General features: G+C 42.1%; 2 protein-coding genes and 2 pseudogenes across 6 annotated transcripts; 2 read left to right on the forward strand and 2 right to left on the reverse strand.

Moving 5' to 3' along the window:
* The first annotated feature begins 24,659 nt into the window (after positions 1-24,659).
* Positions 24,660-77,029, forward strand: Cul2 (cullin 2). 5 transcript variants are annotated; one of them, XM_029472190.1, is made up of 22 exons: positions 24,660-24,820; positions 26,553-26,670; positions 40,654-40,794; positions 45,592-45,694; positions 54,361-54,455; positions 57,989-58,094; positions 59,043-59,125; positions 59,817-59,913; positions 60,002-60,112; positions 61,683-61,845; positions 63,923-64,047; positions 64,899-65,006; positions 65,962-66,021; positions 66,948-67,076; positions 67,170-67,256; positions 67,597-67,749; positions 68,000-68,077; positions 70,226-70,292; positions 71,542-71,744; positions 72,112-72,213; positions 74,648-74,764; positions 75,498-77,029. In XM_029472190.1, exons 3-22 carry the CDS (start codon positions 40,676-40,678, stop codon positions 75,627-75,629), a joined length of 2,238 nt encoding a protein of 745 aa, XP_029328050.1. In that variant the 5' UTR covers positions 24,660-24,820; positions 26,553-26,670; positions 40,654-40,675; the 3' UTR covers positions 75,630-77,029. The 5 variants fall into 5 exon arrangements, with proteins under 5 accessions (XP_029328050.1, XP_021005843.1, XP_029328049.1 ...); XM_029472189.1 differs by lacking the exon at positions 24,660-24,820 and adding an exon at positions 24,887-25,045; XM_021150184.3 differs by lacking the exon at positions 26,553-26,670.
* A 671-nt stretch (positions 77,030-77,700) lies between these two features.
* Positions 77,701-109,657, reverse strand: LOC147000211 (uncharacterized; annotated as a pseudogene).
* Positions 93,518-93,921, forward strand: LOC110284472 (profilin-1 pseudogene; annotated as a pseudogene).
* A 2,482-nt stretch (positions 109,658-112,139) lies between the features above and the next one.
* LOC147000212 (ral guanine nucleotide dissociation stimulator-like) lies at positions 112,140-116,852 on the reverse strand. Its single transcript, XM_085833720.1, has 4 exons — positions 116,751-116,852; positions 115,900-116,099; positions 114,712-114,982; positions 112,140-112,151 (listed from the first exon to the last, which is right to left on the reverse strand). Exons 1-4 carry the CDS (start codon positions 116,850-116,852, stop codon positions 112,140-112,142), a joined length of 585 nt encoding a protein of 194 aa, XP_085689846.1.
* Between the last annotated feature and the right edge of the window lie 27,327 nt (positions 116,853-144,179).

Genomic DNA, 144,179 nt, shown 5'->3' on the forward strand with positions numbered 1-144,179 from the left:
AGACTGTGCTTATATAGGGGGAGGCCCATGCCCACCTGCCAGTCCATTCCTGGTGTCTGGAGCCAGCCTGTAGGTGACTTGCAGGATAGGATGTGTCTTGGAGGAGAGCAACAGTGTGTGACAGAACAATAGAGCCATCTAGGTCAGAAGGCTCCACTGCAGGTGGTCTCATTCTCAGTGGCAGCAAGGTTTGCATCAGTCTGCTTCAGGCTGGGGAGGCTACACTATGGTATGGTGGTTTGAAGTAGACCACCGTATATTTGAATGCTTAGTCACCAGGAAGGAACTCTTTGAAAGGATTACAAGTATTCAGAGGTGGCCTTGTTGCAGGAAGTACATCACTGAGAATGGACTTTGAGGTATCAAAAGCCCCAAGCAAGGGTCTCTCTCTCTCTCTCTCTCTCTCTCTCTCTCTCTCTCTCTCCCTGATACCCCTTCTCTAGCACCATGTCTGCCTGCATGTTGCCATGCTTCCTACCATGATGATAATAACTAAACTTTTAAAGCTGTAAGCAAGCCCTAATTGAATGCTTAATTAAATGCTTTCTTTTATAAGTGTTGCCCTGGTCACTGTCCCATCACAGTAAGAAGGTCATCTCTGATATCCACTAGTAATTCCAGTACCTGGGAAGTGGAAAGGGGAGAATTAGGAATTCAAGGCCAGTCAGATCTGTATAATGATTTTGAGGCCAGGCTGGAATTTTGAGATACTGTCTCAAACAAACAAACAAACAAATAGACAAACATTAGAGTAAAGTGTGAAATGGTTTAAGAAGCAGGTAATGATACTTGCTGCAAAGCCTGAAGACATGAGTTCAATCCCCAGCATCCACATGCCAAATAAGAGAACTAACTTCTGCAAGTTGTCTTCTGCCTTCAATAATTGTGCTATAACAAACACACATGTAATACACATACACAAACAAATTAATAAATAAATATTAAAGTTTGTTTAAATTGTATAATAGTAGTTTTGAGTACCTTACACTTTAAAAAAATTACAGTTTTTTTTTTTTTAAAAGAAAAAAAGCATACCCAGTTTCCATAAAGTTCTTTGGCGAAAATACAAGTACCAGAGTTATTGGACTGGAAGACCCTTGAGGTCCACAGACCATTACACCATTGCTATTCCTGTTCCTTGCATATCAGAACAAGATGTTAAGAACCAATTGCTGATGACGTCATAAGCTTTGGCTACAGAACAGGGAGAAATCAGACTGGGACTAAGCTGAAATCATCTTCCACCTCCCTCCTCCCACCCCACTGCTAGCTTTTGTCTTGCCTGAAAGTGCTAGGTAAACTGCTACAGGGGAAATGTCAATAGTCCTGGTCAGTTGTGACTGTGTATGCTACATTATACTAGGCAAGATGTACCCACTGGCCCAATATTGGTACAACTGTTATGGGTGTAACAAACTGTTTTCCTGTTGGATTTCAAGCTTATTCTAGGTGGGCACTCTTAACTGGTACTGAAGTTCAGCAAAGGCAGGGAATTCATTGGTACCAGTGGTAAAGCAACTGTTATTATTTTGCTAAATAAATGTGATGTGTCTATCAACTTGCTTTCTAATTATTTGTGTTAATATCATTAAATATTGCTACTGTCAACTTCATTCATGGAAGGAAAATTCCTTTTGCAGTGAATAGCAGATACTGCAGGGGTTTACTACTGCCCAAGTTGGTAAATAAGAGACTTGCTGTAATATAGGGCCCTATGCTCAGCCACATGAAATGAGTCACCTATTTGTATTACTCCCTCCAGGGCTCAGGAACACTGTAGAAGAGGAGTCAGAAAGAATATAAGATGGCCAGAAGTGTCCTGTAGCTCTGTCCTCCTAATGGAAACATTCTTTCCTAGAGTCTAGAGAGAGGCTCTTAAGTTGAGAAGCTTACAAAATTATGTGACTCAAAAGCTCAGAAAGTTACAAGGCTCTCAAGGTCATATAAGCAGTAAACAATTGTCAGAAGAGAGGATCCTTCATAGAACCAGCCTGCAAGTTGGACAAAGAATTCTAGGGATATAAATTTTAGTGAATTATCACCCATACTGGTGTGGGCTTTTCAGTGATACAGCTTCCTTTAAGTAACCCCAATAAACTCCATTTGGTTTGTTATTCATGCCCTGTCTAAGATGAATAAACTTTTGTTCAGGAAAAGTCAAACAACAGGAATAAAAATATGTATTTGTTATTTTGAGTCTGGCTAGTTTTATTTAACAAGTTCATCTCCACTTCCATTCATTTTCCTGCATGTCTTAGGGTTACTATTTCTGTATTGAAACACCATGGCAAAAAGCAATTTGGGGAAGAAAGTGTTTATTTGGCTTTATGGGCTGCTTAGGCTGCTCTCCTGCAGCACACACAACCACCAGTCCTGGAGTGGCACCACCCACAATGGCCTGGGCTCTCCCCCATTAATCACTAATTTTAAAAATGCCCTACAGGCTCAATCATATGAAGGCATTTTCTCAATTGAGGTTCCCTATCAGATGACTTTAGCTTATGTCAAGTTGACAAAAACAAAACAAAACAAAACAAAAAAACCTAGAGGCACAGTATACGTTACATCATTTTGTTCTTCACAGATGTATAAAGAACCCCATTGTGTATATATTCAACATATTTTCTTATCCATTCAGCTGCTAATGAACATCTGGACTGGTTCCATATCTAGGCTACTCTGGATTGTGCTGCAGTAAATATGGATGCAATAAAGATTCTCAGAAATATCAGACCACACTGAGTTCAGATTGGCCGGCTTGGACCCCTTTACTTCTTTCTGCTTCATCAATAGCAGTGGCTGAAGTACAGTGTTAGGGACATGTTAGAGGACAAATGACGAATGAAGAGGGAAAATCAGGGGATTCTTGAGCCATATTATCATCTTAGAAGCACATATAATGAAAATGTACCTTCTCTGAACACTCTAAACTGTATTGGGGAAGCCCAGTCCATCACCTGTAGACATTCTGCTCAAGGCAGAGGATGGTTCCAAGGAGTAAGTATATGGATGGGAGAAAGTTTACAAAACATTTGGGAAATTAGATAATGAATAAAACAACATATAGAACTACTCTTTTTTGTTGTTGTTGTTGTTGTTTTAGTTTTGGTTTTGGTTTTGGTTTTGGTTTTGGTTTTGGTTTTGGTTTTGGTTTTGGTTTTGGTTTTTCGAGACAGGGTTTCTCTGTATAGCCCTGGCTGTCCGGGAACTCACTTTGTAGACTAGGCTGGCCTCGAACTCAGAAATCTGCCTGCCTCTGCCTCCCGAGTGCTGGGATTCAAGGCGTGCACCACCACGCCCGGCTGAACTACTCTTCTTTTAATGATTTATTTTTATTTTATGTGCATTGGTGTCTTGCCTGCATGTATGTATGTGTGTCAGATTCCCCAAAACTGTAATTACAGACCATTGTGAGTTGCCATGTGGGTGCTGGGAATTGATCATTGGTCCTCTGGAAGAGCAACCAGTGCACTTAACCACTAAACCATCTCGCTAGCCCCTAAAGAACCACTCTTATAAAAAAAATCAAACTCATAGTCTAGATTTCCTATGAATATAAAATAAGCTTAATTAACAAGCTTCAGAAAAAGAAAGTAGGATGCTGGAGAATTCAAACAGAGACACCAATCGAGAAGTGATGTAGAATATGGAAGATATCTAATGAAATAACCCCATGAGAGCAACAGGACAGCTAGCTGAGGCTATTTGTAGAGCAGTCTGAACAGTTTACCCATCTTGGAGTGGTGTGAAAGTCACATATGTCACAGAACAGTATGTATGTGACCTGAAGCAGAGTGTAAGTGCAGGTAAGACAACCCCAGAGGAAGGCTGAGTCAGACCTCTTGGCCTGGAGATGAAATGAGAAGGAGCTCAGAAGATCTCAGGGCATCCTTGGGAATCAGAGGTCCTCAGAAATCAGGTTACACAGTTGTTGAAAAGTTAAAGTGATAGTCCAAGCTGAGTCAAACACCAGAAACTCAATATGCAAGCCTCCTGAGGATCAGGATTCCATGGAGCCAGGTATGCAGCTTATATCTGGAATCCCAGGACTCAAGAGATGTAGGCAGGATAATTTCCACAAGTTTGAGATCATTATGAATATACAGTGAGATCTAGGCCATCCTGTAGTATGGAGCAAGGCCTTGTATTCATTGAAAGAGTGTCCTGAGCCAGATTCTTTCCACCAATACGTGGAAAGCAGACAGGTGGATTTCTGAATTCCAGGTCTAGGGCAGCATCCTGAGATTAAGTCTCACAAATTAAATCAGAGTGGGGTTGAGATATAGGGGGAGAAGCGGATACTAAAATCTGATTCCCTAATTGGTTCTTGATCGTGCCAATAAAGAAGGTGGAAACCAATTGCTGGGTGAAGGGCAAAAGGTATAATTTTCAGGTCTCAGAAGGAGGAGAAGAGATGGAGGGAAAAGAGGAAGGTTTTTAGGCCATGTTTTGGAATAGGAGGCATGTACAACTGAAGAGCAAAAACTTATAATTTTGGGTCTTATAGCATTGTGGTATCTAAGTTCAAGAAATTCAGGGCTAAATGTTGTAAAGAATAGACCCAGGTGGGTCCAGGCACAGCCAGATCCACCCTGTAGGTGGGAACGTCCGGCCATAAAAGATAAAGAAAAGAATGCAGGAACTGTCCAGGGTTATCAAGGCTGACCAGATGGCCATCTGGCAGGATGGCACCTCCCGGGCGGCGCCTCTCTCTAGCCCACCATAAATCATACATTGACCAGGTGTCCTGCTGACCTCGATAAGTGCCAGGCCCTTGTGACTCCCTACACCTTAGCTGGCACGTACTACCGTGTTAACTTGTAATCACCCCGCTGACATTTAAATGAGCCAATCATGTGTAACCGTGCCAATTCTTTCTACTCCCTGCTTTTGGTTTGTGGTTTTTGCCTTTATAAGCCTGTGAAAAGTTTGGGCCGGGGTCGAACTCCTCTGCCCCCTGCGCGGTGCATGAGTCTCGACCCCAGCATGCTGGTTTGAGCGCTCCTTCGTTGTTTGTGTGCCATTAAAGCCTCATGTGGTTACAGCAAGTTCAGTCTCAGCGTCTCACTGGGTGCGCACCTTCCCGAGACTTGAGTGAGGGTCTCCCCTCGGGGATCTTTCACAACCATGTAAGATCTTGAACATCTGGAAACGTCGGCCTCCCACTGGTTGAAACAGGTTAGCTGATAAGAGCCCAGCAATTGTGCTATCTGGCTTGTTTTAAAATAGTAAAACTGTCTAGTGTTTTCCATCTGAGGAGCTAAGGTGGGCAAGAGGAGAAAGAGAGCAGCTGGGGCAGTTGTTGGCAGCTTGGCAAAACTACCCAGAAGGAATGGGCAAAATGGAAGTGAGGCAGCAGATCTTAGAGCTAAACAATGAAAGGTCAGAGCTCAGGCCAGGAAAAGAGGTAACTCGGGCTGGTGGGAGTGTGATCTTGGAACTAAGCCAAGAGTGTGGCCCCAGGCAAAGGAACAAGCATGTTTTTAAAATTGCATACAATATTGGGTGGAGGGCCACTGAGATGGCTCCTACCACCAAACCTGAGTTTTACAAATTAATTAATTCATAAACAAATGTAATAGTGTCTATGGCATGTCTCAGTGAGGAAGGGCACTTGCTGTACAGAGTCTAATCCTAGAACCCACATAAAAGAGGGATGAAGAACTTGGGAGGCAGAGGCAGGAGGATTTCTGAGTTCGAGGCCAGCCTGGTCTACAGAGTGAGTTCCAGGACAGCCAGGGCTATACAGAGAAACCTTGTCTCGAAAACGAGAGAGAGAGAGAGAGAGAGAGAGAGAGAGAGAGAGGAAGAAACTAACACATAAAAGAGGAATGAGGAAAGAAAGTTGTCTTCTAAGTTAATGACAGTTCTTCCCCTGTCTCACACACACATATTCATCTGGACTGTAAAGATTGCTCAGAAGTTAAAAAAGAGCACTTGCTACTTTTGAGGAGGACCTGAATTTGGTTTCTAGAATCCCCTTGAAGGAGCTCTAACTTAGCTTGGGACAACCTGGCACCCTCTACCTTCCTGGGTATCTGCACATTCATGCACATGCTAACATAAATAAATTATTTTTTTTAAAAAAATACATAATAATACAATTGGTTTTTGTTTGTTTCTATTTGTTTTTGTTTTTGTTTTGAGACAGTCTCCTTTCCTTATGTAGCTCTGGCTGTCTTGGAACTCACTTTGTAGACCAGGCTGGCCTTGAATTTACAGAGATCTGCCTGCTTCTGCCTTCTGAGTGCTGGGATTAAGTCAGGTGCCAGAACTATTTAAAACAAATGTTTGTTTGTGTTTGTAGTCAAGGTTTCTCTGTGTAACCCTGACTGTCCTGGAATTCACTCTGTGGACCTCAAACTCAGAGATCTGCCTAACTCTGGCTTCTGGCATTAAAAGCTGTGCCACCACCACCAAGCTTCATTTAAAATTTTTTAGTACAATAAAAAGAGAATCTCCCAGGGAATACACAGGAAATTACACTGGCGAATAGTAGTGACACTTTAGCTCCGTCTATTATGAAATCATGTCCTAAGAGGCAATCTGTGCCCATGGTTTTATCTTTCTTTCTGTTAAATTTTACATTTTCCTCACCAAGCAACTATAGTAGTTCATCAAAGCAGTGGCTTTGGATAGGTATGCCAGGAGAGATGATCCTGAAGACCCAAGTTCAGCAACTAGATCTTCACTGAGGAAGTGGTCAGTGTGAACATAAGTTGGAGTAAGAAGGTGCCTACTTGTATTGAGGTCAGAGGCCATGACTCACAAAGAGTTGTCCACTTGATGGCAGCCCCTTTCTATCATGAGACTAACAGTCAGTCTGCCACCCTCCTGGCCAGGGGCCTACAGTCTAGGGGACAGATACACTGCACCAGCTAAGCAGCATCTTCTTGAGCTCAGGACTATGTCTCAAGTAACTGTGGAGGAGGAGTCTCTGAGTTTAGGGCCAATCAAAAATTCTGAGCAAGTGCCAGTCTCTAAACCTTGACATCACTTGAGAGAGCCAGTTCCTGATGAGGCTAGTGGTCAGTGGGCTTCACAGGGAACCCTACAGAAGCTCATTGATCACCACCTCCCATCCTCCATATATACTGTGCACTCAACACCAAAGGGGTCTGAGGAATGCTGGGACTGAGTCCTACTAATGCGTAGCACCAGTGAAACAGTGTGAGCCGATCCTTAGAAACCCTGATTCTGATCAAGTCCTCCTAGACAGCCAACAATGTGGCCTTCCAGTATTCGGCTGGGACTTGGTGACCAGGGCTATTTGGTCGAAGCTGGGGCTTGCAATTTCTTTTTTCTGGGTTTCTTTTACCTTATTTGTTAGCTCTTGCCCACTGTACCCAAACTCTGTTGAGATCTGGCAGCCACTGAACTGGGGACTCTGGGATCACAGAAGGCAGCTCTCAGCTTGCCTTCCTTATGGAGCCCCTCCTCCTACAGGATGATCTTTGTTGCCTTTCACTGTGCCTCAAAACCCTTCATTCTAGTTATCCATGATTGGGGCAGGTTGGCAATTAAAATTAGCCATCAGACCTGTTCACTGGAGTTTAAAAGTTGTCTGTAGACCATAGCAAGTCATAGTCTATGGCAAAAATTCCTCAAAGGTCACAGTATATGGAAGTCAGACACCTTCTGACTTAGTTAGGGTTTTATTGCTAAGAAGAGACAGCATGACCAAGACACCTCTTATAAAGGACAACATTTAATTGGGGCTGGCTTTCAGGTTCAGAGGTTCAGTCCATTATTGTAGTAGGAGTAAGCCGGCCCTTGGCCTACATGAACCGGGTATTTCTGGAAGGCAGGCTGGGGCTGAAAGAGACTAGACTGTGAGAAAAGAATGATGAAGCCAAGACAGTTTTTTCTCTTATCAAGGCCCGAAAGTGTACTAAGACACTGTGCTTATAATGGGGAAGGCCCATCCCCACCCCCAGTCCATTCTTGGTGCCTTGGAGCCAGCCTGTAGGCGACGTGCAGGATAGGATGTATCTCCAGAATATCTCAAGGGTCTCTTAGCAGATAGCAGAGTCCCAGAGAAGAGCAGCGATAGTTGACATAACAATATAGCCATCTAAATTGGAAGGCTACACTCCAGGTGATCTCATATTCAGTGGCAGCAAAGTCTGAATTGGCCTGCTTCAAGGTTGGGGGAGGCTACACATTATCATCATGGCAAGAAGCATGACAGCATCCAGGCAGGCAGGCATGGTGCTGGAAAAGGAGCCGAAAGTCCTAAATCTTGATCAAGAGAAAACTCAAGAGAAAACTATTTTCAAGCAGCTGGAGGAGTGCCTCCAAAGCCCACGCCCACAGTGACACACTTTCTCCAACAAGGTCACATCTCCTAATAGTGCCACTCCCTGAGCTAAGCATATCTGCATGCCCTTTTTCTTTTACCCAGTATTCTGTGATAACACTAATTTCTTTCCCCTCCACAGCCCTCACCAAATTTATCTTTTCTCCAGGTGTTTGTCACCTGCTGGGTCTGGGTGTGGATATGCTGTTCTAAAGATCATCCCATGCCTAGCTTCTTGCCTCTTGATCTCCATGTCATGTTCCCAAAGAAGCATTTCCATTGACCCTCTCTGCTGTAGGAGAGTCACTTTCATCTGTTTCTATGATTACTTTTCATTATAATATTCATCACTGGATTAGACGGTATTTTTCAGTTACCTGATTATCATCTGACTCTTCCTACCGGAATGTAAATTGATTGAATACAGAGTGCTGCTGTGCCTAGCATTCACATAGCATGCTACATTAGAGCTAGAATATTGCATATCATATATTGTAGATATGTAGTAATGATGTAACAAGTTAGTGAAGAAAAGAATAAAGGCCAGACATGGTGCCCACAACTGTAATTGGAGCTATTAGAGGGGTTGAAACTGAAAGGAAATAAAACTTGAGACATGTGATTCATGTAATGTATGTCAAATAGCCCGGGCATGCCCGAGTCCGTCTTGAAGCTAGGTCACCCGGTCGTAAAGGTAAGGGAAAAAAATGCAGGAACTGGTTCTGACTATCTTGGCTGACTCATTGACCATCTGGAAGCCCGGCAACCTCCTGATCACCCCCCTTTCTATAGGGAGCATAGTTAAAAGCTGAAACATTAACCAGATGCATTGTCAACTCAGATAAGCCCCTGGCTTTAGAATCCTTATATGCCCCGGCCTGCACTTACTACTCTGCTGACTCATAATCATGTTGCTGATATTTAATGGGCCAATCATATGTAACCGCGCCAATTCTTCCTAGCCCCTAAACCCTACCCTATAAAAACCCCTAGTTTTTGAGTCTCAGGGTCTATTCCTCTGTCTCCTGCGTGAGATACATATCGAAACGGAGCTCCTCCATTAAAGCTACCTTGTGCTTTTGCATCAAGGAGGTCTCTCGTTTTTCTTTGGGTAACCCCGCATCCTGAGACTTGAGTAGTGGGCTCCTTCTTGGGGTCCTACAAAACATGATATATCAAAAGTTCAAGTCCAGAGACCAGTCTATGCAGGAGAGCCAGCGGACTTGGAGGGCAGCGTAGCTTCTGGGACAGGCCCCGTTTCGGGCCTTCCACTTCAGCCAGGAAGCAGATGTGAGCTCCAGACATCTACCCTCCTTCCCTGACAGAGAAGGGGTGGGCACAGGGGAGGGCTCTGGCCACTGGAGCAGGTGGGAGAGCCATCTTGTGTCCAGGGTCCCTCAGAGACCAGTCTGCGCAGGAGAGCCATAGACTGCAGAAGCAACATAGCTTCTGGGACAGGCCCCAGTTCAGGCCTTCATCTATATCCAGGAAGCATATCTAAGCTCCAGACACCTGCATTCCTTCCCCTTCAGAGGAGAGGTGGCCTACAGAGAATACTCTGACCACTGAGACTCAGGAGAGAGTTGGACTCCCAGGAGTGATGACAAAGGCTAACAGAATCACAGGAGAAACAAGCTCCAGCCAGAGACAGCTATAACAACTAACGTCAGAGATTACCAGATGGGAAAAGGCAAATGTAAGAATCTTACTAACAGAAACCAAGACCACTCACTATCATCAGAACCCAGCACTCCTACCTCAGAGAGTCCTGGATACCCCAACACACCTGAAAAGCAAGATTCAGATTTAAAACCATATCTCATGATGCTGGTAGAGGATTTTGAGAATGATAAACAACATAAAGAAATACAGGAGAACTCGGCTAAAAAGGTAGAAGGCCTTAAGGAGGAAGCACAAAAATCCCTTAAAGAATTACAGGAGTCGGGAGTGGTGGCACACACCTTTAATCCCAGCACACAGGAGGCAGAGGCAGACGGATTTCTGAGTTGGAGGCCAGCCTGGTCTACAAAGTGAGTTCCAGACAGTCAGGAGAAACCCTGTCTCGAAACAAACAAACAACAAACAAACAAACAAAAAACAAAAACAAAAACAAAACAAAACAAAAAAAGAATTACAGGAAAACACAACCAAACAGGTGATAGAATTGAGCAAAACCATCCAAGATCTAAAAATGGGCATAGAAACAATAAAGAAAACCCAAGCCGGGTGATGGTGACACAAACCTTTAATCCCAGCACTCAGAGGCAGAGGCAGGTGGATTTCTGTGTTCGAGGCCAGCCTGGTCTACAGAGTGAGTTCCAGGACAGCCAAAGTACACAGAGGAACCCTGTCTTGAAAAACAAAACAAAACAAAACAAAACAAAAAAACAAAAACAAAACAAAAAGAAAAAAAAGAAAAAAGAAAGAAAAGAAAACCCAAAGGGAGACAACTCTGGAGATAGAAACCCTAGGAAAGAAATCAGGAACCATAGATGCAAGCATCAGCAACAAATTACAACATATGGAAGAGAGAATCTCAGATGTAGAAGATTCCATAGAGAACATGGACACAACAATCAAAGAAAATGCAAAATGCAAAAAAGATCCTAACTCAAAACATCCAGGACATGCAAGACACAATGAGAAGGCCAAACCTATGGATAATAGGAGTTAGAAGAGAATAAAGATTTTCAACTTAAAGAGCCTGTAAATATCTTCAACAAAATTTTAGAAGAAAACTTCCCACACGTAAAGAAAGAGATGCCCATGAACATGCAAGAAGCTTATAGAACTCCAAATAGAGTGGACCAGAAAAGAAATTCCTCCCAACACATAATAATCAGAACAACAAATGCACTAAATAAAGATAGAATATTAAAAGCAGTAAAGGAAAAATGTCAAGTAACATTGAAGGAGGAAAATTACTGGCCACCTGAACTCTTCACCCCAGAGTCCAACCCCTCCCAACTGGAGACCTGAACTCTTCGCCCCAGAGTCCTACCCCTCCTAACTGAGGACTGTTCCAAGAACATTTTTGAGATAAGGGCCTCCTGGAACAACCTCAGAATGTTCCAATAGATCGGGTACATTGCCAAAATATAGGACACGACCCCTTGGTTACGTAAAACCCTTGGCAAAACCCCTCAGTTAAGCAAACTTGTACTTTTCCCTGCCCCACTCCTCCACTTGGCTTTTTCCTATATAAGCCTGTGAAAAATTTGGGTCGTGGTCGATTCTCCTCTACACCATGCCTGGTGTATGAGTTTCGACCCCAGAGCTCTGGTTTATGTGCTTTTTATGTGCTTTCTTGTTGTTGCTTTATTAAATCTTACTCTCTACATCTTAAGTTCGGTCTCAGTGTCTTCTTGGGTACGCGGCTGTCCCGAGGCTTGAGTGAGGGTCTGCCCTCCGGGGATCTTTCATTTGGTGCATTGGCCGGGAAACAGCGCGACCACCCAGAGGTCCTGGACCCACTCAGAGGTAAGATTTTCTGTTCTGTTTTGGTCTGGTATCTGTGTTCTGTTTCCGTATCTGGTGCGATCGCAGTTTTGGTTTTGCGGAAGCTCTGTGCTCAGTACGTGCACCTGAGACCGTGCTCCGGGAGGGAGCGCGGGGTGGATAAGGATAGACGTGTCCAGGTGTCCACCGTCCGCTCACCCTGGGAGACGTCCCAGGCGGAACAGGGGAGGACCGGGGACGCCTGGTGGACCCCTCTGAAGGCCAAGAGACCATCACTTTGGTGGAAGGTCTAAATCGGCCGGCCTTGTAAAGGCCATCTGATTCTTTGAGTTGCCTGAGGTCGACGCGAAGTCGCCGCTGTTTTTGGTTTCTTTTTTGTCTCAGTCTCGTGTCCGCTCTTGTTGTGTCTACTATTATTCTAGAAATGGGACAATCTGCCAGAACGGGAGTGGATGTGGAATCCCACCCCCGTCAGGAAAAGGAGTCGATGTGGAATCCGACTCCGTCAGAAAATAGCGTTTGGCTGGTTGTATAAGTCCAGGCGTAGACGAGTGTGCTTGTTTGTGGTTTTTGCCACGTGACAGACTGTGTGTGTGTGTGTGTCAACCCTTTGTCGACTGTAGACTTGGACTGACGTCAGGACAGAATTTGTCAGCAATGGTTTTAAAACAAAAAAACAAAAAAACTCAGTGCTGGTGAGCCCCGGGCTGCTCAAAAGAGCTCTGGGATGCAGAGCTGGGCTAAAAACTTCCGGCTTTGGCGGCGCAGTTAGGGCTTTGATAGCAGCAGTGGCGCTGAGGTTCTGGGTTCTGCAGGCACAGCAGCTACAACAGAGGCTGTCTGTGCCCCGCGAGCGAGTTGTGAGATGCTAATGGCGAGTGCGGCGGCCTGCCGGTCCCACCTGGCGCCCTAGAGTGACCATAAAGCCTGCCACAGCTGGGGAGGGGCCGACTACAGCCGCCGTCCCTCCTTTGGCTTCCCCCCCCCCAGAGTCTACCCGCACGCCCTTGTGCCTGCCTGGCTGCTTGCTCCCTCACCAAGGACAGTGCAGGGAGCACGGGGGTGTCTCAAGTGGTTGAGTTGCCCCTCATTTGGCTCCTCCCAGAGTCTGCGCACAGGTGCATGCCCACACTCCCTTGTGTCCGCCTGGCCCGCCGCCGCCTCCAAGGGCTCAAGCCATGCGGGAAGACAGTGCAGAGAGCACCGGGTGTCTATCAAGTGGTTAAATTGCTGCCTCTGCCACCTTCCCCCCTCCCTGCCAGTGTTTGTTTGCCACTCCCAGGAGTTTGCGCCACAGTTTCCCTGGTTGCTTCTCATTCCCCTGTCCCCTGTATCCTGTCTCTTGTTAACAGAAAAAATTGCCTTCATTTTGAGATATCAGTGGTCTGGTGCAGCCAGATGTGAGAGCTGCACTCCCTTCTCTGCCCCACGTGTTTTCTCTTCTCAGGCACCGCCCTGAGCTGCTGGCAGTGAGTCTGTTCTAAGCTCCAGTGAGGGAGACATCCACCCACTTGGGGCTTCTTCTGTCCAAGGTAAGGAGCACCTGCGAGTCTAACTGCCAGGCTCTGATGAGGGTCTCGTCTCTGTGAGACTAAAAAGTGCCCCAACAATCTGACCGAGGTAATAAAAATTTTTTTTTAAAAAAAAAAAAGATAAGAGAAATGAAATGCTGGCCACAAAAGTCAGGGAAACTAGAAAGCTTAGTACCTGGCAACAAAAAAAAAACAAAACAAAACAAAACAACAAAAAAAAAAGAGCACTGGGTGAGAGACTGTCCTAACAAAAAGAAGAGGAGCCCCCCTCATGACCAAACCCTACACCTGTTTGTGGCTAAAAGTAAAGAGATAGCAGAAGGGGTGCTAACACAGAAGCTGAGTCCTTAAAAGAGACCGGTGGCCTACCTGTTGAAGCAGCTAAAAAGAGACTGTGTTTCATATTCCTCCACTGACCAGTGCAAAGCAAGTTTAAAAGGTTCCTGGACACTGCGGGCCTTTGCAGACTGTGGATTCCAGGTTTTGCTGAATTAAAAAGATAAACAGCCCTTCGTATAAGAAATAAAGAACAACCTTGAATGGCCTTAGATGCTATTGAGACTGCCCTAATGTTGTCCCCAACTTTGAGACTCCTAGATGTGACTGAGAACAAAGGTATTGCCAAAGAGGTTCTTACTCAGAGATTGGGACCCTAGAAAAGACCGGTGGCATACTTGTAAAAATTAGACCTGGTGACTGTAAGATGGCCTGCTTGTCTGCACATAGTGGCTTCTGGTCAAGGACGCAGATAAATTGACTCTGAGACAAAACTTGGCACATGCCCTAAAAGTGTAGTTCAGCCCCCCTGACCGATGGCTGACTAACGCTCTGAAAAACATTATCCAATCGTTCCCCTGACTGATGGACACATTATCAGAGCTTTTTGTTGACTGAACAAGTGACCTTCGCTTCCCCTGCTAACCTGCTGAGTCTTCACCTACTCATCACTGCTCTGACATTCTGGCAGAAGGAACTGATACTGGAAATGATCTGAAGGATCAGATCAGCCTTGGCCTGAAAGTTTGAACTGGTACACGGATGGCAGTAGCCTCATGGTTGAAGGTAAGCGGAAGGCGGGGACAGCAGTGCAGTGGTGGACAAAAAGCAAGTGATCTAGGCCAGCAGCCTCCCTAAAGGGACTTCAGCCCAGAAAGCTGAACTTGTGGTTTTGATACAAGCTCTATAAATGACAAAAAAAAAGTCTACACTGACAGCAGGTATGCTTTTGCCACTGTATGGAACAATATACAGACAAAGAAAGCTGTTGACATCTGCAGAAAAAGACCTAAGATGCTGTGAACAAAAGAAATCAGATGGCAGATCTAACCGCCAAACAGGCATCCCAAAGAGCAATAATCCTGGCAGTCTGAAGACTAAACTGAAAGAAGAAAACTAGTCCTCCCTTGAAAAGACAGACCTGACATCAACTGGAAAATAGACTTTACTGAGAAAAAATATATGTATGAATACCTTCTGGTTTTTGTGAACGTTCTCAAAATGGATAAAAGCTTTTCCCTGTAAAAATGAGACTGCTCACATAGTCATCAAGAAAATTATTAAAGAAAATTTTTCCAAGGTTCAGAGTGCCAAAAGCAATAGTGTCAGATAATGGCCCTGCCTTTGTTGCCCAGGTAAGTCAGGGTGTGGCCAAGTATTTAGAGGTCAAATAAAAATTACATTGTGTGTACAGATCTCAGAGCTCAGGACAGATAAAAAAAATTAGTTTAAAACTCTAAAACAGACCTTGACAAAATTAATCGTGGAGACAGGCACAGACTTGGTGTTCCTTCCCTATGCCCTATTTAAACATACTAGAAATACTCCCTCTTGATTCAGTTTTACTCTTTTTAAGATCCTTTATGAGACTCCTATGCCCATCATAGTCTTAAATGATGTGTTTAAACCTATGTTGTTATAATAATAATCTGTATGCTAAGTTAAAAGGCTTGCAGGTGGTACAGAAAGAAGTCTGGTCACAACTGGCTACAGTGAACGAGCTGGGTACCCCAAGGACATCTCACCAGTTCCAGCCAGAGATCTGATCTACGTGCACCTACATCATGCCCAGACCCTCAAGCCTCGATAAAAGGGCCCCTGCCTAGTTCTGTTTACTAATCCTTCTTATTCTGTTTTTGTTCCCATGTTAAAAATAGAGTAAATGCAGTAATCTCCGCATAGAGATATAGACTTCTAAAATTCTAAGATTAGAATTACTTAGTAAAAGGAGTGGGGAATGAAGGAGGAAAATTACTGGCCACCTGAACTCTTCACCCCAGAGTCCAACCCCTCCCAACTGAAGACCTGAACTCTTCGCCCCAGAGTCCTACCCCTCCTAACTGAGGACTGTTCCAAGAACATTTTTGAGATAAGGGCCTCCTGGAACAACCTCAGAATGTTCCAATAGATCGGGTACATTGCCAAAATATAGGACACGACCCCTTGGTTACGTAAAACCCTTGGCAAAACCCCTCAGTTAAGCAAACTTGTACTTTTCCCTGCCCCACTCCTCCACTTGGCTTTTTCCTATATAAGCCTGTGAAAAATTTGGGTCGTGGTCGATTCTCCTCTACACCATGCCTGGTGTATGAGTTTCGACCCCAGAGCTCTGGTTTATGTGCTTTCTTGTTGTTGCTTTATTAAATCTTACTCTCTACATCTTAAGTTCGGTCTCAGTGTCTTCTTGGGTACGCGGCTGTCCCGAGGCTTGAGTGAGGGTCTGCCCTCCGGGGGTCTTTCAACATATAAAGGCAGACCTATTAAAATTACACCAGACTTCTCACCAGAGACTATGAAAGCCAGAAGATCCTGGACAGGTGTTATACAGACCCTAAGAGAACAGAAATGCCAGGCCAGGCTACTACATCCAGCAAAACTCTCAATTACCATAGATGGAGAAACCAAAGTATTCCATGACAAAACAAAATTCACACAATATCTTTCTACGAATTCAGCCCTTCAAAGGATAATAACAGAAAAAAAAACAATACAAGAATGGTAACTACACCCTAGAAAAAGGAAGAAAGTAATCCTTCAACAAACCTAAAATAAGAAAGCCACAAGAACAGAATGCCAACTTTAACAACAAAAATAACAGGAAGCAACAATTACTTTTCTTTAATAACTCTTAATATCAATGGCCTCAATTCCCCAATAAAAAGACATAGACTAATAGACTGGCTACACAAACAGGACCCAACATTTTGCTGCTTACAGGAAACCCATCTCAGGGAAAAAGACAGACACTACCTCAGAGTGAAAGGCTGGAAAACAATTTTCCAAGCAAATGGTCTGAAGAGACAAGCTGAAGTAGCCATTCTAATATCAAGTAAAATTGACTTCCAACCAAAAGTAATCAAAAAAGACATGGAGGGGCACTTCATACTCATCAAAGGTAAAATCTACCAGGATACTCTCAATCCTGAATATCTATGCTCCAAATGCAAGGGCAGCCACATTCATTAAAGACACTTTAGTAAAGCTCAAAGCACACATTGCACCTCACAAAATAATAGTGGGAGACTTCAACACCCCCCTCTCATCAATGGACAGATCCTGGAAAGAGAAACTAAACAGAGACACATGGAAACTAACAGAAGTTATGAAACAAATGGATTTAACAGGTATCTACAGAAAATGTTATCCTAAAACAAAAGGATATACCTTCCTCTCAGCACCTCATGGTACCTCCTCCTGCAAAATTAACCATATAATCAGTCACAAAACAGGCCTCAACAGACAATAAAATATTGAAATTATCCCATGCATCTGAACAGATCACCACAGACTAAGGCTGATCTTCAATAACAGCATAAATAATAGAAAGCCAACATTCACATGGAAACTGAACAACACTCTACTCAATAATATCTTGGTCAAGGAAGAAATAAATAAAGAAATTAAAAACTTTTTAGAGTTTAATGAAAATGAAGCCACAACATACCCAAACTTATGGTACACAATGAAGGCAGTCCTAAGAGGAAAACTCATAGCCCTGAGTGCCTCCAAAAAGAACCTAGAGCACACTAGCAGCCTGACAGCACACCTAGAAGCTCTAGAAAAAAAGGAAGCAAATTTACCCAAGAGGAGTAGACGACAGGAAATAATCAAACTTAGTGCTAAAATCAACCAAGTGGAAACAAACAGAACTATTCAAAGAGTCAACTAAACCAGGCGCTGGTTCTTTCACGAAATCAACAAGACAGATAAACCCTTAGCCAGACTAATTAGAGGGCATATGGACAGTATCCTAATTAACAAAATCAGAAAGGAAAAAGGAGACATAACAACAGAACCTAAGGAAATCCAAAACATCATCAGATCCTACTATAAAAGGCTATACTCAACAAAACTGGAAAACCTGGATGAAATTGAAAATTTCCTAGACAGATATCAGGTACCAAAGTTAAATCAGGATCAGATTAATGACCTAAACAGTCCCATTTTCACTAAAGAAATAGAAGCAGTCATTAATAGTCTACCAACCAAAAGAAGGCCAGGACCAGATGGGTTCTGGCAGAGTTCTATCAGACCTTCAAAGAAGACCTAATTCCAATTCTCCTTAAACTATTCCACAAAATAAAAACAGAAGGTACTCTACCCAATGCATTCTATGAAGCCACAATTACTCTGATACCTAAACCACACAAAGATACAACAAAGAAAGAGAACATCAGACCAGTTTCCCTTATGCATATCGTTGCAAAAATACTCAATGAAATCCTCGCAAACAGAATCCAAGAACACATCAAAAAGATCATACATCATAACCAAGTAGGCTTCATCCCAGGGATGCAGGGATGGTTTAATATATGGAAATCCATCAACATATTCCACTACATAATCAAACTCAAAGACAAAAATCACATGATTATCTCGTTAGATGCTGAGAAAGCATTTGAGAAAATCCAACACCCATTCATGATAAAAGTCATGGAAAGATCAGGAATTCAAGGCCCTTACCTAAACATAATAAAAGCAATATACAGAAAACCAGTAGCAAACATCAAACTAAAAGGAAAGAAACTGGAAGCAATCCCACTAAAATCATGGACTAGAAAAGGCTGCCCACTTTCTCCCTACCTATTCAATATAGTACTTGAAGTCCTAGTCAGAGCAATTAGACAACAAATGGAGATCTAGGGGATACAAATTGGAAAGAAGTCAAAATATCACTATTTGTAGATGATATGATAGTATATATAAGTTACCCCTAAAATTCCACCAGAGAACGCCTAAACCTGATAAACAGCTTCAGTGCAGTAGTTGGATATAAATTTAACTCAAACAAATCAATGGCCTTTCTCTACACAAAGGATAAACAGGCTGTGAAAGAAATTATGGAACAAACACTCTTCACAATAGTCACAAATAATATAAAATACCTTGGTGTGACTCTAACTAAGGAAGTGAAAGACTAATTTGCAAATTCATCTGGAATAACAAAAAACCTAGTATAGCAAAAACTATTCTCAACAATAAAAGAAGCTCTGGTGGAATCATCATGCCTGACCTCAAGCTGGACTATAGAGCAATTGTCATTAAAACTGCATGTTACTGGTACAACAACAGACAGGTAGATCAATGGAATAGAATTGAAGATCCAGAAATGAACCCACACACCTATGGTCACTTGACCTTTGAAAAGGGAGCTAAAACCATCCAGTGGAAAAAAGAAAGCATTTTCAACAAATGGTGCTGGCACAACTGGTGGTTATCATGTAGAAGAATGCGAATTGATCTATTCTTATCTCCTTGTACAAAGCTCAAGTCTAAGTGGATCAAAGAACTCCACATAAACCTAGAGACACTGAAATTTACAGAGGATAAAGTGGGGGAAAGCCTTGAAAATATGGGTACAGGGGGAAAATTCCTGAAGAGAACAGCAATGGCTTGTATTGTAAGATCAAGAATCTACAAATGGGACCTCATAAAATTGCAAAGCTTCTGTAGGGCTAAAGATACTGTCAATAAGACAAAAAGGCCACCAACAGAGTGGGAAAGGTTTTTTTTTTTTTTTTTTTTTTTTTTTACCAATCCTAAATCTGATTTGGGACTAATATCCAATATTTACAAAGAGCTCAAGAAGCTTGACTCCAGAAATTCAAATAACCCCATTAAAAATGGGGTACAGAGCTAAACAAAGAATTCTCAACTGAGGAATACTGAAAGGCTGAGAACCACCTGAAAAATGTTCAACAGTCTTAATCATCAAGGAAATGCAAATCATACAACCCTGAGATTCCACCTCACACCAGTCAGAATGGCCAAGATAAAAAAATTCAGGTGACAGCAGTTGCTGGCGAGGATGTGGAGAAAGAGAAACACTCCTCCAGTGTATGTGGGATTGCAAGCTTGTACAACCACTCTGGAAATCAATCTGGCGGTTCCTTGGAAAATTGGACATAGTACTACCGGAAGATCCAGTAATACCTCTTCTGGGCATATACCCAGAAGATGTTCCAACTGGTAATAAGAACACCATGTTCATAGCAGCCTTATTTATAATAGCCAGAAGCTGAAAAGTACCCAGATGTCTGTCAACAGATGAATGGCTACAGAAATCGTGGTACATTTACACAATGAAGTACTACTCAGCTATTAAAAACAATGAATTTATGAAATTCTTAGGCAAATGGATGGATCTGGAGGATATCATCCCAAGTGAGGTAACCCAATCACAAAAGAACTCAACTTGTTATGCACTCACCGATTAGGTGGATATTAGCCCAGAAACTTAGACTACCCAAGATACAATTTGTAAAACACAAGCAAAGCAAGAAAAAAGAAGACCAATACGAGGAAACTTTGTTTCTTCTTAGGATGGGTAACAAAATACCCATGGAGGGAGTTACAGAGACAAAGTCTGGAGCTGAGACAGAAGGAAGTACCATCCAGAGATTGCCCCACCGGCAGATCCATCCCACAAACAACCACCAAACCCAGACACTACTGCATATGCCAACAAGATTTTGCTGACAGGACCCTGATACAGCTATCTCTTGTGATGCTATGCTAGTGCCTAGCAAATACAGAAGTGGATGCTCACAGTCATCTATTGGATGGAACACAGGGCCCCCAAAGGAGGAGCTAGAGAAAGTACTCAAGGAGCTGAAGGGTTCTGCAACCCTATAGGTGGAACAACAATATGAACTAGCCAGTTCCCCCAGAGCTTGAGTTTCTTGCTCCATATGTAGCAGAAGATGGCCTAATCAGTCATCATTGGGAAGAGAGACCCCTTGGTCTTACAAACTTTATATGCCCCAGTACAGGGGAATGCCAGGGCCAAGAAGTGGGAGTGGGTGGGTAGGGGAGTAGGGAGGGTGGAAGGTATAGGAGACCTTCCGGATAGCATCTGAAATGTAAATGAAGAAAATATCTAATTAAAAAATTTCTACTCAAAAAAAAAAAAAAAAGGAAAAATATTTCAAGTCCAACTTGAGCACATTCGCAATCTGAGAATGTAGTTCAATGGTTGGGCATTTACCTAGTACACTCAAAGTCCTAGATCAACCCTTATGTCCTGAAACAACAACAACAGAAAAAGCAAACTCAGTGAATGAATAAATTTAAGATTCTACCTGATCAAAATATTCTACCTGATTAGAAATGTTTATTCTATGAAGAATGTATAACTATGTGACATGTAACAAATTATGGGATACCCATAGGGAAGTCCGGGTAGACCATATGGAGCTGTTTTCTGCCACCATTTGCTGAGGAAGGGAGGTCTCCTGCCAGCAGCACAGTGAATGACTTTGGAAGCAAATCCTCCTCTGAACAAGATGACTAGGCGCTGAGATCTTAGGTGGAAGCACACAAGTTCAATTAAGCCTCTCCAAGTCTTGACCCTTGGAGATAATACCTATTGATTGTTTTTCTAATCTCTCATTCTTTCTTTTAATTTTTCACATTTATCTATCTGTGTATTGTGTGAGGAGAGAGTAAGGCACATGCCACAGTATATGGAAGCCAGCTAACAACTTGCTTCTCTCTTTTCACCATATGGATCCTGAGGAGCAAGCTCAGGTCATCAGGTTTAGCAACAGGTTCCTCTATCAATGGAAAAATCTTGCCAGTCCCCAAGTGATTCCATTAGACTACTGTGTTTAGGGATTGTGTGTTGAGTAGCTATAGAGAGTGAGGTGCACAGACGGCTTGCTTTTGCACTCTCCTGCAGATGTCCCCTTTCCCCCTAGCAAATCTTCCTGTTGCTCTCTTCCACAGCAAGCACGATATGGCTTGCTTCTGTGGTTTGCCCCTCAGAAGTCCTCCTTCCCCCTCCCCCCTTGCAGAAAACTTGGGGTTCATTCCACCTCCCTAGCTGCTCCAAGAAGACTGAATCTCTGCGTGGCTAAAGACTGTCTTGTGACTCTGTCCCTGTGTCAGCCTGTGCAATTTTACAGAAAGCTTTGACAGAGTTCACAAGGGACTAAGTCACTGGTTGCAATGACACCAGCTGACCCAGACAACAGACAAATGCTGTGAAACAATAGCTGCATATCATCGCCAATATCTACAGCAGATGTTCATTTTATAAGGTTTCTTTCAACCTATACTTTCTGTTCCCAGCACTTATTATCATAACATACATATACACATACTTTACTCTGGATCCAGGGACATGAAAAAGTACATAATTTAAGATTACAGCTATGCATTACCTTAGGTTGTAAAACCTAATTATATGGGAAATTCAAGGTAAATAAAATTGTTTTTTTTTTCATTGTTCCCTTAAAGGCAGGTTAATCAAACATACTGAGCACACAGAAGGCAGGAAGGCAAGGAGAGGAGCAAGCAGCCCCTCTTATGGTGAGTCAGGCACACCTGGCGGTTGTCAGATAACTGTGGGGCAGAGCCTAGACAAATGCTAACAATTAGGCTAGCTTGGAATTCACAGAGATACTCCTCTTTTTGCTTCCTGGGTGCTGGGATGAAAGCTGTGTGCCACCATGCCTGGCCTGACCTCATCTGTACTTCTTTGGGTGTACATCAGTACCCTCAGGAGCCAAAGAGGTTGAAAGAGGTTGGATCTCCCAGAGCTGGAGATATAGGCAACTGTGAGAGTCCCCCTCAGACAAAGGAAGGTGAGCTATCAAGAAGATTCTCAGAGATAAGTGGCAAAGACTCTCTGAGACCAGACCAGCCTTCTGGGAGAAGCAGAATCCAGCAGAAATGCCTGAAAGAGATTTAGACCAGAGTCACTTGGAAAGGACACTCTGGAGCAGTTGACCTCTTACCCTTTTCCCTTCATTTCCTGTTCTCCAATTATAAATGAACTAATTACATTAGATTATGAGATAATGCTCCCTTTAGTGGAATGCACATAGCTATCACCCATGTCAGAATGGAAGCTAAGTAAACACCCTGCCTTTGTGTACTTGCTGGTTGGTTTGGGTTGCATCAAGTCCTTTTCACAAAGAGAAATACCCTTGCCAGGGTTTTATCATGTTGTTTGGGTGTTTCTTTGTACAAAAGCAAGAATATTCTTTTCTAACACCTGGCATGAGAGAGACCTTAGGTTCCATCTCCAGTAAAAGGAGGTAGAGTGGAGCTAAAACCTTACTCTTAGAACTAGATGTATACTAGCTGGATCTCATAGTAATGTACAGAGATAGTGGAAGAAAGGAAATACTGGAGGACAGCAGAACAGAGTTGGGGGCTGTGGTCCTTGGCAAGTATGCAGTACCCTTACATGCATGTATACAAAACACCTGTGTACAGAAAATAAAAATAAATCTTTAAAGAATACAAAACAGAGCCAGCATGGTGGTACACACCTTTAATCTCAGGGATTAGGAGGCAGGGGCAGATGAATCCCTGTGAATTAAAGACCAGCTGGTCTAAAAAGTGAGTGCCAGGACAGCCAGAACAGTTACACACACACACACACACACACACACACACACACACACCCAACCCCTAAAAGAAAAAAAAAAGATACAAAATAGAAAAAAATAAATCCCTAACTAAGACTGTGGAAGTGAACATGAGGGAGATGAAAGAGCAAGGGAGCGAGAGCGAGGGAGAGAGAGAGAGAGAGAGAGAGAGAGAGAGAGAGAGAGAGAGAGGGAGAGAGAGGGAGGAGAGAGAGAGAGAGAGAGAGAGAGAGAGAGAGAGAGAGAGAGAGAGAGATTGAGAGAGAGAGGTATTGAGAGGAATTAAGGTTTTGTAGTGACTCCTGCCAGATTGCCAGCAGTTGTTGCTTTGTACCATCAGTTCAAATATAAAACCAGTTTAAAAGACAAAACATTTTGTAATATCATTAAAATGATTTGTTTTTGTTTTTAATCATTCTGGCTATGTAGCTCTGGCTGGTCTAAAGCTTGTTTCAGCTTTAGAAATACTGGGATTTTACTGGTTCAACATCACATCTTGCTATGAAAATGATTTTTTAACCTAAGGACCACTAAAAATGGCTTTAGAAATTTCCAGGGGTCAAGGCACCACATTAACAATCCCTGGTTGAGATGGAAACCAGCAGAGTGTTACCACAGTTATAATCCCATCACATGAGGTAGGTGGGAGAGGATCATGAATTAAGGGCACTTTCTTCTATATTGGGAGTTTGAGGCCAACCTATGTCAGACCTTATCTTAAGGGAAAAACCCCAAAAAAACAAAAAACTACAAATTCAAGTGCCAAGAGAAGAGAGATTGTTAGATTTCTGGAAATAGGATTTTATTTTGAGATAGGGTCTCACCACAGAGGAGGAGGGGCTGCACTTCTATCCTAAAGTCTGGGTCTCCTAAATACTGTGATTACAAGGTGAAAGCAACATACCCAGCACGGCATGGGTATAAGATAGGGTTTTAAGTGAACTTTAGAGGATTATCACCGATTGGAAGAAGCCTGGAGGTAAAAGGACCTGTTCTCTTTTGGAAAGGTAATTAAATAACAAAGGCGTGTGTTTGCTTGCTTGCTTTTCTTTTGTGTTTCTGTATGAGGAGGTGATATATAACTGTCACCTGCTTTTGTCAACACCGTCCTTTCAAAGGGGGAGTTTAAATATCAAGAGATAATTAGGTCTTTGAATTTGTCTGAATGTAAAAATAAGAGGCAGGTATGGTGGTTTACTGGGGAGGCTGAGGCAGGAAGATTGCTAGTTCAATTACAGCCTGGCTGTAAAAGCCAGGCCTTCACATACAAATAAAACAGAGAGACACCCCCTCCAGTATGACTTGGATAACAATACTTTCCAAATTTGGGTACTGCACCGCTTTGAGCTCAGGGAACTGCGTTTGCCTCATTGACATATACTGGACGATCAATTACTTTGTCAATTGATTGCAAGGGCTTTGCGATTCTCGAAGGATGGCTCCCTGCGCTTGCCGTAACCTGGACTGGACCATTGCATCCTGCGGGTGTGTGAGTGCAAGAGGCTGAGAGAGCGGAGCGGAGGGTGTGTGTCCCGCAAAGCCCAGAGCTCCGGAGGACGACAGCCTCCCCGAGCCAGCTACCTGCCCGTCCTCCTCCCTTGACCTCGTCGCGCCTGGCCGCAGCGGCATTGTTTGCAAGGCTCCCTCGGGAGCAGGTAAGTGGCAGCGCCTTGCTCCGGGCACCCCCCGTGGCCCTGGGGCGGTGGCGGTGGCCGGCCGGGGAGGCGGCCTCGGCGCACAGTAATGGCAGCGCTGTGAGCCGGGGAACGCGAGCTGACAGCCGCCGCCGCCGCCCACCCTCCGAGCCGGGGGCTTCGTCCTTCACGCCTGCGGGTTGCCTCCCTCCCCGGGCCCCTGCCCTCGCCCTGCTTCTGCAGAAGGTAACCCCATTGAAAGCTGGGGAGCCGGGCTGTGGGTGCAGGGAAACTTCCCTTCCCGGCGAATGGTGGCGGGGATGGGGCGACCTGGCGGAGGGGAGCGGGCTGAGAGCTGGAGGCCTGGCAAGATGGTGTCCTGTGAGTGACCTCGGCTCCCCAGACTGCTGACCCTTAAGTCAGGCAACCCCTGGACCAGATCCTGGGCCTCCCGGATCCACTGTCGTCTGCTCCTCCCTCGGCCTCATTTTCCTCCTTAGGAGGGAAGGTGAGAGTGTGCTCTCCTGCTTACATTTACGTGCGCACACGGAGACCAGAGTCTCTGTAGAATGGGGTAGCATCAATCTCATACACCCTAGCCACGAGTATTTTCACTTTTGATTCCGCAGACAGTGAAGATTGATAGCTTTGGGGAGGAGTATTCTACGTGCATGCTACATACACCTCTTGCCTCAACACTTATGGGCTGGTGAAATAAGAGCCTCAGATTCTCTCCAGCACTTGTTTACATACTAGAGTCTAAACCCTTCCCTACCATTACGTGGTGCGTGCAAGTAGAAGATCTTTTGAATTTGCATTTGTTATTATAAGTTATCCTCGTCCTCCTAGGTTACTATTATTGGAGGATGGCAGTAGCCTCTAAGTTTCAATTTGAAGATAACTAAGTTGCAGTTGTTGCTCAGTGCTACAACACTTGGACTAGCATGCAAGAAACTCTGAGTTCAACTTATCACCTGCAAAAAAAAAATTGGTGTGTGTGTGTTTATTGCTTATTGACTTCAATAGAAAGTATTCTTGCCCTAGAACTTACTTCAAACCCACATTCATAACACAATATGGGAGATGACTTTATTTCTCTTATCTCATGTGTCATTCTAAGACACAAAAGTGATCTAAGTAGCTTAACTTTGGTTCTTTTGCCCATATACAGTGCTTGGAAGTCCCTTTCCAACGAGTTGCAAATAAATTAACAGTAGTGTACAGTTTTAGAGTTATTACCCCTCCCATGCTATTTGTGATTTGTGGGAAGGTTTGGTGGGGTTTTTTTGTTGTTGTTGTTGTTGTTTTTTTGGGGGGCTGCTTGCTTGTTTTGTTATTTGAGACAGGGTCTTTATTATGCAACCCTGGCTGTAATGGGATTCATTTTGTACTCCAGGGTGGCTTCAAACTCCAAGACATCCATCTGCCTCTGCCTCCCTAGAACTGGGATTTGAAACATGTAGCATCACCCCCAACTCTTTACTAGTTTCGCTGTATAATGCTGATTGGTTTGGTATTCACTGTGTATCTCACATTCTTGGGAGTCCTACCTCACTAGGTGCTCGGGTTATAGATGGGTACCATCAGGTCCTGCTTTCTTTAATTTTTTGTATTTTATCAATATTTCATTTGTTAGTGTCTTTTAGTTTTTCATCATGCACAACTGAGCATTGAATGTGAAATCTCTGCTTTCTTTTCTTTTCCTTCCTTCCTTCCTTCCTCCTTTCTTTCCTTTTTTTGGTTTTGGTTTTAGTTTTCAAGACAGTGCTTCTCTGTGTAACAACCCTGGCTATCCTGGAACCCACTCTATAGACTAGACTGACCGGGAACTTAGAGATACGACTACCTCTGCCTCCTGAGTACTGAGAAAGGTGGGTGCTAGTATTAAAGGCACTGTCTGACTAAATCTCTGCTAAGCTTCAATTCTGGCTGAGACGGAGAGACATAGATAAACACGTAGAATAGTGCTCTGTAGAAAATAAGGAATTCTAATGGTTGGGAAAAATTGTTTCGGGTGCTATGATTTAAAAAGGTCTCTCTCAGATGGCCTTTGACATATTTGAAGAGGCCAGAGTGAACAGGTCTGGATGTTCCGAAGAACTCTCTGGAAGAAATGCAAATGAAAAGCCCCAGGTTGGGAGTCCAGCTCACTGGGAGCAACTCCGCAAGGGAAAACCCTGTGAGAGAGGCTCGGGCCAGAGTTGGGTTTTAGAATTTGAAAGCAGATAGTAATGGCTTGATTTACATTCTGTAGTTATCAAAGACACTGCCCCTGGGGTCAGGGTTGTGGCCTTGGAACTGTAAGGGACGAAGTAACAAGGTTTCCAGATGTGTTGAAGGCACTTGTTGAACGTGATATGGTTTGAAGAGTGAATTGTTGGAGGTGGGCATCTCGAGTTTTAGGGTTCATCGGGAGGATGATGGTACCGTGTACAGGGCTGAGGTCAGTTTATATAGGATTGAGTTGAATTAGGTGACTTGAATCGACTCAGTTCAAGTGTTAGATTTAATGCCAAGGTGGAGGAGTCATTCAGTCTGCTCCTCAATTTGAAGTGTTTTTCAAGCATCAGCTCTGGTCCGGACAACTGGGATAGTGAAAACTTAGACAAATCTGTGCCTTCATGAAAAGTTTGGAGAGAAACATGGATTGAGGTTTTATCAGTCTTGTTAATTGGTGGACCATTTCCAAAGATACGTTTTTAACTAGGTGTATAGAAATGGTAGCACACCTTACTTGGACACTTTGTTAGTATTTTAAAAGTTACAGATAGGGATAAGGGCACCTAAAGGGGAAATGCGGAAACCTACAGGGAACAGCAACTTTTCTGATCTGATCTTTGCCCTCTTCGAGTGTGTGCTTAGCTAACTCAGGCTGTCACATGTGGCCAGGCTGGCCTTACTCTTGGGTATTTCTTGCATCAGCCCCTTTCCTGAAAGTACAGGGATTATTGGTGTGTGTACGTTGTGGGCTCAGATACATGCTCTTTGAAGAACATTTTTTTTTTTTTTTTCAAGAAACTTGTGCTTTTCCCCTTGCCTGCCATTTCTTCATGTGTGCCAGGAAATATTTGGTCGTGATTTAAAGGGACATCTTCTTTTACATGTACTATCAGTTACAGTAAGTTCATCACAGGATCAAGCCCTGGCTGGAACTTAGTACTATCAAGACTTAACGGTAAAGTAAAATTGAAGGAAATTCATTTTAATTGCTTCAGAGGCTTAAGTAGAAGGACAAATCGAGGACCTGCCCAGGGTACAGGATAAATTCCAGGTCAGTTGCAATTTAGCATACCTTGTTTTAAAATTTAAAAAAAAAAAAGCCTGGCAGTGGTGGCACATGCCTTTAACCTCAGGGCTTGGGAAGGCAGAGGCAGGCAGATCTCTTGAGTTCAAGGCCAGCTTGGTTTACTAAATGAGTTCAATGACAGCCAGAACTACCCAGAGAAACTGTCTCAAGGGGAAAAAAAAACAAAAACAGCTGGGCAGGGGTGGCACATGCCTTTAATTCCAGCATTTGGGAGGTAAAGGCAGGCAGATTTCTGAGTCAGAGGCCAGCCTGGTCTACAGAGTGAGTTCCAGGACAGCCAGGGCTATACAGAGAAATCCTGCCTCGAAAAAACAAAAAAACAAAAATCAACAAAACAAACAAAAATTGTAAGTAAATAAACAATAAGAAGGGGCAGGGATATATCTTACTACTAAAGTGGCATGAGGTCTGGGGTTCTATTCCCTATTCCCAAGTACTGCACAAAAGCAAAGAAGATAAGAGCAGCAATTTGGAATGTTGGAAGTTGGGAGTTAATTTAGTGTACACTTAACCTAGGCCTGTTTATTAGGCAGTTACAAGAGATTAGTGCTTGAGGTGTATGGCTGATTTTTATTTGTCTTGAGTTTTTCTTTTCTTCTTTCCCTCCTTCCCATCTTTTTTCTTTTCTTTCTTTTTTCTTTGTCTTTTTTCTTTTTTTGGTATTTTTGAGACAGGGTTTCTCTGTGTAGCCCTGGCTGACCTGGAACTCACTCTGTAGTCCAGGCTGGCCTCGAACTCAGAAATCCACCTGCCTCTGCCTCCCAAGTGCTGGGATTAAAGGCATGCGCCACCACCACTGCCTGCCTTGACTTGACTTCTCTTCTCTTCTCTTCTTTCTCTCTTTCTCTCCTTCTCTCCTCTCTCTCTCTCTTTGTTTGTTTGTTTGTTTGTTTTTCAGGCAAGATCTCATTCACTGTCTAGTCCTGGCTGGCATGGAACTCTTAAGGAGCTACCTGCTTCAGTCTGCCTAGTTCTAGGATTAAAGGCTGTGTGCCACCGCCCTCAGGCCTGAATTCATTCTCATTAAGTAACTTATTCAGAGTGATCTATGTTGATTTAAATCTTAGTAAAATATCACGTTAAACTGAAGAAATTAGCATAATCTTGTGTTTTGAAACATCCAGGCTGGAGATGTGGTTGGTAGCCTGTTTGAGTTGGTTCACTAAGACTGCTAGGCAGGCCTTGCCTATAATCCCAGCACAGGGGAGATAGAGACCAGATAGAAATTCAACGATCTGAGCTCATGAGACCTTACCTCAAAATAGAAAACAAAAAGCTTTAGGTACATTTGATGCCACTCCTTTTGTTTTTTTGTTGTTGGGGTTTTTTTGTTTGTTTGTTTGTTTTGTTTTGTTTTTCGAGACAGGGTTTCTCTGTGTAGCCGTGGCTGTCCTAGAACTCACTCTGTAGACCAGGCTGGCCTCGAACTAGAGATCTGCCTGCCTCCCAAGTGCTGGGATTAAAGGCATACGCCACCACTCCCGGCTGATGCCACTCCTTTATATTAAACTTTTAATTGGAACAGACTTATTGGGATATTAGAACGTTGAGTCTTAGGACAGTTACCACTGCTGAGATTTGTGGAGGGTTTTTTTGTTTGTTTGTTTGTTTGTTTTGTTGTTGTTGTTGAGACACAGTGTCTCCACATAGCCCTGGCTGTCCTGGAATTCACTATAAAGACTCAGAGATCTAATTGCCTCTTCCCATCAAGTCCTTAAATGAGAGGAGAGTTCCACAGTGCCTGCCTAAGATTCTTAAGTTTTCTTTGGTGTTTTGAAACTTGGCTTCTTCTAGCATAACCTGATCTGGACTTACTATGGGATGGACAGTAAGTAAGTAACCTTGAACTCTCCTCCTGCTTCCACTTCTGAAGTAGGGTTTCTGAGTGCTCTGGCACACTTTGTTTCTATGTGTGTTTTGCTCTCTTGGAATGTCGTTTACTACTTTGAATTCTCTCTGCTGAAGAATTTAGAGGGGAGACAAGTTTTCTTAAATTGTTTTAAACTTTGTTTCTTTTTTAATTTGAGATCTGGTGTTGCTGGGCAGCCCAGGCTAGCCTAGAATTCATTGTGTATCCTTTCCTAGCCTTTACATTCTTACTCCTCCTGTTCTCAGCCTCTGGAGTGGCTGGGTTGCAGCTGTGTGCAAACAGATACTTGCAAAGTTGTAATAATTTGAACTCTCAGGTAGTTGTCTTAGATATTTCTGGAAAAAAATTGGTCTTTTTTTTTTTTTTTTTTTTGAGGCTGCTCTTTGTATCCTCTCCCTTTCCATGATGGTGTGTAGTTAAGACTGGCCTCAAAAATATTTAATAAGTGCCATGACATATGATTTTATGACCAGTGGCCAGGCAGGTACTCTTACCAACTAAGCTTCATCTCACGCTCAGGATGGTTCTTGACCTAGAACGAGTCCCGTGGACTGCTTTGCTTTTAAAGCTTTATTTATTTATTTATTTATTTATTTATTTATTATATGTAAGTACACTGTGGTCGTATATCTTCAGACACTCCGGAAGAGGGCATCAGATCTTGTTACAGATGGTTGTGAGCCATCCCGTGGACTTCTTCTGGTTACTGCTATTATCTTTGTCTCTTTTTGTTTTATACAGGAGATTAAAGAGTCAATTTCTAGTCCAGAGCAACAATCTTTGAGAAAGTAGTACTTTTTGAAGCATTAGACACCAGTGACAAGACATTAAATGTGTTATCTTATGCTTAAAACTCTAAAATGTGCAGGTGTTAACGTCCAATTTGAAGGTTTCAATTAACCAAAGGATTTTCTTTTATAGACTTCATCATTTAGTGTTAACCATTGTTATTCATTAAATTATAGCCTCATTAACATGTCAGAATTTTTTTTTTTTTTGGTTTTTGGTTTTTCGAGACAGGGTTTCTCTGTGTAGCCTTGGCTGTCCTGACACTCACTTTGTAGACCAGGCTGGCCTCGAACTCAGAAATCCGCCTGCCTCTGCCTCCCAAGTGCTGGGATTAAAGGCGTGCGCCACCACGCCCGGCCAGAATTTTTTCATAAAAATAGGTTGACAGCTTATCATTTTTTATTTTTCTAATCTGCTATAAGCTTAAGCTTAGTTACATCTGCAACATCCTTTGGCAGTCTAGAACACACTAATTATTTAATAAGTATCTATTAACTCAGTAAAGTCTTTGTTCTAATGTAAGCTTTTTTTTTTTTTTTTTTTTTTTTAATCTGGGTATGTGGTGGTGGGGAGTGCTTGATAAGGCTTGAATCTCTGAATGGACTAGCAGCTTACACCTCGTTATTTTTACATTTATAAGTTGCATTTCAAGGAAGGAAGTGTTCAACTTAACATATTTGTAAATTTTGTTTGAAAGTATTGTAGGCTTCTAATATTTAAAAAATTTTGGAATAATTTTAGACAAACAGAACACTTGGAAAAATAAGAGGCTCCAATGTTCTCATTAACCATCATTTTCTATTACCCGACAACTTACCTGACCCAGGTCCAACAATTGGTGTGATGTTCTACACTAGGGAGCTACGACAGGAGAATAACTTCAAGTTCAAATGACTGTTCCCAGGCTACATAACTAGACTCTTTTTCTCTCTCTTTCCCCTGTTCCTTCCTCTCTAACCCCCTTCCATCCCCCCAGAGGAAGTTAGGACTGGGGATATTACCCAGTGGTAGAATATTTTCTACCTGTATTAATTTTTGGATTTGTTTTCCCAGCACTGTAAAGACCAGGAGTTAACATTGGTACAATTCTAGTATATAAGCATCCATTTGAATTTTCAGTTTTCTGCTTATTTCAAATTACTCTTATTTCAAGATTCCATCCAAGATCAAGCATTATGTTTAGTTGAGTCTTCTCAGTGAGAATTTTTCCTTTTTGACCTTAAAGCTTGTATGTGATAAATGCAGCCAGTTATTTTGTAGAATGTCTTCCAATTTGAGGTTGAGTGTTTTCTCTTTCCATAGAGGAAAAAGGTCTAGTTCTCAGTGTGCCTGCTGAGCTAGAGAGTCTCAGGCAGTGTCAGCCACTCAACCTTGGAGGCTGGGAACTGGTTTGAGGCCCTGCTCCTTTTTGTTTGATTTACTTGTTTTTACTTTATGTGTATGAATGTTTTGTCTTTATGCATGAATGTGTACCACATGCATGCCTGTTGGATCCCCTGGAACTAAATTTACAGATGGTCATGAGCCATCCTCTGGATGCTGGGAATTGAACTCATGTCCTTTACAATAGCAACATGTATCCTCAATTGCTGAACCATATTTCCAGACCCAGTAAAATTTAAAATGGAAAATATAGCATAAACTAAGAAAAAGTTAGAAGGCATACTGATTTCAGGAGTAGTATTTTTAAAAGAGGAATGAGAGGTTAGGAAAATAAGATTTCAGAAAAGACCAGAGACCACCTGAGCTCTGTACAGTACATTTGATATGGACTTGTAAACGATGTCTTTTGTATTTTATGCTTTTAGATGGAGAGAATGCAGAATCAGCTAGGTGGGGTTACACTGGCGGGGACGGGGTGGGGGTGGGGGGGTTACAGTGGGTCTGGCTGACTATGGAAAGTATTGCTTATAAATCACCACTTAGCTCATTTCTGAGATGAGGGCTTTTTTTTTTTTCTTTTTTTCTTTTTTTTTTTTTTAACAACTGCATTTGCTTATGTGTATTCACGTGTGTATATGTGTCAGACTGCCTTTGTGGAGGCAGTAACAAGGACACCTTGAGTCACTTCTTTCCATCACATGGCCATCTAGGGATTGAACTCACACTGTTGTCGGGCTTGGAGACAAGTCTCTTTGCCCTCTGACCCAACTCACCAGTTCAAAATCTGCTTCTTACGTCTCATGTCTAATAGAGCCTTTCTTGGCCATGCTAAGATTCTCTCTGTTGTCCTGGAAATAGGGGAGAGAGAGGGAGAGGGAGAGATCCTCTGTTTCTTTCTCTCAGATGGAGTTTTACTCAAGAGCCCCTGTCTGGGATTCACTATGTAGAGCAGATTGAGCTGAAACTCTTGGCAGTCCACCTCCCTCTACCTACCTCCCAAGTTAGTTAAGACCTCAGGCATGCACAATGGTCTCCAGTTCTGTAAGTGGCAAATGGAGAGAGCTGTGAAAACATAAGACCACAGTGGAAGCCAGATATCAGTAGATTCAACTTTTGTTTGCTACTATATGTAAATGTTAGGCTCTTTATCTTTTTTGTAGACAATCTTGGATTGACTTCAGCAGGGCCACCTTGCCAAGTGTGTTACTGCCAACAGATTTACATGCTCAGCCAAGTCTGGTTGTTTATTTTTATTTTTTAGTATTTATTTGTTCTTTAACATAATACATATACATTTTTTAAAGAAGAAGTGAGAAAGAATTCCCTAGTGTGAAGAGTATGGGGCTCAGAGGAATTATTTTTGGTGTTTGAAGACATGGACTCACCGAGGCTAGGCTGTCCTCAATCACACCATAGCTAAGGATGGTCTTGAATTCCTAAAACTTCTGCCTCCACCTTCCAAATGCCAAGATTGCAAGCAGACTCACCAAGTCAGAATTTTATCCTTTAAAATGGAGAGAATAATAGTATCCAAGTAAAGCTTATATGAAGAATTAAGAGATAATATACATATATATGCATGCATATGTGTGTATATATGTATATACACATGCATACACGTTTGTATGTATATAGTAACAGTTTCTGAAGTAGATGTAGTTGATGAGGTTGTTACTATCACAGTTAATGATTCTATATTGTAAACTGTTAAGCTGCTAAGTGTCCCTCTGGTTGAAAATTGGTATCTGTGTATCAGTGTGTGTCTGTTGCTGAGGATGGCACCAGGAATCTTGGGTATGGAATATATCTACCACGGAGTTAAATCCTTAGTCACATTTCCATGTATAGCTCGCTATGATGGATTGCTTTTCATTATTTTTACTGGAAAATTATAGGATTATTGATATATTGATTTCTGGTTTGTTGTTGTTTAGGGTTTTAACCTGAAACTCTTGGCAGTCCACCTCCCTCTCCTTCCGAAGTTAGTCACTGTATAGCCCTGACTGTCCTGAAACTCACTATGTAGACCAGGCTGACCTTCAGCTCACAGATCACCGGCCTCTATCTTTTATGGCCTGGGCTTAAAGGCATGTGCACTATGCCTGGTTAGTTATATTTTTAAAATTTACTTATTGTTTAATGTCTTAGGGTTTCTATTCTTGCACAAAACATCATGACCGAGAAGCAAGTTGGGGAGAAAACGGTTTATTCAGCTTAACCTTCTGTGTTGCTGTTCATCACCAAAGGAAGTCAGGAGTAGAACTCAAGCAGGTCAGGAAGCAGGAACTGATGCAGAGGCCATGGAGTGACGTTACTTACTGGCTTGCTCAGCTTGCTTTCTTATTGAACCGAGAACTACAAGTCTAGGGATAGTACCACTCATAATGGGCTCTCACACCCTTGATCACTAACTGAGAAAATGCCTTATAGCTGGATCTCATGGAGGCATTTCCTTAAGGGAGACTCCTTTCTCTGTGAGAACTCCAGCTGTGTCAAGTTGACACATAACCAGCCAGTACAGTGTGTATGGTATTTTCCTCCAGGTATGTCTGTGCGCCATGTGCATGTGCTGCCCACAGAGGCCAAAAGGTGCTGGAGCCCCTCAAACTGAATTTATAGGTGTTTGTCAGCCACAAGTGGGTTCTGGGAATTGAACTCATACCCACTAAAGAACAGCCAGTAACTGCTGAGCTTGTTTTTTGCCAGCCCGTGTTTTTATTATTTATAATATGTGTAGATATGTAATATGTTAGGGCTATGTGTGTGTGTGTGAGTGTAGGTGCCTGTGGAGGCATTAGATCCCTTGGATCTGCAATTATAGGTGGATATGAGCTGCCTGACCTGGACACTGGGGACTGAACTGCAGCCGTGGAAGAGTGGATAATGGTGAAATGTTTCTCCAGCACCCTCTCCTGGTTGGTTTGTTTGTTTGTTTGTTTGTTTGTTTGTTTGTTTTTGTGAGAGAGCCTTATTTTGTAGCCCAAGTTAGAGTCAAAACATCCTCTGTTGTTGTGATTTCAGGCATACTGGGAACTCTGATAGAACGTTTTCTGTCTTGAGATTTATTTAGGTTATATGTATGAGTGTGTATGTGTACTGTGTATATTCCTTGTACCTAAGAGGCCAGAGAGGATGGTGGATTCCCTGAAACTGGAGATGACTCAACCACTGACTAGAACATGGAAGGGCAAATAAGACCAATTTCAGAATTATGTGCTATATGATGTGTTAATATACTCGTTCCCCACCTAATAACCGTAGTTGTGCTCAAAGGTGGCTGGTGAGACTTTCATAATCCACTTAATGTATGGAAGTTTTATTAAATTATACTTTACTAGTTCAGTGGCTTCTTCTAGCATCTTTATAAGACTGCGCTCAACAACTGGGGCATTTTATTCCCTTTGCAGTTAGAACCCAAGTCCTGTTGTGACTTCTGATATCTGTCTGGTGTGTATCTGTGGGTGTATTTGTTCTTATTCCATAGAAATGAGACCACTTGACAACAGCACAGGTATCACTTTCTGTGATGTTAGTTGGTATCTGTACCAAGGACTAATCTAGGGCCTCACCTGCTAGGCTGCTCCCCAGCCAGAATGGTGCTGAGACTCACCCACACTGTAGTGCGCATCAGTACTTTATTCTCTTGTTTTGCTTGGTCTGGTGTGTGGAAGTGCGGACAGCATCGACCTATTCTTAAGTTAATAGTTTCCTTGGTTTCTGCACATTTTTGGCTTTATGAATGTCTTTGAGCATTTTGTGCCCTTATTTTATAGACATGCCTTTATATTTCTTACCTATTACAAAGGATTAAACAGGTCAAGTGGTAACTATGTTCATGTGATCTACTTTTATATGTTGTAGTTTTAAATAGTGTTACAAATGGAAATTTGGTCTAGAAGAATTTTCAAATGTAAAACAAAATTTTCTTACTTAGGATTAGCCTTTTTAGCTTTATTTTGTAGCTCTTCCTTCCTTCCTTCCTTTCTTTCTTTTTTTTTTTTTTTTTTGAAGGATGTGTGATACGGCCAAGGCTAGCCTAGAGATCACAATGTCCCCTTTTACCTTCTTCAGTGCTGTGATTATGGATGAACTACAGGCATAGACTATTACACCTGACCTAATGATTTGTAAATATTTGGGGCCTATGATTTTTTTTTTTTTTTTTTTTTTTGGTTTTTCGAGACAGGCTTTCTCTGTGTAGTCTTGGCTGTCCTGGAACTCACTCTGTAGACCAGGCTGGCCTCGAACTCAGAAATCCGCCTGCCTCTGCCTCCCAAGTGCTGGGATTAAAGGCGTGTGATTTTATTTTTTAAGATGAGTCTCAAGGGGGCTGGAGAGATGGCTCAGAGATTAAGACCATTGGTTGCTTTACCAGAGGACCAGGTTTTAATTCCCAGCACCTACATGGCAGTTCATACCTGTCTGTAGCTCTAGTTCCAGGGCTTCTGACATCTTCACACAGACATTCATGCAGGCAAAACATCAATGAATGCTTAAAAAAGAAAAAATAAAAATAAAAAAGATGGGTCTCACACTGAAATGACAACAGCTGGCTTGAAACTCATCATGTTGCCTAGATGTCTTTGTTGTTTCACTCTCTCAAGTGCTAGGATTACAGACAGGCATGTGCCATCACATCTGGTCTAGAGGTTGTTTTAGGGCCTATGGTGTTCATGGGGCCTAAGGTTATGTGTTAAAAAACTCACCAAGTTGAGAATAAAACTCAGAAGAAAGCTAAAAAAATTGAATTTTGCGGGCATTCAATGGGACACAATATAATTGAGAATGGGAAGTGAATTGTGGTCTCTGTAAAAGAACAATAATGGAGGACTCATGCAGAAATGTACTTAAACTGTGTATCAGCCAGTGATGGATTGATATGCAATGGTGGTCCCTTGGAGATTATATTGCCCTGTGACAGCATAGCCTTCTTAGTTTGTATGAGTGTACACTGTGATGTCTACACTCTGGAGTAGTCTAGTAACCATACTTCTGAGTATATCCCTGCTAAGGGATGCATGGTGACATATCTTCGGAGGTTGAACCCAGGGCCTTTCATGTGCAAGGCAAATGCACAGCCCATATGTTTGAGAGCTGTTCAGTAGCCTTGGTGTTGGGAAATAGTACAGTGGTGGTACATCTGCTTTGTGTCTTTGCCTTATCTTCCCATCCTTATGTAAGTTTTACGTGAATAAGCTATTTAAAGGACTTGGAGAAAATGAAGCAACTTAAAAAGGTGTTCTCTGAGGTTTTCTGTTTAAGATAGTTTAACAGATACTTTTTGTAAGTTCTCTATTGGTTTAGTGTTTGGTGTTTGGTGTTTCACTAGGTTGGTGAAAACATGGAGGTTCTCTTGCCTTTGCTTCCACATATGCTCTGAGTGTAGATTATCACCATCACACCCTCATACCTATTGCCATCATCAGTGTCAGCAGGGAAATGTCAGTCTGATTCTGTACAGATGAAGGCAGAGTATAGCCATTAAAATTACACACTAACAATTTACCTGCATGGTGTACATCCCTTACCAAGAAAGTTTTTTAAGAAGCAGAGTTGTAAGTATTTTCACATAAGGTAAAGCAGGAAGGTTAAAAGAAAGATGGTAAGAAGAATGAAGCAGTCTATGTGAGTGTTTACTCCATGGAGTCACCCTAGAAAGTCTCACAGGCAGCTGGGTGTAGATGCAGGTTGTATCTCACAGGAGTCAGGCACTGCAGAGGAGAGTATGAAGGAGGATGGATGGTATAGGTAGGTAGAAAAGCAGGAAGAATGAAGGCAGAATCTATGACTTAGTCAGGTGACCTCTGAGTAGAAAAATGACTAGATTTCTGTGTTGAGAGAGCTCCATCAGAGGAAGCTTAAAGCTAGCTGCCTTACTTCCCTAAGGCCTTTTCATAGAAGCCGGGCTTATGTTTTAAATGAGTCTAAACTGCTGCCTGGAGTGGAGCACATCAGATGGCACTAAAGTACCTTAGTGCCTTGGCTAACTTTTTCTTTAGGTTATTTTATCTTTGATTAGACTCTGAGATTCTCTCAAGAAAAACAGAAGAGCGTATGTGTACATGTGATTACTAGTGTGCTCATGAGTGCTGCTGCTTACAGTTTGGAAAAGTGCATTGAATCCCCAGAACTAGAGTTTCCAGTTGTTGTAAGCTGCACATAAACCTCAGGGATGCTGAAATTGGGTCCTTTTCAAGAACAGCATCCATTCTAAAGTATGAAACTCTCTTCTGTAAAAGGAATTGAAAATTCTAGCTAGCCCATATAAAAGACACACAACCTAAACATTTTATTTACAAGTTGTAAGCCTAGATTGGGCAGGTTTGGAGCTATTCTAACTTATATCCCAGCCATATGTTACTTGCTGTTTCTCCTGGTCACATGTTCGTGGTCCATCTCCTCTCTCGGTGGCTTCTTCTTTTGTCTCCTCTCTTTTCTTCTCACTACCTGTGACTCCCAGCCAAATAACTGAAAACCAACCTACCTCTATCTATTGCCCAATCCTATAGACCAGTTAACTTAGGGAGCAAGGTTCATACAACAAAAAGCTGGAATACATGAGAATACATTTGCCTTGGAACAACCAGATCTTGGGGTACAGAATTTAGCATTGAATACAAGCAATACCAAACTAACCCCCAAAACGTCTGAAATGGTTAAGAATTTTGGACTCATCTGTTTTTGCTGCCATTATCATCGCCATCGTCTCCGCTTAGTTAGGGTTTTACTGCTGTGAACAGACATGACCAAAGCAAGTCTTATAAAGGACAACATTTAATTGGGGTTGGCTTACTGGTTCAGAGGTTCAGTTCATTATCAAGGCAGGATGGTGCAGGTGTGGTGCAGGTGGAGCTAAGAGTTCTGTATCTTCATCTGAAGGCTGCTAGAAGACTTGACTTCTAGGCAGCTAGGATGAGGGTCTTAAAGCTCACACCCACAGTGACATACCTACTACAACAAGGCCACACCTCCTAATAGTGCCACTTCCTGGGCCAAGCATATACAAACCATCACAATCTTCATAGGCCAAATACATTCTCACAACCTAGATTGGGAAGGGGATATAGTCTCAAAAAATGGGAGTAAAGCTGTATAAAGAACTAAAAGAAAGGACCATTTGGCCCAGCTTTGACTCCTGATGCCACCTGATGTTTCTCCATCTTCCTGTAACTCTTACTCAGAAAGGGGCAAGAACAGTAGGACTTACTTGGTTTATTGGTAGGATTTTTTTTCTAAAGATTTAGCTTGTGCCGATTTTCTGCAACATTGGTAGTCTTTTGCTTTAGAAAGCAAGTAACTCATAATTGCAGCATGTTTGCCAGTCCTAAAGCATCTTCTAGCACCACTTGATCCTATATGCTGAAGTCATATTTATTCTAGTGGTATTACACAATCTGAGAGTCTGGGGTGGTTCAAGCTTTCTGTTGAGCAAATCTAACATTCTCTAAAGTCTTAAGTTCATGTGAACTTTGTATTCTACTCTAAAAATTCTTTACTACATATTATTTTATCCTTAAGAATTTTATTATGAGCCAGGAGTGGTGGTGCATGCCTTTAATCCCAGCACTCGGGAGGCAGAGGCAGGCGGATTTCTGAGTTCGAGGCCAGCCTGGTCTACAAAGTGAGTTCCAGGACAGCAAGGGCCAAACAGAGAAACTCAAAAAAAAAAAAAAAAAAAAAAGAATTTTATTATGTGTTTGCCTGGATATATATGTGCATACCGCTAGCATGCCTGCTGCTCGTGGCTACCAGAAGAGGATATCATATCCCCTTGAAATGGAATTACATGTGGTGGTAGGCATTCATGTAGGGACTACACCCCAGAGTCCTCTGCAAGAAGAGCCAGTGCTCTTAACTGCTGAGCCATCTCTTTAGCCTCTTCTTGTTTATGTAAATCTTTTTTCTAAAACTTACATTCTAGTAGTGTTTTACTTTCTGATTTTATATTCTTTTGTGTATAAATCATTCCCCAGATGATGAAAACAAATAAAGAATTCATGGTCAAAATCTTTTTATTCAATGTCTTTGCATACTTTTTATGATGAGAGTTAGTTGTTTCCCTAATTATTTCTGCAACATATTAAATGAAGCTTACCAATCTTTCAATCCACATACTGTTCATCAACAATTTGTTTGAATGACTATAAAAAGGTGATAGCTAAAATTTAACGTGTACCTTTGCTCATTTGTGTTTCTACTCCTTTTATGTATCATGTGATTCAAATATGTGGTGCTTTATTTTTATTATTTGTGTATATATGTTTGTTAGTATGTGCACATGCATAGGTGCCTGTGGAGGTCAGAGAGAGGCACGGGAGTCCCTTGGAACTGGAGTTGCAGGCGGTGTATGCCATGTGATGTGGGGGCTGAGAATCCAGCTCTAGCCTCTTGAAGAGTAGTGCATACTCTTAACCTTAGATCCACCTCCTTGGCTCCAATAAAGTATTTTAAAAGCACAACCATCCCTGTGGAATTCATGCTAACCTTGTTATTTTTAATTAACAGGTTTCAACACTAAACTTGCACAATGTCTTTAAAACCAAGAGTAGTGGATTTTGATGAGACATGGAACAAACTCCTAACTACAATCAAAGCTGTTGTTATGTTGGAATATGTCGAGCGAGCAACATGGAATGACCGCTTCTCGTATCCTTTGATGAAAGTCATAAGAAACATTAAATTAAAGCTTGTTAAAGAAAGAAAACAAGTTTAGAGCCTTAGGCATAGCTGTTTTAGGATCTATTTCTATCAGTTTTATAGCAATCAGTTTTTCACAACCTTCCATTCAACAAGTCTCCAGCACTGAGTATGTGCATCAGGCACTACTGTGGTGGTCAGAAGTATAGTAATATAGTGTCTTAGGATTTTACTGCTGTGAATAGACACCAAGACCAAGGCAGCTCTTATAAGGAAGACATTTAATTGAGGCTGTCTTACAGGTTCAAAAGTTCAGTCTAATATCATCAAGGTGGAAACATGGCAGCACCCAGGCAAGCATGGTGCAGGAGGAGCTGAGAGTTCTACATCTTCATCTGAAGTCTGCTAGGAGAATACTGGCTTCCAGGCAGCTAGGATGAGGGTCTTAAAGCTTATACCCACAGTGACACACCTAATCCAACAAGGCCACATCTTCTAATAGTGCCACTCCCTGGGCTGAACCATCACATTCCACTCCTTGGCTCCCATAGGCTTGTTCAAACATGAGTCTATGGGGGCCATACCTAAACGTAGCATAATGTAAAATACATTTAGTGCGGCTTCAAAAGTCCCCATAATCTATAGCAGTCTCAACAATGTTAAAAGTCCAAAGTTCAAGGTCTCTTCTGAGATTCATCCAATAACTATAATCCCCAAAGCAAAGTAGGAAACCAGCTCTGCACATTCCAAACGCTGCATCTCCATGTCTTATGTCACAATGGTCTTCAGATCTCCAACTTCGTTTTTGTCTTTGTTGACTGTAACAAACTTCTTTCTCCTGAGCTGGTTCCACTCCCTGTTATCAGCTTTCCACAGCAGATAGCTCACAGATCTGACATTTTGAACATTTTGGAGTCTTCAAGGCAACTCCAGTGTTACAGCTTTTTGTTTCAGTGTCTGGGATCCACACATGATCTTCAGGGCTCCTTCAAAGGGCTAGTGTCACTTCTCCAGCTCTGCCCTCTGTAGCACTCTAAGCTCAGGTTGATCCACTCCACTGCTGCTGCTGTTCTTGGTGGTCATCCCATGGTACTGGCATCTCTAATACTCTGGGGTCTTCCACTGCAACTAGGCTTCCCCATTTGCATGATCCCTTCAGTCCTGGGCTGCCTCTCACAGTGCCAAGCCTCAGCTGCTCTCCATGACCCCTTCATGCCTTCAAAACCTACTACCTGGGTGACTTTATATTATACATTGCCAATTTTATACATTGCAGCATGAGGTGCAACCTTGGCTATCTCTGGAATACAGCTTCTTTGTGCTCTCAGAAAATATTTCCCAGAAGATTTCACCTGAGTTATGTTGGTTTCTTCTTAATTACCACTAATTTCCTAGTGCCAGCTAACCGCATCAATTGTCCCAGTAGTCCCTTCTATTCTGGACTCTAAAGCCAGAGCCATGAGGCCAAAGTTACCAAGTTCTGCTTTTTGCTGTGACTGGAACATGGCCCCCTTGTTCTTTTACATTATCACCAGCTTTCTGGTTTCCAGCTCCAATGCAGCCTAAGCTTGGCTGTCCTGGAACATGTTCTGTAGACTGACTTTGAACTCCTGAGATCTGCTTTGCCTAGATTTAAGTTTCTCTTCTAGAACTTGCTCTGTTCTATCCTGGCCTTGGACTCAGAGATCTGCTGGGATTGCCTGCTGGGATTAAAGGCTTATATTAGCATGCCTGGGCCTAAATTTAGCTGGGTGGGATCTTGCCCCAAGATCACTAACTCTCTTAATTTAATATCCTTCAACATATGATTCAGCCCCATTTCACTTCCTGGTGCCCTTTTTTTGTTTTGTTTTGTTTTGTTTTTTGAGACAGGTTTCTCTGTGTAGCCCTGGCTGTCCTGGAACTCACTCTGTAGACCAGGCTGGCCTCGAACTAGAGATTTGCCTGCCTCTGCCTCCCAAGTGCTGGGTTTCTCTGTATAGCCCTTGCTGTCCTAGAACTCACTCTGTAGACTAGGCTGTCCATGAACTCAGCAATCTGGCTTGCCTCTGCTTCCCAGGTGCTGGGACTAAAGGCGTGCGCCACCGCCCAACTCTGTGGGACTTCTCTCCTTCAGATACTGACTTCATAAGACAGAACTGTTATTGCCAAGTACAATAGAAGAATTCCTTCAGACAGGAAATCACTTAATTCATTATATCTGCAGTTGTCAGTGAGAATCGTTTGTTTGGTGTCCTGTGTCCCCAGACACTGATCATAAGATGATGCTGTTTCTAAAAGGCTTTTACAGTGTCAAGTTATCAACTGGGTATCATTGCTGTGGAGATTTGCATGCATACTGTCTGTGTACCTGTGCTGCCTAGGACTGGTGGAAGCCAGAAGAGGGTATCTTATCACTTAGAACAGATGTGAGCTACCATGTGGGTTCTGGGAATTGAATTCAGGTCCTCTGGAAGAGCATTCAGCACTCTTAACTTTAGAGCTATCTCTCTAATCCTAATTATGTCTGAATGAACTTGCTGGGGCACAGACTTGAACACAGAATTTTAATATCCAGCTGTTTGGTTGGGTTGTTTTTTTTTTTTTTTTAGCTTAGTATATCTAGAGTATGATACAGATTCTGCTGAATTCATCTCTTAGATAGTTTTCTGTGAAGCAATTTGATTTGTTTGGGGGCAGGAATCTAATAAAATAGATTTTGTTCTGTATTTTATGGAATAGCTGAGTGGCTTGTAAGTGACTTTGAAATAGACAGCTTACCTAGAAAATTACCTCCTTAAGTAACTATTACTTCATTTGATCATATATTCATGTGTTCTTATGTATGTATATATCCATGTATGTGTACAGGTGTGTGCATCCTCCGGAGACCAGGGCTCAATTAATTCTCAGTTGTCATTCTTCAAGTTGTCTATTTTGATTTAAATTTTTTGGGGGTGTCTGGGCATTGTGGTTTACACCTCTAAATAATCCATAATACAAATATCCAATACAAAAATTAATAATAAGCCTAATACTCTAAGAAACAAATGCAGGTGGATCTTTGAGTTCCTGGCATGTCTGATTGCAGATAAAGTTCTAGGCTGGCCAGGACCTGACTTAAATACACAAAAGTAAATAAAGACCCTGATTTAAATAAATAAAATCACAAGCTGTATTCAGAGACTCAGCATGGTTTGAAGCCTCTTCCCTCTCAGTACCTTATACCCATCCCCTTTACCAAACTGTTGTCAGTTTTTTCATAGTGGAAGTTTAAATTCTTTTTTTTTGTTTGTTTGTTTTGTTTTAGTCAACCAGAAATATTTTATATTTTATTTTATTTTTTAAAATTGGGTTTATTTGGAGAAAAAAAAAAAAACAATCCCAAAAGATGAGATTTTTTTTTTTTTTTTTCAAGACAGGGTTTCTCTGTATAGCCCTGGCCGTCCTGGAACTCACTTTGTAGACCAGGCTGGCCTCGAACTCAGAAATCCGCCTGCCTCTGCCTCCCCAGTGCTAGGATTAAAGGCATGAGCCACCACGCCCGGCTGAGATTTTTTTTATATACCAAGTAATGTCTATAGATTCTTAACCATTTTCATAGAAGGTATTTTATATAAATTTTGTATGTATCTAAGAGCAAACATTAGTAGCCTCCCCTCCATTTCTTTAATTAGATACTTTCTTCATTTACATTTCAAATGGGAAGTTTAAATTGTTTTTTTTTTTTTTTTTTAGTTTTTCAAGACAGGGTTTCTCTGTGTAGCCCTGGCTGTCCTGGAACTCACTCTATAGACCAGGCTGGCCTCGAACTCAGAAATCCACCTGCCTCTGCCTCCCAGGTTCTGGGATTAAAGGCGTGCGCTACCATGCCTGGGGGGAAAGTTCTTAACTGATGGATATTTATATCTCTGCTTTCTATAATATTGGTTAATATTTTATAGTTTTAAGTTGTTGATAGTAAGTAGGTCCAATATACTGTGTTCTTTAAGATTTATTATTGTGTATTATATGTGGATTTGAACACAATGCATAAGTACTTTCTGAGGCTGAAGTATTGGATCCCTGAAGTTTAAATCAGTTATGAGCTTCCCAAAGTAATTGTTGAAAATAGCACTTTGAATCTCTGCAAGAGCAGTACATTTTGTTAACAGCTGAGCCCTCTGTTGTCCCCTCGTACTGTACTCTTTTAAGTAGATAATTTAGCTTTCTTTTTTTTTTAATTATTTATTTATTTAATGTAAGTACACTGTTGCTGTCTTCAGACACTCCAGAAAAGGGAGTCAGATTTCGTTAGGGATGGTTGTGAGCCACCATGTGGTTGCTGGGATTTGAACTCCGGACCTTCAGAAGAGCAGTCGGGTGCCCTTACCCACTGAGCAATCTCACCAGCCCCGATAATTTAGCTTTCTAAAGGTTTATTATAATACAGGTAGCACAGCCTATAGGTGATTTTACACACAGGTGTTTGTGGCACATAGCATATGTTTTGCCCATAGATACCAGAAAAGTGTGTCTGGAGGCTGAATTAGAGATAGCCTTGAGCTATCATGTGGGTGCTAGGAACTGAACTCAAGAACTCAGTAGCAAATGTCTCTGCAACCCCGTTCTTTTTATTCAATTAAAGTATAAATGCATGATTCCATCATAAATAGCCCTGTATTTTCTGTTTATTGTTTCATCTTTGGTCTTCCCAGTGCACTAGGAAGGTAGAGGCAGAAGTTCTAGGATTCTAGGGTACCACAACACCCAGCTTGATGTTTTCTTTTTTTAATGCCAAATATAAATATCATGTTTTGACTGTGAGAACCTTAATAATCTATCTAGAGATATCTATGCTTTATGTGTGGCCTATCCTGAACCACTTGGAGAAAGACTTTATGCGGAAACAAAGATTTTTTTGGAAAGTCACGTTCGGCATTTGTATAAGGTAAGGGATAATATTGCTGTGATACGCTTATGTTTACAGCTGCAGTTATTTGACTAGATCACTAATCTACAGTGGATAACATCTACCAAATTTGTTTTTTTTTTTTCCTCTTAATTTTAAATTTTATCATATAAAATACTTATTTTAAAATACACATAAAAGACAGAAGCAACAAAGCTTCTGGGACAGACCCTGTTTCAGGCTCCAGACATCAGGGCACCTTTCCCAACAGAGGAGAGGTGTCCACCCGGGAGGGCTCTTTCAGGTCAGGTGAGGGAGCCATCTTGGGTCCGGAATCCCTCAGAGTCTACTTTGCCAGGTGAGAGTGCAGACTACGGAAGTGACACAGTTCCTGGGACAGGCAGAAGCGACACAGCTACTGGGACAGACCCCATTTCGGGCTCCAGACATCTGGGAATCTTCCCCACCAGAGGACAGGTGTCTGCCCGGGAGGGCTCTGACCGCCAGAGCAGGTGAGAGACCCATCTTGTGTCCCGTGTCCCTTGGAGACCAGTCTTCAGGTGAACATGCAGACTGCAAAAGCAACACTTCTTCTGGGACAGGCCCTATTTCGGGCCTTCATCTTCAGCCAGGAGGCAGTTCTGAAAGCCAGATATCTGTGCACCTTTCCTGTAAGAAGAGAGCTTGCCTGCAGAGAGTACTCTTACCACTGAGTCTCAGGAGAGAGCTGAACGCCCAGGACTGCTGACAGAGGTTAACAGAATCACAGGAGGAACAAGCTCCAACCAGAGACAACTATAACAACTAACTCCAGAGATTACCAGATGGTGAAAGGCAAATGTAAGATTCTTACTAACAGAAACAAAGACCAAACACCATCATCAGAACCCATCACTCCCACCTCAGCAAGACCTGGATACCCCAACACACCCGAATAGCAAGACTCAGATTTAAAATTATATTTCATGATACTGATAGAGAACATCAAGAAAGACTTTAATAACCCACTTAAAGAAATACAGGAGAACACTGCTAAAGAGGTAGGAGTCCTTAAAGAATTACAAGAAAACACAACCAAAGAGGTGATGTAATTGAACAAAACCATACAAGACCTAAAAAGGGAAGTAGAAACAATAAAGAAAGCCCAAAGTGAGACAACTCTGAAGATAGAAACCCTAGGAAAGAAATTTAGAACCATAGATGTGAGCAACAGCAACAGAATACAAGAGATGGAAGAGAGAATCTTGGGTGCAGAAGATTCCATAGAGAACATGGGCACAACAATCAAAGAAAATGCAAAATGCAAAAAGATCCTAACTCAAAACATCCAGGACATCCAGGACACAATGAGAAGGCCAAACCTATGGATAATAGGAGTAGATGAGATTGAAGATTTTCAACTTAAAGGGCCAGCAAATATCTTCAACAAAATTATAGAAGAACACTTTCCAAACCTAAAGAAAGAGATGCCCATTAACATACAGGAAGCCTACAGAACTCCAAATAACCTGGACCAGAAAAGAAATTCCTCCCTACACATAATAATCAGAACAACAAATGCACTAAATAAAGATAGAATATTAAAAGCAGTAAGGGAAAAAGGTCAAGTAACATATAAAGGCAAGCCTATCAGAATTACACCAGGCTTCTCACCAAAGACTATGAAAGCCAGAAGATCCTGGACAGATGTTTTATACAGACCCTAAGAGAACACAAATGCCAGCCAGGGCTACTACACCCAGCAAAACTCTAAATTACCATAGATGGAGAAACCAAAGTATTCCATGATAAAAGCAAATTCACAAAATATCTTTCCATGAATACATCCCTTCAAAGGATAATAAAAGGAAAACACCAGCACAAGGACGGAAACTACATCCTAGAAACAAACAAGAAAGTAATCCTTCAACAAACCTAAAAGAAGACAGCTGCAAAAACAGAATCCCAACTTTAACAACAAAGCAACAGGAAGCAAAAATTACTTTTCTTTAATTTCTCTTAACATCAATGGACTCAATTCCCCAATAAAAAGACATAGACTAATAGACTGGCTACATAAACAGGACCCAACATTTTGTTGCTTACAGGAAACCCATCTCAGGGAAAAAGACAGACACTACCTCAGAGTGAAAGGCTGGAGAACAATTTTCCAAGCAAATGGTCTGAAGAAACAAGCTGGAGTAGCAACTCTAATATCGAATAAAATCGACTTTCAACCCAAAGTTATCAAAAAAGTCAAGGAGGGGCACTTCATACTCATCAAAGGTAAAAATCTACCAAGATGAACTTTCAATTCTGAATATGCCCCAAATTCAAGGGCAGCCATATTCATTAAGGAAATGTTTAGTAAAGCTCAAAGCACACATTGCACCTCACACAATAATAGTGAGAGTATTCAGCAACCCACTCTCACCAATGGACAGATCCTGGAAACAGAAACTAAACAGAGACACATGGACACTAACAGAAGTTATGAAATAAATGGATTTAATAGATATCTACAGAGCATTTTATCCTAAAACAAAAGGATATACCTTCTTCTCAGCACCACATGGTACCTCCTCCAAAATTAACCATATAATCAGTCACAAAACAGGCCTCCACAGATACAAAAATATTGAAATTATCCCATGCATCCTATCTGACCACCACGGACTAAGGTTGATCTTCGATAACAACATAAATAATAGAAAGCCAACATTCACGTGGAAACTGAACAACACTCTACTCAATGATTCCTTGGTCAAGGATGAAATAAAGAAATTTAAGACTTTTTAGAGTTTAATGAAAATGAAGCCACAACATACCCAAATGTATGGGACACAATGAAGGCAGTCCTAAGAGGAAAACTCATAGCCCTGAGTGCCTCCGAAAGAAACTAGAGAGAGTGTACACTAGCAGCCTGACAGCTTACCTAGAAGCTCTAGAATGAAAGGAAGCAAATTCAGCCAAGAGGAGTAGATGGCAGGAAATAAGCAAACTCAGGGCTGAAATCAACTGGAAACAAATAAGTATTCAAAGAATCAGCAACCAGGAGCTGGTTCTTTGAAGAAAATCAACAAGATAAACCCTTAGCCAGACTAACTAGAGGGCACAGGGACAGTATCCTAATTAACAAAATCAAGAATGAAAAAGAAGACATAACAACAGAACCTGGGGAAATCCAAAACATCATCAGATCCTACTACAAAAGGATATACTTAACAAAACTAGAAAACCTGGATGAAATGAACAACTTCCTAGACAGATACCCGGTACCAAAGTTGAATCAGGATCAGATCCAAACAGTCCCATTTCCTAAAGAAATATAAGCAGTCATCAATAGTCTCCCAACCAAAAATAGTCCAGGATGAGATGGGTTTAGTGCAGAATTCTATCAGACCTTCAAAGAAGACCTAATTCCAACTCTTCTCAAACTATTCCACAAAATAGAAACAGAAACTACTCTACCCAATTCATTCTATGAAGCCACAATTACTGATACCTAAACCACACAAAGATACAACAAAGAAAGAGAACTTCAGACCAGTTTCCCTTATGAGTATCGATGCAAAAATACTCAATAAAATCCTCGGAAACCGAATCCAAGAACACATCAAAAAGATCATCCATCATGACCAAGTAGGCTTTATCCCAGGGATGCAGGGATGGTTTAATATACGGAAATCCAGCAATGTAATCCACTATATAAACAAACTCAAAGACAAAAAAACCACATGATCATATCGTTAGATGCTAAGAAAGCATTTGACAAAATCCAACGCCCATTCATGATAAAAGTCTTAGAAAGATCAGGAATTCAAGGCCCATACCTAAACATAATAAAAGCAATATACAGAAAACCAGTAGCTAACGTCAAACTAAATGAAGAGAAACTGGAAGCTTTAGCTTCAGGGACTAGACAAGGCTGCCCACTTTCTCCCTACCTATTCAATATAGTACTTGAAGTCCTAGCCAGAGCAATTGACAACAAAAGTCGATCAAGGGGATACAAATTGGAAAGGAAGAAGTTAAAATATCACTATTTGCAGATGATATGATAGTATATATAAGTGACCCCCAAAATTCCACCAGAGAACTCCTAATCCTGATAAACAGCTTCAGTGCAGTAGCTGGATATAAAATTAACTCAAACAAATCAATGCCCTTACTCTACACAAAGGATAAACGGACTGAGAAAGAAATTAGGGAAACAACACCCTTCACAATAGTCACAAATAATATAAAATACCTTGTGACTCTAACTAAGGAAGTGAAGGATATGTATGATAAGAACTTCAAGTCTCTGAAGAAAGAAATTGAAGAAGATTTCAGAAGATGGAAAGATCTCCCATGCTCATGGATTGGCAGGATTAATATAGTAAAAATCTCTATCCTGCCAAAAGCATTCTACATATTCAATGCAATCTGCATCAAAATTCCAACTCAATTCTTCACTGAGATAGAAAGGGCAATTTTCAAATTCATCTGCAATAATAAAAAACCTAGGATAGCAAAAACCATTCTCAACACTAAAAGAACCTCCATGCCTGACATTAAGCTGTACTATAGAGCAATTGTGATAAAAACTGCATGGTACTGGTACATTGACAGACTGGTAGATCAATGGAGTAGACCCAGAAATGAATCCACACACCTATGGTTACTTGACCTTTGACAAGGGAGCTAAAACCATCCAGTCAAAAAGAGATGGCATTTTCAGCAAATGGTTCTGGCACAACTGGCTGTTATCATGTAGAAGAATGGGAATTGATCTATTCTTATCTCCTTGTCCAAAGCTCAAGTCTAAGTGGATCAAAGACCTCCATATAAGACCAGAGACACTGAAATTAATAGAGTAGAAAGTGGGGAAAGCCTCGAAGATATGGGCACAGGGGAAAAATTCCTAAACAGAATAGCAATGGCTTATGTTGTAAGATCAAGAATTGACAACTGGGGGGCTGGTGAGATGGCTCAGTGGGTAAGAGCACCCGACTGCTCTTCCAAAGGTCCAGAGTTCAAATCCCACAACCACATGGTGGCTCACAACCACCCGAAATGAGATCTGACACCCTCTTCTGGTGTGTCTGAGGACAGCTACAGTGTACTTACATATAAGAAAGAAAGAAGGAAGGAAGGAAGGAAGGAAGGAAGGAAGGAAGGAAGGAAGGAAGGAAGGAAAGAAAGAAAGAAAGAAAGAAAGAAAGAAAGAAAGAAAGAAAAGAAAAGAGAAGGAAGAAAGAATTGACAAATGGAACCTCATAAAATTGTAAAGCTTCTGTACGCAAAAGACCCTGTTAATAAGACAAAAAGGTCACCAACAGATTGGGAAAGGATTTTTACCAATCCTGAATCTGATAGGGGACTAATATCCAATATATACAAAAGCTCAAGAAGTTGGACTCCAGTAATTCAAATAATCCCATTTAAAAAATGGGGTACAGAGATAAAGAATTCTCAACTGAGGAATACCGAAGGACTGAGAAGCACCTGAAAAAATGTTCAACAGTCTTAATCATCAGGGAAATGCAAATCAAAACAACCTTGAAATTCCACCTCACACCAGTCAGAATGGCTAAGATCAAAAATTCAGACGACAGCAGATGCTGGCGAGGATATGGAGAAAGAGGAACACTTCTCTACTGCTGGTGGGATTGCAAACTTGTACAACCACTGTGGAAATCAGTCTGGAGGTTCCTCAGAAAATTGGACATAATACTACCGGAAGATCCAGCAAAACCTCTCCTGGGCATATACCCATAAGAAGTTCCAACTGGTACTAAGAACACATGCTCCACTATGTTCATAGCAGCCTTATTTATAATAGCCAGAAGCTGGAAAGAACCCAGATGTCCCTCAACAGAAGAATGGATACAGAAAATGTGGTCATTTACACAATGGAGTACTACTCAGCTATTAAAAACAATGATTTTATGAAATTTTTGTACAAATGGATGTATCTTGAGGATATCATCCTTAGTAAGGTAACCCAATCACAAAAGAACTCAACCGATATGCACTCACTGATAAGTGGATAGAAGCCCAGAAACATAGGACACACAAGATACAATTTGTAAAACACAAGAAAATCAAGAAGAGTGAAGACCATCGGGCGGATACTTCGTTCCTCCTTACAATAGGGAACAAAATACCCATGAAAGGAATTACAGAGACAAAGTTTGGAGCTAAGATGAAAGTATGGACTATCCAGAGACTGCCCCACCCGGGCATCCATCCCATAATCAGTCACCAAAATCTGACACTGTTGCATATGTCGGTAAGATTTTGCTGAAGGGACCCTGTTATAGGTGACTTGTATGAAGCTATGACAGTGCCTGGCGAATACAAAAGTGGATGCTCACAGTCATCTATAAGATAGAACACAAGGCCCCTAATTGACAAGCTAAAGAAAGCACCCAAGGAGCTAAAGGGATCTGCAACCCTATAGGTGGAACAACAATATGAACTAACCAGTACCCACAGAGCTCGTGTCTCTAGCTGCATATGTAGCAGAAGATGGCCTAGTTGGCCATCACTGGGACGAGAGGCCCCTTGGTATTGCAAACTTTATATGCTCCAGTACAGGGGAATGCCAGGGCCAAGAAGTGGGAGTGGGTGGGTAGGGAAGCAGGGTAGGGGGAGGGTATAGGGAACTTTCGGGGTAGCATTTAAAATGTATATAAAGAAAATATCTAATAAAAATACACATAAAATTAACCAGACCTAAGTTTCCTTTTTTAAAAAAAAAGATTTATTTATTTATTTATCATCTGTGTGTATGCTCTAGCTGTCTTCAGACACTCCAGAAGACGGCATCAAATTTTTGTTACAGATGGTTGTGAGCCCCCATGTGGTTGCTGGGATTTGAACTCAGGGCCTTTGGAAGATCAGTCGGTACTCTTAACCTCTGAGTCATCTCACCAGCCCCAGACCTAAATTCCTAGCCATATTTAAGATATATGAATTAATCATCATTATTTTGTTCACACTGCAAGTCAGTTTGGTTCTTTAGGGTTTATATCTGCTATATAATGGAGCCATCATCACAGATCTCACTCATTTAAGTGAGCTGCTGTGTCCCCTTTATGGTCCTTAAAGATCATCTGACTGGGAGGAATCTTTCACTCTACCTTGGTGTTGGTGGCAACCATCAGATCATAATGGTCAGCCTCTGCCTTAACTAGGAAGAGATACCCTATTGACCCAGAAGGCTGAACAATGTGGAAGAGGAATATACTGCTTTTAGTGCATTTTTATTGTCCGTTGCATACACTCTTTAGTGTTTGAGTATGTGCATGTATCAACTCATGGCAGAGGTTTTGATAGCAAGTACTTTAAAATTGTTTCAGTGGTTTTAATATTTTACTTTGGGTGAAGTATGATAAGCCATTGAACTTTGCTTTATATATTAATAACCACATAAGACATTAATGTTACCATTTGTTAAGTTAGGCTATAGTTGTTTTTGTTTTTTGAGACAAAATATCATGTTATCCAAGATCTGTCAAACTGCTAAGTAGCTTAACTGGCTAGCCTGGAGTTCGCAATCAGCCCTACCTCCTCAGCTCTGAGGGGGGCTGGAGTGCGCTGTTGAGGCTATGTAGGGTTTTTGCTTGTTTGTTTTGTATATTTTGAGAGATAGGGTCTCGCTTTGTAGCCCTAAGTAGCCTAGAAATCACAGATCTGGACTAAAGAGACATGCGGGCATGCCACCATGCCCACCTTGAATTCTTTGAGAAATAGAATTGAAGATGCTTATGGCTCCCATACTGGGGAGGCTGAGGTAGGAAGATTACTGAGTGCAAGGTGATCCTAGGCTACAAAGAGTGTCCTGGTTCAGTGTTGCTTAAAACGTCCCATTATCTTACGAGCTGAAGACTCATTCAGCTGGTGGCCTCTTACCTCACATGAGTACTAGGATGACCCCCAAGCAATGCCCAAGCTAAGTTGTCACTGCACACCTGCAACCCCAGCACAGGGGAACAGCATTGCAAGTTACAGGCCAATCTGAGCAACAACAGTTTTAAAAATAATTTCTATGGGGCTGGAAAGATGGCTCAGTGGATAAGAGCACTAACTGCTCCTCCCAAGGTCCTGAGTTCAAATCCCAGCAACCACATGGTGGCTCACAACCACCCATAATGAGATCTGACACACTCTTCTGGTGCATTTGAAGTCAGCGACAGTGAACTTATGTATAATAGTGAATAAATCTTTAGGCCAGACAGAATAGGGACTGAACGAGCAGAGTTGATCACAGCAAGCGGGGCTGGCCAGAGCCAGCAGAGGTCCAACTGAACAGGAGTGAGCAGAGGTCCTAAAATTCTATTCCCAACAACCACATTATGGCTCACAATTCACAAGCACATTAAGGCTACACAATTGTAGTTCACAGCTACAGTTTACTCACGTACATAAAATAAATAAATCTTTAAATAAAATCTATGAAAAAAATCCATGAATTTGCTTGTTTTATATCCATGTGCTCAAGCTTCAATCATTTTTTCTTTTATTTTGGAGAAATCTTTGGATAGTCACTCTATTCTAAGGCTCACGTTTTTTTCCCCAGTTTCATTTGTACTAAATATAATTAAAATATAATTTATAAATGTGGGTGATAATGCTTGATTTGTGCTATTTTTAGAAGTTTGATTCTATATATTTTATAATTTCGTTGTAATGAAAATGATTAGTACTTTCAAAGCAAAAATATTTTTTCTGTTTAGAGAGTTCTGGAGTCTGAAGAACAAGTGCTTGTTATGTATCATAGGTACTGGGAAGAATACAGCAAGGGCGCCGACTATATGGACTGCTTATATAGGTGAGTGCTTTGAAGTCTGACCTCTTAGCACCATCTGCATCCATAGTTCATTGTTTATGGTTTGACGGTGGTGTCCTTTGTGTTTAATCCTAGCTCTCAGGAGGCAGAGGCAGACAGGCAGATCTCAACAAGTTTGAGCCCAGCCTGGTCTACAGAGTGAATTTCAGGGCAGCCAGGGCTACACAGAGAAACCCTGTCTCAATAAACCAAAACCAAACTAACAAGATTTGCTTGTATGTAACATGAGGGTCTTAACCTACATGTGTGTCTTTCTACCTCTTATGTGCCTGGCGTCCTCAGGCTAGCAGATGGCATCAGATCCCTTTGGACTGGAGATGGTTGTGGATGTTAGAAATTGAATGGTTGAAGATGAAGAAATTGTTCTTCTTCTACCCCAATGATTTGTTTTTAATTAATGTATATGATTCTAGTGAGTTTAATTATGAAGGAGTGATTTATATTATTTCTCATGGAATATAGAATACTAATAGGTACTTTGATAGATAGGTCCGCATCAGAGCAATATGTGTATCTGTGTGATAGGCAGGAATGTAGACAGTAACCCTTGGAAAAGAAAAGGAAATGTTGTGATTGTTTCTTCAAATTGTCTAGAACATGTTAAACTCCCAACAGATGACTGTAAAGACTCAGGTTGGATGACGCTTAGTGGAGTAAATAAATCTAAGCCACATTTCCAGAAGATAAGCATGCATTTCAGGCTCTATGAGACTGCTTAGGGCACTTGGTAGTTTTCTTTCAGGCCTCTTGAACACATTGATTCAGCCTTAGCCATGCGCCCTGCTCTTTCCTTTCCTCCTTTCATTACCCATACTGCTCCATCTGGCTGCTCTTGCCTCCTTTCTCTGGAGAACTAATTCTGACAGGTTCGTATTTCCCTTCCTAAAGTTTCCTCTTTCCTACATGGTCTCTGGCTTAGGTCCTGTACTTCTGTGGTTCTCTTGAGCTGATCCTATTTGACTCAGTTTTGTAGAAGTAAAAGCAGTTGACTGTTGCATAATGATAGAACTTAAATTTTAGGAAATGTCACTGATTGTTTCAGCAGCAAAGCTTCTATATACATAAGTCATTGTGGCTATACCATTACTAAGTCTTAGGGATCCCTGTGTAAGTAGTTAATCATTTAAAATATCAGCCCACGACTATTGCTGAGCAAAGCAGACATTTATTGACAGAGTAAATAAATACCAAACACTCATACGAAGTGTTGTTCTCTTATTCTAGGCCTAGAGAGTCCACTCGTGTAATCTTTATGGCTTGAGCTGGATGTAGTGATAATTTTGCCATATGCTTTGTGGCTTGTCCCATAAATGGGCCTGGGTTTCAGTTTTTCACTGTGGAGAAGCTGATGCCTTGGTAGCTCTCCAGGCACAGTCTGCTATTCTACCCTGCTCTGTGGCAGTACCCACCATAGTGCCTCAGCAGCTCTCAGTTCTCCTAGCGTGTTGCTACTCCTTTGCCTTGCTGGTTCAACAGAAGTATAGGTTACTTAATCTGAGTTGCCTTTGCAGAAACTGGACTTTACAATGGCACAGTGGCCTTTATAATAGCAAACCCACAATTTTAAAACAGCTTACTATGAAGTACAGGTTTATTGTGGCTTTAACTTTTATAAAATAGTATTTCAACATTGTGCGATTTTATTAAGATAACCCCCAGCTAGATTGTATGTATTGTTGAAGTTTGAAGAGTGGGTGTGTGTGCACTTAATCAGTTAGACTCAGGGCTCATTCATTTTCTTATATCAGAGCCTTTCTACATGCATATCAGAGCCTTTTCACATGCATATCTTTTTTTTTGAAACAAAGTTTCTTGAGCCCAGACTGACCTTGAACTCAGTCTGTAATTGATTATTAAGCTCTCTAGCTAGGATTACAGGTGTATGCAACCACCTAGCTGATGTTATCTTATTAGAGTACTTGATTACTATCTAAAATCACTAGCTTTCCACTGTCTATAACCCAATCATAGAGCTGATGCCTATGGGAGTCAATGAAGTGTCCTGTAGTGTTGGCATCATATAACCAATGGTCATTCCTTTAATTGTATTGGTAGGGTGAGTAGTAATGAGATCTTTCCTCAGAGGGCAATGCTGACAATATTAGAAGAAAACACCTCTGTAGTGGTTTTTTTGAGGGGTGGTGGTGGTAGATTGTCTTCTAGGCCTTTCCTTGTTTTTGTTTTTGTTTTGTTTTTTACTTTGCTTTGCTTGTTTTTGTTCTTTTAGACAGGGTTTCTTTGTGTAGCTTTGACTGTCCCGGAACTAGCTCTGTTGACCAGGCCTGATGTGCCTCCCAAGTGTTGGGATTAAAGGTGTGTGCTACCATGGCTTGGTGCCTTTCCTTGTTTGTAGACACACTCTTTAAGAAAATGTATAATGAAATGAATGCAGAGAGAGAAATACCAGTTTCCTCAAGTAGTTTTTGTTTGTTGTAAGATGAGAATCTCTCTCATTGTGTTCTTTGCTGAGCTGCTCTGGAACTTTTTGGGCCCAAGCTCCCCTGTTGTTTAGCCTCACCAGGTGCATAATTATTTTTTAACATTATGTAAAATTATTTAATCCATTTTAGAATTATTGTTTGCTTTGAGACAGGGTTTGCTATCTTAGCCTAGTCTATAACTTGCAATCTCTATTGCTCAGCCTCTCAAGTGCTGGTGTCTGTGTGTGTGTGTGTGTGTGTGTGTGTGTGTGTGTGTGTGTGTGTGTGTATGTATGTACCTGAGCATTTGATTGCTTATCTGTGGCATTCATGGCTTTTACAGTCTGGCTCAGGCTGCGTATCCAAATTTGTATTCTAGTGCAAACTTTTCCAGGCCCTGCTGTTTTTAGATTGTTACCATTCTTTTACAATTCAGTAATATTTTAAATAGGAATTTCTTTTAGAACTTGATACTTGCCTGCTGCTCTTTTTTGATTGGTGTCAGAAGGGTATCACCACCCTTATACTCCAGAGAGGAACTGAGTGTAGAAAAAGATCTATCAATGAAAGAAAAGGACTGTATGTGGTAGCAAGTGCTATGTAGTTGGTAAAATATTTTGTTCTTCACGGGAAGGTTGATTAGAAGGAGATCAAGGCAGGCCCACAAGGTACAAGATCTGAATGAGAGCGGCCAGACATTGTCATCATGGCTACAGGGCATTGCAGGCTGGAGATCAGTCTCATGCTCACCTCTATTCCTCCAGTCTTAGTCCTTCCTTAGCTGAAAGACATTGTAAGTAATGCTGCTTGAAGTCAGGAGCATTGTGGTGAGAATCAAGGGGAAGCGGATCTTCTGGTTTTCCTATGCTGGGGGTCATTTTCTCCTTACTGTGTGAAAAGCTATTGGTGTAGTCAGCTTTGCAGAAAGTCCAGGGCTAATCATTTACTGTTCTCATTCATTCCTAACTTATATATGTTTTCTTTTGGTGTTATCACTGCATTAGTTTGTGAATGTATGACTCTACAGCTGTCAGTTATTTGCTTTCCTGACTGATTTTTGACTTTACATCCATGGTTCTTACATTTGACTTTCAGGTATCTCAATACCCAGTATATTAAAAAGAATAAATTGACAGAAGCTGATATACAGTATGGCTATGGTGGAGTAGATATGAATGAACCACTTATGGAAATAGGAGAGGTAAGAACTTCTTTAAGTGACTGCACACATAGATTTGTCAGAGGACAGACAGCTTTGTGTCTTCAATCTCCCCTTCCACCTGTCATAAGGGGTCGGCCCATCTCTATCTAGTATTTAAATATGGAACAATCAATAAGGATTTTACAAAACTATTAATTTTCAGTGACTATTATAGCCATAGGTCCAGGGGAGATGACTCTGGGTAAAGTACTTGCCTCCTGACTGTGTAAGGCTGACAAGCTGGGCTTAATCTCTGGAACACACCTCACAATGGAAGGAGAGAATCAACCCCAGAACACAGACACACTAGTAATAATTAATAACAACAATAATATACAAGCATATATATGTGTGTGTATATAAACATACATATACACACACATATATACATATACAATAATAATGTTTTAATCTTATAATTCTGAGGTGATGACTGCTTCTTTAAGTGAAAACTTATTTTTTCCTTCTGTTTTTGTTGTTGTTTTGTTTTGTTATTTTGAGCCAAATAAGCTTTAGTAAATACAGCCAGAACACTAGATGCCACCAGGTTTATAACTCGAATTCCTAGAGTATGGATTTCCTTCAGCTTTTGCTTATATTTTAAAATATCAATAATTTTTCTATTGATGGGTATTTCTATTATTAAAAAAAAAAATCCTTGAGGACTGGTAAGATGGCTCAGCAGTTAAGAGAACTGATTGCTCTTCCGGAGGTCATGAGTTCAAATCCCAGCAACCACATGGTGGCTCACAACCATCCGTAATGAGAAACAAACAAACAAACAAACAAAAACCTATGGGCCAGAGTGAGCAGGGCCGAAGCAACCAGGGGCTGGAGTGAGTGGGGCCCAGGGGGGAAAAAAAAAGAATTATAAAAAAAAATCTTTGAATGAATGTTAAGGGAAAACCTACCTAATTCATCCTTGATGATTTCTGTTTTTTCTGGCAGCTAGCATTGGATATGTGGAGGAAGTTAATGGTTGAACCCCTTCAGAACATCCTCATCCGGATGCTGCTTCGAGAAATTAAAAAGTGAGTTTGGGTTTCTGTCCTCAGTGAGTACCATTAGTGTGTGTATCGTTCCTGTCAATTCTGACCAAGTGTGAGTCTACCTGACTTTTTTTGATCAGGTTTTCACTCTTAAGGTTTTTCTGCTGATTTCTTACAGCAAATTCAAAATGGGATTGCCTTCTTGCTTTCCAATTCAGGTAGTTCACTGTTGGCATACAACAGCATGACTGATTTCTATATGTTCATTCTGTAATCTGCAGATTAACTCATTTATTTTAATAGTGGTTTTTGGGTTTTTGTTGTTGATGGTGGTGGTGGTGGTATAAAATTTGGGATATATTTCTACCTCCAAGGCTATTTACAAACCAATACTTTTACTTTTTTCCTCAATTCACATGCTATTTATTTATTTCTCCTATATGATTGCTGAGGGTGGAACTTATAAGTTATGTTAAGCTGTGTTAAGGAAAAAAAAAGGAGAGAAAATCTGCATCCTTGTTTGTCCCTTACTTTAAGAGAGAAGGCTACTCTCTTCCCATTGAGTTTCCATTGAGCAAGTGCTGGGACTAAAGGCGTGTGTCACCACACCTGGCTCATGCTTGCATTTTTGACTTGTACTTTTAGTTAGATTAGTAAGTTAGCAGCTATGTATTGGTGTGCTTGAGTATATGTCTGAATATTCAAACATATTTTATGTTATACTTTGTTTCAGTGATCGTGGTGGTGAAGACCCAAACCAGAAAGTAATCCATGGGGTTATTAACTCCTTTGTTCATGTTGAACAGTATAAGAAAAAATTTCCCTTAAAGGTAATTAAGCCTATTTCAAAACATGATGAGACCTGTATTTGTTGAAATTGTTCCAATTTTTACTAATACAGTTTTAATTGATTTTCAGTTTTACCAGGGAATATTTGTGTCTCCCTTTCTGACTGAAACGGGAGAATATTACAAGCAAGAAGCTTCAAATTTATTACAAGAATCAAATTGTTCACAGTATATGGAAAAGGTAAAAAACACCTCATGTGAATTTACTTGTTACACATCTTACAGTATTTTGAGAGTGTCCATATTTAATATTGTTTTAGTGTAAACGTTTTTGTTATATTGTTTCTCCTAAGGAAAAAATGCTATTTTAGTTACATTATTAAAATTAATATAATATAGGCCGGGTAGATTGCTCTGTGATTAATAGCATGTCCACCTCTTGTAGAGGACCTGAGTTTAGTTCCCAGTATAACTACTTGTTCTCAGCCATTTAAGGAAATTCAGGTGAACCCGGAATACATACCACCCTGTTTCTAACATAAATAGATAATATAAATAAAATAAGAATAACAAGGTGGAAAGAAAAAGTGAAAGACAAATAAGTTAATCTGAGTCATGGTTAACGCTTGGTCTGCTGAGTGTTGAACACGTGTCAAACCATCAGATGGAATTTTAAGCCCTACTAATGTTTTTAAGAGTGATAAAGAGTCATTATAAGGAGACATGAGAATTTTTACTAGATGTTGTAAGTTTTCATTTCTTGACATTTTGAAAGTGAGTCTTGCTCTATAGCCTAGACTGGCCTTTGAGTCACTGCAGTACTGTGTGGCCTTCACCTCTGAGGCCTGGGATTACAGAGACACATTGCTGTCTGGTTTAACCAGCTTCGATTTGTAGGGTTAAGGTTCAAGCATTTTGTTATTAAATGATTTCTGTTAGTTGGTTTAACTGAGAAGATAAAATATTCTAAGAGAACCAGCAAAACAACACAGCAAGCCCCTTTTAAAATCTAGAGACCTTTATTTTCCTGGCTGGGTGGTGGTGATGCATGTATTTAATCCCAGCATTTGGGAGGCAGAGGCAGAGGCAGATGCATCTCTCTATGAAAATCTAGGGATCTTATTTTTTCTAACTACCCATAACTCTTGGCATTTCAGTAGAATAGAGATACTGGTATTCCTTCCACTATTCTTGAGCTTCATTACCTGTTGTAATGATTTCCCTTCTTATTTCTAGACTGATGAACCAGCAATCTTTAAAAGGTCGCACATAATTTCTATACCTTCCTATCAGAGTGGTTCCCTAGTTCACACAATTGTGCGTATATGTATGTGTTTCCAGCATACTCTTTAAGGCTACATATAATATTGTAATTATTTTTGTCAAAAAATTTGTCAGGTTCTTTTTTTCCTATCTTCATTAACTTTTCATTGACCTGTATTATTTGGATTTGCTTCCTTTTCATGCAGGGTAATCATTAATAAAAGGTCTTCATTGACATATTTGGGTCAGTATAAAAGTCTTTAACGTGACAGTTAAGGATTGTTTATGTAGTTTGTGCTCCTGTTTTGTGTTGGGTTCCCAGTACAACAGATGATTTGGGCTGATGAGTGAAGGTTGTTGTTAGAATGCAGTCAGGGCATGTAGGTGACAGAGCTTAAGTTGATCTGAAATGACTAGTACATTTTGAGTTGAAATTGGTTGTGTAAAGCTTTTCCATAACCTTACCTGCATTCTCCCAAAGGCATTAAGAGTTGGCTGATGTTAAACATTGCATCATAGATCATGATTATAAGGATGTATTTCTGTAGGTTCTAGGTAGATTAAAAGATGAAGAAATTAGATGTCGAAAATATTTGCATCCCAGTTCATATACTAAAGTGATTCATGAGTGTCAGCAGCGGATGGTAGCAGACCACTTACAGTTCTTACATTCAGAGTGCCACAGCATCATTCAGCAAGAGAGGAAGAATGGTAAGCGCACCCGGGGACTGACCAGTGAGCAAAACTCAAACGACAAGTCTTGGTTTCTCTGCTGTTTCCTCTTACCTTAGATTTAAAACACACTTTAATACCCCCTGGTGTATTACATATTCCCTTAGGATTATTGGTTAATCTTTTGGAAAAGCATTTTTAAGGTAGTCTAAAGTATAAAAAGATGAGTTAGGAAAATGTGTTTATACTTTTATATATCACAAGGGCTACTTTCCTTATATGCAGTAGGAAATCAAATTGGGAAGGGTAAAACAGGTGCTCATTTTAAAGCAAGAGTTCAATGAGACGTCAGCAATAAATAGTGAAAACATTTGTTTTATTGCTGCTGTTTGGTGGTGTTTGTGTGTGATTTGTTATGTAGTCAGGAAGAATATAGGACATATCAGGAAATAAGTAGGATACCAGGAACTTCCGGTACCTTGGGATGAGAGTATAAATTGATGAAGCCATATTGCAATGCTTATACTGAGTATGAAGTATCTATTTCATGACCCAGCAACTCTCTCCGGTATGGGTTTCCTTCCCCTATGCATCTATCCATGTGTATACAAAACTATACAACAGTTTTCCTAGGAATAATGTTCCTTTAATGACTAGAAACAGTCACACATCCACTGATGCATATACTACAGAGGAGTAGCCATGATTACATGAAAGCTAAACAAAGCACAGATAAGCCTTATGTTCCACAAAAAAAACAAAAAACAAAACAAAAAAATTCAGCGAAGAGAAAGAGTTGTGTAATCGTGTTCGTAGTTCAAGCCAGAGGAGTTCAGCCTATGGCTACTTTCCCTTATAGAGGAGCAGTATTGGGAGATGGATCAAGGGCATTTCTAGGTATAGGTAATGTCTATTATTTTAAGTCTGGGTGTGCATATTTGGGGTGTTGTGTATTCATCTATAATAATTCACGAAGCCAAATGTGTACACGTCTGCATGTATATTACATATCAATAAGATGTTTAAGATAAACACAGTACACAGTTCAGTGGCACAGGAGGTTTTTTAAAAAAGATTTATTCATTTATTATTTTATTTGCTGTAATGTTTTGCCTACATATATATATAGATAGATGTCTGTGTGAAGGTGTGAGCCACCATATAGGTTCTGGGAATAGGACTGTGGCTTCTGAAAGAGCAGCCAGTGCTCTTAACTACAGAGCCATCTCTTCTCACCTTGCTGCTAGGTTCTCTGCTTAGAAGGATCTGCCCATAAGATTGACACAACCATAGCACATTTAATAGAGGTTTCTACTACAGATATTAGGGTTTTTATTCCTGCACAAAACATCATGACCAAGAAGCAAGGTGGGGAGGAAATGGTTTATTCAGCTTACATTTTCCACATTGCTGTTCATCACCATAGGAAGTCAGGATTGGAACTCAAGCGGGTCAGAAAGTAGAGGCCATGGAGGAATGTTACTTACTGGCTTGCTTCCCCTGCCTTGCTCAGCTTGCTTTCTTATAGAACCTAAGACTACCAGCCCGAGGATGACACCGCCCACAATAGGTCCTCCTACCCTTGATCTCTAATTGAAAAAATGCCTTATAGCTGGATCTCATGGAGACATTTCCTCAAGGGAGGCTCCTTTCTCTGAGATAACTCCAGCTTGTGTTAAGTTGACAAACAAAACCACCCAGTACAGATATTCTTGCTCATATTTTTAATTACAATATAATTTCCCATTAGTTTCCAAGTAACTGTAATAAAGTTGTGAAACATGTGGATTTGCTTTATCGTCCAGTATAAAATACTTGTATGTTAAGATGCTCTGTAGTTACCAGTAGCACACACATGTATAGTAGCACTTGAGTGAAAAAGAAGGGGAAGAATATGAGTATTTTCTTGACTTTCCTCCACCACCACTACATAGTAAGCAGCAACAACATCTGTCTTCTTTTGGGGAGTATGGCACAGCAGCTGGCAAGTGAGTTTGTGTGTTTGGATTCAAGTGGCAGATGGCTTTTATCCGCATACTCCTTTTAACTTGTACATTTAAAAGCATGTACTACATAATAAGGTTCTTTGGGAAGTTAATAAACTTTTTCCTCTCAGACATGGCAAATATGTACGTCTTACTCCGTGCTGTGTCCAGTGGTTTACCTCATATGATTGAGGAGCTGCAGAAACACATCCATGACGAGGGCCTCAGAGCGACCAGTAACCTGACTCAGGAGCATGTGAGTCTCACAGGGGAGCGAGAACGCTTCCTCTCAGGGGGATGTATGTAGGGTTTGTGGGGTTTTTAACTTTGATGGGCTATAAAAGAGTTTGTCATGAAAAACTAGGGTACCTGTATTCTAATATTTTAAATCTTGAATTTACTGAGCTTTTCTTGGTATTAAAATCATTGATCAGCCTCTTCCCCACAATACTGATTGCCGCGTAGCATTTGTTAACCTTCTGACAGGAAACTATTTGCAGTGTGTACATAATCATGTTGCTTTGTACATGGGAGATTTTAAAGCCTCCTCTGTCTCTATGCTTGCCATTCAAAATGCCACAGTCAAATACCCTCACCTTGCCTAACTTTCATTTGTCTGAAATGGCCTTTGCTACTTAGTGACCATGTATTTGTTGCTGTTGTTACTAGGCATGTTCATAGTTTATTGCTAGGTTTGCAGATTCCAAGTATTGAGTGACATTGAACAAAAACTTAATTCTACCCAACTAACTCCAGGATCTTATTCTCAGGCACAAACAAGCATTCTAGTCCTCTTTTCAGAATTCATCCTAGTGTTGATGGGCCTGGGATGTAGGGATTCACCCTGTGACCCAGCATAAGAGTGTGTGTGCCTTTACATGGCAGAGGACCTGTTAGGCTTGTTGTTGAATGGCAGTCCCATTTGATAGAGAGAAGTCTTAAAACTTTTAAGATCAATATAAGCAGAGATATGGAGTTGGGGGTATGGAGGAGTATAAGTATAATTTGAGTATATAAGTATAAAAAAAGAACTATAAGTATTCTTTATTCAAGTTTTGTTCTTGAAAATGTTAAAATGTGAAATTATACTTTGTATTTTGTTTTTAGATGCCAACACTATTTGTGGAATCAGTTTTGGAAGTACATGGTAAATTCGTTCAACTTATCAACACTGTTTTGAATGGTGATCAGCATTTTATGAGTGCTTTAGATAAGGTAACTTTAAAACAAATAACCCATGCATGTGATCTGTACATGGGATTTTCGTTAACCTGTGATGTACAGTTTTCAGTTGGGCATCTTTGTTAGGCAGTTGAGTTTGAGACCCTTGAGACACTGGACTGTACATTAAATAACTCGTTTAAATTGGGGGATCTGAGTTTTAAAGTATCTTATGTCAGTCTTTCTGAGTTATTAGTGACCTGGTGTGCAAAATCCTAATGCTCTTTACTTCTGGTCCTTTGTTAGAGCCCCGGCAGTGGCAGGGCTATATTTCTGTTTAACCTATACCACATTTAGGCTGTATTCATTCTTGGTTTGAAAGACACCAAAAAAATTTGAGTTGAAAGAATTTGAGTTGATATTTGACATAAGAAATTGACTCTTGATTTGTGAGATAGTCATCTTCCTGCTAATTTAACAGAACACTGAGCTAAGCAGAAGGAATTTTTTTAACTCAGGGTTTCACAAGTTTCTACCTAACTAATTATGTTGCTTTGGGCTTCTTATAGTACATGAAGATGTTCACCTAATGGTGACCCAAAGTAGCACAGAAAGAAGGAAAAGAAGCCCCACACCCCTGGGCCGCCAATATCCCTTTTAACACATGGCCTTGAGAGTTGCTGGGGATAGCTTAACCACCAGTACCCATGTCAAAACAATGGTCTGATAGTGTAATCTAGTGCTGGAGAGGGCTGGGATCATGGGGCTTGCTGTCCAGCTAGCTTACACCCTAAGTCTCATGACAGACTCTGAAAATTTCGAAGAACAATAGCTAAGGTAGACCTTGCCTTCATTTATGTTTATACTCTTTGTGTGAACACCTATATATTACATCCAGAGATAGAGGGAAAGAGAGATAGCAAACTGTGGGTATTATAGACATAGCTCAGATCCACAGGCTCCGCTTTTGCCTCCTGGTAACTAATCACTGGGCTGTTTTCTCGCTTAGGCCCTTACATCTGTTGTAAATTACAGAGAACCCAAGTCTGTTTGCAAAGCACCTGAACTGGTAAGTTTAGCTGCTTGAAGGTAATCTCATGCAAAGTTGTAAAGGGAAGCTACTAGAATGGCAAATGAATTTGTGTACTCATTTTCAGAATATGAAAATTGTCCACACTATATATATATTTAAATTTACATTCAGAATGCATAAAACCATGTGCCCTTTTTTAACCAAAGGAGAAAATATTTCATAAAGATGATAATCCTGTTAAAAAGGCATGCATACTATTCATTATGCTGATTAGGTTTTTTTTCTTAGTTCTAGTGTCTTGTGTTTTTAAAACTTAGCTGATCACGCATGTTTTACATTGATAATATTAAAGTATAACTTTAGGATGTAACAGCTTTCAGCATCTGTTGAACCACTTTTGCTTTGCTTTTGTCTCATTGCTGGTAACCATTTACTGGTTTGTTTTCATGTTTATGCCCTGTACTGGCTAGTTTTGTGTCAACTTGACACAGCTGGAGTTATCACAGAGAAAGGAGCTTCATTTGAGGCAATGCCTCCATGAGATCCAACTGTAAGGCATTTTCTCAATTAGTGATCAAGGGGGAAAGGCCCCTTGTGGGTGGGACCATCTCTGGGCTGGTAGTCTTGGGTTCTATAAGAGAGCAGGCTGAGCAAACCAGGTGAGGCAAGCTAGTAAAGAACATCCCTCCATGGCCTCTGCATCATCTCCTGCTCCCTGATCTGCTTGAGTTCCAGTCCTGACTTCCTTTGGTGATGAACAGCAGCATGGAAGTGTAAGCTGAATAAGCCCTTTCCTCCCCAACTTGCTTCTTGGTCATGATGTTTGTGCAGGAATAGAAGCCCTGACTAAGACATGCCCTTACATCTGTTCTAAGTGACATACCTATGAGGCTTTGTGTTGTCGCCTTTGAAGTGTCTGTCCAAAGGTCCTTTGTAAGATGTATTACCACTTTCTCTTTGAGCTTGCTAAGTACTGTGACAACTTGCTAAAGAAGTCAGCGAAGGGGATGACTGAAAATGAAGTGGAGGACAAGCTCACTAGTTTCATCACAGTTTTCAAGTACATTGATGACAAGGATGTCTTTCAGAAGGTGAGCTGAACAGCATTCAGATCAGAGTTACCAGCTTCACTCTATTTTGAGTTTCAAGTAACAACAAAAGTAACCATTCCCATTTTCCTGCAGTTCTATGCAAGAATGCTAGCAAAACGTCTAATTCACGGGTTGTCTATGTCTATGGATTCTGAAGAAGCCATGATCAATAAATTAAAGGTACCATAAATCTTTAGTGTGATAGATAATATCATAGAAATCTTGAACCAACAGCCAAGTATGTTCATTATATGTAATGACTGTATACTTCAGCAGTCATTGATGTGTATACACACAGCAGGCTGTGTAAGTGTTCAGGCATGAGTGTATTTGTGTACAGTGTTGGGTGTCAGTATGAGATTCAAAGGGCCAGAGGTTTCCAGTGATTTAAGATGATCTTTAAGTTCAATATTAATAAAAAAAAAAAAAACTAAACTAAACTAAAACCCTCTGGTCTCCTAATTGATCCCTGGCTGATCATTCTCAGTTTAGGTTATATTTTTTGCAACTTGTTTTCCAGCAAGCCTGTGGTTATGAGTTTACCAGCAAGTTGCATCGAATGTATACAGACATGAGTGTCAGCGCTGATTTGAACAATAAGTTCAACAATTTCATCAGAAACCAAGACACCGTGATTGATTTGGGGATTAGTTTCCAAATATATGTTCTTCAGGTATGATAGTACCTTTCTTTTTTTAGATTTATGAATCATTTTGACAATGTAATATAGAAGGTTAGCAAATGATGCCTGATAACATTTAGTCAGCTTTTGAGCTGTGGACCACATTTTACAGACTTGGAATAAAACGGGCCATAGCACTGTCAGAATTCCAAGAAAGAGAAAAGGTGTCTCAGCAGCTCACCATTGAAATGGTTTGTTTTTGAGGTAGATTTGAATGTTTTATCTCACTGTTCCTTTTTAGGCTGGTGCATGGCCTCTCACTCAGGCTCCTTCATCTACATTTGCAATTCCCCAAGAGTTAGAAAAAAGTGTACAGATGGTAAGTGTTCTGGGAAGCAAACAGTAAACAAAGGCATTGTAGTGATGCTTTGTGTGTGTGCGTGTGTGTGCGTGTGTGTGTGTGTGTGTGAGATGTGTGTATTTCAGTTTAGGGTTTATTTGTGATACACAGGAACCTCATCAGCTCTTATTAAGAACCTGTAGTTCATAGGGTGTGGTATTTTATGTAAGTTTAGGGATAACGGCAATGGATGGCTCAGTTGGGTAATGGCACTTGCTTGGTGAAGCCTGACAAGCTGGATTCAATCTTCACACCCCACGTGACTGATGGAGAGAGTCAGTTCCCATGAGTCGTCCTTTCATGCTCATGTGTGGCCCTAGCATGAACAACATACCACCATTCCAAATACATAGTTAAGTAAATAAATGTGTATTATCTTAGAAAAAAGAGAAAGCTTCAAATCTTTCTACTTTTCCATTTGAACTTTGAAGCCATGTTTAGGCTTCATTTAGGTCTGGTAATATTTTAATTTTCCTGTAATTGAGATAAGTGTTAGGTATAGACTGAGATACGAAAGCATAATATGTGGAAGCTGCATTTTGAAGTGAAAAATCTCTAAAGTGGGACAGAAATCCTAGAAGACTAAAGACTGACCTGTCTGAGGTTGTCTGAGAGTCTGCATATGCACATAAATGGGCAAGTACATAAATACATTTTTTAAATAAAAACTAAGGCTGTCACTCACGAAGAAACTTTGGGTTCTACCCCAACACAAATGTAATTAGGACTAATGTCTTTTATACGTCCAATCCAGCCAAGGAATTTTTTTAAATTCCTAAGCTTTGATAAAAAAGAAAAGTTTAAGGAAGTTTTTTCAACATTTATTTATTATGTATACAACATTCTGCCTGCCTGTATACTTGCAGGCCAGAAGAGGGACTAGATCTCATTATAGATGGTTATGAGCCACCGTATGGTTGCTAGGAATTGAACTCAAGAACTCAGAAGTCAGATGAGGTTGTGGGATCCCCTGGAACTGGAGTTGTGAACAATTTATAAGCCATTTCTTATGGGTTCTGTGATCCAAAATGTCATTTGCAATTAGAGTATGCATTGTTAAGTACTGACTCTTTAGACTCTTGTGAATACACTTATAAAGTTAAATGTACTAATATCAGCAAAAGGCAGTAGATAGACACCTTGAACCCTAAAGCATTGTTCATGTGATTGTTTACACGATTGTTATATCATAGACCCTACTTTGTATTAACTACACATGTACGTGGGCCAGCCTGTCATTTATGGGAAACTATGTGCTGGTAAATGTGGGTATGGTTTTCATGTTGAAACATATGTGATGGTATATTTGGTCTTTAAACAGAATATATTAATATAAGGTTAATATATTAATACAGATTAATGTTGCTATTGATATTATTTCTGATTTTATACAAAGACATAAAGTTAGCAGGTGTTGATTTGGGAATGGGATAGAACTGAGGCTTAGAGGTGGGGTACGGTGACTGCAGCTCAAACATGAGGACTGTGAGGACGTGAGTTTAGAGTCTAGAACCCAGTGAAAATGCAAGGACACCAGGGATTCATGGCTGGCCAGTACAGCCCAAAGAGCAAGCTCCAGATTCAATGAAGCCCTCTTTCAAAATAATGTGAAGAAATGCTTGAGGATGGCATGCCCGTGTTGTTAACTTTACCCTTTACATACATACACACAAAAATAACATGGAATAAATAACATTCTGCCATGTCATAGCAACTTAAACTGTAGAAGAGAAATATTTCAGAGCCATGTCTGCCCTGCATAGGCAGTTGAGTGCCCAAGTTACTCTGCCTGCCCCTTTTTAGTGCTGTTTCCCAGCATGGCCTCAGGCTCCTGGATTGAAGTGAGCCTCTGTCAGCTTTGCATGTCTCTGGGACTATGAGCGTGCACCACAGCGCTTGGGTAGAGTGCTCTATGTGCAAGAACCAGAGCAAACAAGCTGCTGCCGACTCAGCAGAGGAACCACAATGGTGCCAGCACACCCACATAGCCGGGGGCTAGTCATGATCTGCAGCAGGGGTTCTGAACAAGGTTTTCATTAGGTGGGTTAATATGCTTTTATGTTTGCAGTATCATAATAAAGAAGTTTCAGGACCTTCAAATAGCTTGACATCTCTCTCTTTCAACAGTTTGAATTGTTTTATAGCCAGCATTTCAGTGGAAGGAAACTGACATGGTTACATTATCTCTGTACAGGTAAAGAACGATTACTTACTACTCATTGAATGATATTTATGTGATTGTAATCCTTTAGAATGTTAATTCCTGTGTTAAGTCTAGGTTTTAATCCACTTTCTTCCATCTCCCTTTCTAGTATCATTAAGGAACTATATAATGCTGATAATAATATTCACTTTAAGAATTTCTTTGAGTTTTATAATGACAATATGTTTTTGCAGCCAGTCATTTTATACATAGTAAACAGTTTGTTTAGAAAAGCAGACTGATGGGTAAGATATTTTTGAATACCTGTTATCCAAAGTTTCCTTAGCACTGGCTACCGATTTCTATTTAAAGTACTCTAAGAATGCCTTCCTTCTTAGTTCCCTGGAGATGGTCAGCCAAAGCAAAAGCACATATTCTTCTTAGGCTTCAGGTCTGTAGGTGAGCACCCACAGTCCAGCTCACAGCTGGGCTATAGCTCCACTTGCAGGGGATCTGACACCCTCTTCAGGCCTACACAGAGACCAGGCACATATGTCATGCAGATATGCATGCAAGCAAAATACCCACACATGTAAAATTATAAACAACAAAAAAATGACATAAGGAAGTTGATCCTGGTGCTGTGACTTTTATTAAGAACCTTGTTTTTACCTTTGAAAAGCTGATCTCAGTACCAGTGTCATTTGCTTTGTATGACTGGCTTGCATCTTAGATTGTAATTTCTTAGTAGTACTGCATTGATTGTGCAAGTTTATTGAATAAATCGAGTGTTCTGATTTTCTTCCTACATGTGAAATATGTTTGATGTTTACATTTTCATCTTAAATTTCAAGCCTGTGAGTGTGTAGAGATTGTTTTTTTTTTCTTCCACAGTTTGTGGTTACACAGGGTTGAACTTAAGCCATCAGACGTAGAGGATACACATAGAGTTCCGAACTGTCTCTCTTTGTCCTTTGTTTCTTCCATTCAGTTCTAGCTTTGCCACCTCTCTCTCTCCCACCAGTTCTGCTTTAGCTTTCCTGTTGCTAATTATCTAAATTCACTGCTTAAACTCTGACAAAGTTGTAATAGGTCAACTGTTACTATATAGTACATACTCACTACTTCAACATTGACAGCCCATGTCCTCTAGGCAAGAACTTTCAAATGCCTTTGCATTAACCTTAAGATGTCTCTGGGTTTTTTGTTTTGTTTTGTTTTTTTAAGGAAAACAATCCAGAATGTCAAAGGGAAACACTTTGGATGATCACTGTACTGTCAATTTTTTGTTTTATTGTAGGTGAAGTTAAAATGAACTATTTGGGAAAACCATATGTAGCTATGGTTACAACCTACCAAATGGCAGTTCTTCTTGCCTTTAACAACAGTGAAACTGTCAGCTACAAAGAACTTCAAGACAGTACCCAAATGAATGAAAAGGAGCTGACCAAAACAATCAAATCATTACTTGATGTGAAAATGATTAACCATGATTCAGAAAAGGTAACCTTCCCGAGGGATTTCAACCCTTGCAGATAGAGGCTCTTGGATGGGATGTTGGCAGTTTTAAGGTTGTGTGATACTCATATGCCTCTGTAAGCTAGCTCAGCAACTTTCCCAGAAGAAAAGGCCATTGGCTTTTCTAAAAATAAACAAAATACTATTATGGGTTAACTGGATACATCAGAACCTTGGAAGCAACAGTTCCTGTAGAGTCAGCTCACTTGTTAGTATTGTGGCTACTGCAGCAGTTTCAGACAGAAGATGTATATATATTGGCTGGGCCTTAAAATAGCTACTTCCTAAATAGAAACTGAATAATGGTCTGGTAAATGTGAAATCAAAAAAAAAAAATTTGTTTTAAATATAGGAAGATATCGATGCAGAATCTTCATTTTCATTAAATATGAGCTTCAGCAGTAAGAGAACAAAATTTAAGATTACTACATCAATGCAGAAGGATACGCCACAAGTAAGTACTGGTTTCAATGTCATCTCTTCTAGAAATATTTAGGCAGTGTTTTGAAAGAGTCTTATTTTATACCAAGATCGAGCAAACCTCTACACTCTGAAATTAATAACATGATAATGCTTTTCTGGCTTATTCTTGCAGTTGTTGGCCTTATTGTCTGCCAGTATGTTCATGCTTAAAAAATAAACAGCTTAGGCAAGACAGGTCCAGCTCAGTTATCTACTCATTAATTAGCACATATTAAGTATAGGTAGTTGTGGCTTTATTGTGATATTTTCACATGTGTAGACAATATATTTCTCTCCTCCCTCTCTTACTCTATTGTTGCCACCCTCTGCCCAGTCTACTTTGTTTTTCTTTTAATGATTCCATGAGTTGAATTTGGATTACTTAAAGGAACTTGGGCAACTTAACAGTGTCTTCACTTCTGTCTTAGTTAGGGTTTTATTGCTGTGAACAGACAGCATGACTAAGGCAACTCTTATAAAAATAACATTTAATTGGGGCTGGCTGGCTTACATGTTCAGAGGTTCTGTCCATTATCAAGGTGGGAGCATGGCAGTGTCCAGGCAGGCATTGCGCAAGAGGAGCTGAGAGTTCTACATCTTCATCTGGAGGCTGCTAGCAGAATATTGGCTCCCAGAAAGCTAGGAAGAGGGTCTTAAAGCCCACACCCACATTGACACACCCACTCCAACAGGGCCACAACTTCAAATAGTGCCACTCCCTGGGCTGAGTATACACAAACAGTCACAACTACTGAGCAAAATGCTTTATTAGCAAACATTAGCTGTATGTGAGGTGGAGCTGGTGAGTGGGTAAGGAAGACAGTATATGAACATGAATAAGTGAGCAAGTGAATAAATGGTAAATATTGAATGAAAACTTCAAATGGACTATGTGAATGCTCTGCCTGAGAACTGTATCCCCAACCCCACATTTTATTTTAAAACATACTTAGGGCTTGTGAGTGTAACTCAAAGGTAGAATGCCTACCTCAAAGAAGGGAAGGCAGGAATGGTAGGAAGTTTAGCTTTTCTTTGCCTTCTCTTTAAAAATGCCCTTCTTGACTGATATAAGTTCATATTGAAACTGATTTTATAAAAGGAAATCTTAGGAAATACTTATCAAATGTGTGCATGGATGCACAGCTTGTCCTGAACAGTTTGGTCTGTTGAGCCAGCAGGAATGGGGTTGATACTCTTAGATATAGTCATGCGACTAGCTTTTGACAGAATTCAGCAATCAGTGATCATTGCTGTGGTGTGGAGTGGGGTTTGTTCAAAGACTTTCCTAACTGCTTTTTGTGCTCCGTGTGGGATGGAAAGTAGATATCACACCACTGGAAGAACTATTCCATGAGGGAGACATGCATATTAATTGCCATGTGTCTTGAACTTTAATGTGACCAAGACCCTCCTTTTCTGTAGAATGAACAGTCTGAGGGATTTGTGTTTAAAAGCTGCTGTAATGTCCCTAATCCTCTGGCATTGTCTGGCTCTGTGTATGCCTCAAGCCCTTGTTTTGCAGTAGTGATCACACTTATGTGGCCTGTCTTCTCTGTCATCTTTGAATGAGACAGAGGACCTCTCCCCTCAGTCCCTCAGTCCCCAGCCGTAGCCTATCCATTTTGTGCACTTAGAGCTAACCACTGCACCTTGCTACAACTTCATCTGAAAGAATCTTGGCACAGAGGTTTACTGCTAAGACAACAGTCTTAAAATATTGTTCTGAGCAACTTAAAGTCACTTTTAGTTGTGTATTTAGATTGCATTATAATTTAGAATAGTGTAAACTTCAAAAGTGACCTATCTTTGTACTCACAAATCTGTACTCCACTAGAGGTGATACCAGATGATTGTGGTATTGGCAGAGCCCTAGTATATGGTTTATTGTTGTTGTTGTTGCTGCTGCTGCTCTTTCTTGGTTTGTGTTGAGCAGTGTATATGTTTGGTAGTCAAAGGTCAGTTTTTGGTGTGATTTCTTGAAGCTATTCTTCCTCCATTCCTCCCCCTACCTCCCTTTTTATTTTGAGGTAGCATTTTTGTCACTGGCTGAATAGTCTAGGCTGACTGACCTGCAGCAGCACTAACACACATGACACAATGCCTGGCCTTTTCACATAGGTGCTGGGCATAGAACTCTACCATGCTTATATAGTATAGAAATCACTTCACCAACTAAGCTAATTTCCTACCCCTCTGAGTATATGATTTATTTTTTAAGACTTTTGTTTTGTTTTGCCTACAAGCTTTTTTGTGCACTTTATTCATACCTGGGGCAAGAGTCCAGAAGGGAGGGGCTTGTCCACAGTGTGAAGGCTGGAAACGAAGCCTGGCTCTTCTGAGTGCAGCAGGTAGTCGCATCTGCTGAAACATCAATGACAGTGTCCTATTTGTGGGGGATGCCCCACCCCCATTTTTCATAAAAACAGGAACTGGAACAGACTAGAAGTGCTGTAGATGAGGACCGGAAAATGTATCTTCAAGCTGCTATTGTCCGCATCATGAAAGCACGCAAAGTGCTTCGGCACAACGCCCTCATTCAAGAGGTAAAAGTGAAAAGCTCTGGGCTTTGGGACTGGACCTTGTTAACGTTGAGGCGGGACTAATGTTGGCCAAATAGCATAAAGAAATGTTTGTTTTAAAGAGTTCTCAAATTTTCAAAATTTCAGTTTAGAGAGGACTTTGCTAGGTTTGAACTAGAGATCCTAAACTTACCAAGTTGTTAAATGGCCTTTCCATCTGGAGATGGGAACCACTTTAATGAATATTCCTTCATTCTGTTTATGCACAAATATTTGTGTGGAACGAACAACCTAGGGTTGCTCAGCAGTGCAGAGCTCTCAACTGAAAGAAAGGTTTGTGGCATTAGGAAAAAGCATCAGAGTAAAAGTAGCATTAGCACTAAATAGACTTGGAGCACGTTGAATATGTGGGTAGATGACATTGTTAGTAATTTCACTATGTGTAAGCTTTACTATTTTGCCATTGCTTATTCTGCACTTTATTCCCTCTCCAATGCAACCGTTGGGTGTTTCTTTTACTGTGGACACAAACTTCACTATTGTTATCATGTAGAGACTGATAGGTGTTGCACAGTGATATGCTACCTGCTCCATCAGGTCTGTGTGTTACAGAGCCCTGTGTTCATGTCAACATTCACACACCCTTTTCCTTTAGGTAGGTCTGTTGAAGCCGAAATGTGAGGCTCCTTACAACTAATTGGAAATGGATGCTTTTGCTGATTAACTTGAATAGTTTGATTCCCTGTCTGTCTCACAGGTAATCAGCCAGTCAAGAGCCAGGTTCAATCCCAGTATCAGCATGATTAAGAAGTGCATAGAAGTTCTGATAGACAAGCAGTACATTGAGCGCAGCCAAGCATCTGCAGATGAATACAGTTACGTCGCATGACACCTTCTCCTGGTGCAGCTGTGAGGTCATTGCCATCCCCATTTGGTGAGCTCCTGTGGGAGAAAGCAGGCCTGTGCCTCCATACTTTGGTCGTCTGGCAGCCCCTGTTTTTCTGCTGTTTACAACATCACCAGTGCCACGTCATGAGCGTCAGAGAAAATGCCTAGAGATATTTCAAGCTCATGTCATTATGACATTTCTTAAAACTTTATTAAAAGAATGAGTGAAGTATTGCTGAAATGTGGAATTTGGTTGGGTACCATGCTTTCTCCCCCTCACGTTTGCAGTTGATGTGTTTTTTTTTTTTTTTTAAATGTATCTTAAAGGACAAAAAATAAAAACTTAAATATTGTAATATGACAGATAACCTAATAATTGTATCTACATTAAAATGACAAACATGATGTTGCTGCTTGTCAAATAAAAAAAATAAATAAGCATAATGCCTTTTTCTATGATGACGGAATATCAGGTTGGACAGAAAATGAGACATCTGTAAATGCCTATGAGTCACCCAAGCAGCAAACAGCATTTCGTCATTTCGTCATGGTGATGAATTTACTTGGGCTCCCATCTAAAGTTCAATTAAAACTGCCAGGGTTCTGTTTTTGAATACATAAGATTGTGAAGTTGAGCTAATAGCATAAGCAGTTTTTGCATTTTGAGTAGGATGTAATTCTATCTGGTTTTGGTTATGAGCTGTACCACAGAAACGGAATACTGTGCAGTGACTTCTAGGCTGGCAGAAAAGAACTGCTCACTCTTGACCCATTCTTCATGATACATCTACGCTAACATAATGGCTGTGGCTCATCTCCCAGAGTTTAGGAGACTAAGAGTACAGTGAATTTCTTCCAGCTCCCCCTGCTCATCGCTGGCACCCTTCCGCAGTGCAGATGACTCCCCCATCACAAGTTGATAGCAGGGCCCCTCAATGCTAGGGCATTCCACCAGGCATCTTGTATAGGGGCATGAGATTTCATGAGTTTGTTTCTAGTAGATAACAGGGGCATTCAGATACTCTGGTTACAATATTCTCCATCTGCCATCTCTAGATCACATTGCTGTTTTAAACCAGAGTATTTATATCTAACAGATAAGGCCTTAAATCCACAATAATATTCTGAACAGATAAACAGAACTTAATTTGCATTCTCATGTGGCTCATATTTAAATTTAATGATTGGTTATTTGATTGCACCTTTTGTATCTTAAGCTTTCAAAAATCTGCTGGACTTCTAATGACTTCTGCTGTCTTTATTATTTTGCCTTCCTACCTCGTGTGGATAATGGCAAAGCATAAACTGTTGTACATTCATGGTCAAAGAACAAGCCCCTTGTTTTGATAACTTGTTACAAGTTTTCCAAATTTATAAATATTAAATTAAGTCGTAACCTGATACCAATTGTCAAGAACTGTTATATTGAAAAGTAGAAAAAATATTTGTGACAAATTCAAGTTTTCTTAACATTTCCTTCTTATTTATTGATGAGCAGAAAGAAGAAGGGAGTTCAGGTAAGTCGAGGCTCTACTGAAAAAAGTGAAAATGTATTCATTGAATTCTGTCCCGCCCACTTCCTCCCCTGAGGAGCCCCTGACAAGATCTCCAGCTTGGCTTTACTGGCTGCCATAGTGAGTGCTTAGGGACAAAGTGGGTCAACTACAGGAAGGTAGGAGAGGGAAGGGACTTTTTAATACCTTATTGCAAAAAAAAAAAAAAAAAAAGCAAATTCTCAAACATTTTTTAAAAGTCAGTTTTGACTATAAAATAACTCTTGGACTGAAGATCTATGTTAAGGGAGAGGAACACACACACACACACCATTATTTTTGACTCTTAATGTTTTGGTCTACATTTTTTAATGGTCTCTGCTCTTTTGGAGCTCTTAGTCTGATAGCAGTTAAAAATCTCTTAAGTGTAAGTAAATACTAATAAAGAACTCTAGGTATCATGGACCTGGACCTACAACATTTCAGTTTCCACCATCATTGAAGTTGTGATCAGTTGAGTCCTTATATAATGTTCAGTATAAGCTGTGGCTGTCTTTTCCAGGAATTTCAATGAATTGCCTACATCAGAGTCAATGGGTACTGTGGAAGTAAGTAGGGCTGGGCACTAGTGGCAATGAGAGTGACTATCTCCAGAGGGACAAAGTAGGTGACTTTTTCTATGAAATCGTATATTGGGTTGGGTGACTGAGAAGAGACAAGTCAGAATGCACCTAGGATTGGAGCTGCAGGTGTATTACTGAGCTCTCCAGCCAAAGAAAGATAATTTCTTTTTAGAATTGTTTTATGTGAGTTTTGTCTGCACCATGCGTGTACTTGTGCCACAGGTCAGAGAGGGCATCAAATCCCCTGGGACTGGAGTTACAGGCAGTTGAGCCACTGTGTGGGTGCTAGGAATCTAACCTAGGTTCTCTACAAGAGCAGCACATGCTCATAACTGCTGAGCCATCTCTCTAGCCCCAAGAGAATTCTTTTTGACCTCTCTGGTTCTCAAAAGATTGAACTAGGCATGTGAGACTGTATTGGGGGAGATAATGAAGAAATGACTACTTAGCCCAGAGAGGGAACCAGTAACAGACCAAAGGAAGGATACCCCAAAGTACAACTTGGTGAGCCAGTGAGTTTTATGGAGTTACAGAAGCAGAAAGGATAGCTCTGTCACTATAGCCCCCTGTCCTCTTATGCGTTATGAAAGCTGGGGACATGGAGTGCACTTGCACTGCACAGCTTGCAGACAGATGGCATCCACCATCTTCCAGGTGGTTGTGATCTGAACCTAGGCAAAGTGGCCCAGTTTGTCTCAATTCATGGAAACTCTGTAGTTTTTGAGGCATCTGTGTGTGTGGGGGGGGGGGGGACGGTGGGAGTCCTCTTGTGAATCTTGTTGATTTCAGAGACTTAACTAAAGCTGTTGAGTTGTTTACTTCTTGAACTTAGCATGGGATGTTTTACCTTCTTTAAGAGCAGTGGTTCTCAACCTTTCTACTGATATGACTCTTTAATACAGTTTCTCATGTAATAACTAACCCCCAACCATAAAATTATTTTGTTGCTATTTCATAACTGTAATTTTGCCACTGTTAGGAATCACAGTATAAATATTTGATATGCGGCCTCCAAAGGAGTTGTGACCCATGTGTTGAGAGCTGTTGCTTTAGAACGTTCTAAATCTAAAATGAGTTTATATAGGATGAAATGTTTCATCTTTTTAGTTCATCCTGCATTCAGCTTCCCTGAAGGTGGTTGTTCCTTTTAGGAAACTGCTACAGGAGAAGGGTAGCTAGCTGATTAAAATGCTAAACTCATCCAGAGCACCCTCAGACTCTAAGAAGGAATGCTGAGCCAGGCATCTTAATATGCCTTGGTCCACTCAAGGTGACATGCAGAAATAACCATTACATCTAAGTTTAATATACATTGAATATAATTTGTTCTTGTGATAAGTTAGAGTGTGTCAGCCCCAAATTAATGTGTCTACTCAGAACTTTGAGGTGTAATGCCATTTGGAAATGCAGATTGTATAAATAAAATTGAGGTCATGCTAGATTAAGGCGGGCCCTAATGTAAGGACCATTACTCATAAGAGAGGGGGGATTTGGACACGCACAAAGGACAGTTTAAAGATACATTCTGGAGTGATGAAGGCATAAGATGAGTAATTCCAGGGGTTTCCAACAACTACTAGAATCTAGAAAGAAGTGATACAGGGTCTTCTTCTAGAACCCTCAACATTTGCATGGTCCACCTCACAACTGACTCAGACGTATGCTCTGCAGAACAGTGAGACAATTTATGCACCCTTGATTGACTTAGAACTCACTATATAGACCAGACTGATCGGCAACTCAGATCCAACACCTCATCTCATGTCTGTATTTTGAGCCTAATGTGTATACTACACTATGAGTGTAACTTCTGTCTTTCTTTCCTCTCTCCCTTTCTCCTTTCTTTCCTCTCTCCCTCCCTTCTTTTCTCCTTCCTCCCTTCCTTGCTTCCTTCCTTTCTTTCTGAATTATTATTTTATGCATATGAGTGTTTGAATCGCTTGTGTGTTTGTGTACCACCTCCATGCCTAGTGTTCACAAAGTCCAGAGAAGAGTGTCAGATCTCCTGAGATTAGGGTTGCATCTGGATGTGAGCTATAGTGTGAGTGCTGGGAATAGTATCTGGGTCCTCTACAAGAGCCACAAATTCTCTTAACCACTGAGCCAACTCTCCAGGCCATTTTTTTCTCTTGCTTTAAGTTTCTGGATTTGTTAGTCCTGAAGGATGAGCTGGGCCACATATCAGAGACAGCAGAAGGCCTCAGTATGAAAGCCTGAGACATGCAGCTGAAGATGGCTGAGAACTACCATAGAACTTGCCCTACCTCACTCATGTCTAAAGGAGGGGAGCTAATGAATACACACAGGGAGGACATAAGTCTTTAGCCTATTTAGTTGCCAGGCTGCACCTAAACCTTTCTTTTGGATCTTCAAGGAGCTGAATTATCTTAAGATTAAACTGTCCAGCCTGGGGAGATAGCTCAGTCAGTAAAGTGCTTGCTTGCTACACAACATACAGAGAGCAAACAAGGAAGACACCTGGCATCCACATCTGGCATCTGCACGCATGGACTTGCAGTCATGTGCACACCTGTATACACACATATACAAATGGCTTGCCATTCCTACACTGAAAGGGCTTAGCAGCCTTGCCAGCAGTCATTGGATTCTGCAAAACTGTCCTGAATCTTGAATCACCATGTCCTTAAGTTGTCTCTCAGTCAGCCCTCTCTTCTCTCCTGGTTTTCTAGTGACCCCAGTTGTGCACACTGTTTTCTGTCCTACATACCTACTACATACACTCTTTCACAGCCAGTGTGCTGGGGTCTCCATGAAGTGATCTCTGTCAGGAGTGCTTGTGTTTCCTTACTTCTGCCAACTGTGACTAGACTTGGGGAGGAGGGGACAGCACCAGCCTGGCTCCAGTCTACTCCCTAGTTTCCTGTCAAGCTATCCAGCTATCTTTTGAGTCTGGAACCCATCCTATAACCCAGGATGTTAAGTGAATGGTGGCACACAAGGCCATGCCTTCTCAGGCCACCTGCTCTCTACATTTTATTATCATCAACTGTGTTTTTGGTTTTTTATGAAAGCTTCTGGTCTCCTTGATGCCTAGAAACCTAGTCCAGTGACTTCCTGACTAGTCCTGAATTTCTTCTGACCTCTGGGTTGGCTGCAGCACATGCTGGAATTAGATTACAGGTGCACTGGTCCTGTACCATACCCCATATCCTGTAGACCTCTTTGTTGCCTGGATCCACTAGTGTTTCATGCTGGAGGACCACTAGGTCATTTTAGTGCTCCAGAGCTGCAAAGAACATGTGATTGCTGCTGGCTTGCATAGTGATTCTTTGAGGCCTCTTTCTGCAAACTTTGTTCCTCTTTGACAGTGGCCTTTCGACCACTGTTTGCACCAAACTCCTGGGAAGCACCTGCTGTTACAGGCAAACCCATTATCTATAAGCTTCCTCAAGAAGCTCATGACTACCTCTAACACAAGGATCCACAAATCTAAGACAGAAGCTGTGCTAAGACAGCTTTGGGCTGAAATATGGTTCAAAACTTATGACTTAACGGCATAGCATTGGTTCTAATTCCAGAAAAGTTTGTCTCAGAGTTCTTCCTCTACCCCATGCCTTCCCTCCCTCCCATCTCTCTCCTGGGTCAGTATGTGACCCAGGCTGGCTTACTACTCACTATGTAGCACAAGCTGGTCTCAGACTTTCAATCCTATCTCAGCTTCCAAATTGTTGATACTACAATCATCCTGAGAAAGAATTTTATAGCACGTGTAGCTAAAATACACAAATGATTTTTGCCTCCCATATAAGACTTCTCTCGGTAAACCCACTTAAAAGAAGTTTCTAGAATTCATAGAAGAATTTAATATGTAAAAGTCCACAGATGTTACCCTGTTCTTTCTAGAAGGCTGAGGGCTGAGGGTATCGACTTTCCTTATCCTAGGCTCCCATTGTCTAGGCAGCTGGAAACCTGTTCTCTAGAATGCAAGCCTTTGTGTCTCAGAAGCCAAAGGTCAGAAAAATCTAGGACCAATTCCTTCCAACTATCACCTTTATAACAGTGTCTAAAATTTCTCTTTTTAGCCTGGCATAATAGCTCATATCTGTAATCCCAATACTTGAAAGGCTAAGGCATATTGATTGCCATGAGTTTGAGGCTAGCCTGGGCAACAGTGTGAGACTGCTTAAAAAAACAGATCAGGGCTGCAGAGATAGCTCAGAATAATACATATTGTTCTTGCATAGTTATGAGACCTATGCTGTCTCATAACTCCCTGTAGCAATTCTAGGAAATCCAGTGTCTTCTATGAATTCTGAGGGCATCTGTACTCTCACCTGCATAAACCTACACACACACACATACACAGCGGCAATGGCCTGGCCCCTGGTCAAAAGACAACAAAATTTAGAAATAGTGTCCCTTATATCTGAAGCATCATAGTTTTGGTTATTGTGAAAACTGGTTTCCTGCAAGCACTCTGAATTAGGTCCTAGCCTGGAGCTCTAGTTTAGAATTTTGTGTGAAATGCCCAGTCTGATGGAGATTATTAGAGACTCTGGCAGTGCCCAGGAATAGAAGGGTCAGCAAAGGCTACGCTCATGGAACAACTGGATTTGGGGGGCAAACTTCTCTTATGCAAGTCCCCAATCCTATCATCATCTCAACCAACACTTGCCAGCCTAGAGATCTGTCTTCCTCTTGTGGCAGCAAGTAGAGCAATTCACCTATTCAAGCAAGTGATTTTCTACTAAAGCTATGAACCAGAATGATAGTGTTTTCATCAGGTTGTCATAGTAACCAGGGCAAAATCGGGCTGCAAGAGCAAATGTTACAGAGCCTGGCTTGTTCAAGAGGGCTGGAGTTCTGCATCCAGCCCACCAGTACAACAGAGATAACTGCAATGTGTTGAATGATTCGTCTCCACTTAGTACCTGGCAAAGCTGATCTTAAGAAAATGATTTAACATTTCTCAATGAACAGCACATAGAAGGCTATATCAGTTTCCTAGCTCTGTGCCTAGCATTAAGTCATGTTTGCTGCCACAGGAAACGGTAAAAACAATTAAAAAAAAATACTGCCTGGTGTGGTGGTATTCATTGTGAATCTGGCACCTGGGGGGTTGACACAGGATTGATTTCAAGACCAATAATATTTGCTCTTGAATCCATTTCTTTTTCCTTTCTCTTTCTCTCATCTCTTTTTCTTCCCCAGGTCTTGCTATGTGGTCCAGCCTGATCTCTTCCTCATCATGTATCCTAATAAGAAAAGGTCTTCCTGTCTGAGCCTCTCTTAGTTCTGTGATTAGAAGTGTGCCCTGGCACACCTGCTTTCAAAGGTATTTTCATGAATAGATCACCAGAATACCCAGGAAGAAGCAAACCCTCAAGGACTGATTTAAAACAACAACAAAACAAAACAAATGTTCCAGGACTTCTTAGTGAACAAAAAGTTAAATCAGAGAAAGACCTTGATAGGTAGAGCATAAAGAGATGCTACAAGGATATTTTCAGAGGAGATGAAGACCAGCTATGGTGTAGGGACTTTTATTAGGAATTCAGAAGCTGAGCCCAAGAGAGATGACAGAACAGGCTCTGTCTGCAGAGTGGGTAGAAGATCAGGTCTGGTGTGGCCACTTCCTCAGTAGGCAGGCTCACTGAGTAGCAGCAAAGGCAGGAGGTGAGAAAGGTGGCCTTTGTTGGTTAATGCATGCATGCGGAGACTCACAGCAGACAGCAGGTGTGCTGACCTGGCTGCTGTTGTACCTGACATCTGGCTCACAGGTTGGTTCTGGCTCCAGAGTGGCTGGATTCACTGTCACTGGTAAATATACCTTGTGCTGGCAACCTGCTGATGTGTGACTCTCCAGACCTAAGGATGGACAAAAACACTCGAAGGATGGAGGCATCTTGAAACAGGAAGTGACAGTGAAGTTGCCAAAGGAGGTAAGACTCCCAGAAGAGAGTCTTCTATCCTTTTCTAAAGACAGCAGAGACCTGTATCTGCAGGAGAATCTAAGACCCTGTCCTAAAAATAACATCTGTTCACACCAGGGTCCCCCCCAGAACACCCTGCCCTGAACACTCCTCCTCACCTACCCCAGGGTTCCTCATTCTTTTTATCTGAATCACCGGCTTCTTCGCCCTTCAGCTGGGTCAGGAGCATATGGACATGGACTGCTAGATCTGAGCAGGGCATGTTCAGAAGCAAGTAGACCATCAGCTGGTTCAGAATGGATAAATCTGAGGACTGGCAAAAATCCTCAGGAAACATGAGCAGTTGTGTCTCCAGGAAGGTGCAGATGTGCTCAGGGCACAGTAGAAACAGCAGAGTCAGAGGCCTGGTCTCTCTTTGCTCAGTTCTCCCATGGGCCCTCAGGAAGAACTCCCAAGTAGAGGATGAACAGGCCACATGCACATGGTAGGCAGAGGTGTGAGGTCCAAGTGAGCAGGGGCTTCTATATACCTTATGCCCAGGCTCTGATGGAATACAGCTGGGAAACTGGCCTGGTATGATCTGGGATGAGCAGGGGTTCTTAACCTGCAGGTCATAACCCCTTTGGGGTCAACCCTCCCTTTCAAAGGGGTCACCATTGGAAAACACATTTGAAAACACAGATATTTATATTATGATTCAGAAGAGTAGCAAAATTACAGTTATGAAGTAGTAACCAAAGTTGTCACCACAACATAAATAATTGTATTAAGGGTATCAGCATTAGGAAGGTTGAGAACCATTGGTCTAGAGTCTCACAGGAGCTGGCCATAAACCCTCCACTTGCCCTATGCTTTCTCCTTGCATGAACCTCAACTCCTGCAATCCCCTTGCAGGCAATGCCTCAAGCCTGGAATACTTGTGGAAATCAGGTTTATGAGACCCAAGCTTTGGCCAGCCCTTACCCTTAGCACTCAAATATCAACTCTGGGAACTAAAGCCCTCTCTCCAGACATAACACTCTATTCACTTCTTTATTCTGTCATTGTGTTTACTTAAATGGTGAATGAATCCATACCTGGAGGAGATCTTGGGGGGGGTCAACTGCAAGATACTGTAACCCCCTCCAACACTAGACTGAGTGAGAACCCAGGAGGTTTGTTTGTTCTCTGAATTAAAAACTAAGTGACTGGGAATGTCCTTGCATACATTTGTGTTTGTCAATGAGTGTGTTCTAAGCAGATCTTTCTCAGATACTCATTCAAAAGGCAGTTCAAGCCAATCCTTTAGGGAACCCTGACTTGGATACTTTAATGTTAGGACACACCAAAGAGATCCAAGCACCTCTTGTACAGAAGGGAATATTGCTTAGCCTGTGGCATCAGATAATAGGGGTCCAGGTAGAGAGCTTGTTAACAACACTGGGGACAGTCACACATGTAAGAACCTTAGCTCTCTAAGGCCAAGTCTGCAGTAAATATTGCCTGAGCTCATGCCCCTGGGTCCTAGCAACTGTCTAGGAGAACAAACAGGCTCAGATTCAGGCAGAACCCCCTGAAAACAAGCCAGAAGAGGCTGAGACCTCTGGACGTAAGCACTCATCTCTAGAATATGTAGCTCCAGACTGTATGTAAGAAGGTACATGTGGTAGGCTTTCATGGGGCCTGAGCCTTGTGTAGTCTGGAGACAGCAAGTTCAACAATGTCTCCAGAGAAGTGCGCCTGCTGGAACTGTTTCTCAACTGGCTTCTTGGTCATCAGGGTTTCACACTATGTTAGGTCTGGTCTGATAAGTGAGGTCATTTCCTGGGGTCTCTTTCCCTGAACATTATCTTTAAACAAGACTATCCAAAGGACTGTTGAGATGCTAACTGCTCTCTTTCCACTGTCATGTGTATAACTGTTACCCCAGCCTATCTCATCCCAACCTCCCAAGGCAGGACTATGTGCAGACAGTGTCCTGGCTTCAGGGAAATTACATTTAAAAAGTTTCTACTGCTTAATTCCATTTGTAGCCTCAGCCTGAACCCCTTATTACTCTAACCCTATCTGCATTTATTTTGCTCCTGTGTTGAGTGTGTGAGGAGATGACTGTGGGATGGTGGTGGCGGTGTGTGAGCATGCATGGCTGTGGTGTCTGTGTGTTCATGGCTATGGTATCTGTGTATTCATGCATCGCTATGGTATCTGTGTGCATGGCTATGGTGTCTGTCTGTGTGTGTGTGTGTGTGTGTGTGTGTGCATGCATGGCTATAATGTCTATGTGTGCATGGCTATGGTGTCTGTGTATTCATGCATGGCTATGGTATCTGTGTATTCATGCATGACTGTGGTATCTGTATTCATGCATGGCTATGGTAGCTGTGTGTGTGCATGCATGGCTGTGGTGTCTGTGTATTCATGCACGGCTATGATGGCTGTGTGTGTGCATGCATGGTTGTGGTATCTCTGTGTGAGGATGGCTGTGGTGTCTGTGTGTGCATGGCTGTGGTGTCTGTGTGTGGATGCATGGCTATGGTGGCTGTGTGTGTCCATGCATGGCTGTGGTGTCTGTGTGTGGATGCATGGCTATGGTGGCCGTGTGTGTCCATGCATGGCTGTGGTGTCTGTGTGTGGATGCATGGCTATGGTGGCCGTGTGTGTCCATGCATGGCTGTGGTGTCTGTGTGTGGATGCATGGCTATGGTGGCCGTGTGTGTCCATGCATGGCTGTGGTGTCTATGTGTGTGGATACATGGCTGTGGTGTCTGTGTGTGCATGGCTGTGGTGTTTGTGTGTGCATGGCTGTGGTGTCTGTGTGTGGGTGCATGGCTATGAGGTCTCTGTGTGTATGCATATGCTTTGATCTCAGAGCTATCTGTCCCAGTGCTCTTGGGTAGGGATTATCTTGACCAGATCAAGTTCCTTGCCCTTGTTCATTTTAGAGTTGAATCAAGAAAGGTTGCTGTGGTAGTTTGAATAGGAATGACCCCCTAGACATACATGTTGAATGCTTGGTCCATAGGGAGTGGCACTATTAGGTGTGGTCTTGTTGGAGGAAGTGTATAACCACAAGAGTGGACTTTGAGGTCTCATATATGCTCAACCTATGCCCACTATGACATACAGTCTCATTTTATTACTTGTTAATCAAGACGTAGAACTCTGAGCTCCTTTTTTAGTACCGTGTCTGCCTGCATACTGTCATGTTTCTCACTATGATGGTAATGGACTAAACCTATGAAATGATAATCCAGACCCAAATTAAAGGTTTTCTTTTGTAAGAGATGCCTTGGTCATGATGTTTCTTCACAGCAGTAAAACCTAAACTAAGACCGTTGCAGTTCTCAGTAAATGGCTGTCTCACCCACTCATCAGCTTAGCAAGTAGAAGCTGGCCCCCAGCACTGATTTAAGTTGGCTCACACCAGAAATGATTGAGTCAGTTTCCATCTAGAAAGCCCTTGCAGCATGCTTTCCAAACTAAAGTTTGAGGGTTTGGATATCTAGCCCTAGCTGATATATCTGCTCTCAAAGTCCACTGTGAACAGTTGATGACAGCAAATGGGCTGCTACAGGGAAGCTAAGCTAGATAGAGTCCAGCGTGTAGCTTCTGCCATTTGTTTATGCATCTTATATACATGGATACTCTGCTCAAATGTATGCCCACACACCAAATTGGCACCCCACTATAGATGGCAGTAAACACCATGTGGTTGCTGGAAAGCAAACTCAGGACCTCTACAAGAGCAGAGCAGAGCAGAACAGAGCAGCCAGTTCTCTGAACTGCTGAGCCATCTCTCCAGCCCCTGCGAGCTTCCCCCTCCGCACCAAACAGGTTTTCTCTGTGTGGCTCTGGCTGTTCTGGAACTCTGAAACTAGCTTTGTAGACCAGGCTGGTCTCAAATTCAGAGACCTGCCAGCTTTTTCCCCCTGAGTGCTAGAATTAAAGATGTGAGGCCTCCGGTGCCTGGCTCTGCCAGCTTCCTTTAAAAGCAGGTTTCTGCTTTAAAAAACCAAAGTAAAACAAACACTATGAGAACACACCTTTTCTAGCACTTCTGGGAGTAAGGCCTGGATTGTAGGACCCCAAGAAGGATCCCCCCACTCAAGTCTCAGGACATGGGGTTACCCAAAGAAACACTTGATGCAAAAGCATGAGGTAGCTTTAATGGCGGAGCTCCTGGTCAATATGTATCTTGCGCAGGAGACAGAGGAATCGACCACGAGGCTTGGAAGCTAGGGGTTTTTATAGAAAAGGGGCTGGGGCTGGGGGAGGAATTGGCGCGGTTGCACATGATTGGTTCATTTAAACATCAGCAACATGATTATGAGTCAGCAGAGTAGTACGTGCAGGCCGGGGCGTATAAGGATTCTAAAACCGGGGGCTTATCTGAGTTGACAATGTATCTGGTTAATGTTTCAGGTTTTAACTATGCTCCCTATAGAAGGGGGGGGGGTGAGCAGGAGGCGCCGGGCTATTTGACATACATTACATGAATCACAGGTCTCAAGTTTTATTTCCTTTCATTCCCCTCTTCTTCTACTAAGTAATTTTAATCTTAGAATTTTAGAAGTCTATATCTCTATGTGGAGAATAGAAATCAACAAAATAAGAACGGGATAGTAAACAGAACTAGGCAGGGACCCTTCTAGTGAGGCTCGAGGGTCTGGGCATGATGTAGGTGTACAGAGATCAGATCTCTGGCTGGAACTGCTGAGATGTCTTTTGGGGTACCCGGCTCATTCGCTGTAGCCAATTGTGACCAGCCTTCTTTCTGCACCACCTGCAAGCCTTTTAACTTAGCATACAGATTATTACTACAACAACATGTAGGTTTAAACACATTATTTAAGACAGTTATGGGCATGGGAGCCCCATAAAGGATCTTAAAAAGAGTAAGGCTGAATCAAAAGGGAGTATTTCTAGTTCTAAATAGGGCATGGGGAAGGAGAACCAAGTCTGCACCAGTCTATTTTAGAATTTTATCTTTTTTACCTGTTCTGAGCTTTGGAGCCTGTATGCACAATGTAACTTTTAACCAATCTCTAATATCTTGGCCAGTCCCTGATTTACCTGGGCAACAAAGGCAGGTCCATTACCTTGGGAAGACTTCTTTTAGGATCTTCTTGGCTATCACATTGGCCGTCTTAGTCCTGGTAGGAAAAGCTTCTATCTACCTTGAAAAGGTGTCTATAAACACTAATAAGTACTTGTTGCCATATCTAGCTGGCTTAATTTCTGTAAATTTTACCTCGTCATAGCACAGGTCTTGCAGCTTTTGACTATTTCTTCTGCCAAGTCAGAGAGTCCTGTAACATAGTAGTCAAAGGACCTAACCACACCTTTTAATTTCTTGGCCCCCAGGTGGGTCAAATAATGTCCATAACTTGATAGTGCTCAGGGGTGTATCTAAAGCTGGTCTCTCTGACATATAGTAATCTTTAGGCTCCTTGACTGCCAGAATCATTGCTCCTTGGGCCACCTGTTTGGCGGTTAGATCTGCCATCTGATTTCCTTTAATCACAGCATCTTAGATCTTTCTCTGCAGATGTCAACAGCCCTCTTTGTCTGTATATTGCTCCGTACAGTGGCAAAAGCATACCTGCTGTCAGTGTAGATTTCCCTTCTGCCATTTATAGAGCTTGTACCAAAGTCACAAGTTCAGCTTTCTGGGCCGACGTCCCTTCAGGGAGGCTGCTGGCCTGGATCACTTGCTTTTTGTCCACCACCGTACTGCTATCCCTGCCTTCTTACCTTCAACCTCGAGGATACTGCCATCCTTGTACCAGCTCGATGAGTACCAGTTTCTTCTGCCAGAATGTCAGTGCAGTGATGAGTAAGTGAAGTCTCGGGCAGTAGGGTCGCTTGAGGACAGTGGGAGAGCGAAGGTCACTCCTTCAGTCAACAAAAAAGCTCTGAAAATGTGTCGCAGGAGCATTGGTTGTCATCCACCAGTCAGGGGGCATTTGGATAATGGTCTCAAGAGTGTGGAGTGCCACTACAGTTATTTGCTGTCCCAGAGTGAGCTTATCAGCATCCTTGACAAGCAGAGCTATGGCAGCAATAGCTTTCAGACAAGAAACCACCCGCTGGCAACAGGGTCTAACTTCTTGGATAAGCCACTGGCCTTTTTCAAAGTCCCAAAGTCTGAGTAAGGACTCCTCTAGCGACCCCTGATCTCTCTTCCACATAAAGAGTGAAAGGCTTGGTTAGATCAGACAAAGGCTGGCCATCAGTAGAGCCTTTTTCATTTCTCTAAAAGCTTTCGGGTGATCTGGGGTCCACACAAACACTTTCCCTTCCTTGCTTAGGGAGTACAACAGGGAAGCTAAGGTCGCCAACCCAGGTATCTAGAGTCTGTAGAAGCCAGCAGTACCTAAGAATTCTCTTACTTGCCTTGGTGTAGTTGGGGTGGGGATCTGAGTTACAGTCTTTTTTTCTGGCTTTCTTTAGCCACTGCTTTCCCGTCTCGAAGGGTGTATCTCAAATAAGTAACTTCAGTCTGACACAGCTGAGCCTTTTTAGCTGAGGCTCAGCCTTCTGTTGCCCAGATTTCCTGTCTAGATCTTGTCTTTTCTTTCTTTCTTTCCTACCACTGTGGTCAAATTTCTTTCTTGTCTACGATCCCTCCTGTTTTCTCTTTCTTCTGCCTCTCGCCCCTCTCTCTCTCACACACACACTTTCTTTGCCTCTTTCACTAGATTGTGTAACTGTCTCCCTCTTGTAATACACCTTCCAATCTCTGAAGTTTCTTTCTGATATCTGGAGATGACTGCCTTATGAAGGCCATGGCCACTGAGGCCTTCAGGGCTTCATTCTCTCTAATTTCTTTCATCTCTATTTTTCCTGAGTCTGCTGGAGCTTTGCTTTTCCTTACAGTCTAAGCTCACCTTTTTCTGGACCTCTATACCCATTTGTCAGAACCTGGTGATTAGACTCGTAGGTGCTCCTTACCTAGGACAGAAGTTTAAAGTGAGCAGATGTCTCCCTCGATGCTTAACAGCTTAGGGCGGGGCCGCCCTAGAAGAGAAAACACGTGGGGCAGGGAAAGGAAAGACAGGTCTCACAGCTGGCTACACCAGGCCAACTGGAGTAGGAGTGGGAGGGGGAAGGCAGCGACTCTAGTTGGCCCCTCCCCAGCAGGCACTGTTGCTGCTCTAGGAAGCCAGGCAGGGCTAGTGCAGGGCCCTGTGGGCCTCGCCCCTCTTTCTTTTCTTTCCCGTCCCATGGGTGGTGAAATATGTGGTGGTGGTGGGGCGGGCATCCTGGGGAAACCTCCACATTGGTGTCCCCCCCCCCCCGCCACGGTTTCCCACGTGGCACCTCGCCTTGGCCAGTGCGCGCACGCTGCTGCTGCTGAAGCCTGAAGTTCTCAGTCCGGTCCTGTGGCTACTTGCAGCCAGGGACACGCACCGAGTTGTTTTTCTTAACTATCACTGACACATTCTGTCCTAACGTCAGTCCAAGTCCACAGTCGGCACCACACCCACAGTCTGTCCCATGACGAAAACCACAAAGAAAAACAAGACAGCAACACAAAAACAAGACAGCAACAGAGAATAAAAGACACCAGTATCTAAGCACACTCATCCGCGTCTGGACTTATACAACCAGCCAAATGCTGCCTCTGTCGGAGTGGGATTCCGCATCCACTCCTTCTCTGGCAGGAAGAGCACTCTCTCTCCTTCACTCTGTCAGGCAACAGCCAGGTCCTCCTGACTGTTCTGAAACCCTGGGCACTCCCTCCAGGGTCTCCCTTAGAACGTCTTCCAGGGGTGCAGCCTGCGGGTTTTAGGGCGTCCCCCTCCGCAGCCGTGGGTCCTCACGGACCTCAACGGCAGCTGCCAGAATACCAGAATCCGAAAAATAAGGCACAGACTCAGCGGCCGCACAAACACACCACACACATACAAAACGTTCCTCCAAGGGGTATTTCAAGTCCTTGGGGACCCCCTCAAATCCCAGACGAGCCCCCAAATGTAGGATTCCCCCCCCCCACAAGAAGGAGATCCCCACTCAAGTCTCAGGACATGGGGTTACCCAAAGAAACACAAGAGACTTCCTTGATGCAAAAGCACGAGGTAACTTTAATGGCGGAGCAGGAGACAGAGGAATCGACCACGAGGCTTGGAAGCTAGGGGTTTTTATAGAAAAGGGGCTGGGGCTGGGGGAGGAATTGGCGCGGTTGCACATGATTGGTTTATTTAAACATCAGCAACATGATTATGAGTCAGCAGAGTAGTACGTGCAGGCCGGGGCGTATAAGGATTCTAAAACCGGGGGCTTATCTGAGTTGACAATGTATCTGGTTAATGTTTCAGGTTTTAACTATGCTCCCTATAGAAGGGGGGGGTGAGCAGGAGGCGCCGGGCTATCTGACATACATTACATGAATCACAGGTCTCAAGTTTTATTTCCTTTCAGGATCTCATGGAGTGTGGCTCACTCACTCTGAGGACAACTGAAACTCCTCTGTGGTCTCAGCATCAGTGTACACTCCATTAGGAGAAGTCTCTAGGGTCCCCTTGCTAAACACAATGCCAACTGGCTTTTCCTTTGGCAAATGAGATGGTAAGCAGGCAGAAGTAAATGTTGGTATGCTGGAAATGAGGTTGGTAATGATAGTGCCCATACAGCATGGAGAAGTACCACACCAGGTCTTCCCTGCCAACAGCATCTACAGCAAGCAGAGCTCCTGAGGTTCCCTATGTTTAGTGGCCATGTGATGTAATGTTTTCCAGGCCACTGTCTCCTTACAACTACGAGATTTCCAAAAGAATGTTTTGCTTCTGAGTGATGTTGTGATCCCCTGTAGGGCCTCACACATGCTAGGCAAGTGTTCTGCCACAGAGCTGCATCATGCCAGTAATTAAGAGTGTCATTTCCATTCCAGTCTGGGCCGGTGCCTTGAGCAGACCTTGGGCACAAACTCCAAAGCCAGTCCCACAATTCCCAGAAGAAACTCTACTCCCTGGAGCTCTGACACAGCCAGGATATCAGGTTCACAGGATCCCAGAATCATAGGATTCCAGAGACAGCTGAACTCTGAGGAATTCTGACACAACTAGGATCACAGGAAGGACAGGCCCCAGTCAGCTATAGCAAGGGCAGGTAGCACTAGTGATAATCAGATGGCAAGAGGCAAGTGTAACAACATAAGCCACAGAAACCAAGGTTACTTGGCATCATCAGAACCTAATTATCCCACCATAGCAAGTCCTGGATACACCATCCCACTGGAAAAGCAAGATTCAGATCTAAAATCAGTTATTGTGATGGTGATAAAGGACTTTAAGAAGGACATAAATAACTCCCTTTAAAAAATACAGGAGAACACAGGTAAACAGCTAGAAGCCCTTAAAGAGGAAACACAAAATCCCTTAAAGAATTACAGGAAAACACAAACAGGCGAAGGAAATGAACAAAACTATCCATGATCTGAAAATAGAAATAGAAACAATAAAGAAGTTACAAAGAGATTCAACCCTGGAGTTAGAAAACCTAGGAAAGAGATTAGGATCCTTAGGTGCAAGCATCACCAACAGAATGCAGGATATAGAAGAGAGAATATACCACAGAAAACATTGACACAACAGTCAAAGAAAATGTAAAATGCAAAAAGCTCCTAACCTAAAACACCCAGGAAATCCAGGACACAATGAGGAGAACAAACCTAAGGATAACAGAAGATAGTGAAGATTCCCAACTTAAAGGGCCAGTAAATATCTTCAACAAAATTATACAAGAAAATTTCCAAGGAAGTGGTGGTGCAAGGATTGCTACACAGCTAATAGAATCACGTTCCACCCCGAGCTCTCTGCCCCCGCCCCCCGCCCGCCAGCCACAGCCTGAGCCCTTGATCCCAGCAGCAGCCAGCAGAGCAACCCCAGCAGCAGCACTATGGCCGGGTGGAACACCTACATCAACAGTCTTATGACGGCTGGCCATTGTAGGCCAAAAGGACTCTGTCTGGGCCACTGTCCCCAGAGAAGATCTTCGTTAGCATTATACCATCTGAGTTTGGTGACGTGGTAGGCAAAGACCATCAAGGTTTTTTTTTCGTGAATGGGTTGACATTTGGGGGCCAGAAATGTTCACTGATCTGGGATTCACTGCTGTGAGACAGGGAATTTACAATGGATCTTCATACCAAGAGCACTGGAGGAGCCCCCACCTTCAATGTCACTGTCATCATGACTGCCAAGACGCTAGTCCTGCTGATGGGCAAAGGAGGTGTCCATGGTCATTTGATCAACAAGAGATGTTATGAAATGGCCTCTCGCCTGCGGTGTTCCCAGTACTGACCTCATTTGTCCCTCCCCATACCGTTCCCTTTAGCTTTTGCACCCCCTTCTTTACATACACATACATACTATTATTTTTTGGGCCCATTTTCCTTATTGCTGCCAAAACAAAATGGGCTGGGGGCTGGGGATGGACAAACAGATACCTCCCCCTACCCATACCCCCTCCTGTGTGTGTTTGGAAAATTTTTGGTCTTGGGTTTCATTCTTGTTTTTGTTTTGGGTTTCTTTTTTCTTTTTTTGAATTAAAAAAAGATTCTACTAAAACAAAACAAAAACAAACAAACAAACAAACAAACACCTTCCCTGATGCCATGAACATACAAGGAACCTACAGAATTCCAAATAGACTGGACCAGAAAAGAAATTCCTCCAGTAACATAATAATCAAAACACCACATGCACTAAACAAAGAAAAAATTAAAAGCAGTAAGGGAAAAAGGTCAAGTAACATATAAAGACAGACCTATCAGAATTACACCTGACGTCTCACCAGAGACTATGAAAGACAGAAGATCCTGGGCAGATGTCATACACACCCTAAGAGAACACAAATGCCAGCTCAAGCTACCATACTCAGAAAAACTCTCAATTACCATAGATGGAGAAACCAAGATATTCCATGACAAAAACAAATTTACACAATATCTTTTCATAAATCCAGCCCTACAAAGGATAATAGATGGAAGGTACCAACACAAGGAGGGAAACTACACCCTTGAAAAATCAAGAAAGCAATCTTTCAAAAAACCTAAAAGAAGATAATCACATAAACAGAGTCCCAACTCAAACAACAAAAATAACAGGAAGCAGCAATTACTTTACCTTAACATTTCTTACTATCAATGGACTCAATTCTCCAATAAAAAAAGACATAGACTAACAGAATGGCTACATAAACAGGACCCAACATTTTGCTGCATACAGGAAACCCATCTTGGGGACAAAGACAGACACTACCTCAAAGTAAAATGCTGGAAACCAATTTTGCAAGCAAATGGTCTGAAGAAACAAGCTGGAGTAGCCATTCTAATATCTAATAAAATCAATTTTCAACCCAAAGTTATCAAAAAGGACAAGGAGGGGCACTTCATACTCATCAAAGGTAAAATCTACCAAGATGAACTCTCAATTCTGAACATCTATGCTCCAAATGCAAGGGCAGCCACATTCATTAAAGAAACTCTAGTAAAGCTCAAAGCACACATTGTAGTACCTCACAAAATAATAGTGGGAGACTTCAACACCCCACTCTCACCAATGGACAGATCCTGAAAACAGAAACTAAACACAGAAACATTGAAATAAACAAATAATGAAACAAATGGATTTAACAGATATATACAGAACATTTTATTCTAAAACAAAAGAATATATCTTCTCAGCATTTCATGGTTCCTTCTCCACATGAGCATATGATTGGTCACAAAACAGGCCTCAACAGATAAAAAAATATTGAAATTATCCCATGCATCCTATCAGATCACCATGGACTAAGGCTGATCTTCAATAAAAACATAAATAATAGAAGGCCAACATTCTCGTGGAAGCTGAACAACACTCTACTCAATGATAACTTGGTCAAGGAAGAAATAAAGAAAAAAATTAAAGACTTTTTAGAGTTTAATGAAAATGAAGCCACAACATACCCAAACCTATGGGACACAATGAAAGCATTTGTAAGAGGAAAACTCATAGCTCTGAGTGCTACCAAAAAGAAACTAGAGAGAGCACACACTAGCAGCTTGACAGCACACCTAAAAGCTCTAGAACTAAAGGAAGCAAATTCAATCAAGAGGAGTAGCTGGCAGGAAATAATCAAACTCAGGGCTGAAATCAACCAAGTGGAAACAAAAAGAACTGTAGCCTCCCCCAGCCTGAAGAGTGCTGGTACAAACCTTGTTGCCACTGAGGTAGGGCCACATGCTGTGCAGCTTTCCAACTTGTTTGGCTTTTTTTCAAGTGACAACTGCCCTGAGATTCTGCCACCTGCTGAGAGGCTGAACCTGTCTTCCTGAGAGATTCCTGAATAAGCAGCCAGCCTGGCGACCTAGTGCTGACCAAATGGCTCCAGGCACCAAGAGTTGAACTGGTGACTTACTGCTAATGGCTCTGGCGGACTAGTGCTAACAACTTGGCAACAAAACATCAAGAAGCCTGTTGTGACATGGGGATGGGCTTCCCCACTTTATAAGAGCAGACTGCTAATAAACATTGAGACTTGAACAGGGTTTTGTCTTGGCTCCATTATCTTTCTCACCTTCTAAGTCTCTTTCAGCCCCAGCCTGCCTCCCAGGTGGTCCCCGTCCTTGTAAGCCACAGGGCAGCTTGCTACAAAGAACTATATAAAAAAATCAACTAAATTATGAGCTGGTTCTTTCAGAAAATCAACATGATAGATAAACCCTTAGCTAGACTAACTAGAGGGCACAGGGACAGTATCCTAATTAACAAAATCAGAAATGAAAAGGAAGACATAACAACAGAATCTGAGGAAATCCAAAGCATCATCAGATCTCACTACAAAAAGCTATACTCAATGAAACTGGGAAACATGGATAAAATGGACAAATTTCTAGACAGATACCAGGTACTGAAGAAGTATTAAAAAAGTATAGCAAAGTAAAAACAAAATTCGAGGCTTTTGGGCCCAGGCTTGGGAGTGTAGCCTTTGTGGCTTAGTGCTCCAGGTGCTGGTCATAAAACAGATAGCGACATTCCTCCACCTACCCGCTTCCTGGGTTCAATTCAAAGAATTGCACCCTGACCATTACTGGAACCTACAGTGCAAATGTGCTATCTTTAGGGGCTCTTAGATTGTTAGGGGTTCTTAGAAACTGTCTTGAGAGATAACCTGACACTTGTGACTTTATACTTCCTTGTGACTCTTAACTGGTATTTTTGGTATTTTTCCAACAACGCCCTCCCCACCTCCTTGAGTTGTGGTTTCTTCCTTTAAATGCCCCCTTTAAAAAAAATAAAAAAATAAATACCCCCTTACTCAGCTACTCGGGGCGCCATGGTCCTCTACCCCTGCGTGGTGTATGACCATGGGCCCGAAACGCTCTCGAATAAAAATCCTCTTGCAGTTGCAGCAAGACCGTTTCTTGTGTGATTTGGGGTGTCGCCTCTCCTGAGTCAGAACGTGGGGGAGTCCTCACGTTGTGGGTCTTTCAGTACCAAAGTTAAATCAGGATCAGATTAATGATCTAAACAGCCACATATGCCTTAAAGAAATAGAAGGAGTCATTAATAGTCTACCAACCAAAAAAAGCCCAGGACCAGATGGGTGTAGTGTAAAGTTCTATTAGACCTTCAAAGAAGACCTAATTCCAATTCTCCTCAAACTATTTCACAAAATAGAAACAGAAAGTACTCTACCCAATTCATTCTATGGAGCTACAATTACTCTGATACCTAAACCACACAAAGATCCAACAAAGAAAGAGAACTTCAGACCAATTTCCTTATGAATATTGAGGCAGCAATACTCAATAAAATTCTAGCAAACTGAAAGAACAGATCAAAAGAATCATTCATCATGATCAAGTAGGCTTCATCCCAGGGATGCAGGGATGCTTAATATACAGAAATCCATCAATGTAATCCACTATATAAACAATCTCAAAGAAAAAAAACCACACACACAATCATTTCATTGGGTGCTGAGAAAGCATTTGACAAAATCCAACACCCATTCATGATAAAAGTCATGGAGAGATCAGGAATTCAAGGCCCATACCTAAACATAATAAAAGCAATATACAGCAAACCAGTACTCAATATCAAACTAAATGAAGAGAAACTGGAACAATCCCACTAAAATCAGGGACTAGACAAGGCTGACCACTCTCTCCCAACCTATTCAATATAGTACTTGAAGTCCTAGCCAGAGCAATTAGACAACAAAAGGGGATAAAGGGGTTACAAATTGGAAAGGAAGAAGTCAAAATATCACTATTTGCAGATGATATGATAGTATACATAAGTGACCCCCGAAATTCCACCAGAGGACTCCTAAACCTGGTAAACAGCTTCAGTGCAGTAGCTATATATAAAATTAACTCAAACAAATCAACAGCCTTTCTCTACACAAAGGATAAACAGACTGAGAAAGAAATTAGGGAAACAACACCCTTCATAATAATATAAAAAATAATATAAAAAACCTTGCTGTGACTCTAACTAAGGAAATGAAAGATCTGTATGATAAGAACTTCAAGTATCTGAAGAAAGGAATTGAAGAAGATCTCAGAAGATGAAAAGATCTCCCATGCTTATGGGTTGTCAGGATTAACATAGTAAAAATGGCTATCTTGCCAAAAACAATCTACGGATTCAATGCAATCCCCATCAAAATTCCAACTCAATTCTTCACAGAGTTAGAAAGGGCAATTTGAAAATTCACCTGGAATAACAAAAATCCTAGGATAGCAAAAACTATTCTCAACAATAAAAGAACCTCTGGTGGAATCATCATGCCTGACCTCACGCTGTACTACAGAGCAAATGTGATAAAAACTGCATGGTACTGGTACAGCAACAGACAGATAGATCAATTTAATAGAATTGAAGACCCAGAAATGAACCCACACTCCTATGGTCACTTGATCTTTGACAAAAGAGCTAAAACCATCCAGTGGGAAAGACAGCATTTTCAGCAAATGGTGCTTGCTCAACTGACAGGTAGCATGTAGAAAAATTTGGATTGATCCATTCTTATCTCCTAGTACAAAGTTCAACTCTAAGTGGATCAAGGAACGCCACATAAAACCAGAGACACTAAAACTTATAGAGGAGAAACCTGAAAGATATAGGAACAGGGGAAAATTTCCTGAGCAGAACAGCAATGACTTGTGCTTGTAAGATCAATATTCAACAAATGGGACCTCATAAAATTGCAAAGCTTTTTACTGTAAGGCAAAAGACACTGTCAATAAGAAACAAAGACCACAAACAGATTGGGAAAGGATCTTTACCAATCCTAAATCTGATAGGAGACTAATATCCAATATATACAAAGAACTCAAGAAGCTGGACTCCAGAAAACCAAATAACCCCATTAAAAATGGGATACAGAGCTAAACAAAGAATTCTCAATAGAGGAATACCTGAAAAACCGTTCAACATACTTAATCATCAGGGAAATGCAAATCAAAACAACTCTGAGATTCCACCTCACACCATTTATAATGGGTAAGATAAAAAATTCAGGGGACAGCACATGATGGCGAGCATGTGGAGAAAGAGGGACACTCCTCCATTGTTGGTGGGATTTCAAGCTGGAACATCCACTCTGGAAATCCTACCATCTGGTGGTTCCTTAGAAAATTGGACATAGTACTAGTGGAAGATCCAGCAATACCTCTCCTGGGCATATACCCAGAAAATGTTCCAACTGGTAATAAGGATACATGCTCCACTATGTTCATAGCCACCTTATTTAGAATAGCCAGAAGCTGGAAAAAACCCAGATATCCCTCAACAGAGGAATGGATCAGATAATGTGATATATTTACACAATGGAGTACTACTCAGCTATTAAAACAATAAATTTATGAAATTCTTAGGCAAATGGATGTATCTGGAGGAAATCATCCTTAGTGAGGTAACCCAATCACAAAAGAAGTCATTAGATATGCAATTACTGATAAGTGGATATTAGCCCAGAGACTTAGACTACCTGTATTAGTCAGGGTTTTACTGCTGTGAACAGACACCATGACCAAGACAAGTCTTATAAAAAAAAAACAACAACCTAACATTTAATTTAATTGGGGATGGATTACAGGTTCAGAGGTTCAGTCCATTATCATAAAGGTGGCAGCATGGCAGCCTCCAGGCAGGCAGGATGTAGGCAGAGCTGAGAGTTCTATGTCTTCATCCAAAGACTGCTAGTGGAAGACAGACTTCCAGGCACCTAGGGTGAGAGTATTAAGCCCACGCCCACAATGACACATCTACTCCAACCAGGTCACACCTATTGCAACAAGGCCACACCTCCAAGTGGTGCCACTCCCTTGTCCAAGAATATACAAACCATCACATTCCACTTTCTGACCCCAATAGACTTGTTCAAACACATGAGTCGGGGGGGGGGGGACATATTAAACATAGCATAATGCAAAATGCATTTAGTCCAGTTTTCAAAGTCCTCATAGTCTATAGCAGTCTCAACAATGTTAAAAGTCACAAGTTCAAGGTCTCTTCTGAGATTCATCCAATCACTGAACTGTAATCCCCAAAGAAAGACAGGAAACCAGATGGGCAAACTCCAAACTCTGCATCTCCACTGATGTCAATGCAGTCTTCAGATCTCCAATGCTTTTTCATCTTCGTTGACTGCAACAAACTGCTTTCTTCTGGGCTGGTTCTACTCCCTGTTAGCAGCTTTCCTCAGCATGTATCCCATGGCTCTGAGTCTTTGAGTCATCTTTGAGTCTTCAAGGCAACTTCAATGTTATGCTTCTTGTTTCAGCGTCTGGGATACCACTTGATCTTTTGGGCTCCTCCTAAGGGCTGGCATCACTTCTCCAGCTCCCTCTGTAGCACTCTAAGCTCAGGTTGATCCATTCCACTACAGCTGCTGTTCTTGGTGATCATCCCATGGTACTGACATCTCCAATACAACAGGGTGTTCCACTCCAACTAGGCTTCACCAATAGCCTCTCATAGGCTCTTTTCATGGTGCCAAGCCTCAAATCCTTTGCATGACCACTTCAGTCCTGGGCGATCAACTACAGCTGAGGCTATACCTTCTCCAGTGGCCTTCTATGACCTCTCACAGTGTCAAGCCTCAGCTGCTCTTCATGACACCTTTATGCCTTCAAAACCAGTACCACCTGGGTGATTCTTAAACCTTACCAAGTCCAGCTGCAGCACGAGGTACAACCTTAGCTATCTCTGTAACCATCGCTTCTTTGTGCTCTAAGAAAACAATTCCTAGAAGATTTCACCTCAGGGATGCTGGTCTCTTCTTAATCATTGCTAATTTCTTAGCTCCAGCTAACCAGCATCACTTGTCCCATTAGTTCCTTCCATTCTTAACTCTAGAGCCAGAGCCACATGGATGAAGCTGCTGAGTTCTACTGCTTGCAGGAACTAGATTATGACCTCCTTGTATTATTACATTATCACTGGCTTTATGTTTTCCAAATCCTTCACTGCCTAAGCTTGCTATCCTGGATCTTGCTCTGTAGATTGACCTTGAACACAGAGATCAGCATGCCAGTCTCCCGAGAGTAAAGGTGTGTACCACCAAGCCTGGATCTAAATTTAGCTGGGTAGGATCTTGCCCCAAGGTCCCACTCCCTTAATCTGTTATCTCCTAGAACACAGGATTTTGCTCCATTTCACTTCCTGGTACCCCTTTAATACTCGAACTATATATTTTCTATTTTTTTTTGTCTAAGCTTGCTATGCTTGTTCAAATTTCTCTTCATAAGACTTAACCAGAGAACAAAGTCTCTGCTGGGCTTTTTTGAAACTTCCTTTGTCAATGCAATTAATCTGAGTTTCTTCACCTTAGCCTCAGGCAGACTTTTCAGACAAGCACAAAAAGTAGCCACATTCTTCACCAAGATACCACAAAACAATCTTTATGCCACATTTTGAAATTCTTCTCCTTTGAAATCTCTTGAGCCAGGTCAACACAGTTCAAATTACTCCCAACAACAAAGTCTTCCATATTCCTACTAGAATGACCCATTAAGCTCCATTTAAAGCATTCCACTGCTTTCCAAATCCAAAGTCTCAAAATCCACATTCTTTCAAATAAAAGTATGGTCAGGCCCATCACAGCAACACCCCACTCCTGGTATCCACTTCTGTATTAGTCAGGATTTTACTGCTGTGAACAGACACAATGACCAAGGCAAGTTTTATTTAAAAAAAAATACAACAACATTTAATTGGGGCTGGTTTACAGGTTCAGAGGTTCAGTCCATTATCATCAAGGTGGCAGCATGGCAGCCTCCAGGCAGGCAGGATGTAGGCAGAGCTGAGAGTTCTATGTCTTCATCCAAAGACTGCTAGTGGAAGATAGACTTCCAGGAACCTAGGGTGAGAGTATTAAGCCCACACCCACAGTGACACATCTACTCCAACCAGGTCACACCTATTGAAACAAGGCCACACCTCCAAATGGTGCCACTCCCTTGTCCAAGAATATACACACCATCACACTACCCAAGATACAATTTGCAGAACACATGAAACTCAAGAAGAAGGAGGACCAAAGTGTGGATACTTCAATCCTCCTTAGAATGGGGAACATAATACCCATGGAGAGAGTTACAGAGACAAAGTTTGGAGCTGAGACAGAAGGAAAGACCATCCAGAGACTGCCCCACCTGGGGATCCATCCCATAATCAGCCACCAAACCCAGACACTATTGCATATGCCAGCACTATTTTTGCTGACAGGACCCTGATATATCTGTCTCTTGTGAGACTATGCCAGTCCTGGCAAATACAGAAGTGGATGCTCACAGTCATCTATTGGATGGAACACAGGGCCCCCATTGCCTCCGAGGAGCTAGAGAAAGTACCCAAGGAGCTGAAGGGGTCTGCAACCCTATAGGAGGAACAACAATATGAACTAATCAGTACCCCCAGAGCTCCTGTCTCTAGCTGCATATGTAGAAGAAGATGGCCTAGTCAGCCATCATTGGGAGGAGAGGCTCTTGGTCTTTCGAAGATTATATGCCCCAGTACAGGGGAATGCCAGGGCCAGGAATTGAGAGTGGGTGGGCTGGGGAGGGAGGGGGAGGGTATAGGGGACTTTTGAGATAGCATTTGAAATGTAAATGATGAAAATATATAATAATAATAATAATAATAATAATAATAATAAAGAACATCTAAAAAATAAAAAAAATTAAAAACAAAGAATTCTCAAGTGAGGAATACTGAATGGCTGAGAAGCACCTAAAAAACCCTTCAACATCCTTAGTCATCAGGGAAATGCAAATCAAACCAACCCTGAGTTTCCACCTCATACCAGTCAGAATGGCTAAGATCAAAAACTCAGGTGACATCAGATGCTGGTGAGGATGTGGAGAAAGAGAAACACTACTCCATTGCTCGTGGGATTGCAAGCTGGTACAGCCACTCTGGAAATCAGTTTGGCAGTTCCTCAGAAAATTGGACATAGTACTACCAGAAGATCCAGCAATACCACTTCTGGGCATATACCCAGAAGATGCTCCAACATGTAATAAGGACATATGCTCCACTATGTTCATAGCAGCCTTATTTATAATAGCCAGAAGCTAGAAGAACCCACATTCCCCTCAACAGAGGAATGGATACAGAAAATGTGGTAATTTACACAATGGAGCATACTCAGCAATGAAAAACAATGAATTTATAAAATTCTTAGACAAATATATCTGGAGGATATCATCCTGAGTGAGGTAACCCAATCACAAAAGAACTCACATGATATGCACTCACTGATAAATGGATGTTAGCCCAGAAACTCAGGATACCCAAGATACAATTCGCAAAACACATGAAACTCATGAAGGATGACCAAAGTGTGGAAACTTAGAAGGTGGAACAAAATACCCATGAGAGGAGATACAGAGACAAAGTGTGAAGCAGAGACTGAAGGAAAAGCCATCCAGAGACTGCGCCACCTGGGGAATCCATCCCATAAACAACCACCAAACCCAGATACTATTGTGAATACCAATAAGAGCTTGCTGACAGGAGCCTCATATAGCTGTCTCTTGAGAGGCTTTGCCAGTGCCTGACTAATACAGAAGTGGTTGTTCACAGCCATCCATTGAATGGAGCACAGGGTTCCCAATGAAGGAGCTAGAGGAAGTACCAAGGAGCTGAAGGGGTTTGCAGCTCCATAGGAGGAACAACAATAGGAACTAACCAGTATCTCCAGAGTTCCCTGGAACTAAACCACCAACCAAAGAAAACACATGGTGGGACTCATGGTTCTAGCTGCATATGTAGCAGAGGATGGCCTAGTTGGCTATCAATGGGAGGAAAGGCCCTTCGTCCTGTAAAGATTATATGCCCCAATATTGGGGACTGCCAGGGCCAGGAAGCAGAAGATGGGGGGAGAGATAGAGGGTTTTCAGAGGGGAAACTAGGAAAGGGGATAACATTTGAAGTGTAAATCAAGAAAATATCTAATTTAAAAAATACTTAAAAAAAGAAATTTTACTAAATCTCAAAGCACACATCACGCCCCACTCTCAGCAATGGACAGATAATGGAAACACAAACTAAACAGAGACAGTGAAACTAACAGAAGTTAAAACCAAATGCCTCTAACAGATATTTATAGAACATTTCATCCTAAAGCAAAAGAATGTATCTTTTTCTCAGCACCTCATGGTACCCTCTCCAAAATTGACCATATAATTGGTCACAAAACAGGCCTGAACAGATACAAGAAGACTGAAGTAATCTCATGCACTCTATCAGATCACCACGGACTAAGGCTGGCCTTAAATACCAAGAAAAAAACAGAAAGCACATATACACATGGAAGCTGAATAACTCTCTACTCAATGATACTTGGTCAAGGAAGAAATAAAGAAAGAAATTAAAGGCTTTTTTGAATTTGATGAAAATTAAAACACATAATACCAAAACTTATGGGACATAATGAAAGCAGTGGTAAGAGGCAAACCGGTAGCCTCAAAAAAGAAACTGACGAGAGCTTACAGTAGCAGCTTGACAGCACACCTGAAAGCTCTAAAACAAAAAGAAGCAAATTCATCCAAGAGGAGTAGACAGGAGGACATAATCAAACTCAGGGCTGAAATCAACCAAATAGAATAGTTCTCCATATCCAGAGATCTCTGATGTCCCCTTCTTTATCCTGAAAGTTTGCCAGCAGGAAAAGCAGGGCAGGGAGAGACACTGGAAAGAGAACCAGAGAGGAAACCCAGGGTGTGCAATAGCTCACCACTGCTCCCATGAGGAGGAATAGGACATAGCAGATGAGAATGTTGGAAAAAAGTCACCTTCAGTGCAGTGTAATGATTTAATGAAGAAGAATGTCCAAAGTACAGATTTCTTGGGATAAGAGCTAGTTCTCAAACAAAGGAGTGACTGGATAATGAATGTCTGTGCTCTAAGTACATCCCATAATAACCTTTTCCAGTGACTGAATCTGAAGTGAGCCAGAGGCAGCTGTTCAGGGCTGCTGCTTCATTCTCTATTCTTGCAAGCACCATTCAGGCTCCCATGCTCCCAAGGACGCAGATCTCCTGTTGTCCCAGACAAACAGAGAAGCTGGCAGAACTGTCTTCTCTGAGTGAATCAGCACTTTGAGCCTCAGAGCCAGGGCTGTGAGCCACCTGTGACACTTCTGTTCTCTGGCATTCCTTAGGCCCCTCTCTTATCTATGAGCATGTACTTTTTCAGCTGGACTATGGATCCGGAAGAATGTGTGTTTATCTCCCAGATCTATAGGCATTGCCTCCTCCTCAGAGCCAGGGCTGTGATCCTGCTGGGGGACCTGCTGCCTGCAAATCTAGCTTGAAGTACACCAAAGGTACTTTTAAGGCAGTGTGAAGACATCAGCATTAAGAACAACTGACCAATACCAGAAACACCATAAATCTCTGTCACTAGCAAATGCAATTGGAATACAAAGTGATTTTGGTTGCCTGAGATGAGAACTTTGTTCAGTTTGACATAAGTGGAACAAGAAACCATTCCTTATCTAAAAGAAAGGCCAGCATCAACCAGACCAGTTGATGCATCATGAACAATGAGAAACAATAACCCACATTTATTGGTGACTTCAAAATAAAAATATATATTCCTTTTGAAAACCACTTCCCATAATGTGGAATGTCAGCCTCCACCTAGCAGGATAGAAATTTGGAGGGTGATGGAAGTCTTCTGTACGATTAGTATTGTTATCACACACACACACACACACACACACACACACACACACACACACACACACGCTCTTACACACACATACATGCACAGACAAATGCAAACATATGCACATACCCTGAAAACCTACAGAGTCACATGCACACACACACACACACACACACACATCTATCCTCACACTTTTGGTCTATTAACTTTTCATTCCAAATTCCTGAAGAACAATCTGGTGAAAGGGTTTACACGTGAAATTTTACTTGACTCAAGCTAGAGTCTCTCCACCTGGCACCATACTACCAATTCTAACATGTATGCTCTCTAGTTCTGGCTCTGATAACCATAACACTGATAGACCCAATAGTTTGCTGGCATCTCATCGCACAAGTGGTCAGGTTCATTATCTGACAGAGCGTGGTGTACACATGCAACATTGCAACAGTCACATGAACTCACAGGGATGCCCAGAAACTCTTATAGCATCAGATCCCTGTGGTAGGTGAACAGGGATCACATTCTCTGTTCAAAGCAAACTCACACCCCAGCATAAAGCAGATTTTGAACAGCACTGGGCTTGACCTACATAGGACCCCAGGGCACCGCATTCCCAGAAAAACCTTTCTGTATTCCCTTGGTTTCCTCTAGCTCATGACCCATCTTACTACATGTGCAGTAGGAGGAGGTAGCCTTCTGGCTGGAGATGCAGTAACAAGAGGTGTTATCTCAGGTTTGGGGGAGACTAAGCTCAGCCTCAGGAGACACTGGCAAAAACTATCTGTCTGCTTCTGGGACTCCCCTCTCCAGAGCCTGAAGTTCATGTTCTCCTGCCTTTTGTTTTCTTCTATTAAGTTTGGATCATGGTATAAGATAATTTCATAAGCCCCACATTGGCATGGCAAGTCAGTGTCCTCACTGTGTGAAAATGATGCTTTGAGAGACCTGGTGCCAGCAAAAGAGGTTGAGAGTTTTCCAGGCAGGACTCCTCCTCCTTGCTCCATGTGACCCTACTCCCCTCCTTTCTCAGATGTTATTCTATGAAGCATGTCAAGCTTAAAATCCCACAGCTCCAGCTCCCTGAACTCCTGAGACCTGTGTTCTCATCTCCTTCCATCTCCATTCCACTTGGATGTCACTCTAGGTGACACATGCCACCTCTGCTCCTAGGATCCACACCTTGAAAGATGCAGCAACTTACCTCCCATATGGCAACTGTGGAATCAGCTCTGAACATCTAAGTAAGAAGGTATCCATGTACAGCTTGCAGGCTATGGACTGGTAAAAAGAAGCCAGAGAAGTCACACAGTGGTCAATGACAGCACCATAAAGAACTAGTCTTGGAAAGAGGAGGCCAACCTGGTATGGCTGTCTATCACTCTGAATGTCAGACCAACCCTGGAAGGACCGTCAGCCAGTTAGAAAGGGGCTGGTACATGGCTTCTTATTAAGCTCCAGGGTGAGCAGGCCTCAAGGTTTGTCAAGTTTGAGCCTTGATGACTGCCTGTAAGTAGGTGCTGCAGCATAGAATCTGTAAAATGGATTCTGCTTCTGTTCAGTATGTGACAGAGAGAAAGGAGGCAGTCAGCAAGACCGAATGGACTAGGATGAAGTCAATAGCAGGAGGCCACAGTAAGACTGTCAAGCTGTTCTGAACTCTCCACCTCATACAACTCTATGGGAGAGAAACAAACTCTTTAGCACTCAACACATGTCCATCTTCTTGTAGCATGATGCATCTGTGCCCTGTTGGGATCCACTGCAGATGTGATCTGGTGGTCTGGACCTGATCTTCACTGTGTGCCAAGTTTCTCCACCCTTCAGCCTTAGTTCAGGGGGGCTATAGCATGCAGTTTTAAGAAACAATCCACACTACACAACCTATGGCAGTCACGGTCTGTTCCTGGCCCAGTTCATAGCCTGAGGCCCAAACTGTGTGTTTCTCCTAGCCAACGCCTCTCCTTCAAAAGTTGGCTCTGCCTCTCCAGAGCTCTGAGATTGCTCTCTTGGTTTCCTCAGTCAGCTGTGCTTACCTTTCCCCTGTCCTTGTCCAAAGCCTGGCTGAGTTCCATCCCCGCTATGTTCTTTCCCTCTGGCCCACCTGAGTCACTGCTGATGGAGAACACCAGACAATCTTAGTTTAAAATCAACAGATGACACAATCACTAGGCGCAGATTCTATCATCTTAAACTCATCAACTATTCTATGTTGGAAATCTCTTCCACTGGGTCTAACAGTTCCTGGTCTACACCCTGCCTCCTCTCGCTCCCCAACTTGCTGTTAAAAAAAGGGCATTTCTTCCTCCTTGAAGAGCTTCTTCAAGGTGGAGGGGACAGCCACATCCATTAGGGTCTCAGGTTCTTCCTCTCTCAGACCTGGAAGGCCTGCGTCCTCCTTTTTGTCTAGAGATTGGCTTCTTGTCATCTTTATTATCCAATCAATTAGTTAGGGGAAAATTCTGCTACAGTAGGTCACTGCTATTTCATTTGCAATAGATACTTGAGTAAATCTGTGAAACCGACATAGACCACATAGGAATCCTCATAAGCTCCATGCCTATTTCACCCCAGTACAATTACTTTGTGCCTAAAACACAGGGAGCCCATATATGCTGACTGAGAGGCACTTCCACATGTCATCCTCCAAGTAAACGCTTTCCAACCCAACTTCTATCAAGCTGCAAAGCCTGTAGCTGCTCCACCCACCCAACGCTCTGTCCTTGTATGCTTCACATTCAGTGTTGACTGTAGACCTGAGTGCATTTAGAAAAGTCCAGAGCTTGGTGAGGTGCACCTGTGTGTCCTGCAGTGGAGTTTCTAAGGAGGATTCACCATTGAGGGAACACCCACACTGAATGTTTACAACACTGTCCCATTGGTCTGGGGTCTGGACAGAATCCCAGAAGAAAGTCAGCCAAGTGCCCTGATTCTCTTCTGCTTCCTGACTCAATGGGGTGTGAACTGCTCAGCTGCATAGAATAGGTGCTTCAAAGATGCTTGTGCAATGGGTAAACACAAATGCCTCAGTGATCACAGGTCTCTCAGATCTATACTAGGTACTTCAATAGGAATTCTGGAATGTTCTTTACAAATGGAAGAAGTGCTTCCACCAAGGCCTCAGCAAATTTGGGCCAAAGATAGAGAGCTTCTTCAAGGTGGAGGGGACAGCCACATCCATTAGGGTCTCAGCTTGGCCAGCACACTCCCTTAGGTCAAGTCTGGAAGAAGCATTTTTTGAATTTGTGCTTCAGTGTCCTGACAGTACTCTAGACAAGAAGTAGACAGAGTGCTTCCCAGAACAAACAAGAGGACCTGAGAGCAAAGAGAGTGGATGTGGGCACTCACCGTTTCAACAGCAGGTCCAGCACATGCTGTGTGGAGGCGAATCTTTGGTATGAGTACAGGAAGGCAGGGACAAAGAGGGGGTCTCCACCTTGCAGGGATGGCACCAGGTGCTTCACCAGCTTTTCTACCATGTCTGCACTGATGAGGGACTCTCTACAGGGTTTCTTCATGTCCTTTAGGGCACACTCATGCTCACCCTGAGGAGACATCAGGGTGGATGGTTCAAACAAGCACAGGTCTGCAACATTCTCATTGGTTATTATCATTACAAATTTTCCTCAATAATTACAGTGTCAAACATGCAGAGTAAAACTAGCGGAAACTGAGAGTTCAGAGAGGTTAACTTGTCTGCGTGGTCCTGGGCCTAGCTGTCCTGTGTCAAGTCTGTTTCCATCTGGATAAATGGCCAAAGACATTGGAGGCAAGAGAGAGCCATATATCTACAGGCCCTTCCATGGCCTTCACTCTTGTCTTTCTTGAGGTCTGAGCCTGGAGTAGTCCAAAGACAGTAAGAACACATCTTCTTTCTCTAGGGTCTCTGACAATTGAGCCTGCTGGGCTGCCTCTAAGTAGTTGGCTGTCTGTTACCAGAGTTCTGCATTGTTGGGTCATTGTCTGAGAAAGTGATATCACTTCTTGAGAGTCTCTTTACTGTTTCCCTTCACACAGGGCTTTTCCTAAATGCTCCTAGGTCCCCTCTGACACCCCAAGTATACAAGTGGACACAGAAACATAAGTGTGTCCCATTCTACTTCTCCAAGGGATGTCTGGGTACAGGCAGCTTTTCAGTCTGAGTCCCTACACCTGAATGGCATCTCTATCCCTACTCCTAAACTCAGCCCTGTTCACCCAGGCCCACTTTAAACCCTAGCTATGGTGCCTTCTTCCATGCTACCTTGTGGTGTTCTGTATGAAAAGCAAGCACACAAACACACACACCTGTGCCAGTCCCCAGTCCCACAGTGTCAGTGTTCTTGCATGGCAATTATCTTTTTCAGGACCAGTTCCCACCCCATGATCATTTTAGAACTCAAGCCCAGAGGTGCAACAGTCTGTAAATTGCTGGCTCAGCCACATCCACCCCATATCCACCAGCTTACAAGATGGAAGCTGGCTCCCAACACTGTTTCAGAACTGATTCGTCTTCCATTGTTTCTGCTTCAAGTTCTTGATTGTGTCTTTGTCCTGGCTTTTTCCAGTTATGGACTGCGACCTGTAGCCCACAAGAAACCGTTGCCTTCCCTAAGGTGCTTGTCACAGCAGCAGAGTCAATGTTCAACATTATAATTTCTATATCACTATCCATGTTATCTGGCAGCCAAACTCTTCTCTCGTTCCTTGTCTCATTTATTCCTTCTTACTCACTGATTGCTTTTTCTGTGCAGTGGTCTCTGCTCCAAAGCCCTTTGTCTTCATCCCAAGGCCAGCCCTCATTCACAGTGATTAGCAAGCCAGTGATTGATGAGTTAATACCATGGGCATGTCTTGACTTCACAAGGAGCACTAGGGGGGCAGGTTTAGAGTTCATGAGCATTGTGTTCCTCCTTGTCAACATGAAATGCAGTTCCCCCTTTACTCCTTTTTACGATATTTTCATGGTTTCTGTTACAGACTCCTTCAGTTCTATGAGCCTGGGCATCATTGAGGTCTACACCTTTGTTTCCTGTTTCCAGCAGGAAAAGCAGTACAGGATAAGTCACTGAAGGGGGATCTAGAGAGGAGTCCTGGAGGCTGCAGCAGCTCCTCTCCACAACCCAGCTTTTCTAGTGGCTACTGAGGAGGAATAGGACATAGCAGATGAGAATACAAGTAGAAAAATCACCTTCACTGCACTGTAATTATTTTATGAAGACAGGTAGCTATTATTGGTTAAGAGCTGGTTTCAAAAGAAATGAATGACCAGGTGATGAAAGTCCACAATTTATGTACATCCTATAATAACCATTTCCAGTGACTGAGCCTGAGGCAGCTGTTCAGGGGTGCAGCTTCACTCTCTATCCTTGTAGGCACCATGCAGGCCCTCATGCTCCCCTGGATGCAGCCCTTCAGGTGTCCCAGACAGACAGAGAGGCTGGTAGAACTGTCTGCTCTAAGTGAACCTGCATTCTGAGCCTCCTCTGAGAGCTGGGGCTGTGATCCTGCTTCAGCTGGGAATCTGCTGCCTCCAAACCAGAGTGTATCAGTCCTGTTGTATGTAGAAGGCCTTGTTTCTTTGTTGTCTCTTCCCTCTGGATTTTACAAACTCCCCACCTCCTTTACTGCAGAGTTCCCTGACCCCTTAGGGGAGGGATTTGATGAGGACACCCTATTTAGGATTGAGTGTTCCAAGGTCTCTCAATCTTTGTACATTTTTCATCAGTTTTTAAAGTTCTTAATGCAAAAATTGAATATAATGATATAAAACTAGAGTTTAATTCTCTACTTTAAACAGAAAATTTCTTTAGTTAGGTAATAGTCTGCTCTTAATAAAATTTGCAAACAGGCCAACAAAACAACAACAAAGTTTTTTTTTTTAAAGCCCAATAACACCAACAAACTAAGTTTAAAAAGTAAGAATTTCACTCGGGAGGCAGAAGCGGGTGGATTTCTGAGTTCAAGGCCAGCCTGGTCTACAAAGTAAGTTCTAGGACAGCCAGGACTACACAGAGAAACCCTCTCGAAAAACAAAAACAAACAAACAAACAAACAAACAAAAAAGGTAAGAATTTTTAATTCTAGTACTCAGGAAACAGGGATAGGAAAATCTTTGTGAATTTGATGCCAGCCTGGCTTAAAAAGTTCCAAGACAGTCTGGTTACATAGTGAATGTCTATCTAACAACAGCAGCAACAGCAGCAACAGCAGCAACAGCAGCAACAATCCTCCAAACAGCAAGGACTCTGTCTGGGCTTGGTAGCTACACTTCTAATACCAGCACTTGTGATGTGGATGAAGTTGGAAGAAACACAAGTTTCAAAGTTAAAATCAGCTGCTATACAGAAAGGGTTTCAGGCCAGCCAAAGTTACATGAGAATCTGTTGCAAAAAGTTAAACAGAAATCCATGAGGAATTTTATGTCTTCTCGAGATAATTAATATTTTCTGTCAGTTTGGCAAACGTTTAACTACATTAAAAACTAGGTCTTAAAAATCCAAATTAGTTTAAGGAATTGTTTTAAAGGGTCTTACATAATCACTGCATAACTCTAATTAAAGTTATTTTTTAAGCTTCTGGTTTATACCTCTGCCAGAACAGATTGGCTTTTCTGTCCCTCCCCCATAACCCACAGCTTGCCTATCTGCCAGGAGGTTGGCTGTAACCAGGGACACAGGTAAGACCCCCCCCCCCCATCCCAATACCTGTACCAGTTGAGACCATGAGGGTAAAGCCCAGTAGACACAGGACCCACCCCCTCTGTGTGAGCCCCATCTCTCTTCTTGTCTGCACCTCCACTGGGAAGTCTGTCATAACCAGGGACACAGGAGGCCTGCTTTAACCAGGGACACAGGACACCATTCCTATCTAGAGACAGCACTGCCTGCCTCTAAGGAGGCCTGCTCTAACCCAGGTCACAGAGCCTTGCCTGCCTCTAAGGAGGCAGGCTCCAGTTAGAGACACCAAGGCCAGTTAACTCCAGAGATAACCAGATGGTAAGAGGCAAGCACAAGCATATAAACAACAGAAGCCAGTGTAATCTTTCATCATCAGAACATAGTTCTTCCACCACAACAAGCCCTGGATACCATGACACATCTGAAAAGCAAGATTCTGACCTAAAATCTCATCTCATGAAGATGATAGAGGCTTTTAAGGAGAATGTAAATAACCCACTTAAAGAAATACAGGAAAACACAGGCAAACAGGTAGAAGCCCTTAAAGAAGAAACAAATAAATCTCTTAACGAAATATAGAAAAACACAATCAAACAGGTGAAAGAATTGAACAAAGCAGTCCTAAAACTAGAAATAGAAGCAATAATGAAATCACCAATGCAGGCAACCCTGGAGATGGAAAACCTAAGAAAGAGATCAGGAGCTACACATGCAAGCACCACCAACAGAATACAAGGGACAGAAGAGAGAATCTCAGGCATAGAAGATAACTTGGAAGATATTGACACAACAGTTGAAGAAAATACAAAGTGGAAAAAGCTTCTGTGACAAGAAAATCCTTCTGTGACATAATAATCAAAACACTAAATGCACAGGATAAAGAATATTAAAAGTAGGAAGGAGAAAAGACCAAGTAACATATAAAGGCAGTTTCTGCCATTTCTGCAGGAAGATTACTTTATTCCCTCTACCTTTACATCATCACTCCCAGGTAATCTTTTAAGAAAGTTACTTTGGTTCAGACACAGTTAACAGAAAGAAGCTTTTCAGAATATAGACTCCCTGTCTTCAAATTGTGCATTGCACACTAGCGATGGTAGGTATATACACAGCTGGGTGGAGGGAGTTCCTTACCCAATTGCATTTCTTCATACCCCCAAGTGGAGGCAGGTTTACAGCCACCCAGTTTATCAGATAAAGAGCCTGAGACTAAAGCAGAAACTCAGGAGAACCTGTCTACTTTACCACAAAATCTGTATCTCTAAGCACTAGGAGCATTGCCTAAGGACACAGAAGCATGCCTTCACTGTCTTGATTCCATGGGTCTCTTTCAGCAATCATATGGTCTCTGTGAAGCCAAGGACTTTTCCCACCTCGAATGGCAGGTATGTAATCTCAGAGGGCTTATGTGGTTTGCTTGGGGCCTCAGTCTGTATGAGGACACTACTAGCCCCTGTACAGCCTGGTGAATAGGCACCATGATGGATTTATTCAATACAAAAATAAATTAATGCTGATTTATTAAAATCAATACTTGAAATAATAAAGCAAATATAAAAAAAATAATCCAGAAAGTGAAAAACAGAATTTTTCAGGAGAAAGTGAAGCCAGCAGTGATGGAAGGACCTCTGATGGGTGGAAGGCCACAGAGCTGGAGCTGTCTGCAGAGTGGATATTAGATGGGCCCCTAGAGGAGGAGAGGGAGTGGCAGGGCCATTTCCTGGGGAAGCACACCCACTGCAGCAAAGGTGGGAGCTGTGCAAAGTGCACTGTCAGTGGGTGTGGTGAGACATAGTTCCACAGCTGCTATCAGATGTGCAACTGGACTGCTGATACCACATCTGGGTCCAACACCAGAGGTGTCACAGAACATTCTGGTGGGTTTTTTTTTTCTCTCTGACTCTTGTGCACAAGGTGGTTCTCACTGCAGATTGGCTGGTTTTACTGCCAGTTACCACACTTAAAATCTGAAGATGTGTGGCTCTACAGAACTAAGGATGGAGATAGATGTACAATTGATGCAGGCTTGTAGAGAAGGAGAAGTGGTGGTGGGATGCAAGAGACAAGATACCCAGGATGAGACCTCCTCTCAGCCTTTCCAAAGATGAGAGTCCATGTCTGCTGAGAATCTTGACTGTGACCTACAAAAGGTCATATACCCAGGCCAGGGTTGAGTGACAACTCCTGCAAACAGGAGCCTCTCAAGCTTCCCCAGGACACCAGCTAGGGAACCCTCATAACACAAAGAGTCTCAAGCACCTACCTGAGTCTTTTCCTTGCTCTCTGAATCACTGGCTTCTTCGCTCTTCAGCTGGGTCAGAAGCATATGGACATGGACTGCTAGATCTGAGCAGGGCATGTTCAGAAGCAAGTAGACCATCAGCTGGTTCAGAATGGATAAATCTGAGGACTGGCAAAAATTCTCAGGAAACATGAGCAGTTGTGTCTCCAGGAAGGTGCAGATGTGCTCAGGGCACAGTAGAAACAGCAGAGTCAGAGGCCTGGTCTCTCTTTGCTCAGTTCTCCCATGGGCCCTCAGGAAGAACTCCCAAGTAGAGAATGAACAGGCCACATACACATGGTAGGCAGAGGTGCAAGGTCCAAGTGAGCAGGGGCTTCTATATACCTTATGCCCAGGCTCTGATGGAATACAGCTGGAAAAACCTGCCTGGTATGGACTGGGATGAGGATGGATCCTCACAGTGGCCAGACCCGAGTCTCTACACACTCTTCCATTCCTTATTTGCCAAAACCTCATCCCCTATAACTCTGTTCCCCTTGTAGACAATGACACAGGTTTGAGCAGTCTAGTAGAAATCAAAAGGTGTGTGAGACCCATCTAACCTTGCTACCCAAATATTCTTATTCTGCAGGCTTTAGCCTTCCCTTGTAACATGAAGCCCACTTCCTTCTTTACTTGCTTATCCTCTTCAAGATAAGAGCAGAGTATCCATACCTAGAGAAGACCAGGAAAGATGTCACTTGTAAAGTCCTGGTCCCCTACCTCTAAGATATTTAAGGGGCGGGAAAACTCTGGAAGGAAAACAGAAATGCAAAGGGCCTGGGAGCTCTGTCTCCTGTCAGTATATTGTTAACCTGTATATATATGTTTGTGCAATGAGTGGACCAAAACATTCAATCCAGATATGTCAGCCAGCACAGAGTCTCTCAGATTTCCTTCCAGGGATCTCTGCTCCATTGTGGACCCCTCATATAGATTCCACAGCTTCTTTTACAAATGGAAGAATTGCTTTCCTTGAGGTCTAAGACAATGGGGCCCAGAACAGAGAGCTTCAGCATAGTACAGGGGACAGTCACACACATGGCTCAGGACCAGAACTGGGGGACGCATTACTGGACTAATTTCATAGGGTCCCCACATTAGTCTTGGAGAATACATAAGCTCAGCACTCCACAGGACTCCAAGATGACCTCAGAGATGGGCTCTCACCTCACAAAGAGCAGGTCAAGCACCTGTTTGGTGGTGGCAAATTTTTGGTATGTGTACAGGAAGGCAGGGACAAAGAAGGGGTCCCCAGCCTGCATGGAAGGCACCAGCTGGTCCATCAGCTTTCCCACCATGTTCCCACTGATATGTAATCCTATGAAGGACTTCTCCAGGGTCAGTTTAGACTCAGATTTGCTCTTATTCTAAGGAAAGATCAGTGTGGATGGCTCAAACAGGCTGCAAAGTGCTGATTCTGTATTTTCCTGGACACTCACACTCTCAAACAAGAAGAGAGAAGTTTAGGGAGGTGAGGCTTCAGAATGGTTACCTGATCGGTATGGTCCTGGTCCTGGCAACTTAGTATCTTGTTTGTCTCCTGTGAAATTAGCAAGAGGCGTTGGAGACCAGTACAGACCCAGTGACTCCAGATACCACCAAGGCTCCAAAGGTGGGTTTTCCTGAGGCCTGAGCCTCAAGTAGTCCAAAGACAGCAAGAGAACTTTTTTGTAGTGCTATTTCTAGGGTCTCAGACAATTGAGCCTGCTGGGCTGGCTCTAAGCAGTTGGCTGCCTGTTTACCAGGCATTGTTGGGTTATTGTCTGAGGAATTGAGGTTACTTCCTGGGGGTCCCTTTACTACCCTTCTTCATAGAGGGCTTTCCCAAAAGACTCCTGAGGTGCTGACTACTGTCTTCCCATTTGCCATATGCATAACTAGACCCATTTACACTAGAGTGTCCCAACTCACTGTTTCTGGGGAGGTCTGGGTACAGGCAGTGCCTCAGCCTTGAGAAGAGCACCCTAATCTCAGCCTCACCTGAGCTAATATACATACTTTTAGTCATACTGCTTTACTTTTGTGCTACTCTGTCTGTGTTCCTGTGACTTGTGAGCAAGTGTCAGTATTCCTGAATAGGAACTGGATTCCTCAGAACCAATTTCTACCACCACATTCATCTTAGGATTCAAATCCCAAGGTTTGCAATTTTTGGTAAATAGCCAGCTCAAATTTATCAGTTGGCTTACAATGGAAGCTGCCCCTAGCTCCCAGCACGAGTTCAGAGATTGGCTCATAACAGAAATGATTCAAGCTCTTTCTACTGAGATAGTCCTTGCTGCATGCTTTCCAAGTTGAAGTTTGGTGTTTTGATTTTCAAAGGATATCTAAGAGTGACTGACTTAGAAACACAGATGAACATATCTGTTACTCAAAAATACATTGCCAACATGTGATCGGGCTGAATGTACAGCCAGGCTGGAGTCTAGTCTGTGGCTTCTGCCTTCAAATAAAGGGCAGTGTCACAGAGCAATCCCAGTAGCACAGAATGGGGCTCCTTCACTGTGGGGAGGAGAGCGCCTCCACCATAATAGTCTCAGCAGCAGTAAATATTCCTGCAGAAGCAATCTCTAGAGACCTCTTAGTAAAGAGAAACTGGGCACAATGGCTTCTCCTGCATGTGAAAACAACTAGAGGCAAAAGCTGGCCTGTCAGAAACACAGGTTTGGCAATGCCAACAGTGTGTCTGTCACAGAGCGAGGCAGCAAGTGGCCATGGCCACCAGGGCTTGAAAACTGTTTGGTAAATTCATCCAAAATGAACAGACTTCCTGATTTTCCCTGTATCTAAAGAGACATACCCATGTACAGTGACTCACTTTCTTAATTTTCCAATCTGTTCTCCCGGTTACTCCCATTGTAAGACCCGAAGAGCCTTATGTCCAGGATGACTCAAAGAAACACAGAGATGGAAATGATGTAACAAGCAAGAGGTTTATTGATCCAGCGTGATGGAGTCATCCTGCAATCAGGGCAGAGGCAACCCGAATCTCCTAAGCACACACTTTTTATACAGTTTCAGGGTAGACCTTGGTAACAACTTGAGTTGGTTTAAGCCCATTGTTGGCCCACTGACCTTTTCATTCCCCCCTTTAGAAAAGGCAATTAGCTTCTCCCTTCCCGAGAGGCAAGTGTTTAAAGACCTTCCCTAAGCAGCATTGATGGCCCTGGGTGAGATGAGGTCTTAGCCACCAGAAGAGGGAACTGAAACATTATCTGCACCTGCCTTTCAGTTAGGGCATCCTTGTAAAGCCTGTTTTGTTGGGTCATTCCGGGAAGGGAGTGTTCATCACAACCTTCTAGCGAAGATCCCCAGCGTGCTATTCTAGCTAGGTCTTTCAGCAGTTATCTTATGTTCTCTAAGGTCACACATTCCCATACCATCATCATTACTTATGCATTCTGATAGTTGTTTTGCTCTTGTGGGGAGCTAGGGTCCACTGCAGGCTGCCACACATGCTAAGCAAGTGCTGTATCACTGAGCTACAACCTCTAACCAGTGTGATTATTAGGAGTGCTGTCTTCAGTGTAGAATAACTGTCTGAATTTTCCTATCTATGTCCCCTTTCCATGAGATTTAGTGCTCTGCCTCTTTTCTTCATACCCCTTATCTCCCTCACTCCTTAGAACCCCATTTCTTCATATCTACTCAGTGTTTGTCTTCCTCTGTTGTATTGGTTGCTTTTCTGTTGCTGTGACAGAACATCCTGGCAAAAAGCCACTTAAGGGAAGGAAGGGCTTATCTGAGTTTACGGGTAACAGCTAGTCCATTATTAAGGGATGTCAGACAGGGAGTCAAGCAGGAACCTGAAGCAGAAACTGTGGAGGAACACTGCTTGGTGACTTGGTTTCAGGCTGATGTTTAGCTATCTTTTTATATAGCACTTGTAGAGATAGGCCAGCTAGGGATGGTGTCAGCCACAGTGGCACAATTAACATCAATTCAGTCAACACAATTGTCCACAGACATACCCTCAGTCCAATTTGATCTAAGCAGTTCTTCAATTGAAGGCTAACTTTTTCAGAAGACACTAGGTTATCAGTTCTTGTGACCCATGGGGGAGAAGTTGAACAACCCTTTCACAGGCACTTATATTAGATATCTTGCATAAGGTATTTTTATTACAATTGATAACAGTAGCAAAATTACAGTTATAAAATAGCAATAAAATAATTTTAAGGTTGGGGTGGTCACCACAGCATGAGGAACTGTGTTAAAAGGTTGCAGTATTAGGAACATTGAGAATCACTGCTCTAATTGACAGTTGATGCCGGGCAGTGGTGATGCACGCCTTTAATCCCTCTCGGGAGGCAGAGGCAGGTGGATTTCTGACTTTGAGGCCAGTCTGGTCTACAAAGTGAGTTCCAGGACAGCTAGGGCTACACAGAAAAACCCTGTCTTGAAAAACAAAACAAAACAAAACAAAACAAACAAACAAAAAGATTAACTAGGCCCTATGATCAAGCACATTTCAAATAGTGAAGCACTAAAGTTACTCCATTCTTTTGTCTTAAATGTGTAAATACATTACACATCTCCTTTAATGCTAAGATACTTATGAGGAAGGTAGTATTTTCTTTACTGTACAAATTTCGGAATAGAGACTTGACCAAGACCTTTCCATTAGTGATACCTGGAATCTGAACACAGAGCTCTCTTGGTTTGGAAAGAAATTACCCCTAAAGTTTGAATACTTGGTTCCCAATTGATGGCACTGTTGGGAGATTTAAGAGGTCTGGTCTTTCTTATTGAAGGAAATATGTCACCTCCCAAAGCTCCCCTACAGTGCTTTGAGAGTTTAAAAACTTGGGTCACTTTTGAGTTTACTCTCTGTTTTGTTCTTGTGTTTCAAGATGTGAGTCCCCGAGCTTCCAGCTCCACCCAGCAGGTCTTCACTTTGCCATCATGGATTTTAATCCTCTGGAGTTGGTCACGATGTTTTATCACAGTAATGGAAAAGCAGCTAATACAAGTATCAGAAGAGGAGTAGGAAGTTTCATCATACACACTGTGTATGGTAAACCACAGGAATATGAATCTTAAAGGCAGGATAAGCTCATAATGCTAAAGTAGTTTTAAAATATTTTTTCACTTTTGGAAGATTGTCAACATACATGGAGACAACACAATGTTTACATATCCTTTAGAGATAGTTGTCATCATGTACAAAATAAATAATGCATATAAAATTAATAATGTCTACTTTCTGCTGTGATGCTTCAATAGCCTTATTAGGGATGCAAATACCTACAGTTCTCAGGCAATAAAAAGAATGTCACCAGAATTTTTAACTATTGTCTCATTTATGAAGATAAAATTAAAATCTAAATTTTTGTTTGTTTGTCTGTTTGACTCTTTTGTTTACTTTGTTTTTGAGACAGAGTTCCTTTGTGTAGTCTTGGTTGTTCTGGAACTTGCTCTGTAGACTAGGCTGGCCTTGAACTCACAGAAATTCTCCTGCTCCTGCCTCTGCATCCCACACCCTAAGTGCTAAAGGCATACACCAACATTGCCCAGTTTTAAATCTAAATTCTTTAGAAACATTAAAAATCACTTGGTAGTTGAAAAATTTGTAAAAGGTCTCTTATTGGCTTGCTGAATCTCCCAATTTGTATGGTCCTAAAGGTATTCAATAAAATTTAAATGCTTATTATAAGAATCAACTATACAGTAGGTTCACACAGAGTAAACACAATGTAACCACTGAAGACAATGTGCATGGGCTTTGAAGTCAGACTTGGGTTTTGTATCCTGACTCTGCAGCCTGTTAGCTATGAAAATTGGGCAACTTATTTTTTTCAGGTCATGCTGTTATTCATTGAAAAGGTGAAGCACTGCAGGGCCGAGAAGGGGAAGAATGGGGTGTTGGAGCTGCTCTGAGGTCTTTCTGCTCTCTCACCTCTATCACCCTCCCGCTTGCTCATGACCCAGAGCACTCTCCACCATGGCCTCCTCAGGAAGTCCCCATGTGAGCAAAGGCATGGAGCAAGAGTATGTGGCTCTGCCTAGTGGGGTGAAGCGTGAAGTCATGTATAACTGGATGGATGGGACTGGAAACACAATGAGCAATACACCTGGTGCCCCAGTCTGAGACCAGGGGTGAAGAGCTATCTGAATGGAATTTTGGAGGCTCTCACGCCTTTTAGTTTCAAACCTCTAACAGTGACAGATACTCTGTCCCTGGTGCCATACTCAGGACCTCTTCTGCAAGAAACCTAACAAGCTGTGTGCTATAGTTTTCAAGTATGACTGGAAGTCTGCAGAAAACAATTTAAGGCACACCAGTGAATGGATATGCAAATGATGAGCAAGCAGTACTCATGGATTGGAATGGAGCAGGGATACACATGCATGGGAACAGTTGGATCTCTCTTTGGTTGGTCCTTCAATGGCTTCCCTGGGCCAAAGACCCATATTACCACACTCAGCCAGACAGTTCTTTAGAATGTTAAGCCCTGACTTTCAAAATAAGCTAAGAGAATTCAGGACTGTTAGGCCAGCCAGACAAGATTTGTTTAAAGAAAGGCCATGTCTAGACATAGAAGCAAGATTGTTATTGCTATGATAGCACATAAAAGTATAAATCTTGTTAGAAGAATAGACTTACAGTGAGAGATTTAAAACTCAAACATGGCTCATTAGCCACCAAACCACTGTAGTGGTTTGAGTAGGCATGGCCTCCATAGAGTCATATGTTTGAATCCTTGGTCCACAGGGAGTGGCCTTGTTGGAGCAGGCATGACCTTCTTGGAGGAAATGTGTCATTGTGGGGGTGGACTTTGAGGGCTCCTCTGCTTAGACTATGCCTAGTGTGACACACAGTCTCCTTTTGCTGCCTATGAATCAAAATGTAGAACTCTCAGCTCTTTCTCTGGCACCATGTCTGTCTGCATGCTAACATGTTTTTGTCATGGTGATAACAGACTAAACCTCCTGAAGGCAGCCCCACTTAAATCTTTTCCTTTATAAGAGTTACCTTGGTCATGATGTCTATTCACAGCAATAATATCCTAACTAGACAACCAAAAAGACCAATCTAAGGAAGACTCAACCAAAGAATATTTAAAACCAGAGTAAAATAAACAAAACAATGTGTGTATAGTCCAGACTTTTATGGTGGGTGCTGGGAGAGGGAGATCTGAACTCACTGCCCACTGTGCATGACACAATGCCAACCTGGATTCAGCCCACACAGGGAGATCCCAGAGGCTTTTTGTACCCATATCTCCAGGTGGTAAGGCAGAGAACCAGACAGTCAAATGTCAGCTTCCTCAGAGCCCTTTCTGGTTGGCACAGGATTAAAGCAGAGGAGTCACTCTTCCTGGTGCCCCGTGTCCTACCAAATATTCCTCCTGCTCTTGTTCCACTTGTGTAGTAAGTAGAGTGTTGGAAAGGGGTGACATCAGGTGCCGTTACCCTCATATTACCTTCCCATTTCTAAGTTTCTGCATTTATTTCTTTGGGAGGGAGGTATGTGCAATGGGGATCAGAGGGCAACTTGCTCTTTCTACCATGTGGAGTATGGAGATGGAACTTAGGTCACTGGGCTTGGTGACAACTGCTTTTACCTGCTGGGCCATGTAGCCAGCCCCCCTCCCCCCAATTCCATTTCTATTAGTTTCCACAGCACTTGTTACCATCCAGAACCTACATATGTCATTTATTTACTTAGTTATTTATTGCTTGTCTTCCTTTCTGGATACTGAACTTGCATCATGTTCAACTCTTTCACACACCACATGTCATGTTAGGGCTCTTCAGTGCCACATGAGGGATTGAATCCAGAACTTATGCAAATGCCAAAATAGAAAGATGCTAAAGAATCTTCTACAAATGATAAAAGATTTTCATAGGACCTTTGCATACCTTCCTGTGTACACAAGACATTCCTAGATTGATTATATATTTAAGAAACATCTCAACTGAGGAATACCAAATGGCTGAGAAGCACCTGAAAAAATGTTCAATATCCTTTTTGTTTGTTTGTTTTTTCGAGGCAGGGTTTCTCTGTGTAGCTCTGGCTGTCCTGGAACTCACTTGGTAGACCAGGCTGGCCTCGAACTCAGAAATCTGCCTGCCTCTGCCTCCCAAGTGCTGGGATTAAAGGTGTGCACCACCACAGCCCGGCAATGTTCAACATCCTTAATCATCAGGGAAATGCAAATCAAAACAACCCTGAGATTCCACCTCACACCAGTCAGAATGGCTAAGATCAAAAATTCAGGGGACAGCAGATGCTGGCGAGGATGTGGAGAAAGAGGAACACTCCTCCATTGCTCGTGGATTGCAAGCTGGTACAACCACTCTGGAAATCAGTCTGGTGGATCCTCAGAAAATTGGACACAGTTCTACCAGAAGATCTAGCAATACCTCTCCTGGAAGCAATACCCAGAAGATGTTCCAACTGGTAATAAGGACACATGCGCCACTATGTTCATAGCAGCCTTATTTATAATAGCCAGAAGCTGGAAAGAACCCATATGCCCCTCAACAGAGGAATGGATACAGAAAATGTGGTACATTTACACAATGGAGTACTACTCAGCAATTAAAAACAATGAGTTTATGAAATTCTTAGGCAAGTGGATGGATCTGGAGGATATCATCCTGAGTGAGGTAACCCAATCACAAAAGAACACACATGTTATGCACTCACTGATAAGTGGATATTAACCCAGAAATTTAGACTACCCAAGATAAAATTTGCAAAACACATGAAACTCAAGAAGAAGGAAGACCAAAGTGTGGATACTTCGTTCCTTCTTAGAATGGGGAAACAAAATACCCATGGAAGGAGTTACAGAGATAAAGTTCGGAGCTGAGTTGGAAGAAAGGACCATCCAGAGACTGCCTCATCCGGGGATCCATCCCATATACAACCACCAAACCCAGACAGTATTGCATATAGATTTTGCTGACAGGACCTGATATAGCTATCTCTTGTGAGGCTATTCCAGTACCTGACAAATACAGAAGTAGATGTTCACAGTCATCTCTTGGGCCCCTATAGAAGGAGCTAGAGAAAATACCCAAGGAGCTAAAGGGGTCGGCAACCCTATAGGAGGATCAACAATATGAACTAACCAGTATCCTCACCCTCTAGAACTGTGTCTAGTTGCATATGTAGCAGAGGATGGCCTAGTTGGCCATCAATAGGAGGAGAGGCCCTTGGTCTTGTGAATATCATATGCCCTAGTACAGGGGAATGCTAGGGCCAGGAAGCGGGAAAGGGTGGGTTGGGGAACAGGGCAGGGGGAGGGTATAGGGGACTTTCAGGATAGCATTTGAAATGTAAATGAAAAAAATATCTAATAAAAAATGAAAAAACATAAATGCTGTCTATACAGTTGCTCTATTATGCTTAACAGCAAAGACAATTAAAAGGGTCTGTACATGGTACTGGAAAGATGGCTCAGTAGCTAAGAGCATTTATTGTTCTTAAAGAGAACCTGGGTTTGATTCCCAGTACCCATGGAAGCTTATTGCCTATAACTCCAGTACCAGGTGGTAAGGAGCCTTCTCCCGACCTCCAAGGGCAGTGCACACACATGGTGCACATACACATGTAAAAAGAAAATAAAAAATAAACAACTCATTTAGAAAGTCTATAGGGAATAAAGTCTATACATGTTCACTATAAATGCAAACTTTTAAAATAGTTCTGCTCTGTACTTAGCTTGGTTGATGGATGCAGGACCTAGGCAGAGAGGGCTGACTATAAATATGGAACTCACCTCTTCTCACCATAACCATTCTCAACCACCACCCTTCATCTCCCTGCTCTCTCACCGTACTCTCCACTCAATACAGTGGACAGAGAAGTTCTTTTAAAATCCAAATTACATCACATCCTTTCTCTGATAGAAACCTAGCAGTCATCCCCCAACTGAATTCCAAGGATACCACTTACCAATGGTGGTCTGTCCTTTTCTTCTCCCTTTGCTTGCTGTAATCTAGATATTTCTCTAACCTTACTGTCACTCCCTGTGTTTTTCAATTCTATGTTATTGTCACCAGAGGCAGGAGAGTCTAACAACACAGATGTGTGTCTCTGCCACACACACAAGAAGACTAAAAATTTTGTTCTCCATGGAATAATGTTCCCAGTTGAGAATGCTCTCACCTTTTTACCTCGAGCCTTGAAATGTACTGTACATTTTCCCAGAACACTCTTCTTATGGCTATCTAACCTACTCTTTCACCTCCTGATAGCCTATCAACACAGTTCATTAGAAAGGCCTCTCCTAGTCACTATTACAAAGGGCAGTCTATTTTCTTTAATTGCTCTGTGTGTGTGTGTGTGTGTGTGTGTGTGTGTGTGCGCGCACATGTATACCTGTGCTTGCCATGGCATGCATGTGGAGGTTAGACCTGTGTGAGTCTGGTCTCTCCTTCTATCATGTAGGATTCAGGGGTGAATGTATTTTAATCCATTGAGTCATCCCATCAGCCTAGGGGTACTTTATTTTCATTTGCTCAAGGCCCCTTCAAGTTCTACCCACTTCACCACTTGTCACCTTTAGTTCTTTTTTGTTGGCTTTCCTTTGTCATAAGGTATGATCCAAGAGGTACACCACAATACCTTGGCATATGGTCCACTTCATGGTGTTGTGTGCTGTCTGCTATGCCTTCACACTTGTATTGAAGACTTGGGCTTCAGCCTGTGTCACTATTAGGATGTGGTAGAATGTTCAGATGATAGATTCAGGTAGGGATGCATCAGGAGACAACTGGAAGAAATTAGGTTAGTGAGACATGCTTTTAAAGACGCTATCACTAGCTAGGACTCTCCTGTCTGCTTGCTTCCTAGCTGCTATGACATGAACAGCTGTATTCTACCCTAAGCTTTCATTGTGATAGCTAGCTTTACCCTTGGCCCAAGGGCAGCAAAGCTGAAGACTGTGAACCAAAGGCTCTGGCACTATGAGCCTAAGAAAACTTTTCCTCCTTAAAATTGTTTCTTAGGTATTTTGTCTCAGCCGTGGAAATCTAACTGACGGAGAATTTTGAGAGGTCTTTGGATGAAGAACTTGTCATCAGGGATAGGATCAGATGTCTGCCTGTTACAGCTAGTTTGGCTTGTCTACAACCTCTCTCTTGGGGAACTTGGTGCCTCTACATAGGTCTATGCTCAAGGCTCCCAAAGTGTGGTCCCCCCTCAGCAGCAGCCCCTGGAAACTTACTCAAAATGCAAGTTTGAAGATGGTCTTCCAGACCAGCCAAATCAGAAACTCTAGGGATGAGAGCCATTAACTGCTCTAATAATCTCTGCAGATAAAGTATGAGAGTCTCTGGACTAGGTCTTGGAGTCCCTGCAAGGATTAGAAACAAAGGTGTTATGTTAACACTTAGCCCTTATCCCATCCAGTGTAATGAAGTTGTATAAAAGAAGCTTAGCTTTTCTGAACTGCTGGCATGTGAGAAATCACTTCTCTGCTGAGTTCTTGTGGATTCTGTAACCTGGGAATTTAAAAGAGCACAGACCCAGAGCTACTGTCAAGGTGACAATTCTTGGTCCAGGCTCTTCAGCTGTGTTTCATGACCTTTCTGGCATTTCTCATTTATGGTGCATGAAAAAGACCTGGGACCTGAAGAGATGGTTCAACTGGAATATGTGCTGTTCTTGCAGAGAACCTCAGGACCATAATAGGCTGCTCAAAACTGCCTGAATGTCCAGTTCTCTTCTGGAAGCACCTGCACTCGTGTGTGCACACAACATCCCCATACACATAACTAAAAATTAATAATAGAAAAAGAAGGCACACAGAAGCGGACAGCTTCTGGGACAGGCGGGAGCCACAGAGCTTCTGAGGCAGCACCCTTTTGGGGCTCCAGACATCCGACCACCTTCCAGTCCACTGCAGCACTGGGGTTCCTGGCCCGGGGAGTATCCGGACACCCGCAAGGACCCACACAGGATGCTCCATGGGATCCTAAGACCTCTGGTGAGTGGAACACAGTGTCTGCTCCAATCTAATCGCACGGGACCTGAGACTTCATTAACTAGGGAAGCAGATAACCCGGCCTGATTAGGGGCACAAGTCCCTTCCGGTCCACTCCAGCACCGGGGTTCCTTGTGCGCTGAGTTTCTGGACACCCCCAAGTTCCTCAGAGGACCCTCCACAGGATCTTAAGACCTCTGGTGAGTGGAACACAACTTTTGCCAGGAGGCAGGTTCAAACACCAGATATTTGGGCACCTTCCCTGCAAGAGGAGAGCTTGCCTGCAGAGAGTACTCTGACCACTTAAACTAAGGATAGAGCTAGTCTCCCAGGTCTGCTGATAGAGGCTAACATAATCACCTGAGGAACAAGCTCTAACCAGAGACAACTATAACAACTAACTCCAGAGATTACCAGATGGGGAAAGGCAAACATAAGAATCCTACTAACAGAAATCAAGACCACTTACCATCATCAGAATGCAGCACTCCCACCCTAGTCCTGGGCACCCCAACACAACCGAAAAGCTAGACCCGGATTTAAAAGCATATCTCATGATGATGGTAGAGGACATCAAGAAGGACTTTAATAACTCGCTTAAAGAAATACAGGAGAACACTGCAAAAGAGTTACAAGTCCTTAAAGAAAAACAGGAAAACACAACCAAACAGGTAGAAGTCCTTAAAGAAAAACAGGAAAACACATCCAAACAGGTGATGGAAATGAACAAAACCATACTAGACCTAAAAGGGGAAGTAGACACAATAAAGAAAACCCAAAATGAGGCAACGCTGGAGATAGAAAACCTAGGAAAGAAATCTGGAACCATAGATGCGAGCATCAGCAACAGAATACAAGAGATGGAAAAGAGAATTTCAGGTGCAGAAGATTCCATAGAGAACATCGGCACAACAATCAAAGAAAATACAAAACGCAATAGGATCCTAACTCAAAACATCCAGGAAATACCGGACACAATGAGAAGACCAAACCTACAGATAATAGGAGTTGATGAGAATGAAGATTTTCAACTTAAAGGGCCAGCAAATATCTTCAACAAAATTATAGAAGAAAACTTCCCAAACCTAAAGAAAGAGATGCCCATGAACATACAAGAAGCCTACAGAACTCCAAATCGACTGGACCAGAAAAGAAATTCCTCCCAACACATAATAATCAGAATAACAAATGCACTAAATAAAGATAGAATATTAAAAGCAGTAAGGGAGAAAGGTCAAGTAACATATAAAGGCAGGCCTATCAGAATTACACCAGACTTTTCAGCAGAGGCTATGAAAGCCAGAAGAGCCTGGACAGATGTTATACAGAGACTAAGAGAACACAAATGCTAGCCCAGGCTATTATACCCTGCCAAAGTCTCAATTACCATAGATGGAGAACCAAAGTATTCCACGACAAAACCAAATTCACACATTATCTTTCCATGAATCCAGCCCTTCAAAGGATAATAATAACAGAAAAAAACCAATACAAGGATGGAAATCACACCCTAGAAAAAGCAAGACAGTAATCCCTCAACAAACCTGTACTGGCTATTTTTGTGTCAACTTGACACAGCTGGAGTTATCACAGAGAAAGGAGCTTCAGTTGAGGAAATGCCTCCATGAGATCCAACTGTAAGGCATTTTCTCAATTAGTGATCAAGGGGGAAAGGCCCCTTGTGGGTGGGACCATCCCTGGGCTGGTAGTCTTGGGTTCTATAAGAGAGTAGGCTGAGCAAGCCAGGGGAGGCAAGCCAGTAAAGAACATCCCTCCATGGCCTCTGCATCAGCTCCTGCTCCCTGACCTGTCTGAGTTCCAGTCCTGACTTCCTTTGGTGATGAACAGCAGCATGGAAGTGTAAGCCGAATAAACCCTTTCCTCCCCAACTTGCTTCTTGGTCATGATGTTTGTGCAGGAATAGAAACCCTGACTAAGACAAAACCTAAAAGAAGACAGCCACAAAAACAGAATGCCAACTCTAAGAACAAAAATAAAAAGAAACAACAATTACTTTTCCTTAATATCTCTTAATATCAATGGACTCAATTCCCCAATAAAAAGACATAGCTAAGAGACTTGCTACACAAACATGACCCAACATTCTGCTGCTTACAGGAAAAAAGACATCTCAGGGAAAAAGACACTACCTCAGAGTGAAAGGCTGGAAAACAATTTACAAGCAAATGGTCTGAAGAAACAAGCTGAAGTAGCCATTCTAATATCTAATAAAATCGACTTCCAACCCAAAGTTATCAAAAAAAGGCAAGGAGGGACACTTCATACTCATCAAAGGTAAAATCCTCCAAGAGGAACTCTCAATTCTGAATATCTATGCTCCAAATGCAAGGGCAGCCACATTCGTTAAAGACACTTTAGTAAAGCTCAAAGCACACATTGCACCTCACACAATAATAGTGGGAGACTTCAACACACCACTTTCATCAATGGACAGATCGTGGAAACAGAAACTAAACAGGGACACAGAGAAACTAACAGAAGTTATGAAACAAATGGATCTAACAGATATCTACAGAACATTTTATCCTAAAACAAAAGGATATACCTTCTTCTCAGCACCTCACGGGACCTTCTCTAAAATTGACCATATAATTGGTCACAAAACAGGCCTCAACAGATACAAAAATACTGAAATTATCCCATGCATCCTATCAGACCACCATGGACTAAGGCTGATCTTCAATAACAACATAAATAATGGAAAACCAACATTCACGTGGAAACTGAACAACACTCTTCTCAATGATACCTTGGTCAAGGAAGGAATAAAGAAAGAAATTAAAGACTTTTTAGAGTTTAATGAAAATGAAGCCACAACATACCCAAACCTATGGGACACAATGAAAGCATTTCTAAGAGGGAAACTCATAGCTCTGAGTGCCTCCAAAAAGAAACTGGAGAGAGCACACACTAGCAGCTTGACCACACATCTAAAAGCTCTACAAAAAAAGGAAAAAATTCACCCAAGAGGAGTAGATGGCAGGAAATAATCAAACTCAGGGGTGAAATCCAAGTGGAAATAAGAAGAACTATTCAAAGAATTAACCAAACGAGGAGCTGGTTCTTTGAGAAAATCAACAAGATAGATAAACCCTTAGCTAGACTCACTAGGGGGCACAGGGACAACATCCTAATTAACAAAATCAGAAATGAAAAGGGAGACATAACAACAGATCCTGAAGAAATCCAAAACACCATCAGATCCTTCTACAAAAGGCTATACTCAACAAAACTGGAGAACCTGGATGAAATGGAGAAGTTCCTAGACAGATACCAGGTACCAAAGTTGAATCAAGATCAGGTTAATGATCTAAACAGTCCCATATCCCCTAAAGAAATAGAAGCAGTCATTAATAGTCTCCCAGCCAAAAAAAGCCCAGGACCAGATGGGTTTAGTGCAGAGTTCTACCAGACCTTCAAAGAAGATCTAATTCTAATTCTGCACAAACCATTCCACAAAATAGAAGTAGAAGGAACTCTACCCAACTCATTCTATGAAGACACAATTACTCGGATACGTAAACCATAGAAAGATCCAACAAAGATAGAGAACTTCAGACCAATTTCCCTTATGAATATTGATGCAAAAATCCTCAATAAAATTCTCACTAACCGAATCTAAGAACACATTAAAGGAATCATCCATCCTGACCAAGTAGGTTTTATTCCAGGGATGCAGGGATGGTTTAATATACGGATATCCATCAATGTAATCCATTATATAAACAAACTCAAAGATAAAAACCACATGATCATCTCGTTAGATGCGGAAAAAGCATTCGATAAGATCCAACACCCATTCATGATAAAAGTCTTGGAAAGATCACGAATTCAAGGCCCATACCTAACCATGATAAAAGCAATCTACAGCAAACCAGTAGCCAACATCAAAGTAAATGGTGAGAAGCTTGAAGCAATCCCACTAAAATCAGGGACTAGACAAGGCTGTCCACTCTCCCCATACCTATTCAACATTGTACTTGAAGTCCTAGTCAGAGCAATTCGACAACAAAAGGAGATCAAGGGGATACAAACTGGAAAAGATGAAGTCAAAATATCACTTTTTGCAGAAGATATGATAGTATATATAAGTGACCCTAAAAATTCCACCAGAGAACTCCTAAATCTGATAAACAGCTTCGGTGAAGTAGCTGGATATAAAATTAACTCAAACAAGTCAATGGCCTTTCTCTACACAAAGAATAAACAGGCTGAGAAAGAAATTAGGGAAACAACACCCTTCTCAATAGTCACAAATAATATAAAATATCTTGGCGTGACTCTAACTAAGGAAGTGAAAGATCTGTATGATAAAAACTTCAAGTCTCTGAAGAAAGAATTTAAAGAAGATCTCAGAAGATGGAAAGATCTCCCATGCTCATGGAGTGGCAGGATCAACATTGTAAAAATGGCTATCTTGCCAAAAGCAATCTATAGGTTCAATGCAATCCCCATCAAAATTCCAACTCAGTTCTTCAACGAATTAGAAAGAGCAATCTCCAAATTTATCTGGAATAACAAAAAACCTAGGATAGCAAAAACTCTTCTCAAGGATAAAAGAACCTCTGGTGGAATCACCATGCCTGACCTAAAGCTTTACTACAGAGCAATTGTGATAAAAACTGCATGGTACTGGTATAGTGACAGACAAGTAGACCAATGGAATAGAATTGAAGACCCAGAAATGAAGCCATACACCTATGGTCACTTGATCTTCGACAAGGGAGCTAAAACCATCCAGTGGAAGAAAGACAGCATTTTCAACAAATGGTGCTGGCACAACTGGTTGTTATCATGTAGAAGAATGTGAATTGATCCATTCCTATCTCCATGTACTAAGGTCAAATCTAAGTGGATCAAGGAACTTCACATAAAACCAGAGACACTGAAACTTATAGAGGAGAAAGTGGGGAAGAGCCTCGAAGATATGGGCACAGGGGAAACATTCCTGAATAGAACAGCAATGGCTTGTGCTGTAAGATCGAGGATTGACAAATGGGACCTCATAAAACTGCAAAGCTTCTGCAAGGCAAAAGACACCGTCAATAAGACAAAAAGGCCACCAACAGATTGGGAAAGGATCTTTACCTATCTTAAATCAGATAGGGGACTAATATCCAATATATATAAAGAACTCCAGAGGGTGGACTCCAGAAAATCAAATAACCCCATTAAAAAATGGGGCTCAGAACTAAACAAAGAATTCTCACCTGAGGAATACCGAATGGCTGAGAAGCACCTGAGAAAATGTTCAACATCCTTAATCATCAGAGAAATGCAAATCAAAACAACCCTGAGATTCCATCTCACACCAGTCAGAATGGCTAAGATCAAAAATTCAGGTGACAGCAGATGCTGGCGAGGATGTGGAGAAAGAGGAACACTCCTCCATTGTTGGTGGGATTGCAAGCTTGTACAACCACTCTGGAAATCAGTCTGGCGGTTCCTCAGAAAATTGGACATAGTAATACCGGAGGATCCCGCAATACCTCTCCTGGGCATATATCCAGAAGATGTCCGAACCGGTAAGAAGGACACATGCTCCACTATGTTCATATCAGCCTTATTTATAATAGCCAGAAGCTGGAAAGAACCCAGATGCCCCTCAACAGAGGAATGGATACAAAAAATGTGGTACATTTACACAATGGAGTACTACTCAGCTATCAAAAAGAATGAATTTATGAAATTCCTAGGCAAATGTTTGGACCTGGAGGGCATCATCCTGAGTGAGGCAACACAATCACAAAAGAACTCAAATGATATGTACTCACTAATAAGTGGACATTAGCCCAGAAACTTAGTATACCCGAGATATAAGAGACAATTTGTAAAACACATGAAACTGAAGAAGAACAAAGACCAATGTGTGGACACTTTGCCCCTTCTTAGAATTGGAAACACTCACCCATGGAAGGAGTTACAGAGACAAAGTTTGGAGCTGAGACAAAAGGATGGACCATCTAGAGACTGCCATATCCAGGGATCCTTCCCATAATTAGCCTCCAAACGATGATACCATTGCATATACTAGCAAGCGTTTGCTGAAAGGACCCTGATATAGCTGTCTCTTGTGAGAGTAGGCCGGGGCCTAGCAAACACAGAAGTGGATGCTCACAGTCAGCTATTTGATAGATCACAGGGCCCCCAATGGAGGAGCTAGAGAAAGTATCCAAGGAGCTAAAGAGATCTGCAACCCTGTAGGTGCAACAACATTATGAACTAACCAGTACCCCGGAGCTCTTTACTCTAGCTGCATATGTATCAAAAGATGGCCTAGTCAGCCATCACTGGAAAGAGAGGCCCATCGGACTTGCCAACTTTATATGCCCCAGTACAGGGGAACGCCAGGGCCAAAAAATGGGAATGGGTGGGTAGGGAAGTAGGGGTGAGTGTATGGGGGACTTTTGGGATAGCATTGGAAATGTAATTGAGGAAAATACGTAATAAAAAAATATTAAAAAAAAAAAGAAGAAGAAACAAATGTGGACACCATGAAGTTTCTCTTAGATGGAAGCCTCTTTCTTGATTGGTGGGTGGCTCAGTGTTGAATAGAAGCTTGATTTCTACTTATTCTTGTTTATGCAACAAAATAGAGTGGAGAGGTCAGGTCAAGTCAGGGGTCCCTGACAGGATTTTTTCCACAGGAGAAAGCCACTGTCTGAACAGGAGGCTGCTCATTAGATCAGTCACTGGGAAAACTGACAGCTACCCTGACAGGCAAGTTCCTCCAACTAAAAGCTGAGAGCTAAGAAAGACCCTAAGTCTCATTCTCAAAAATCCTTATTTCTGACTCACAGGAACAAGAGTAAGAATGATTGAATAACAGATGTACAGCCTGCTCTCTCTCTCTCTCTCTCTCTCTCTCTCTCTCTCTCTCTCTCTCTCTCTCTCTCTCTCTCTCTCTCTCTCCCTCTCTCCCTCTCTCCCTCTCTCCCTCTCTCCCTCTCCTTCCCCCTCCTGCTCCCCCTCCTTCCTGTCCTCCCCTCCCTTTCCCCCTTTCCCTTCTCTTCCCTCCCCTCCTCTCCTTCCTCCTTTCTTCCAACATCTTCTAACATATCTTGTTGGAGGAGAAAGAAACTGGCATTTTAAGTGAGCCTTGTGGCCCTTCACACCTTTCCAGACCTTGAAATGGAAGCTGGTGTCCTGAGCCCAGACTTTCATGACAGCTGATGTGACCAAATGGAAGCCACATGACCTACTCCTAGTTTCCTCAGTGTGAAGTCAGAGGTGGATATGCTCGTTTCCATCTTTCAGAGGGTGCTGGTTATGTGGTCTTCCATAGATAGACGTGTTGATGGACTGACCCCGGTAGGTGGCAGTTACTGTCAATTTGGAGGCTGGATTTTCCCTTGAGTCTGTATCAGGCTGTCACTCCTGTGCAGCATAACCATGCTTAGCTACAGCAAAAGCTTCTGTCACCCATCTTCTGATGCCACCAGAAAGGAATGTATTTTTGTTTAGTGTATGTGTGTGGGGGTCTCTTGTTTGTGTGCTTTTGAAAGTTGGTCAGGGCAGTTTAGAGAAATGGACCACACATTCACACCTTGGTTCAGTTAGTCCATTATGAACATTTAAAAAGCAAGGTTAAAAGGCAAACTGCTGAGAGATGACTCAGCAGTTAAGGAGACTTACTGCTCAGCAGAGGACCTGGGTTCAGTTCTCAGTATTCACATAGTGGCTCACAACCATCCTTAACTCCAATTCTAGGAGATCTGATGTTCCTTCTGGCCTCTGCAGGCAGCTACATGCAGTGCCCCAGAATTCATCCAGGCACACACATATATACAGAAGTAAAATTAAATATTTTTTTTTTTAAATTAAGACTGTTAGAAATCAAGGGCCAAGCAGAGTCACTCAGAATATGAGGCAATCCTTTCTGGTCATAGGAATCATCTGAGACATCAAACAAAGAAACCAAAAAGCAAACAAGCAAAAAAGTGAAGCTGCACATAAAGTGCTGGACTTCATTTTGTCACTTTCTGTGTTATTATCTGTGCACGATTGGTGTTATTACTCTTTGTTCTAATGTATGCCTTCCCTCACTATCCTCCCCTAGGCCTACTCCACTCAAGATTGTTCCCTTGCTCCCCACAAACACAGAATTCTAGAATCCTCTTTTTCTCTCCACTCCATTAATCCCTCTTCCTCCGTTTCACAACATAACCCCCCATAAAGCACATCTCTATATATGTAAATTTAAACATACAGATTCACCATGTGAGACAAACTATGAAGTCTTTGGCTTATTTCACTTAACATAATTTCCACTTGTTTTTGTTTGTTTGTTTTTGTTTTTGCCTTTCCCTGAGGATGACATGATTTTATCCTTTCTTATAGTTGAATAAAACTCCACTGAATATACGCACAACATCTTTATTCAGTCTTGTGTTGCTGGACGTCTAGGCTGATTTTATTTCTAGTTACTGTGAATAGAGTGGCCATGAGAGTGGATGTCCACACACTTCTGTGGTATATTGATTTAGAGTCCTCTGGGCAAATACTCAAGAGTAATGTAACTCAGTCATATTTTAATTCTATTTCTATTTTCTTAAGAAATAGCTGGGTGGTGGTGGCATACACCTTTAATCCTAGCTCTCAGGAGGCAGAGGCTATTGGATCTCTGAGTTGGAGGTCAGTCTGGTTTACAGAGCAAGTTCCAGGGTTACACAGAAAAACCTTGTCTCAAAAAAAAAAAAAAAAAAACAATCCAAAAGGGAATGCAGAGATAGCTTATCAGTTAAGAGCACTGACTGCTCTTCCAGAAGTCCTGAGTTCAGTTCCCAGCAACCACATGGTGGCTCACATCTGGAGTGGGATCTGATGCCCTCTTCTGGTGTGTATAAAGACAGCTACAGTGTGCTCATATACATAAAATAAATCTTTAAAACAAACAAACAAAAACAAGACAAAACTAACAGCAGCAACTCTCTCCAACCAAACCAAACCAAACGAAAACAACAACAAAAAGTACCTGCATCCACACATCGATGTGCATGATGTCTGTATTTGTTACATCCCTACCAGCTCTCCTTGTGGTGCCCTTATCTCACGTGCCCACCAGCACAGGCATTATCTGTTTTATTATAGCCATTTTGACAGGGGCAAGACAGACTATCAAAGCAGCTATAATTTGCCTTTCCCCCAGGGCTCAGGATGTTGGACACCTTTTCAAGCATTTATTTGGCCACTTATATTTCTGGTTTTGAGAACTGTCTACTCAGTTCTTTAGTCCATTAGGTGATTAGAAAATTCATTTACTTGATGTTTACGTTTTGTATTTCTTTCCATAGTCTAAATACTAAGCCCGTCTGACGCCTCTTCACTTCGTGTGGTGTCTCCTTTGCTGTGTAGTTAGGTTTTAATTCCATGGAATCCCATGATCAATCCTCTGGTTTATTTTCCATGCTGTTGGAGTTCTCTGCCTATGGCTGCACCTTAAAATGGTTTCCTTTGGCAGTTCCAAGTATTAGATTTAGACCTTTGATCCATTGTGAATTGACTTTTGTACACAATGTCTGGGATCTAGTGTCATTCTTCCACATGTAGAAATCTAGTTTCCCAGCACCATTTGTTGAAGAGGCTTTCTTATTTCCTGAGTATATTTTGACACTACTGCTGAGAATTACATGGCAGGGTCAGTTGCCGGGTCTTCTGCTGTCTTCTCACTGTCAGACATTTGAAAGGGGGTTTTGTTTATGACAATAATGTCACTTATAGCATGGAAGAGGGAACACTTTCTCCACCTTATGCATGCACAATGTCTAGATTGCTTTTCTCTGAAGCTCTAGAAGCTGGTAGTGGAGTCTCTTGGACTCTTCCACTGACATCGTTGATAAAAAGCTCAACAGCAGTGGCTCTGGTTCTCCACCAGGGGGTGGTGAAGACCTACAGTAGAACATCTGGCTGAGAGTGGGATATAATCATTTTATTCTTTGGAAACAAAAGTGGTAACAGATACCAATGATCCTGTGTTGATTTAAGAAAGAATAGTTACCCTGGTAGGACTTGGTGGGGTTCCTCTGTAGCCACAGCCAGCCTTCAACTCAGATTCAAGCAATCCTCCTGCCTCAGCTTTGAGATTAATCTGGGACCACAGGTTTTCCACAGTACACCCTGATCCCTATGGGTTGTTATGGGGTAGGAGTTGCCAACTTTGTAGAAAGCTTGGGATATAATTATTCTTCAGAGAATAAACACTTTATTTTAAATAAATTGAAACATGCCCCTCTTCCACTTTGGTTTTTGTGAGACAGGGTCTTTCTATGTAAGTCACATCTGATCTCAAACTTGTAGTTCTTCTTCACTGGTTTCCCAAGAGCTGGAAGTACAGGCTCACACACCCACTTTGAATTATGGACTGGTAAGACTTTAAAGATGTAAGAGGATCAGGTGACTTGACACAAAACCCATTACTAGAGCTGCTGGTTTAGTTCCAAGGCTGAGGGGTTTGCAGGACTTTCAAGTGCAGGGAGCAGCGGCAGACACTGTTTTCAGAAAAGAAAAGCTGCTAGACAGGTTTGTTACAGTTTTTCTGTCCCCGCCTCTGTAGGGTCTAGGTCTAGGGGCAGTGCTTATCAAAGAATAGGGTGTTAGCAAGAACTAAGAGAATAAACTACACCTGTCCTAGAAAGCAAGCAGACTGGGGGTAAGGCTCAGTAGTAGATTTCCTGTACACATGCCCAAGGCCCTGGGTTCCATTTCAAGCACTAAAATAAAATTAAAAAAAAAATAAGTTGATTGGATTGTCTTCCTTATTTTGCTGGTTTTGTCTGGAATTACATGCTATGGAATTACTCATGAGGAAGGGAGATTAAAAACCACCAAGTGTTGGGGTGGGGGCAGGGTGCATAAGCGTGCACATGTCACAGGGTCATGGGCAATATAGGTTTGGGAGAATCCATACCAATTTTCAGGGCATCTTCAAATATACGTAAGATCCTGGGGGCTCAGCTTTCGTAAGATGACATGTCTGCACTCTGTAGCCCTGCCTATAATTACCCACCAGTGAACTCTACTTATGTTAGTAAGGGTGGGGCCACAGTCTGCGAAAGGCCCTTGCATACTTTCTTTGTGGGTTAGACAAAATGGGGTGTCCCTCAAGGGCCAGAGTCACACGGTTTGCACAGTCCTTTCTGAGTGCAGAGCTGCCATGTCTGACCTTAAGCAGCTTAAGGAAGTGACACTTGGTTCTTCCATCTCCAGTGAATTTGCTTCCCAGCACTCTGTAGTTCTAGGAAATGACACAGCATCTTCATCTATAATATTAAAAGAAGTGGTTACTAGATGCTGTCGCTGTAATCACGGTACCGTGGTATTAAAGAAACTTGTAAAGTTATAATTGCTCTGTGTCCCTTGCTGGACTTGTTGGGCACTTGGAAGTCCCAGGCTATCTGTCCTGTACTCCAACAGCATAACTTCTGGAAAATTCTTCTTTTTCTTTTGTCCCTATTGTGTATATTCATGGTACATGATATTGTGTTATACAACAACATTTTCAGCCTACCTAACTCTCCTTACCTGGTACCCACTGGTCTGTGTACTCCCAACAGTCTGTAGAAGTCTTATTTCTTTACCTGAAAGCCTTGCTTGTTGTTTCGATGTAGAATTAAGTGCCTTTACCAACTTGATCACACTATTTCCTCAAGCATCTCCTAAATTTTTTTTTTAGATTTATTTATTTATTATATATACACCTTTCTGCCTGCATGCACACCTGCATGCCAGAAGAGAACATCAGATCTCTTTACAGATGGTTGTGAGCCACCACGTGGTTGCTGGGAATTGAACTCAGGACCTCTAGAAGAGCAGACCATGCTCTTAACCTCTGAGCCATCTCTCCAGCACCCTCTCCTAAAATTTTTAATTATATTTTTACTTACTTCATATGTGTGCATGGGTGAGTAGGTATGTGCCACAATGTCCGTGGAACCAAGATAACAAATTTCAAGAGTTGGTTCTTTTCTTCCTTCTTCCCCCTCCCTCCTTCTTGTTTTCTGCCTGCCTGATTTCTCTCCTTCCTTCCTTCCCTTTCTACCTCCTTCACTCCATTCCTCCATCCTTCCTTTTTTCCTTCTTTCCCTTCTTTGCCACAAAATAAGGCTTCTCTTAGAGGTCATTCCGTTAATTCTGTTTCACAGATGACCAGCAGAGAGATATCCAGAATATCCAGAATATTGATGGCTGGAGAGATATCTCTAAGCCTGTTAAGAGCACTGGTTTGTTGTTCCTCCATAGGATCAGGTCTCCACTCCCAGAACCCACATGGCAGGTCACCACCCTCTGTAACTCCAGTTCTAGAGTATCCAACACCCTCTCAGACGTTTTGGGTATCAGGCACACACATGGTGTACATATGAAGGCAAAACACCCATCCCCGAATTCCCCACAAAGACAGGCAGAAATCTAACAGAGGTTTGGTGATGCTCACCCAAGTCACAGATAGGTCTGTAGCTGAGTCCAAACTAACACCGCTCCACTCCACCATTACAGCATTTCCTTACTTCGATTGACAGTCCAGGACTGGATCTAAGAGCTTCTGTCCTATTGTAGCCTCATGGAATGGGTCACATATTTACTTGTGTGAATTGTCCAAGTTTCCTACAGCGATGTGTACTTTTGTAATTAGAAGTCAATCAATCAGTCAATTAATCAATCAATTGTTCAAGAAAATAAAAAAGTACTGGTATTAAAAAAAATCCAGAAAACAAAAAGAAACTTATCTCACTCTTCTTGTCTTGGAACCTGGAATGACAGGGAAATGGCTGCTCTGTCTCTTCAAACTCCTTGAAATTAAAATTTCAGGTATTCCATCGGAGAAAAATTAAGGTCCAATAAGGCCTCCCCCAACCCTCCAACCCTGCACTTGAGAACTGTTTATGAAATTTCTCTTCAAATCACTTAGGGTTGGAAGTGTAGTTCACAGTACTGGGCTAGCCTAGCCTGTAGGAAGGACCCTGTGTTTGGTCCCCCTGCCCTGTGCCCTGTAAAGCTCTGAGATATGGTGATGAGGGAACCTGGCGGGCGTGGATAAAGCTGAACCACAGCCTGCAAGTCAAAGGGGTCATTTCTTTGAGACTAGGCAGAAGGGCTGGTGGGAGGTACTATTTGGGACCAAAATGTTTGTTCCCTTGTTTTTTTATAGATTCTGGACAGGGTTGGCTACATCTGTCTTGACCAAAACTGTCCCAATTTCATCCGGATCGCTCTCTTGTTCCTTTAGTGGGCAGAGAGGCGGTGGCCAGGCTGTGGCAGGTGGGAGGGCAGGCTGGATGGCCAGCGCGCTGGTGGTGTGTGTACCTGAACTTGAGGGAAATTAGGTCTGGGCAGCTGAGCTGGGACTGAGGCCCGGAAAACCCCGGAGGGCGAGTGCTTGGCCCGGGATGAGCCGAGCCCAGCGTCTGGGTCGGGCTGAGTGAAATAAAACAGAGCGGCGCCTAGGCACCATTACCTTCAATTATGATAATTGGTGCTCTCCAGCATGCGCATTCCCCCAGGGAGCTTGCCACGCCTCAGTCCTTCACTTCCTTGCTCATTGCTGGAGGCTGAGCCTCTCTCCTATCTCGCTGACCCCTCTGTCCATCCTCGTTTTGGACGTGGTTGGGTGTGTTTGTCTGTAGATAGGGTGGTAAACTAAGGTTTATTTTTGTATTCTTGATGAAAACTTAGACGTACCCCATTTATTTTATAATGTCTACAAGATCCTTTCTTGTATTCCAATAAAACAGAAACCAGCACGCGCGCGCACACACACACACACACACAGAGAGAGAGAGAGAGAGAGAGAGAGAGAGAGAGAGAGAGAGAGAGAGAGACCCCTGAAGTCAGTTCTCTGGATTTGTGTTCCTCATCGTCTTAAGTCGGCCAAACCTCTATTTCCTTCTCACCCTGGCTGGAGCTGGACTCTGGATGACGGAAAGATTCAAGACCTGAAAATGCATTGGTTGTTCCTTTTACCCATGATCTCTGGTAAACCACAGCCCCCATCCCCACCCCACCCTGTGTTGTTTGCACTCAGAAGGGCTAGAAAAACTACAGATATTTAACCTTCAAGGTTGAAGGTTAAGAAAAAGAATATACAGTGCTCATTCCCTCCCCTTTCTTCAAACCTACCTTAAAATTAAGCTGTTGGGGACTGGCTCAATAGTTGTGGGCTTTCTAACCTGTGAGAGGCCCTGGGTTTGATCATCTCATGACACCAAATAATAACAATAGCTAAGAAGTTTTAAATGTAATGAATTCAGGTAGCCCCTTAAGATAAGGCAGGCGGGTTATAATTAATTTGAGAGCATGCCTCTTTTTCAGTAGTTTTAATACTGGAGGTTGAGATTGGAGTTCAAATGGTAAAGGATTTGCCTAGAATGCTGGGAGCTTTAATCTTTAATACCACATAAAGCAACAAAAGTCTGCAATGCCGCCTGGATCTAGAGGAGGAGGATGAGTAAGACGAGGAGGAGGAGGAGAAAGAGGAGGAGGAGGAGAAGGAAGAGGAGAAGGAGGAGAAGGAGAAGTTCAAGGTCATCTTTGGCTATATATTGACTATATATTGAGTTCAGGCTGGCCTGAACTCAAAAAAAAAAAAAAAAAATGCAGGGCATGTTCATGCAAGTATGCCTGTAATTAATGGTGACTTTATTGTGTAATGCTTCTGACAGTGAATAAGCAACTTGAGACACCTTTAATAATAATAATTTTTTTTTAAAGGTCATAGAATGGTAAGTGGGTGTTCCAAAGGCCTCCCTCTACAGTGGGAGAGATCCTTCCTAGTTTGGAGGCACGAATTACAGCTGCATGTGAAGAGCTACGTTTCTTGCATAATCGTAAGTTAGCTGACCAATTTGTCTTGCCTGATTCTTGGACTCCTACCAACAGTAGGAGCAAATCTTCCCTGGCAAGACTCATGCCCTTTAGAGATGACACCATCATCCTGTCCCAGCTGGAGGCTGGATTGGCAGTGGCATTGTTCACACTTCAACTCTTCAGCTCAAGGGGAGGGAAAATCTTAAAGTCACCTGGGAGGGAAGTCCCAAGCCACCATGAATCCATTCAGAGAATTAAACCTCACTTTGAGCAAATACCTTTTTTCTATGAAAATAACATTTACCATTTCCATAGGGTTTTACAGATAACAAACATACAGTAGCATCTGAATCTGCACTATGGAGACTCTCAGGGCAGGAAGGTTGCCTACCACTGCTGTCTTCCTGAGTTACAGAGAAGGGTATTTGTCTTGTGCCCGTTTTTACACCACACTTAGTCATGGAGCATGTTAAGTTTCATATCATCCATGTTTCCTACTTTCCACTTACTTCATTTACGAAGTTATATCTATTCCCTTCAAAATTGAGTTACCAACAGTAATTCTTTCAAAATAAAATTTATGCAAGACTACAGTGTGAAAGTATCAACAGGAATAGAAAGGATGATGGAAATGTATGTGTGTATGTGTGTGCAGATGTATGTATGTAAGTGTGTATGTGAGTGTGCCTGTATGTATATGTGAATGTGTGTGTGTGTGTGTGTGCATGTGTGCAAGAGAGAGAGAGGGGAGAGGGGAAAGAGAGAAAGTATGTAGGGAGACCTGCTAAGCATTGAACTCAGAGCCTTTATTTGTGTAAGGCAAGTGCTCTCCCGGTGAGCTGAGTCCCAGTAAGAAATATTTGCTTATCGTGAAGAGCTTTATAATCTCTTGAAGGAGCCAATGGAATAGGAAGTTGGGTAACTGTGTAGACTTCTTTATAGAACTCTCCTATATTCCTGAGAGTTTATGAGATTTGGCTAAGTGGTACAGGCTGTGACAGAGTCCCAAAGAGACAAGAGACTGTAAAGTTTGTGCGCTTTGCTCCTGTGTTACACGTAGACTGGCAGGCAGTGGCATCTGCTTCCTAAAGCACAGGTTTCTTACCACCCATCCCCAGCATTCCATAACCCACACTACACCTGTGGGAAAAGCCAATTTATTCACTCCAAATTTTCTCTGTCTTGGGAAGCAGATAAAAAGCACTCTTAGTTACTCTCATCAACTAAAAAGACAGGGTACAGATAGACAACAGGTATAGATACTCCACAAGCCAAAGTGGCTCTAGACTCTGGAAAGTTCAGCATCACTACCTGGTTATATTATTTACCATTCAACTCTAAAATGCAAGGAATCCTGTGGTAACATGAAAAGAAATAAACCAAAAAGACAAAACTAATCGATTCATGTGAAGAATAAGAAAACACCAATCTGGTAAAATACAGTGTGCAGGGCTGGCAAGATGTCTTGGTGGGTAGAAACGTTTGCTGTGTCTGATAGCCTGAGCTAACTCAGGAACCACATGGTAGTAGGAGAGAACCTGTTCTCATCAGGCGTCTACTACCTCCACACATACACATAAAAAATAATGTAATGAAGAAAACTTTTTTAAAGAAAGAAATTAAAAGTAAAACCACATTTGCTACAGGCTGGAATGGTTAGTGAGGAGGGAAGTTGGGAGATCTTGATCAAAGGAGATAGGTTAAATACGATGAAGAGATAGGCTGTACAGTGTGTACCAATGACAATACATTGTAGTCATCAAAAATGCAGAGAGAAGTTCACTGTTGTCACCACAGAAATGATAACTATGTAAGATGGTCCATTTGTTAATTAGCTAGAATTAGCCATTCCAGAATATATATACTTTAAGCTATTATGATGCATACCATGAGTACATGCAATTTTGCCTGTCAATTTAAAAAAGTAATCTCAAAATATTATAGTGAAAAATACAAAAATACAAACAGCAGCCACACCAGAAAAAGTGACGGCAAATAGGTTGGCAAAGTTCCACTGCAAAAGGCCTCAGTTTCTGTCTCAGTGAAATTTCAGTGTTGGGAAAAGTCACCACTGGGCCATCAAAGACAAGTGGGAAGGGTGGGGGGTGGGCAGGGAAGGGTGGGGGTGGGCAGGGAAGGGTGGGGGTGGGCAGGGAAGGGTTGGGGGTGGGCAGGGAAGGGTGGGGGGTGGGCAGGGAACGGTGGGGGGTGGGCAGGGAAGGGTGGGGGGTGGGCAGGGAAGGGTGGGGGGTGGGCAAAAGGAAAGCATGCCAAGTTTCATGTGATGTCAGCAAGGACATAAATATGTGTCTATCTCACGAATATATGAACATATCAAAGCTCTCAGATGTCAATGGCTTAGACACAAACAAGTTTTAATCCTAAAAAAAAAAAAGTGTCACCTATTAAACAGATGGAACACACTGGTTCATGTCAGTTCCCCATTGGTTAGGAATTGTGTCAAAGTGATCCTTCCACTGTATAGGATTGTTTCAGCACTTGAATATAAAAAAAAATGCATTAAAATTAATTACTTGACATCAAACCAGCAGGCCACTGGACACTTTTTTGAAAGGTCATTATCATAACTGGGGTGGGGGTGGGAGGTGGAAGGTGATCAAATTATACAACCCAACAGAACAAAGGCTTTTGCAGAGACCAATGATTGCACAGAATATAGTCAAT

This window comes from Mus caroli, unplaced genomic scaffold (assembly GCF_978045245.1).
Source record: "Mus caroli unplaced genomic scaffold, Mus_caroli_1 scaffold_19, whole genome shotgun sequence".
Classification (NCBI taxonomy): domain Eukaryota; kingdom Metazoa; phylum Chordata; class Mammalia; order Rodentia; family Muridae; genus Mus; species Mus caroli.

Bases quoted from the DNA above. Each gene is read 5' to 3' on its own strand.
- LOC147000212 (XM_085833720.1), bottom strand. From the start codon at position 116,852: ATGAATGTGGTGGTAGAAATTGGTTCTGAGGAATCCAGTTCCTATTCA. The intron at 116,100-116,750 runs GTAAAGCAGTAT...ATCTTTCCTTAG, and splicing joins ACAGACAGAGTAGCACAAAA to AATAAGAGCAAATCTGAGTC. The intron at 114,983-115,899 runs GTGAGAGCCCAT...GTTCTTCCTGAG, and splicing joins CTTGACCTGCTCTTTGTGAG to GGCCCATGGGAGAACTGAGC.
- Cul2 (XM_029472190.1), top strand. From the start codon at position 40,676: ATGTCTTTAAAACCAAGAGTAGTGGATTTTGATGAGACATGGAACAAA. The intron at 66,022-66,947 runs GTAAGTTTAGCT...TTTCTCTTTGAG, and splicing joins TTTGCAAAGCACCTGAACTG to CTTGCTAAGTACTGTGACAA. The intron at 72,214-74,647 runs GTAAGTACTGGT...TCATAAAAACAG, and splicing joins TGCAGAAGGATACGCCACAA to GAACTGGAACAGACTAGAAG.